General features: G+C 40.4%; 6 protein-coding genes and 1 long non-coding RNA gene across 20 annotated transcripts; 4 read left to right on the top strand and 3 right to left on the bottom strand.

The window, feature by feature from the left end:
• The first annotated feature begins 6,923 nt into the window (after positions 1-6,923).
• crip2 (cysteine-rich protein 2) lies at positions 6,924-33,070 on the top strand. Of its 2 annotated transcripts, none has more exons than XM_044166079.1 (8): positions 6,924-7,116; positions 20,301-20,395; positions 27,294-27,351; positions 28,228-28,359; positions 29,559-29,627; positions 29,734-29,828; positions 31,234-31,291; positions 31,553-33,070. In XM_044166079.1, the coding sequence occupies exons 1-8, from the start codon at positions 6,939-6,941 to the stop codon at positions 31,618-31,620; spliced, it is 753 nt and encodes a 250-aa protein (XP_044022014.1). In that variant the 5' UTR covers positions 6,924-6,938; the 3' UTR covers positions 31,621-33,070. The 2 variants fall into 2 exon arrangements, with proteins under 2 accessions (XP_044022014.1, XP_044022013.1); XM_044166078.1 differs by having other exon boundaries at positions 29,556-29,627.
• A 24,594-nt stretch (positions 33,071-57,664) lies between these two features.
• crip1 (cysteine-rich protein 1) lies at positions 57,665-64,362 on the top strand. The gene is made up of 5 exons (XM_044167200.1): positions 57,665-57,847; positions 62,383-62,477; positions 63,367-63,424; positions 63,890-63,937; positions 64,106-64,362. Exons 1-4 carry the CDS (start codon positions 57,808-57,810, stop codon positions 63,928-63,930), a joined length of 234 nt encoding a protein of 77 aa, XP_044023135.1. The 5' UTR covers positions 57,665-57,807; the 3' UTR covers positions 63,931-63,937; positions 64,106-64,362.
• Positions 64,363-75,991: 11,629 nt separating this feature from the next.
• Positions 75,992-103,878, bottom strand: mideasb (mitotic deacetylase associated SANT domain protein b). 9 transcript variants are annotated; one of them, XM_044167186.1, is made up of 14 exons: positions 103,725-103,878; positions 98,005-98,175; positions 96,352-97,912; positions 93,822-94,094; positions 92,850-93,192; positions 92,433-92,499; positions 90,434-90,576; positions 89,633-89,736; positions 85,538-85,613; positions 84,539-84,627; positions 84,040-84,183; positions 83,270-83,392; positions 81,149-81,348; positions 75,992-79,179 (listed from the first exon to the last, which is right to left on the bottom strand). In XM_044167186.1, exons 3-14 carry the CDS (start codon positions 97,903-97,905, stop codon positions 78,942-78,944), a joined length of 3,354 nt encoding a protein of 1,117 aa, XP_044023121.1. In that variant the 5' UTR covers positions 97,906-97,912; positions 98,005-98,175; positions 103,725-103,878; the 3' UTR covers positions 75,992-78,941. The 9 variants fall into 9 exon arrangements, with proteins under 9 accessions (XP_044023121.1, XP_044023119.1, XP_044023125.1 ...); XM_044167184.1 differs by lacking the exon at positions 103,725-103,878 and adding an exon at positions 100,365-100,556; XM_044167190.1 differs by lacking the exon at positions 103,725-103,878 and adding an exon at positions 100,365-100,556 and having other exon boundaries at positions 92,850-93,189.
• A 669-nt stretch (positions 103,879-104,547) lies between these two features.
• ptgr2 (prostaglandin reductase 2) lies at positions 104,548-109,053 on the top strand. Of its 3 annotated transcripts, XM_044167196.1 has the most exons (8): positions 104,548-104,816; positions 104,945-105,063; positions 105,367-105,558; positions 105,686-105,856; positions 106,269-106,478; positions 106,626-106,835; positions 106,962-107,001; positions 107,100-109,053. In XM_044167196.1, the coding sequence occupies exons 1-8, from the start codon at positions 104,780-104,782 to the stop codon at positions 107,162-107,164; spliced, it is 1,044 nt and encodes a 347-aa protein (XP_044023131.1). In that variant the 5' UTR covers positions 104,548-104,779; the 3' UTR covers positions 107,165-109,053. The 3 variants fall into 3 exon arrangements, with proteins under 3 accessions (XP_044023131.1, XP_044023132.1, XP_044023134.1); XM_044167197.1 differs by lacking the exon at positions 104,945-105,063; XM_044167199.1 differs by lacking the exons at positions 104,548-104,816; positions 104,945-105,063 and adding an exon at positions 104,858-104,944.
• Positions 108,308-118,393, bottom strand: tmem62 (transmembrane protein 62). 2 transcript variants are annotated; one of them, XM_044167194.1, is made up of 14 exons: positions 118,145-118,393; positions 117,780-117,984; positions 117,308-117,419; positions 117,025-117,162; positions 116,439-116,484; positions 115,843-115,984; positions 115,111-115,235; positions 114,643-114,765; positions 113,781-113,936; positions 112,966-113,125; positions 112,550-112,748; positions 112,193-112,288; positions 111,898-112,016; positions 108,308-110,835 (listed from the first exon to the last, which is right to left on the bottom strand). In XM_044167194.1, exons 1-14 carry the CDS (start codon positions 118,180-118,182, stop codon positions 110,527-110,529), a joined length of 1,968 nt encoding a protein of 655 aa, XP_044023129.1. In that variant the 5' UTR covers positions 118,183-118,393; the 3' UTR covers positions 108,308-110,526. The 2 variants fall into 2 exon arrangements, with proteins under 2 accessions (XP_044023129.1, XP_044023130.1); XM_044167195.1 differs by lacking the exon at positions 118,145-118,393 and adding an exon at positions 117,537-117,597 and having other exon boundaries at positions 117,780-117,900.
• A 6,331-nt stretch (positions 118,394-124,724) lies between these two features.
• LOC122861617 lies at positions 124,725-125,251 on the bottom strand. The gene is made up of 2 exons (XR_006374514.1): positions 125,088-125,251; positions 124,725-124,904 (listed from the first exon to the last, which is right to left on the bottom strand). It is a non-coding gene; the product is annotated as an uncharacterized LOC122861617 (long non-coding RNA).
• ttbk2a (tau tubulin kinase 2a) lies at positions 124,796-143,176 on the top strand. 2 transcript variants are annotated; one of them, XM_044166295.1, is made up of 15 exons: positions 124,796-124,928; positions 127,449-127,596; positions 129,027-129,100; positions 131,684-131,824; positions 132,262-132,366; positions 133,101-133,166; positions 133,324-133,416; positions 133,524-133,649; positions 133,820-133,977; positions 134,084-134,291; positions 134,406-134,629; positions 134,740-135,289; positions 136,161-136,499; positions 137,278-138,251; positions 138,739-143,176. In XM_044166295.1, exons 1-15 carry the CDS (start codon positions 124,860-124,862, stop codon positions 139,184-139,186), a joined length of 3,723 nt encoding a protein of 1,240 aa, XP_044022230.1. In that variant the 5' UTR covers positions 124,796-124,859; the 3' UTR covers positions 139,187-143,176. The 2 variants fall into 2 exon arrangements, with proteins under 2 accessions (XP_044022230.1, XP_044022231.1); XM_044166296.1 differs by lacking the exon at positions 136,161-136,499.
• Positions 143,177-143,780: the final 604 nt, after the last annotated feature.

Genomic DNA, 143,780 nt, shown 5'->3' with positions numbered 1-143,780 from the left:
GTTTCCCCGGTGTATTGTAGTATTCTGTTTCTCTTGGATGTCGTTTTTGGATTTTTGCTTACCCTCCTTTGGACTTATTTGCTTCTGTTGGACTGCCTCACTGATTTTGACCACTGCCTCCATGAGAATCAGTGTAAGCCTGTTTTTGTTCCATTAAATCATTGAACTATACCTGCTCTGCCTCTGTGTCTGCATTTGGGTCCAATCCCTTGATACCTGCTTGACAAAACAACAGTACGATCATGGACCCAGCAGATTATTCTGAGGAAACGCTCGAGGTTATTCGTGACCTGATTTTCCTCCACGACATGTGGAACAAGGCAAGCAATGTCTTCCACAAAAAGGCAATCATATCTCTGGCACATGGGAAATTGTTGGCGATGCCTGGGTTGAGGGAGGCCATTCCTGGGTGGATCATGGACTTCCTCGATACCAAGGGACCACAGCCTGAAACTCGGCCTGTTAGTCACCCTGACTACAGGTGGTCACTATTGGCGGGAACTCGCCTGGCTTTTGGAGGTCCCCCACAGCCATCAGCTTGATTTACGGCCTGCTCGCCACCAGCCTGCTAATTTTCAACCTGCACCTCAGCCTGTTCCTGTTTGTGGTTCTCCGCTGCCCAGCTGCTCATCCTCACCGCTGCCCAGTGCCTCTGAGGCATCATCAGTCCTGCCTTGTCCCCAGTCTGTGGTTCAGCCGACGCCTGCTCCTGATCTCCAGTCGGCAAGTGCAGTCGTCCTGTTTCTGAATTGCTGGAATCACCAGTTTGTGAGCTGCAGCTGACTCCCAAATCTCCTGAGTTGCAGCCGTCTCCTGTTCCTGAGCTGATGCAATCACCTGTTCCTGTGGAGTCGCAGCAGTCTCCTGATCCCCATGAGCTGACTTCCAGAGGGGTTTCTCCTTCGTTGCCGAAGTCCTGAGTTGCTCTGCCCTTCGGTGCTGCCTCCAGGCCCCCTGCCTGAGGGTTTCTGCTCCACACTTGTCCCGTCTTCTGCTTGGCCCTTGACTTCTGCTTACCCTCCTTGGACTTGTTTTCTTCTGTTGGACTGCCTCCCTGATTTTTGACCACTGCCTGCATGAGAATCCGTGTAAGCCTGTGTTTTTTTTTTTTTTTTTTTTGTGGGTTTAAAAAATTTATTTCATTAAATCATTGAACTATACCTGCTCTGCCTCTGTCTGCCCAATCCCTTGTTACTTGCTTGCATCTTAATGAAGGTCTACCAACCGAAACATTGTGACTAAATACAGTACAAGTGACCAACAGTGGGTGGGACTGCTGTTTTTTCCTTCATTAATCATTAATGTAAGAATTGCAAGTTTATTTTCATAGTTTGTCTGTCTTACATATATTATATAGTGTATTATTTACACATTTTCTATTGACTTGTTTTGTATCATGGCTCAACAAGAGGACAACATCCTTTAAAGGAGACAAGGGCCATCACATTTTTTGAGAGCCAGAGAAAGAGGGAAGATAACACCGGCCCTGTTGTCCACTCAGTCTTATCCAAAAGATAGCGTATCTATTAAAATCTCACTGAACACTCAGTTTCCTAGAGTCTGTCATCCAACATATAGCTTATCATCTGCTGAGACTGTTTAATCTTACCCCTGTCTTCTTGCTGAGCTAAACATAGGCTACTGTTTCTAAAATAATCACCACTCTAGAGCGTGTGCTGTGGGAACATTTCAATAATTAATTCAGGCTCTTTTCTCTCTTACTCAAAGACTTGCACATGCTCACCCAACAGATCACGTGTTGTCTATACAAACAGTGTGTTTTTACATTTTCAGAAATTCCACAGCTGTCTGAGGTCTTTTAAAATTATGTGCCTGTCCACTTTAAATAAAGGCCTCAGAACCCCTCAATCTGACCCAAGTCATCTGGTTGCTTCTCTCTTGCACTTGTGCGTGCTTGCTGGAAGAAGCAGCCTGCTGTGGTCTTGGGCTGGGCTCAGGCTGGCCGTTCTGTGGGCTCCTCAGAGCAAAACTGTATGTCACGTGGTTCGTGGATTATGCCTGCAATTTGCATCTGTGGAGCCTGAACGTGTTAGAGAGGGAGTGGGATGAACAGGAAGGGGGCTGGATTGTCACTGTCTGGGGCCAAAGGCAACTCTGGCACCTGTTTGGCCTTGGGGCACAGAGCTTATATACTGTGTTGGGGTGAGCGGTGTTTAGGACAGGTGTGCAGCTGCAATTCATAAACACCTTTCTGCTGCCGCCTGGGTCACTGCTCAAGGCCTGGTGGTCCTATTTGTGCAAAGGGTTGAGTACTCTACACTGCAAGGGATAGGGGATTGTTTCCGGTGGTGGAAGAAGTACTCATATCCTTTAAGTAAACGTAGCAATATCACACTGTGAAAATACTCCACTACAAGTAAAAGTCCTGCATTCAAAACCTTACCTTCAGCAAAATGTATCAAAAGTGTTGAAAAAATGGTCCCTGTCAGTGTTTTACTATTATATATAATGTTTTTGGATTAATATTATTGCTGCATTTATGTGTATGTAGCATTTTACTGCTGAAGATGTTTTAAGGCTGTGCTAATTTTAACTATAAACTGTTGAGTAGTTTAATCTACAGCACTGCATCATTTTCTATAAGATCATCTGTTTGTAGCGTTGCTGTCCTGTGAGAACCACGTATCTCTAGTCAACTTGAGCTCAGCTTTGTGACAAAGCATTTTCCAGCTAATCCAAGTTGTAATAGTTTATTTATCTTAAAAAGTAGGAGAATTTTCTCAACACAAAGGAAAAATCACCAAATTTGGAGATACATGGTTTTCACTGGACAGGAAGGGTATGAAAAATTGTAATCTTAAAAGTAACTAGTAACTAAAGCTTTCAGACAAATGTTGTGGAGTAAAAACTACAATATTTGCCTCTGAGATGTAGTGAAGTACAAGAATAAAGTTGCATAAAATGGAAATACTCAAAGTACAAGAATCTCGAAACTGTACTTAAGTACAGTACTAGAGTAAATGTACTTAGTTATATTCCACCATTGGGACCATGCATGCTACTGATGTATAGACTTATTAAAGGCTTACTATGAGTGATGAGCTCTAGATATAAACACACTATTCTAATATTTTTTGTTTTCTCTGTGCTCTTCTTGGAAAAACATGATGTTGTGTATTTGAGCCCACTAATCGAAATTTAACATTTGAATCAAAATATGATGACAGCTATGGAGTTGTTTGCTTATGTTGCAGTATACTGTCAGTCAAATCTAATCAAATCACCGCTATCTGAGGAAATAGCTTAGTTGAGTGTTAAAATTCCTAAAATAATACCTAAGGATGATTTTTTTTCAAACTTTAAACATTGGTTTTTGCTAATTTAGTCTTGAATATTTACTGACATGTAATTAACATTTGAAATCCACTTTTCAGGGGCTTAAAACGGCACTGTTTAAGATAGTACATTTTCAAAGAGCATCTTAGAAAAAAGATGACAATGTTTCCAGGTGGTTGTCATTACTATAATTAAGTAGATTATTCATATAGGTTAACTTTGAGTTAATTTTATCTGTAATTCTGCTTTCATGTGGATTTTTGGAAGTATTGCATTCAGCTACTTCTGAAATGGAAAGACAATTGTGCTATTTTAAGAAAATCAAATGGATATTCCATTTGTTAGCTTTAAACGAACTGTTTTTGCCTTGAAAAGCAATATTTAAAGGGGTACTCCTGTGATTTAGTATCAAAAGACAGATTTTAAAAAGAATGTAGCAGAGGTTGAGATATCCTGACAATCCTGATTTAGTCCCTACCTCCAAAAACACTAAATCCTACAATTCCCACAATACATCTCAATAGCAATAGACTTTAGAAAGCTCCTCCACAGCTACAGAAGACATTATACAATCGAGTGCGCCTTTGATAAGTACGCTTTTTGATAAAGAAAAGATTAGGATGTGTCACATTTTTATGTATTTTTTCCACCCTTGTTTGCCCCACTGTACATCTACAAAAGTACTAACATGCCTTTAAGCCCTTAGGACCACCTCACCCCCATCTCTCTCTGTCTATTCCTGTCTTTCCCCCGGGGGGCTGGATGCTTGATCTGCTCTGGAGAAACAAACTGGAGTGTGGGTCTGAACCAAGCACCAGATCAGAAACAAGTTAAAAGTATAGTGGCCTGGATATGTCCACTTCAGTCTCCCCGGGGTTACCCACTCCTCAGAAGCGTCAAATCACTCTGCCTCAGAAAACCTGTCATAGGCATCTGTTCCCTCACTTATCACTCATTTTTGCTCCATATATCCCCAGCCTTGAAAATGACTAAAATTAAGTTTTTAAACTTTATTTTTCAAGGGAAGTTTTGCTGATATTACATTCACTTCTTCAGCCCCACATAGATGTTTTTATAGTACAGATAGTGGAAATAATATACCCCTCCTTTCATCTTTATCACAGATCATCGGCCCTTCAGTTTCAGTCTACTACCTCCTCTTTGTCTCTGTTTTATTTTGTAGTATGTTTGACAACCTCTCCTCTCAGCAGGTTTGAGTCTGATTGTGCGCCGCAGCTGAACTGGCAACAAACCTGCAACCGCAGCAAACAACTGGAAATGAACGGTAATGAACTCATGTCCTCTGTGAAATACACACTGTGAGCGCTGAGGCAGGAAGACTCTCTACTCCAACTGTACACCGGGTAGGAAACGCTGTGAAACATCTCCTTGGGCACCGCTGCTGATCAGGATTGCCTCAAAGTTGTCCCGTGTACAGTTTTGCTGCCTTTAAGAGGCCGTTGAGTTTTTATTTTTTAAACAGTGAGCTCAGAGATAAGGAGGAACCGGTTACAGGCATGCTAATCACCCAGGGCGCAGATGTGGGAAATATCAGTCTGTTCCTGGACCAGGACCTGCACTGTGTCAATAGGCAGACAGACCAGACAGCACCAATGTGTGAAAGAGATGACCTCAGTCACGCTGAAGAGGCCCAGCCGAACACACTGCTGGAGGATCTGATAATGTATTGTCAATGAGTGCTTTACTTAGTCATCATAAGTGAATGCAACAACGACTTGTCATTCTGGATTCAGGAAGCATTCAGAAGCTGTTTTTCAGCCCTGCCTGTTTCCCTCAGTAGGCCTAATTTGTCACGAAGCCAGCAGCCCTATTTAAGGGAAAGCTGATCCACCCGAGCAACGTTTCAGCGTCTTCCTTTGCCTAATAAATTCCTACAAGTCACTCCTCTGAAAGAGAGCATTGTGATTCAACCAGACACTACTCCTACTACTCTGGTGTGGAAAAAGGAAGTGGGAGTGCATGTGTCCCAGTGGACTGCTCCACCACTTGCCCAAAAGCTTTCCCGCCTGGCTTAGGCTGGCTATGACAGACCACAGGCTGGCCCATGGAGAAAGAAATGCTGCCTTCCAGTGCTGCTCGTAAAACTTACAACTTCAAATACAGCTATGACGATTCTACAGACCAGAGTATGCTTAAAACTAACTAGGTCGTACAACATAGAGAGGCGAAGTCCCTCCACTTCTGGTGTCCCCCATGGGACCTTTTTTTGGAAAACATATTTACAGTAGTCAATGGCGAGACACAAATAATGTTGAATCGTGCCATGAATTACACATATGTCTGTCAATTTAAAAGATTTAAAAGATCATTTTGCATGTCAAGAAAGTCACAGTTCGTCGTAGGCTTATCTTAGTACCATTTTGTTTTGTGTGAAACCGCTCAGTGAACTACATCTCTCGCTCGCACAATATACGTCACCATCACCAACATGGCCGCCCCTTGTAACGTTAGCTTACCTGTGTGTTTTATCCAGCGACTCCTGGTCCTTTTATCAGCCGGGAAGCGAAAGAACGAGCAAGACCCGTTGCTCATGTGACTAAATCCGGTACTTTATACATCTATGTACGAAACACACAGGCATCATAGCTTCAGTGGCTCTGGGTAACTTGTGGTGAGCGAAAGTCATGACGCCACTTGTGCGACTTTCTTTCTAATTACGTGTATACTGAAACAGTTTTACGACAAACTGCGACTTTCTTGACATGCAATGCTATCTTTTGAATGGACAAACATCATATGTGTAATTCATAGCACAATTCAAACGGGATCAAAAAATATTTGTCTCTTGCAATTGATTAGCTTAAATATCTTTTCCGAAATAAGGTCCCATGGTGGTCCACCGGAAGGGGAGGGACTTCGCCTCTGTATGTTATCCATCCACATCTAAAGTGTTAATAGATGTTCCAAATTACCACACTTAAAGGCAGGATAAAAAGCCTGCTGTCAGAGAGAGGGGCTACATGCAATTAATCTTACAAAAAGTCATAATGGCACACCCTTTTTTGGACAGTCTCTCCTCAAAGGCATTCATGATGTTGAGCTTGGTTATACACATGAAAAAATGTATTTGTGAATTGTGTGAATAATGAAAAAAGAGAGCTTGAAAGAGAAGTTCACATCCTGTCTTACTCTTAAATCCACCCAGCTGGCCAATTGCTCTGTAAAAGTTTCCGAAAGTTACAAAATATGCAGCAAAAATGTTTTTTTTCATGGCACAAGCCTATATAGGCTACAAAAAGCTGTTCCAAAGATTTAGAAAATAGAAATTTAGTTATAACCTTTTTCTTTTTATCATATAATAACCGGAGCTAGCTAAATATTTATATACTTTGCTAAAAGGCTAATGTATCTCGAGTAGTTTCTAGTTATTTGAGGAATACTTTTACAACAGAAATGTGCTAGGGAGGCAGAGTGAAAAGAAAACGCTTAAACAGGCATTCAACTGACGTTACGTTACAGCAATTCACTTAAAATTTCTACCAAGTCTTTCTACCATTTTTGTTCGTCTGGACATCAGCCGTTAAAAGTTGTGACATTTCCCACAACACGTGAAAGAGACGCGAGGACGGGTATCGTGGCGGGGGCGGGGCTATGCAAATGAGCAGCCGTTGACTGAATAGATGCTCCCAGCTTCTGTGAGCGGAGCGGAGCGGAACACTTGCTGTGCTGTGGAGAAAAGGGCCAGAGGACGGAGAGAAAGTGGACGCCGCTCCGAACAAACAAAACAGATCACTTTCACTCGACCCCACAACAACATGGCTTCAAAGTGCCCCAAGTGTGACAAGACCGTGTATTTCGGTAAGTGATGCCCGCTTTATTTTATCCTACCTTTTACAAATGACATGATGGTGATCCCTCTCGTTTGCCAAAAGATTCTCCTCACAGGCGATAGATCTTTTTTGGACAACTTGTTACACAGTTTTTGTAATGCTATAGTTCCTTAATTTACAAATGCCATAAATAGTGTGTCTAAAGGGCTACAAAACAGTTAATGCCCATTCATTGGGAAAATATATAGCCTACGTTTACATTTACTAAAAATGCCTACTTTTCAAATGAAGTTCTGAATGTAAATATTCAGTTTGGGTACTTCTCTGTGTTTTGAGCTATATCGCAACATACAGTAGGATATTAAAAGTTTTTTTGTCGTGTATGTTTGACAGTAGCCTAATACTGGATCCATAAAGCTCAATATTGCCTTAGGCTTTTTGTTCAGTGGTGGGAAAAGTGTAAACCCTTCCTACATTTCCCAAAGGAATTTCACACATAAGGGAAGTTCACAGCATTCCTTAGGCATTTTGTTTTAGGGAAAGAGTTGCTGGCAATGTAAATGATTGACAGAGACAAACTTTGGGAAAACAAAAAGCTGGAGAGGCAACTGGGTCAATGTAAACAAAAGCCCTAAGAGCAAATATTTCAACAAATGTATACTTTTTATAACATATAAAATGATTTTAATGTATGTGAGAGAAAACCTGCCCCATCCGCACTATATTCACAAAAATGGATGAATGATTTATCTTATTTTGACACTGACGCGTGCCATTTTTAATTTGTTGTGTTTGGTAAACATCCAAGCATGGCAGTTGGCTTTTGGAGGGTTGCTGATGAAAGCCCTTGCCAAGAGTGCAGAAATGCCATATGCTGAGATTGCCCACTCACAGCAGAGGAGCACAGCAACATCATGCTGCGTCAGGGGGTCAAAAACCTGTAAACGTGCTCCTTTTGCATCCTTGGAAACAAAACACACATTTGGGCAAAAGGCTTTGAGTCACCCTTAGCCACAGTGAGGACAATGGCATCTTATATTTACTATAACAGATGTTTACAGTGAAAGAAATGCACACAGACAAGCGCAGAGCAGAGGATTAAAGGAGCTCAGGTCATGAAGATAAACAAAAATTTACTTTGCTGCTTCTGAAGGCTGCACATGATATGCACCCTGCTCAGTTTATTTTCAGGGAACATGCTGCTGTCCTATTGAACCACGAGTAATCCTGTGTTTATGTTTGGACGCATGCTGGGAACAAAAAATTCGTTCTTCGGTGCTGATCTTTTCTACACTTCACAGCACACATCAGAGCTGTCACGGGGGTCAAAATCAATTATGTGAGTGGATGGAAGTCCTCTTATGTAACAGGAGTAGCAGCAAACATCACAGCTGCTGCACATGCTCTGCTATTGGTCCCGAGAGTCACTGGCAAGGCATAATATGTGCGCAAATAAGATTTATTTTCCTCTAATACAGATTTTATGCATGTCTGAGTATTCATTTGTGTCGTAGCCTTAATTCGATGCAGCGACTGAGTCACAACTCCTCTGTGAGTTATGTTATTTTTTATGTAACATATTGAGATCCATCCTGGCTGAGTTATTTTTGGTTGGGGTGTGTCTTAATGGGTGGTGAGCGCCCAGGTCTGAGTCGACTGTAAGGATGATGAACGGCTACTAGGAACCAGCATGGGTGGAATCAGCTGCACACGTCAAACCAGGGAGGATGGGGAAAAAATGAGGGGGGGGGGGTTAATGACAAAATTAAAGTTTCAGTCATTGCAAGGGAGGATATCAAACCTATGACAAGGCATGGGAGAGGTCAGGGTGGGAGAAATGTTTGGCTTGTGCTGCTGCCCACAGCCTGAAGCATCAACATGATGTCAGTGATGGATTTCAGAAACTGTAGAATGAGCTCAGCAGCTCCACCTACGTACATCCTCCTCTCTGCTATTTGGCTCTCCAGAGATGCAAGAAATCCTGTGCTTTGAAATGTTCAGGTCTGCAGAAGAGTTAAAGACAGAAAACACACATGAAGGAGGGTGTAAAGTGGAAAAAAAAAATCCCCTGCTTCTGATCTACACCAGGACATGTGTTATCGATAGAGAAAAATGTCTATTTCCCGTTCCATTTTGCTCCCATTTTTTCTTCTTGGTTTGTGGTGTGCTATATAGAGCAGTGATTGGCCCACCCTGCAGTTACCCACCTGGTCCTCCAGCTGGTGTTGCCCAATATTGGATTTAGCAGACAAAGCTGTTTTTAACATTTGATTCTCCTCCTCTTTACTTCTGCAAAAAAAAATATATAAAAAACCTCATTTCACATGGTGGCGGTGAGCCACAGTCTGAGGAAATGTGTTTTATTATTTTCCGTTCGTTACTTTAATGGACAGCTGTTTTGTGGTGGTGATGGTTCAATTTCATCGCCACTAAATGCAAATGTTGCTGTCGTTCTCTTTGCTTATGAAGTTTCTACAACCCTAAGTGCAGATTTTTTTTTTCAGAAACCCAAATAAACGGCAACAAAAAAGGAAACCGTCGCTTGCTGCTGGTGTTAAAAGAATGTGAACATTTTACTTTTTAATTGTAGGGTTGGTTGACTTCAAATTCCCAGCGTCCACATTGTGGCCTCACATCTGTTAGTTCCTGTGCTACAGAGATGCTTAGAATACACCAGGGACTATTGGCTGACATGTGACCAGTCCCCAGTGGAAATACACTGTTAGCGTGTGATAGAGTCCATGCAGGACACAACACAGCATGGCTCACTAAGTCTCCCAGCTCCAGACCCAAATTCAACTCTTGTGCACGACAAATTGAAGCAATGCATCTTTGTGCAGCTAAGTGAATAAACAAGAACCTAATGGGAACTAATGGTGCTCTGCTCTTTCATTCACCAATTCCTATCACTCTAGCTCTCTTTCCTCTTCTTCAATCACTTGCTCTTGCCTCAGGCCCTGAATTCCTCTTCCCCTGAATTATTATTTTTTTAACTACAAGGACTGGGGGAAATGGGGTGAGATGGCTAGCCTTTATTTAAACGGAGACTCTCAAAGTGCCTCATGCATTATAATGAGAAACGACATCTCTATTCACACAAAGCTCTTTCTGTCTCCTTCCAGCGAGGCAGAATACCTCTGTCCTCTCAGCCTGACGATACATTTCCCACACACCTCCTTTTTTATCCCGCTTTTACCCCAAACATCCACACAATATCCTTATTTTCGTCCCCTGTTTTCTGTCAACGCTAGAGTACCCTGTTTCCCAGTGGGCTGTGTGAATGTGCCTTGTCAGTTATGTAACATCGTTTCTTGAGTTGTTGCCTCCTGCTGATTGCCATTGCATAACCTGCAAGCTACTGTGCCTCAGTCAATGAAGGTCCTTTTTCTCTGCCTTTTTGAGGCACAAATATGATCCCCTAATGGAGATGGCATTAAGCTTTGTGCTGAAAGTCAGGCTGCCCCCCCCCAACACAGGTGAAACCAAACCACCTTGCAGCAGAATGACCTGTTGCATAACAGCAGAGGCATAGAGGAACAAAGGTTGTCTGTAGTTCCCTCAAATGACTCACAGTTTAAAGTTATAATCCTTTTCATTATATCAGATCTCATATTTGATATTATTTATGCATTTTTTCAGCAATCGGTCAGTGTATTTGCATTCTGTTTTGCCTCTCTATATATTAGTCTTCTGTCCTCACTGTGCGTGTATAGATGCACAGCTATGCAGCGAGCTAGATGCACTTCCAGTAAAGGCTGAAGACTGGCATATTGGACAAAACACAGCACATTCAATGATAGATTACAAATCAGAAAAAGACTAGATAGAATTAGACCAAAGGTTTTGTAAAAATAATGAAAAAACAAGAAAACTGGATTCACAAAAGTATAGATGCATGTACACGGAAGGCACAAGAGCGAACAGTCCGTTCAAGGTAGAGCATAGACTCAAGACCAGCACATAATCCTAAAGTGCAGCTAGCTAGATTCTACGTACTAAATTGTAAACACTGCATTCATTTTCTACCCTGGTATCCCCATCCTCTGTGATATTTTCTGCCATGCTTGAGATTTTTCCCTGTAGGAAGCTAATTTCAGTACCCATCCCTGAATAAAATGATTTTATTATTTTATTTTTCTTTTGCGATGAGATTCACGCGTGTTTATATTGCGATGACGGTGAAAATTTATCGGCCAGCACCACTTGACCTCTGGCTCAGTACACATAGAGACAAGAGAAAAAAGGAGAAAGAAAAATGACAAAAAATTGGAGTTCATGCGAACGTCTGAGATCAGTCTGAGCTGTCTCATAAACACACACACGTTTGGTGCGTACATTGCTAGCTGGCTTACAGCTATCCCGTCGGTACATTGTGGCAAAAATTATAGTCTGAACACCACTTAATTTAACTTTTTTCTACACTTTGAAAGGGAAGTATTCCTCTTGACCATGTGCTCATGTAGACACGGTCGATTTTATTACGCCACTTTACAAGACTCAGATGATTTCACTCAAAGTAGTTTAAGCACTTCTACATTTTATGCCTCTGTCATATGATGTCTACCCCTCGAGGGCTGATTATCCAATTACCAAAGCCTAGATCTGAAGGTGCCACTCTTTTGATACAGTCCTACTTCCTCATTTGAAGACATGGTCCGCTACTCTGTAATCTAGTCACGCAGACTAGATCTTTTTGAAGTCCCTGTAGCCGGGACACAGTGTCCTGACCGGTTAGAGATGAGGTGCATTGTGAGGCAAGCAGTCCCAGGAGGTTCAGGGAGGGCGAGCAAGTCACCGAGGCAGGGACTCTGGAGCAGCGCTTTGCCTGCGGCTCCTCTGACCAGCGCAGACAGGATGTGAGTTAACTGCAGCCCATTTACGTTAGCAAGCAGGATTCATGAGGTCGGCCTCTTTTATTCACAGAGGGAGGGGGGAGAAAGGGAGAAAGCCCGGGGAGGAAACCTCGCCTTGGCTGAGGCGACAGACGACCTCCAGAGCTAAGTTTTGCCACAGGGTTGCATCAGCCACAGGGAGAGACAGATCCAAATTTGTGTTTCATAGTTTCTCTTTAGCATCGCTCCGCACACTGCACAGTCACTGTGAGCACCACAGAGCTGCACGCATGCATTGACCCTGAACAAATTTCGAATGTTTAACACACCACTGCCGGGGTCAGAACCAGCAGTGGGTGATCTTTTAAAACTCTTTTTCACAACTTCTTTTAAAAATATTTCAACACCTTATCAAGTACTTAATGGATTATTAATCATGTGTAATTGTGTTGAATGTTACAGTTTACACAATTAATGTACAATAGTGCTGACATGATGGTCAGTGTGAGGATTTACTCCTTTCTCTGTTTTATATCATTGTAAATACTGTATGTTTGGGCTTTGGACTCTTGGTCACAAAAGAAGACACCTGAATAACTCACCTTGGGCTCTGGGAAATTATAATGGACATTTTTCACAATTTTTCAGCATTTTATAGACGAAACAATTCCGTGATGAATCGAGAGAGCGGCAGATTAATCGATAATGAAAATAATCATTAAAACTAGTTAAGATGTTTAGAACAACATCCCTGTAAAAAGAACAAAAGTGCTCACCAAATCATCAAGATTAATAATTTTAATCACAATATCTAGCCAAATAATTGGGATTATTATTTTAGGTGTAATTATGTAAACCTGTTACTCAGATATTATAGAAATTTTATGACCGTGTGAATTGAGCATTTTGAAATTGAGCACAGATTGTTCCCACACTCAATAAAAGACACTGTTGTAGGTTGAGTATGTGATGAATGAGTTTGTTTAATGCACAACTTGAAAACTCCTTCAAAGCCGCTTCCCTTGGTGAGGTTGAATGTCCCTGTGTGCCCCGAATGAATGGCGATTGTCTTTAAGTTAAGTAAAAGGTCACAAGTCCTTGAGGGTGTTTGTACTCCAGAGAACAGAATAGTTAGAGGATGCAGTGAAGGAAACACAGGCTGCTTGTTTTTTCCTTTCTTACATCTCTCTTGAGATATGAGCTGGGTTTTTTTGTTTTTGTTTTTTTTTTACTAAATGTACCTCCCATATTTGGGTCCTGCTTTGCCTTTTGGGCCTCCAGTCAGTCAGTCAGGTGTATGGTGTTTATTAGGACATGCTGTGACAGAAAAACACCCACGTGGACTCAGCTGTCACTGATAGATGAAGTGAATGAGAAAGAGAATGGGGAGAGGGCTGTGTGTGTGTGTGTGTGTGTGTGTGTGTGTGTGTGTGTGTGTGTGTGTTTTGGTTTATGAGTGTGTTTTGGACGGGTTTATTGTAGGAAGAGCTGAACAGATGGGTCCACATTACCAGAGGGTGCAACAGAAACGAATCCAGCTAACCGTGATTTAGAGATATTTACAATAACATTGGTTACATCATGAACATTACGAAGAGACTTGTTCATAAGCTCTTGATTTGACATTTGACATCAGCCTCATCTGTGACAAACTGATTGAGAATATAGTAATAAACTGTACATTTTTATATAGCAATGAGGTCTTTGATGATTACTATTTACCCTTGAGCTTCATTAAAGTGTGTTACATCTTTGTACACTTCTCTTGAAGCCGTTAAACAACCAGAAACAGCCTTTACAGTTGTTGCTATTTTTATCTCCTGCAACACGCCAAGCAGCGGACGTGACGTCGTCCTCTTTGTCAAATGCATTAGATTTCTCCCCGTTGCACCCTGATCGAATTATTGAGTGATAAGAGAGCACCCATATGACATTTCAGAGCCCAACCCCCTGGCGGACATTTATGCTGGGAGTTCAGCTGTATAAATGATGTCCTGTACTTGTACTGTTTATCTGTTGCAACTTTTAGGCTTTAAGTAAGACAGACAGGACGAATTTCCTGCCAACCCAGGGTGAATCTCAGTGCATCGTTAGCTCTAGTGTTTGGGCACAGCTGCCCTGTCACTGTTGACACAGCAACCATAATTAAGTCATTTGGAGAAATGGGCCTTTAATGTTTTCCCTCTGAAGACCCCTTGTTAAAGTTCTGTTGCTTAATGTTCGGTCCAATTAAAGTGTGTTTGTTGCAGGCCTGCTCCCATGCTCTCTGTACACGGAGCATAATTGGTTTCACTCTTAATATGATCTGAAGTGTAGCTGAATCATGTAACAGGACAAACAAAATAAATCGAGTTAGCGAAGTTCTCTGATTTACCTCTTTCTTTGCAAGCAGAACAGATACTCTACTGGAATATCACGAGTCATTCGTTTTCAAAGATGCTGAATCTATTTGATGTTTTTACCCATTGCATTAGATGTCCTATGACTCCAGTTCCCCAGGAATAAAGTTAGGCCCAATTAAGGATTTCTCTTCATTAAAGACCATGACTGCCCCTATCTAATGCTTTTGTGTTGGCTCCTGATAAATCTTTGTGTCATGGGCAGCTGTCATGGATAATTTGTCATTAGAACAGTAGAAAAAGCTTAATTTTTCAAAATAAAACATGAACAAGTGAGGGTAAACTGCGCTTTCTCATTAGTTATGGTCTTCTACAGATGTTCAAAGTATGCGTATATATATGAAATGCATTATGGCTGTGAATATGTCTGACCTTATTAAATCAGAAAGCCATTTATAATTTATATGCTTTTTCCATTTAGTGAGGTGTAAATCACGTAAATCACTTACTCATGCCCTGAGCTTTGAATGGCAAAAAGTACTTAGATGAGATGTTGCCCCTTAATTTCATGCCAGTGTAAAGCCAGTGGTAGTGCTAATGCTGTCGTAATGCCGTTTTGTGTTGGGCGTCAAGGACATTTCTTTGCACTTGAGCCTGTTTGGTAATTTCCTGGCTCCAAATCAACTTAACTGTGCTGAGGTGGGTGGAGTGCCACAGCTGAGGTTGTGTTTATGTGCTCAGGTGGTGCAGTGCACAGTTCGGCACCCATTTCTACATGAAATTGTGCTCATGTTTCTGTTTCTTCACACCTTATCACAAACGCAAGCGCTAACAGCAGTTTTTGTGGCTTATTTGACTAATGTGCACACACAGACCTCTTCAGAATCACAGAAACACTTTAGAGTATGATATGTTTTGCCTCCTTTCCTTTGATTAATGTTTAGTAACATCAGTGAAACCAAGTACTTGTAAACATCAAGGCTAAATCAGTGAGAAGAGGAGTCAGCAGCAGGCTGTCTCAGTGATTTAAACCATATTGACAATGCAATCAGAGAAGCCAACCGTAGACGTAAGAGCTTAGACCAGGAATTTACAAATGAAGTTAAGCAGCTTACAGTGATGCAGGTATCATATGGTTATGGTGATGACCTCTGACCAGCACTCAGTTTCAGTTTTCGCATCCTCTTGCCTGGAGCTCAGTGTTCATGCAGTACCATCGTCTCTCAGTCAGTGCTTAATATGAATAATGAACATGTATTTTACTTTTTTAGAGACACAATGTGATTTCAATAATGACATCAATGTGAAAAATCTGAATTGTCCAACACAGGCTCAGATGTTTTAACATAAAATAAACTGCAGTAAAAAACATTATATTTGGAACACCTCCCAAGCAGCAACCACCACAAATTAAACCAATACATGTAGTACTTATAATAGCTTTTAACGCCTTTAACCATATTTTGACATATTGGTCTCCATTAACTGCCAAGATGAGGTACATCCAATTTTCAAGTTTTCATAGCTTTGACATATACTGACATTTCACCTGCTTTCATCTCTTACTCTTAAACTGACAGTTCACTTGCTTTCTTCAACTACATCCAGTGTTTACATACAAACGGACAATTCAACTTCCTACAGTGCTTGAAGTTGAAGCAAAATGTTCAAATCCTATTAACAATTACAATTAAACTGACTGATTAAACTTCCAACACACATTTAACTATTAACACTGTAAATTGTTCAACTGACACTTCAACTTCAACTGAAATTTCAATTGCTTTCGTCATTTACAGTTCAGCTGAGTTTACTGCTTTTAGTACTTACTCGTCAACTGACAATGGGACTCAGAAGGGATTGTCAGTTCTTCATCGCCTCCATATTTTGGTATGTTATATTCAATGAAAGTGGATTGCTAATACAGGGTTTCCCCCAGAAAATTGTAAACCACCCAGATTCTGACATATCTCGTCTCATGATCAATGTAGTTTTGTAGGTTACGTCACATTTACATTAAATATATGGCATTTGCTGTCCATGCCCCTGCTCTTTATCCTGAAGGTTAATGTTCTGTATTATAACGTTTTTCATAATGTTAGAGGAGGTGGACTTCGTGGCAGGCGAGGTGGCTCAGGGAAAACCCTGAATTATTGGAATTACTTAAATCGAGATATCTGTTTGTAGGTTTACAGCAAAAACAGACACAAATGTCAGGTGAGATGTACTACAACTCTTCAACAGTGATTTCCCAAAGCAGTTCCACTGTTAACATATACGTAATCACAGGGAATTCCTTTGTTGTATACTTCTGAGTGAGGCAAATTGCAAGCAGTTGTGAGAGAATTGGCAAAAAGGATTTGGCACATCCTCGTCGATGTTGACAATGTAAATGTGAATATCCGGAGAGACTTCCCTGTGAACAGGAGCTTGTTTGTTTACACAAGTGGGTGCATTTACCCTCGGGTTGTTGCCGTAATAAGACAGAGGAAGACTTGGTGGCATTTCAGTCGCCTCATTTGTGCCCACACGTTTACTATTTTGGGAGGCGAAGAACAGTCTATCAGTCCATTGGTGGTCATTTTTATTCTTCAGTTTGTTGGTTTTATTTATTTTGGGGTTTTTGTCATCTTTGCATGCTTGTAAAATGTCAACCTACATGTATATTTTCTGGCTTTATTTCAGTGGTCATGGCTATATGAAGGATAGTAAAAATAGAGGCTCGGTTGGAGCTGGGGGTATAAACATCTGGGCCAGAAGCAGATCCCCTCCACCTCCCAGACTCCATAACTCCCACAACACATAATACAGAAGGACAGGCTCACCCCTCTTATAATAACAACTGCCCTTTAAAACAGGGAGCTGTTAAACAATGGAATTTGTTACTACACACAGACAGTCATATACAGAGGAATGAGGACACGCTTGCAAGACTCTGATGTCTGTTTCCATTCATACGCTGACTTTTCAGATCTGTCTGGAGGTGTGTCTGCATTCATGAGTCAGTCGCTGACATAAACACATACACACTAAATGTGCAACATTGAAGACACACTGGCAAACTAAATGTTTTAACACTGTAGAAGTGTCAGGAGGTATATGGGTATCTGCAGATTTAGGAGGAAATAAATCACACTCAGAACAGACAGGTTAAACCCCTGCTGGTTCCATTTATACTCTCAATAAATATTTTCTGAAAGTTTAAAGGTTTGTGACAAATTAATAATTTTAAAGGAACTAGAAAAGGCACAATTTACTGAAGGAGTGTGCTCACTTACACTGAAACTTGCATGAACAAACTTGCATGAACAAACAGGTTAAAATGTTAATTATTCTCTTGGTGAAATATTTTATGAAAGTTGAAGCTCTGAAAGAGTTTGCATTTGTTGAAGTCTAGCAGCCGAAAGCAGTTGAAATCAGTTGAACTGTAATTTCTTACAGTTTAAGTTCAAGCACTGTAGGCAGTTGAATTGTCAGTTTGTACAGTATGTAAGAGCAGAAAGCAGGAGAACCGTCAACTTAAGAGTAAGAGATGAAAGCAGCTGAAATGATGAGTGAGCACTAAACGCTGTCAAACGGTGAAAGCAATTGAAGTTGAGGTTGAGGTTGAAGCGGCAGTTGAACTGTTTACAGTGTTAATAGCTGAAGTGTTGGTTGGAAGTGTTGAAATCAGTTGACTTGTAATTGCTTAAAGCATTTGAAGTTTAGTTTCAAGTTCAAGAACTGTAGGAAGTGTAAGAGATGAAAGCTATGAAAGCAGTTGAACTGTCAGTTGAAGTGCGAAAGATGAAAGTAGTTGAACTGCCATGCAATAGAAAGAGATGAAAGCAATTGAAATTTGGGTTTAAGTTGAAGCGCCAGAGAAAGTTGAACTATGTACACTGTTAACCTGTCAGTATGGTTCTTCAGAACAGCTTCAGAACTATAAACACATTTGATTTCTGTCAGACAACACTACATATGAACTAGTTCTGTTCAGGCATAACCTGACCCTTAATAGTTTAAGTGTCAGTTGAAGTTGAAGCACTGAAAGCAGTTGAATTGCAATTGCTTGTTTGAAAATGTTGCATGTTTCATGTTCAAGCACTGAAAGTTGTCTAATTGTCAGTTGAAATGTAAATGACAAAAGTAGTTGAAATAGTTGAAGCTGAAGCACCAGTGACAGTTGGGCTGTGCAGTGTGCACACTGTTTATAGTTGAAGTGTCAGTTGGTATGTAAGCAGTGACAGACAGACAAAAGCTACTGATCTCGGTCATACGTTTCCATTTAACTCTAGTGGTGGTGTCTGGAGGATTTGTGGCCATCCTCTGATTTAAGAGCATATTATTGATTTAAAGAGTGTTTTATTGCAGGCTTTTTACTCTGAATAACTATCTTTTAAGAGTGATTTAACATATCCGGCAGTTTGCTTTGTCCAAGTCAGCATTCCTTTGCTCTCAAGTGTTGATGGGAGGTCTCCCCCTCCCTCACCCCGCACCCAATCCCTAGCTATTCTCCAGAGCGTTGTTGTCTCAGTGTTGTAATTGACAGGGAGAAATGACAGTGAAACTGATTTGAGAGTAAACAGAAACCTCTGCAGGGAGTAGTCTGATCTCCTAAAGCAATCCTGAGAAGCATTTTCCACACATGATACCCATAACACAATTTTCACATCAAATTAAATTTAACTTATTATCGAAAGAAGTAAATTAATTTGGTCAAAGAGTCAGACGCATTACAAAAATTGACAAAACCCACAAAAGGAACAATACCAAAGAAAAGCTGTTGTTGTCTCATTCCTCTCTTAACTGCTACCTTCTCCCCAACTGAGGTCTCTTAAAATTAAAAGTCCTGGGCTGCGTCTGTTTGAATATGCTAGGTACTGCTCATGCAAGACAGGTTATCTGTAATACTAATATCTGTGCATTCTCAAGATGTGTGGTATTGAATCTAAAAGTGTGGATTGGTTTTGAAAAGTCTGTTATAGATCAGAAAAATGACTTCCCCACTTGAACGTTAAGCATTTTTATAATGAAATTAAACATTCTTTAATGCGAGAAGCTATCAAATTCATGTTATCCTTTTTGTGACGTCCATATTTAGTTATAGTTTGTCTTACAGTTTTGTTTTTTGTTATTTTTCCTTGAGTTTTTTTAACAAAATAGTTCTTTGCATTCCATGCTGTTCAGAAACTGACTCTCAAATCTCTGATGTATGAATTAATTTGCTTCCTGACATGATGCTGACACAGGAATTTGACAATACTTTTACAGGTTATGGTTCATATAGGAAAGCAGCTAGAGAGAGGAAGTATAGGAGGAAGTAATCGTCTGTATGTCTGCATACATGTGTGTTTTTGACTGAGGGTATGTAGGAAACAGACTCCTGTATCCGGCTATTTGTGCCCTGCCTTGATAAGAGAAGGTGTTTCCTCTGCTGCCTGCACGACTCCTTAGGGCCCATTGTGTGGAAGCAGCAGAGATTTATTATTGGAAAGGGTATAATTAGGGTTCTTTGCTTGTCTGGTGGGCCGGTCGGTCTGGGAGACTGGAGAAAAAGGGGACGGAAATGGGGTTGAAGGGCCGTCTGCAGCAGGATGGGTATACTGTAAACTGGGGGAGGGGTGTGTGTATGTTTGGAGGGCTAACACAAAGGATCTGGGTTAGATATGGGCACCCCCTGCTGCTCCAGCTGGACTGGGACTCACGCCACTCTCTGTCTATCCTGCAATGACATCATCATTGCATCCTGTGTGGTACACAGGCATTCCCAGTATCTCTCCCCGCCCTCTCAGAAAACAATCACTCAGTTGGCACGATGACAGGGTTTCCCCCTGGGCACAGCAGCCCAGAGATACAGTACAATCACTATTCTGGAGAGTGAAGCAATGAGGGACGTCATTCTACTCTGTGATGAGTAATTGAACGGCACATTATAACACATACAAAGCCCGACACAATAAAGGCTGTTGTCCACAGTAATGTATATAAATGCTGCTTTATGTGAATGTTTGTACTCACCCCCCACCCCTCTGTCTCTGTGTTTTGTCTTTCATGTGCAGCTGAAAAGGTGTCATCACTCGGGAAGGACTGGCACAAGTTGTGTCTCAAGTGTGACCGCTGCAACAAGCTCCTGAACGCTGGAGGCCACGCTGAGGTCAGTAAGACACCACTAGTAACAGTACAATACTGTCCCCTCACTGCTGAAATGAACTGCATCTGAAACAAATCTTTGAGTGAGAAATCTGTCATCTCTAATGCTGCAACAGTGGAGGAAAGTAACTAAGTACATTTACTCAAGTAATACACTTGTACTTTACTTAAAGGTTCCATATGTAAGAATGTGAAGCAATATGTGTATTAATCGCTTTGTATTGCCAATGTGTGAACGGATTGTATCGTAACTAAAAATGAGACCTTCCCTGACTTTCTCGGTTGCCTGTAACAGTGGACTGATTTCTATGTAAACGACTCATGGCGGTTTTTCCGGGAAAATCCAAAGGGTGTAACGTTTATGCGCGCTCCCGAGTGCCTTCTCTTCTACCGCGGCACCCACCGCAACACAGAGGCCAACACAAAGTCCAAAGTCAAAGCTAACATTACAGCCAAGCATGTGAAATATATTGTGATATTGTGGTTTTAGCTGGCTAATGTTAGCTAATGTTAGCTTGGTTGCTAACGCGGACGGATTTCTAGCTAGTTAACGTAGCAAAATACTGTCTTGAGTGGATAATGTCACCTAACTCATCCAGACTCCCGGGGCTGATCTGGCTGGTAGATTGGCTGGCTTGCCATTTGCAGGTTGCTTTGTCGGCTGGCGCTGAAGGGTGGCCGGTGCCTGATCCATGCACCGTGACTGGGTTCCAGTGGCTGGCTAACCTTAGCTTGCTTGCTCGCTAACGTTATCGCTAGCAAAATACTATCTGAGTGCATAATCAAAGTGGGCCGACGACGCATCTCTCTTGCTCGCTGTCTTAGGTCCAAGCTGGATTAGTTTAGCTCTTATTCCGGCTCTCTTCCTGGGGCGATCACACAGATTGTGGTGGCGTTTGGTCTGGCTAGGTGGTCAGAAGATGCTGTGGGCAGTGATCGTCTCAAGGTCCACTGCACTTAATCTAATCCCTGCCCTTTCTTTTCTGACGCTGATGAGTGTATTTCTGTCGTAGGCTAACAACCCTGGTCCAATTTAACCCCTGTGTATAACTAACGACTGCTTTCTACTAGCCAAGAGCGATGCAAGGTAGGGGGGCCAACTAGCTAACTGTAACCTAAGTTAAGTTAGGGTTGGCTGGCTGTGGCGTGGCGTGGCGTGGCGTGGCGTGGCGTGGCGTGGCGTGGGTCTGGCGTTGGTTGCTTTGTGGTGTTGTCTGATGGGGTGATTTACAAAGCAAGCTAGTCAGTATCATGGAGACAATAGTCCAAACAGAATATAGGAACATTAGAGATAGTAATGTTATTCTAAATATGATTTGTAATTTATTTTTCAGCTTTCAGTATTCATTTCAGCATTCAGTCTTGTGTATGTCACGTCACTGTTTTGACCGATGCCCAGGGTGATGCTCACTCAAGCCTACGGCATGCGAGCACAAGCAACAGGATGCTGACTGCAGTTCAGTTAATGGCCACCGGTGTTATTAATAACAAGGGTTTTCTGAAAGTTACACATAGAACCTTTAAGTAATTAAATTTTATGCTTACTCCTCTACATTTCAGAGGGAAATATTGTACTTTCTACTCCACTACTGTACATTTATTTCAAAGCTTTAGTTACTTTCCAAAGACTATTAAAATGCCTCTTACACCTGCATCAGTAAGAATATTGCAATAATATTCTAAATGGAGCCATTCTGCATTATTTTAAGTATATTTTTGTACTTTTACTTAAGAGATCTTGATTCTTCTTCCATCACTGGCAACTAACAGTTATTTTCATTAGCAATTAATTGTAATAATTATTTTTTTTGATTAATCGATTAGCTGTTTAGTCCAAAAAAAAAGTTTGTCAGAAAATGGTGAAAATGCCCATCACAGTTTCCCAAGGTGACGTCTTCAAATGGCTTGTTATGTTCGACCAACAGTCCAAAATCGAAAGATGTTCAATTTACAATGATTTACAGGTTCAGCTTCTTGCTTAAAGGTACTTCAACAGGGTTTAAACACAAGCTTTCTGGGTGATGGTCAGACTATCTAAGAACCATAAATGGTGAAATTTTAAAGGAAAAACCACAAGATATGGGTTTTAACGTTGTAACTGGGGCAGTGACATTGACTCTTTGTAGCCTGTATAGCTGTGTGCATGGAGAAGGTCACTAACATTGCCTGGGGTAGGAGCTCACTTCCCACTGAGGCCATTCATGCTAACATTATATGCACTCAGAGATGCTGTGAAGCACTGTGGCTAACTGTGTCCACCAAATGGCTTATGTTTGGACTTTATGGGCTTTTCTCTTTTAATGCAAGTTCTATTTTAGGTAATTATGTTGTTTTTCTTTATACAATATCAGCACAGTAGCGTTGATCACACAGGGTCAAAGGCCAACACACTCCATGTCTTTACAGTTCGTTGACTGTTGTTGTGAAATCTAACAAGGGGAAGTCAGTGCTGCCTGGTCATGTATTGACTTATTGACAGGTTGCCTCTACAGTGGATCCTCAATGAAAAATGCTAACCATGTGGCATGTTTATGCTTTTAGGAAAACGTTTAACATTGGCTTGTTTCAGGGATTAAAACTATGAAAAATTATAGTTTCGTACACAATAATAGTGTGTAAGTTTTTATTGAAAAGCTCTTGACATATGTGTAGTGTACGCCAAGGCACTAGGCTAAATATCTGGTTCTAGACACTTGGTGATGAAGGGACTACATGCAGGGCTAGTTTGTGAAATACTGGAGCTGACAAGCTAACACTAACACACTAGCCATCCAGGAAGATGGTAGTAGATGGTTAGTCAGTCACAACAGATGTTCCAAGCTTCTTTCTACTTTCTCTGTACTGTGTCATTTACTCCCCCATGTTTGTTCTCAGTATTGTGCATAATTTAATTCCATGAAGAGTTATTTATTGAAGAGGGGGATGTTTTTGTACCATCGACTCCTGCCTCATAACTGTCTATAAACCATTTCTCTTTTGTGGAACTCTCTTTTGTGTGGTTTTTACTCCAATAGAGGAGGTTAAATATAAGTGAACGGTGCAACTCTTCTAATAAGCAACAACACCTTCCTCCATTTTGGACTCTTTATCCCTCAAAAATTAGCACAATTGAGACCGTTTGCTATTGGTCAACGCTGCCAGTTAATGTGTCAAACTTTACCAAAGTTAAACTTTGTTAAACTTGACTGTCTTTGGACTGGATGAGGGTCTTTTTCAAGAGTTTTTCAGTGGGTAGAGATATTAAGTTCTTTTATTTCATTTAACTTCACAGAACTTGTGTATTTTATACAGGAAATTGCTGTATACATGCCTTTTTCCTGTCTTGTTGTGTGTCTGGTTGCATGTCAGTATGAGTTGTCCTTGTGGGAATTTTAACCCCCTCAGCATTACAGGATGAGTTGCTTTCAGATCCTTTTTCCTCTCTGTTACATAATCACACTGCAGTATCATGTCTCAACATAGATTTCCCCGACTGTGTGCTCTGCTCACTATCCGGCACCTTCACCCTGGGGATTTTCTTATCATCCCCTTTTTTCTTTTGCCTTTCATGACCCAGCCAACGATTAAATTCTCACCCTCTCACTTTCTCTGTTTGTGGGTGAAGATTACACACACCTCTCTGAGTCTCACGCTCCTTTCTCAACACAAAGAGGACGGGATCTCAGCGAGCTGCTCTGCTGTTTAATCTCTGCATGATTTCAGTAGCGTAGTCACACAATCTATCTGAGGCCTGCACTCTCTCGGCCCACCATCCTCTTCTCCTCCTCCATTCTCTCGCTCCATGGACTGCATCCAAATCCAACCCCGAGCTGAAGCGCCATGTCTTGAGCCGGAAAGCGTGTAAAGGGACTGGTTTTGTCGGGGAGGGTGTTTGATGTCATCTCGGGCCTGTTATGCAAAAGGGTCTGACCCTCAGAGCAATACTGACTGCTTCTTTAAAAGGAGTCGGGTGCAGGACGAAGTCCACTGTGGCCTGTCGTCTGTGGGCCAAAGGAGGGCAGCAGCTTCCTGCTGATGGTGGCAGAGAGCCAGGCTTGAAAAGACAAAGTGACAAGTCTTCACCCTAAAAGATCAGGGTTGTATTAACCTTTAGCACCTGATTAGTGTCAAAATTCGCATATCTTCTTTTTCGAGTCATAACTCAAATCAGAATATACAGACATTACACTGGAACTTAATCTCCTGTGAGAAACATTTATAAATCCAAATTGTCATGAAATTGTAAATGTTCAAATTTTAAGTATTATTCTGAACACTTTAAGGACTTGTCCTCCATGTTGGCTTAAAAGTAAAGGGTAAGTAGTAAGGAAATTTTAACAACTACAATTCCATGACAACTAGACAACCTTTATCTGCTCATGAAGCAAATGTGATATGGCTGAAAGCTCCAGAACAGCTAATAAATGGACCTTGAGGTGAGATTGTTTGCTGTCTCCAATGAGCTTTGAAAGTCAATCTATAAATCCACTGAGAAATCATATAAAAAGGTGCTTCTTATAGCTGAAAATCTTGCCCCATGATCGTCACATTTAGACTGTTTCTTAGTATCAACAGTAATCCAATTGCGACGCTGTATTTCAGTGGATAACAGTGAAAGCAGGAACTGCTAATAGCGAATACAGAATGACTACAGACTCGGTGCAAAAGTAAACGATTATAGGTGGAAAAAGGTGTAACAACCTACAGCCACAGTAACTCACTGTCTCCATGGCAACATCACAGTTTCTGTTTTTATCAGTCAAAGCTTAATGGGAATTTAATGCTAAAACTAAAATAAATATATTCTTCATAAATGGAAAATTGAAAATGGTAATCTTGAGTTATGGCCCACTTAATATCTATGTTTTGTCAATCTAACAAGGGACCACAAAAATTAGCTTTTTGTTTGTTTGTTTTACACTACTACTATTTCATCTACTGATAATGTTGTTTTTAAAACCTTCAGACATACAAGCTAAAAACCCAAACAATTTCAAATTGAGTAAAAATGTTGCTGTTTGTTTATGATGACAAGAGTGTAACATTGTCGGACTCATGATGGACAGTTTTTAAAGAAAGGGATCAAAATCAATAAACCAGAACCTTTTTTTTTTTTTTTTATTTATTTATTCCACACATTCTTCTCCGTTGTCAAAATCTGGTGCCTACATTACCCACAATGCAACTCGACCGACAACAGTTGTGTCTGAGATTCAGATGTGTTATGCTAGTAGCAGCTAATGTAGCCTCTAGCTGCTATAGCCTCAATCAGAGATGAGGAGCGGGCTGCAGATGTCTGATGAGCTCACTTCTTTCTAACTCCACACCCCCAGATTTTTAAGATTATCAAATTTGTAGTTTTCAGCTCCAATCGTCTCTGACTCAAGTGACATCAGGTGAGGCAATTTGTCAGATTTCACACAGCTCCCTCTGGAACTTTTTTTCACATATGCAGTAGTGCTCCCCAAGACCTGTAAATAGATTTTGATGTGTAAAATCAGTGGAGTTCCCTTTTAGGAAAAATATATTTCTCTTACACAAAAGTGTGTTTTTTTGTTTTTTTTTTCAACTTTCCCCCAATTTTGATGATATAATTCGAGAAGGAAAAACCACTCTTAGGTTGAACTGGCTAATGGCATAACCTGTGATGGGATCACAAGTAGCCTAAACATTGCTTCATTTTAAGTAAGTAAGTAAATTTGGGATCCACTGTCCTAGAACATGTACAGTACCACACACTTGCAAAATGACAGGATCTCTGAATAGCCTGAAAATAGCTACCAGCTAATACATGAATGCCATAAGCCTGTAAATAAAAGAAGTATAAAGCAGAACAAAAACAGCAAAGTTAATCCACCTTCATTCTGGTCTTGAAACTCAGCAAAGCAGCGAGTAGAGGCTGAAGCAACGGGACACAGAGCTTAAGAGGAGGATGAGGAAGGGAGCAGGTCAGGAAAGAAAAGATGTAGAAGACAGATTTCAGTGTCAGGATGTGGGAAGTTAACTTCGAGGAAGAGAGTGGGCTGTGCCGCGATGGATAATCCATTTTTAGGGTCCCTCTGTCTCTTGACGTTTCACAGCCAGAGCTGCAGCAATACTGTACAGCAGACTGTTACCAGACCACTCAGTTCACAATGAAGCCCTGTGTGTCCTGTCCTGAGAAAGTCATCAGTGCTTTGTCACAGCTTGGCATCGGCCTCCAGACCTTCACGGATCTCATAAATATCAAACAGGAAGTGTGAAAGGAGTGCGTGGCTGCTTTAACAGTAGCTGATCCTGTCGCCGTTAATGCATTATTAAAGGTGAGAGAACAATCCTTTTTTCTGCCACACCGTCTTCTGAGAAAAACGAGCTCATGTGGCCAAAGCAGAAGGGATTATGGATAGTATGTCCCCTTTTCCCTTACTACCCAGGGCCTGGCGTCTTGCCAGTGGCATTCGCTTGGTTCTTCTCTTCTATGGGCATTGAGCTCTGGACCAGTGGCCACCCTGGCCCTCAGCCCTGATCCCCTACCCAAGCTGATCATGTGCTCCTGCCATGACCCCCACTTTCCCAGCATGCATTAGCAACAGGCCATCTATGTCTTAGAGTAGCTTCTCTGCCCTTCAGGTGGCAGACGGTCATGGGTGTACAGACACGTAGGTTGAGTTCTGTTTCCTGGATACAGCTGACGTCATTATGTGTTGAGATGGGGGAAAAGGCTTGTCTCCATTTTTGGACACAATCTCTCCATCTCCTCTTCCACCCACGGAAAAAAAGAAAGATCAAAACCAAAATATATGATGTCAGAAAAATGTGTGAAGAATATGACTTCTCATCACATGTCATGGTTGCATTTTCCCATTTGCGTCATTTAAAATCCTTCCATCCCTATTGAGTCAGTTTAATCTGAATGTAATAGTGTTTTTCTGTCTCTCCCGCAGCACGATGGAAGGCCCTACTGCCACAAACCATGCTATGCTGCCCTCTTTGGGCCCAAAGGTAAAGTACCGGCCATTTTATTCAACATACACTACTTCACATTCACATTCACAACATGCAGTATGTCAGTACCTGTTAACTAAACTTTATCTATACTTTATTATTGCATCTTAACTGGATTTGTTATATACTCTTTTGTAATGTTTGACATTTGTCTTAGTTTGTTTATGTTGTTTGTATTTATTGTTGTAATGTGTTTATGCTGCCCTCTCGGCCAGGTCTCTCTTGAAAAAGAGATTTTAATCAGACTTTTACCTGGTTAAATAAAGGAAAAGGAAATAAGTTGAAATTTTTAGTATGTAGGCCTAAAAATGACTTATTCATTAATAAATAAGTAAATATACTGTATAAACAAAAAGCTGAAATTTATGCATAAATAGATCAATATTTTAATTATTAAATTAAATAAACAAATCAAAGTGCATACATAAAATAAAGAGTGTTAATTAATTAGGAAACAAAAAATAAATGTCTGTAATTTATTACTACATTTTTACAAAACTACATTTATTTACTTCTGTATTTATGTGTCTGTTTTAATTACCTGCTACTGATGTTAGCTAGCTGCGATATCTTTATTTTGCGATTAATTACCAATATTTATTCATTTAATTGTGTATTTAAAAAATATTTCTGTATTAATTTAAGCTTTTTTTATTATTTCATGTATTATTAAAATATCTATTTATTTATTTATGTATTTTTTTTATTTACAATCAAAAATTAAAAAATACATTTTAGTCTCCATAGAGTTGGAAGTTCATCAGCAGAGTCAATTATAATATTTTAGTGCCGATCTCAATGTTAAATTAACTTTTCCTCCTCTTTTTTGCAGTTACAGATGTTTTTTCACCTCCTCTCCTGTTACCTTTTCAGGTGTGAACATTGGTGGAGCCGGCTCTTATGTGTACGATACTCCAGCCAACAACAACCCGTCTCCCACTAGTGTGGATTCAGCTACCAAATCTGAGGAGAAGCGAGTGTTCGCACCCAAGGCAGCGTCGAAAGGTAAGTGAGAAATGTGAGCGTGTATTCATACTGTATGTACTGTAAATTGTGGATCTATCAGCAAGTGCTGACTGAAAAAAAAAAAAAAAAAAAAGCTACTTGATAGGGCCCTTTTTGTCCCTTAAGATTTTGATGTTTTCAAGAAGCTGTAGGTCTGCTGACTTAATGATAAGAACATCAATACACAAAGTCTTTTGGGACCTGAGGAGGATTTTCTCAGACGTGTTCGACAGGGTGTGTGTGTTCTGGGAAATCCCTGTCAGCAGGAACAAGATCATTTTATCTGGTGTTTTTCATCGATTTATCTCTGCTGTGCAGTTTTCAGTTAGTGGCCGTTACCCACCCAGTTGGCTGTTGAAGCCAGAAAACTCAGCAATGATTTTAGGATTTTGTTACCTTTTTGTATCTAAATCTTTTCAATGTGTGGGGGCTAAAATTTCCAACAGCTTACCAGATGACATGAGATCTTCGGAATCTTTTACAATTTTTATTTAATCAAATAGAAAGAGGAGAGAAGCGTGAATGTATTCAGTATTTTAGCACAATTTTTATAATGTGAAATACTGGATCACAACTTTCAGTCAGTAATGTAGCAGGGGAACAGCAGTCTTTGATGTTGTCATGATTTGGGGCCACAATAGAAATAAGTCATTTTAACTTTTAGTGTTTGTTTTATATGGTGTTTATAGTTTTATTTTGTCTGTTTTGAGTTTCTGCATGTTCATGTTCTACGTAGAAATGAGTCTTTCATTTGTTTGTTTGTTTGTTTGTTTTTTTGTGAATATGTGGGTGTGTGGGAATAAGTGTGTTTTGTGTAGGTTGTTTTATTACAGAATAAAACTGAACCAGTGTCTTTGCCTTTTGGCACCACCTGCAGTTCCCAGCAGAGCACTAAACATGTATGCTAAACATCCATCGGCTCCCATGATTGGCTTTTGTAAGAGGGAGTGAATAAAGTGTTTTAACTTGGCAACCAGAATATTTAAATTGGCAAAATTAGCCTCTTTACTCAACAATTCCCTCTTGAAACATATAAAAGCTGTTTAGTACTTGGCTCAATGATATTTTTATAACTGTACATTATTCATACTCTAGATTTCACACCTAACTGGAAAGATTAGTGGTCATTTATTGAACTGTTTCCCTTGGAGTACATTTTGCCTTTCCAGTATTGTAATGTGTCTGTAATGTGTCAGCAGCTGGCAGCATCACCACTTTTTCTGGAGAGGCCAACCTGTGTCCCCGATGCAGCAAGAGGGTGTATTTTGGTAAGTAGTCCCACACTTCCAGGAAACAAGGTGAAGCAAAAGGTGTGAACCTGCAAAGTGGTTGCCACGGTGTCTCACAGGTGTGTATGTGTGTGTCTCACAATAGCTGAGAAGGTGACATCACTGGGCAAGGACTGGCATCGACCCTGCCTGCGCTGTGAGAGGTGCAGCAAGACTCTGGCTCCGGGCAGCCACGCAGAGGTGAGAGAGAAAAAAGATGTTGGAAATGTTGAAAAGAAGAAACGACAAAACTGTGAAGGGAAAAAAAAAGATCAGTAGAAACAAATAGAAAGACAAATACAAAAGAAATGCTGTGACGGAAATACACTCTGTGTTCAGTCTAATGCGAGCCAATACGACTGTTCTGGCATAAGTTACATTTATGATGCCTATAATGTTCAGCTTTTTTTGACACTGTCATAGAGGTGTTAATTCAATTATATGTTTATGGTGATGGCGATGTACTGAACGGCATTATATTGAGAGATGTTTCTAATATTCTGCCCCCCTCATGTATGTAAGTGCGGAGGACAAAACATTTGAAACAACTCTCAATATACTGTAGTCCAGTTCAACAGCACCTTTAACTACGACCTCAGTGAGAAATATAACTGAATCTACACATTTCTGACAAACTGAACATTTCAAGCTTTGTAAAGATAGATTATGCGGCAGAGCTGTTGTATGGGACTGCATTATATTGTACTGGTGTATGTAATAAAGTGGCCATTGCGTGTATAATGCTCGATTTTAAAAAAATAAATATATAAATAAAAAATTTAAAACTAATGAGGAAGCGTTTCTTGGATTTGACAGCGATGTGACACAAAGCAGGTTCTCCTGATGCACGTGGTATGAATTCCAAGCAAAGTCGAAGCACATCTGTTTCGTCAAGTTACAAAAGTTAAAAGGCCTTTATGGCTACGTGATTAAAAACAGGACCAACGCGTATCGACTGTGGGTTCAAACAATTGCACATTCAGACAAGTGAATTAAGTACAAGCTTCAATCACACACATGAGAATTTTTTGGGCTCCTTCATCACACTTGTAATAAATACTGAATAAATAAACACTGTCACAGATAATAGTAAAGAAAACATATATACAAGTAAATTCTCTTGAAATCATATCAATCACCAACACCAGTAAATGAACCCGCTCCAAACAAGAGAGAGAAAGAAAGAAGAAAATAAAAGGAAAGAGAGAGAGAGAGAGAGAGAGAGAGAAAGAAGTAAATAAAAAATGCTTTAAAAATAGATAAATAAGAAAAGACAAAAAAAAGGAGATAAATGAAACAAGAAAACAAGGGGATAACAGAAGAAAAATGGGGTGGAGGTGGGGAAATCAACACCTAATTCATGTCCTGAAGAAGGTCAGAAATCTTTATCATCATTGAGACCAGGAAATACAAAAGTTTCCCTTTTGTAATAGTCTTTTCATCCTGTCACTACTCCTTACAGGGTTAGGGATGACTTCAGTGATCATCATGTAGCCACTATAATAAAGCCTTTTTAACTTTTGTATCATGACAAAGCCTGGACTTTTTTGCGACAGAAAAATAATCCTTTTATCGTGTTAATGTTTGTATTTTTTTTGCATTCCAGCATGACGGCCAGCCGTACTGCCACAAACCGTGCTATGCTGTTCTCTTCGGGCCCAAAGGTAACCGCTAGGGGGTGCTGTCAACCCACCGATTATCAGCCACACTTGAAACAGAACGTTGTTTGTCTGAGCACTTGCTCCACACGTTGCACACAAATAAGTGTTACTCAAGAGTCATTTCATCATAACATTGTCTGCAACACAGCAGATTCTTGAGCCTGTACAGGAAATGTTTTGCAACCTCTCCTGCTCATGCTGTACCTTCTCTTGCCCTCTCCATTAACCCCTGACAACCCACTGCTGTCCCTGTGGTTTTTCCAGGCGTGAACACTGGTGGTGTGGGCAGCTACATCTATGACAAGGAGCCCAGTGCAGTGACCGAGCCTTGAACCTTTGTCCCCTCAGCCTCATCCCTCTTCTCTACACAACACTGACCATCAACCACAGTATTATTTGTAGCCTTTTTCTCTTCCCCACCTGTGCGTTCATACCTGAGACAACCAGCCTTCTGCTCCAGATCCTTTTCTCCTTTATTCTGACCCGCTCCCGGCAGATTTAGCACCATGAGGAATGATTTCAAAGACGTGTTTTATGTTTTTGCTCCATGAGAGCCGTCAGCACAACCACATGCAGTATTCCCACATGATTTGTAAAGGTTATTACACACCATTCAAATAATTTCAAACATTTTTGCCGTGTTTACACAATTATATATGTATGCGAACACATTAAATGTCACCACAAAAAAATATGAAGGTGTTATATTTCAATTTTGTACCCTGGCAACAGTGTGACTGAGAATGAAATGACGTATGTCTAAAAGAATTGGATGAAAAGTGATTTACAGGTGTGGAAAGGTGCATTGTGGGTGGAGGTGCAGAGCGTTGACTGACAGCCAGAGGCTGCTGCACGCACAGGTGGTGCTCAGGAGCACGGTGCCAATAAATCTGTATTTAACAAATGCTATATTTACAGTTTGGCTGCCTGACAACATTCCTTATGTGAAAAAAGTGGGAGTCTGTTTAAAAAAAAGTCCCAACATATTGTAAAAAGGTGGGAAAGTTGATCTCTCAGGCAAATGATTTTCAACATCCATGAGGCTGTATTGAGTCAACATGAGTTTATTTTACTTTTGAGCAAACATTAATAACCAGTTTTATGTCAAAATCTGGATAATAAGATGATTTGCTAATAAATAATACAAATGTCTTGTCCCAGTTGTTATACTTAATACTATTTTAAAAGTGAGGCGGAATGTGGGTGAAGTCTTGGGAAGGGAGGGCTATGAGTTGCCACGAGAAACATGTATTTATTACTTGATTCAAGGCCTTTAAATTTCATTAGACATTGTACTACTACCCTTTATGGGATTGATTATGAAGGAGGTAAAACAAGGCAATGTAAGCTGTATAAATCTCTATGATCAAGATTTTTATTGTTATTTTCAAATAAATAACCCTGCTGTTATTTTCCGAGAGATGATGTGCTATTCGAAGTATTGTATTTTTTGCCATTAGCAGAAACAGTAGCTTAGCTTGTAGAAACAAAGACGAGACACTGCAGACAAGTCATTCTGTAAGAATGTGCATTCTAGTATTATTGTATGACTGTTAGCGTGTTTGTTTTATTACCTGTTGTACATCATAGGGCTTTACAGACACTGCGGGGCTCACTGTTTGTAGAACTGAAACGCAGCACTTCAGCCCTGCTGCATTCTCTTTTTAATCCCTCGAATAAATATTTCAGAAACTCTTCATCTGTGTTATTACAATTATTGTTTGACAGATTTTAAACTCTCTTTTCTGTTCATGAATTTCAATAAACAAACACTACATGTGGTGTGAGTTTGTGGTTTTGTTGTCTAACTATGAGTTATTTGTTTACATTTGACTGGATGGAAAGTAAAAATGAACAGCTACACTGAGGGTCATGTATCTTTTTACATGTACTTGTATTCGATTCAACCCAGTCTGACCTATGAATACTATAAACTACTTCAGATTACAGTCTTGTGATTGAGAGGCCACCAGCAAAAGCAGGTGAAGTTAATGTGTCACCCTCCCTTTTCACAATGATACAGGGAGCAGTTTCTCTGATCAACAGTACACAGCAATGAATGTGAAACGTCATTACAAAAGCAGAGCAGGCGTGCTTAGCAAGCTTTGCCAGAATGAATCACTTGCCTCTTTCATCTCAGGTCAATCTAGACTGTCAACTGTATTGCACCATGTTTTATGAGGCCCAAAAGCACTGTTATATAATCTGAACTACATGTAGGAACGTTTTAAAGTTATGAGGTGGTCCTTACTCTTTCAGTCGTAAACTGCTATTTCAAAGCTCAATGTAATCTATTTGTTATTGTATTGACAGATAATAGAGGGAGAAAAATACATGTGATGGTATATATTCAGAGGTTGGACGAAATAATAGGACTCAGATAACCTTACAATATAGTAACACCCCAACGTTAGCTAATGCTTGTCTTGGTCATGCCTTGTCCCATCATTTCTTGATAACTTCCTAGGATGTTTTGATGAAATAACTATGTTTTTGGTATAAATTATAGGGAAAAATAGACATATATGCCGGTACAATAAATAAACACTTATTGCAACTACATTATTCTGTAATGTGCTTCAGCTTCAGCTACAGCTTTGAAACAGAAGCACATAATTCAGTATTATAGTGTTATAAACCATTTCTTAAATGTTTATGTAGGCTTACATAAACATGTAGCATGTAGGCTTACATGCTAAATAGGGGGACTTAAAGTGCCCAGTTGTTTATTTCCAGAGGAATTTCCTTGAAAAAACAGCAAAGAACTGCTAATGGATCGATCCTTTTAAAACAAACACAAATCCCAAACAAACACACAAAAAAGTAAATATTAATCTATTATTGGAAACATTATTCTTGCCTGTAATTGACTCCCACAAAGAAATTTGACTGTTATGCATGTTCGGCTGATCTGCAAACTTACTGACTAAAAACTTTGATTTTAAACCAGCAAATAATTGGAATCAACCACTTTCTGTTTTTCCTGTAGCAAATGACATAGTCCTTATGAACCTTCATATGAATGTATCATATATTAGTTCCTCTTTAGGAAACTATAAGACACAATAGGACACAAAGTAAAGTGCTTCTTTTTGAGGCTGTCAGAAAGGTGGCAATTGAACTCTATGGACATTTCTGCGGCTGTTCACTTTTGGTACTGCATTATATTGTTAGTTGTTCCTGTTATTTTGTCCACCTCCTGTAAGCGCCTCATGCAGTGCAGAGAGGGTAAAAGTAGTAGCATACGACTTTGTTAAAATGGGATTAGCTTGCTTTGTTTGAGGTTGAAAGTGAGACTGACAGTATTCAGAGACCTAAAGGAAGAATAACTGTGTGTTTGAAATGACTGGAGGGTGTTAGCTTAGTTAGTACACTTACGCAACACTTGGCTCACTGTTTCTCACTTCACACACATATCCAAACATAATGACTGACAGCAGGGAGAATGGCTTCGCCCTACTGCACGGTTTTAGTCTTACATCACTTTTAAAAAATGTTTTCAGTGTAATACAGGTACGGTAGCATTGCTTGTGCATACCCAGGATTCACAGTTGCACACTCTGTCATCATTTTAGTCATAAAATCAAAATATGAACTACCATCTTTCCCACATTTGGTCACTTTTAATTTACCGTTGAACTGGACCACACCTAGGAAACTGTACAGTTGCCTGGATACCAAACAGATGTCAGCTTATATGATGTCACATGGCCGCCTACATGTGAACTCTTTATTGTTTTCACATCAGTCACAACAGACCCCCACACACACCTTGGAATGGCTTTGTGATGGAGACTGCCAAATGAAACCATCTGTTGCAGGCACAATTAGTTACCTGCAGGATGTGTTGGCCTCAGGAATGAAGAAGAGTCATCAGCTTCAGTTGGGTCCACTTCGTTTTCAGCTTCTATGCTGAATTTTGGATGTATTGTATTCTTTATACACAGCTTTGGACCAGTGCCATTAAGATACCTGCCTTATCCCTTCTCCTAGCTAGCCTTTAGCTTCTGTAACGCAGTTGGTTTTCTCATACTTTTGTCATTTATTTTTCTGAAAACCTGAAACACATTTCTTAAAGTTCCTTGGTGCTTACTTAATGTGTATCTACTGCCAAACTGGCTAGAAAGTTTGAGCACCTACTTATTTATCAAATGAAAAAACAATGATTATTCTGTTATGGTGTTAGGTGTGCATGCAACACCTAGTATGCCAATGGCTAAGAATGCTAACATAAAAATTTGTTTTAAACATGACAAGGTGTTCAAATTGCAGCCTTAACTTTAGGTTAAAATATCGACAGAAAACCCCAGTATGTTTCTAAAAGATAACACGGAGATGAGTTGGGATTTGGGCTTTCTTTCTAAATGGTGCTGGTGCGAAGCCATGTTGACTTTAAACTCAGTAACAGAGGTGAGACCTCACAAATGCTACCAAGAAAGAAAAAATTTATGTCATATGATTTTAGTGTTTTCAGACTTAGCCACACTAAGCGATGTGGTTGTGGTCGGTTGATCGTCGGTCCACCACTTTGGTCCAAACTAAAATATTTTGATAAAGTGCCATGACATTTTGTACAGACATTCATGTCAGGATAAATTATAATAACTTTGGTAATGGCCTGACTTCTGTTCTAGCGCCAAGATCAAAATTCCAGGTCTAATACTTTGGTTTAGTCCCAAATAACCAACTAATGACCTTCCTATCAGTCTCAGCTATTCTTAGTTTAGTGCTAATTAGCAAATGTTAGCATGCTAACTGCTAAACTAAGATGGTGGTCATGGTAAACATTACCTGCTAAATATTAGCATATTAACATCATCAGTGTGCGCATGTTAGCATGCTGATGTTAGCATTTTGCTCGAAGCAGCAGTGTGCCTCAGTACAACCTTACAGAGCTTAGTCTAGAAACAATTTGAGAAGGAAAAATCCCTCTTTGGTTGAACTGTGGCCAAATCATGTCCACTGTCAAGAGACATCACAACATTGCTTCAACATTGCTAAAGCTAAAAACATTTGAGAAACACCGCCCTAGGAAAGAAGCCCTCTATAAACTAACTCTAGTGGCACACAAGCTAGCTTGAAGATGAGGAGGGACTCTATAACACTCAGCAAATAAAGTGTTCTGCATTGGAGGTGTCAGATATGGAAATATCTGCTCTTAATGTAATGTCTTTCATAACTGCTTTTCCAATAGGGGAATATCAATTCCTTTCTTTTCCTTTGGACCATTTCCTCTTCATCGAGGGGAGCGAGACTTTGTCTCACATCATAAAACAATATTTCCACCATCTACAGTTATTCCCTAAATAGAACTTGCATACTGGGGCTGTGAACGTTCCATGGACTCAGCCCACCTACCAGATGTCCGAAAGCTTCAGCGAAGTGACCAAAGCAGCCGTATTGGAAGAGACGGAGTGCAGGGGTCACTTTAATGGAACCAGGACATGTCTCTGAGGATCTCTTTGTCACTTTCCCTGGCAGGCCAGTCTGGCAAACATAAAGCAGGAACGTCCCATGTCCAAAAGTGGTTTGTTTTAAAGTTTGGCTTTGTTGTGATATATAATGCTGAGATTAAGAGCAAACTGCTGAGGGACATTTATGGGTTCATTTGCCAGAGTGGAGGTGCTATCTTAAAGCCCCTGAAAACTTTGAAATCTTAAATGTATCTCTGTTTCACTTATGCAGCATTTAAAGTTTGAGTTTGAGGGGGGAAAACATCCTCAGGTGTCATTTATTCGGAGTTATGCAGCGCTCACGTCATATGGGATGGATGATAGAAATAGGAAAGATTCCCATGTTAACGACTTCATCAAGACAGTTGTATGATTACAGAGTTTGTCGTGCGAGGATTTAAATACTGTGCATTGACAATATAACTCCATATCCATTAAATTTGGGTTTATTTATACTGCTTAATATCACAAATCACAAATTTGCCTCAGAGGGCTTTAATTCAATTCCTTTCCATTCCGTACAGCATACAACACCCTCTGTCCTTAGAAGCTCGATTCTGATAAGGAAAAATGAGGTGCAACAGAGGTGGGATCCATCTCCCAGGACGGACAGACATATAGCATATACAGCAATAGATGTCCCATAATAAAATCACTGTATGGACAATCAGGATGTTATGAATGGATTGTAACATATATGAAGTATGAATCCGGGAGGACGTCAAGCAACTTCTGATCTGATATGGCATGAACGCAGTATTACACAGTAGCCTGGCAACATGAGCAAACAACACACCAACTGTCATAAAAAGTTTTATTCAATTTTTGCTGAATCCTGATTGGTGCACAGGCATATACGTGACATCACCTTTTTTCCTAATGAGTCCTGCCCACTTAAAACCAGTTAAAGGAGCTCAGACTCAACTGAAATAAAATAAACTATTCTAAATTTGTTAGAAAACATTGTGTTCATGTAAGATCCCACCTCTCATAGCAAGAAGCTGATTGAGAATATGGGTTTTTGGCTACAACATGCATAACACCCAATTCTTAGAAGCCATGTGTCAGTCTGACGCTGTAAAGCAGCTGTACAGAGCTCTCTGTACTCTGGATCTCACCCATGTTAGCTTAACTTCAGCCCCACTTGGGTGGATGACAGACTGCCAAGGAATCAGTTTTGTTTCCCATTTAAGTTAACCAGGCTGAATGAATTATTAAGGCGCCTCCTGGTTTATTGGATTACACATTTTTGGACCGCTGATCTGCAGTGATTATGGGGACTAGCTAATCAGTTGTCAGTTGCAGTTATAATTATGATTTTTCCAATAGCCATCGCTCCAGCAAGGAGTCTAATTCAGCAAAACATCTGATGGGAGGTGCCCACTTAATAACATAAATCACACATGCCGTCTCAAGCCTGGTTTTTGCATAAGGACTCAGTCTGGTTTAACAGTACAGTTACATCAGATCCTGTGTATTAGTATAAGGCGTCAGGGGTTTTATAAGCTTTGTCCTCCTCGTCGCAGTGATAATGCCATCTGTATCCACATCCTTCCACCGTCCCTGATGGTTTTCTGAACCTACACATGCTGTCTCACCACAAAAACTCCAGCACACTCCTTTTTTACGTGTCTTATGTCGCAATTATCTGCATCTAGAGTTGGTGATGTTATTGGAGCAGATGTGCGAGTTTAATCACAGAACAGCCTCTCCTTCCTTTCGCTCATAACATCCTCCCTGAGGCTGCAACAGCTCGGGCCTGCCTGAACACAGCCAGATGGACCCGCACTTAAAATGAAAAGATAATGTTGCCGCAATTTTTCGTTTTAGAGGTAGAAAAGCTGAACCCCAGAACCTCCTTGCTACCCAGACAGCCCAAACTAAAACTCTTTCTCTATCTACCCCACATGAACAGTCATTCAGCACAGGTGGGCCGTCTGCTGTTTCACATTAACAATAACAGCAGCGGAGAGACATGAAACGATGGCAAGCTGCCAATGTCCAGGCCTAAAGCCAAGACCTTCCTTCCCTCTTGCCTCCTACACTCTAAATCCTCTGGATCCCTCTCTCCCACTGGTCCCTCAGGGCCTGCCCAGCCCACGATGAAGGGATTTTTATCATGCTTTTGGTGAAAGGAGCTCTTTTTTTGCACAGATATCTGTAACTCAAAGAGAACAGCTACCTTTCCAGGTTACCTCACACCTACAGTATCTGTGTCAGAGCTGTGCGACAGGGGTAATTGGGGCCAGTGGCCGGTGACAGTAGGGATAAGCTTTGTTTTGGCTCACCCATGGTTGAGGCAGCCACAACATATCATAGATGAATTAACAAGGTATACAAAGACGGTCCCTTTGATTGCAAATCCAAGAGCAACAGCAGGGCTTTCTGCTGTCATTTATCTGGACTGTTGAAGAGAACCTGATCAGGAAAAACAGAACAGACAAAATTAGAAGTGAGATTATAGAAACATTGTTGCAGCAGAATCTGGAGATTAAGTTAGTTCTGATATTCAAAGGATGCTTTGAAGCTTGGCTGAATTTATATGTTTGCCTGGAATGTCTTTGCTAGATTTCATCATGTTACATGATGTCCTTTCTGCAGTATCTGAGGCAAATAGAAGCACTAAAGAAAGATGCACTGCCCAGTCTCACTTCTGAAAATGTACTTTTGCATGTTTACTGATGTCAGATCAGTTACATAATTTTCAACCACACCCTTCAGATGGCAAGGAAACAGCTGCTAAACTGATCACATGGAACAGCAGGCTCCTCATCATCACGTCTGTCCTTTCCCTCTTCTGTCACCCTTTCCTGTTTTTCTGCACTGCAGATTTCCACTGTGCATTTTTAATTCAGTATGCATACCTGCAGGATCTACAGGAGGGTTATTCAGTGTCAGGGCCAAAGGTGAATGATGGATAGAATAGAAGAGATTAATTTGGAAAATCTAGTTGCCTCGGTTGCCATGTTTTTTAAATGGAAAGTTGGCAGTCCATTCACCTTTTAGCATTTTGTCTAATTCTGTTAAGCCATCTGGAAAGCTGAGAGGGTGCTAAATCAGGGGCGAGACAGGACAGAAAGTTCTGGTGGGATTCAATCCCAGGGATGTAGGTGGGCTGCTGCACTCAGATCCGTCATCCTTATATGAATGTTCATTGAAAAGAAAGGGGTTGAGCAGGAAGGAAATACCTCAGCAGTAAAATGTTTTTGGTGCTTTGGCTCACATCGTTGTCTGTGGGGTCAGAGGTCTATTTACATCTTAGTAGACTGTTTTTGTGAATCACAGTTAAAGCCCTTCAATACCTTCCCAAACCAGATTCTCATCAACATAGAGACTTTTTCAAAGTTGGTCTTTGAAAAATCAGCCAAGTTTCATGTTTCCAGTCTGGGGATGGCAGAAGTGCTCAAATCTTTTAAGTAGAAGTTGTGTCTGCTGGAATAGGCAACTGTTTGCCAACAAGTTAGCCATATCAACAACATAAAGAGATAATATGTCAATGTTGTGTTTACATCTTGTTAAGGACTCTGATGCAGTTACTGTAGCCATCACAACACTGTTGAATCAAGTAGCCAACATCTCTGCATCAACTTGATATGAATAAGATGTGACTGCAATAAACTGTGTAATCCTTGATCCACAAAACACCTTATATGAGATAGAAGGCGATTTCTAAAAAACAAATACTGATGAAAACTGTCCATTGAGCGAGAAAGCAGTCCATTAAGTAACACTGAAGTATGCATGCATTGAATGTCTGTGAATGCAGCAGCAGTCATGCATAACTCCACCTAATTCTTATCCTTAATTGACCTCAGATATAAAAACAATGACCTAATATTGGGCCTGGAGCCACTGTGCACACAAACATGCTTAGAAAATGGTTAACAGTTGCACAAGAGGAACAAGAAGGCAAACGCTTAGCTGCTAATGTGTTGAATTTCCTTCTGGTTTACCTGGTAACTTTAAAACATACTGTACATTTTGATATTTTCAATTAATGTCTTACATAAAAACAGTAGGACTCCTGCATGTCAGACACAGAGGGTGTCTGTCTGCATCCAATGCCACACCTGCTGACGTCACAGCAGCTTCCCTCATTGTTGAGTATCCGGTAAATGTGCAAAGCCTCTCTGTGTACAATGGACCCAGTGTGCACGCTGCCAGACTGAGATGGAAAACAAGTGAGGAGGGGCACTGAGCTAAAGTGCTGCAAGTAGTCACTTGTGGAGGAAGATGAGAGATGACTGGAATGTCAATGGGAGGAGATGATAGGTAGGGAGACAACAATGAGAGAGAGGACCAGAAAAAAATGTGGCAAGGGTTGACACAGGATGTTCTAAAAGCTGAACTTAAATTTAAATAAATCAGCATATATATCAAAATAAGTAGAGATTGACAGTGTGTCTCCTAGCAACGCCAGCCTTCAAATGTCAGTCAATGACTATATGGGAAATGCCCACTCAGAGTCTTGAAGTTTAGACACAGTTTCCACAAATACATCCAAAAACGGTTTTGTCCTCTTTTGAATAATGAATAATAGTTGCAATATCATTTTAGATAATGTTTCCTTACACACACAAAAAATGTAAAGATCTCTAATTTCAGTTCAGTTCTTGATGTTTTGCCTGTATTTTAAAATACAGGTACATCTGTTACAGGTTTCACATCTGTGCTTTATGCCAGTCTAACTGCAAATACACAAGACACCAGATTAGACATAAACCAGAGCAAATCTTTAAAAAAAAAAGAAAAAAAAAAAGCGGGCACCGACAGGATCTCAATTCTGCACACTTAGCCTGCAAATACCCCAGCTGTTGCTCTGATATTATTTCACAGACTTCTTCAGTGGTCACAGAGCGTTCCCACATAGTGAAAGCCCACCACAGGGACCCTCCAGAGCCTATCACTTGGGAAAACATTTTCTCTGCGTTTGCCTTTTATTTGCCTGGTGAAGGAATCAAGGCCTGTTTGTGTTATGGGGAGGCGGTTGCCAAGGACACCCGGGTTTCTCAGACGAGCAGGATTTCAAGTTATTTCGAACTTCTCTCACTTTTTGTATGATTTGTAGAGCCTCTTTTACTGTTAAAACACATCTTCAAGCAGAAATTCAAAAAATGACTCTGTTATATTCTCAGTGGTGGAGGAAGTGTAGGAAGGAGAGATGAGATACAAATCCTACTCCAGTTACAAACATGTCTGAAGATTCATACTTCTTATAGGAATAACATGTTATTAGTGCTTGATTATTCACTGGTCTGTGGTTGGACAGGCTTGGTAGTGTTGCCAGAAATGTGGCTCAAAAATCCCCCTGCCACAAGAACCTTTATTTGATTTGGTCCAAGAAGAAATTGATCAAGGAAAACCACACTATTTTTATGGTTCTCTCCAACAGGAAAGAAAGTGGTTTCCCCTAAAAATTACACTTCGGAAAATGTCTTTTACAGGGTGTGTGATGAGCTTGGCTGATCAGTTCCTCTATAATTGTCATGTTATACTTATGTGTGTTTTATATGCTGTTTTACTGTGTGTTGTAGCTGGGAAGCAGCATGACATTTTCAAGGCTGCAAAGCTTTGGATTTCTCCACATGCTGAAGCGTGGGGCTGTAAGTTAGTCAAATAGTCAAATAAAACTCGGTATATAGAGTTTAGAGGGTGGTGTTTTTATTAAACCAAAAATACAAGAGCCAAAGCGTAAAGAATGGATTAAACAGTGTGTTTATCTGCTCTAAAATAAGCTGAAAACGTTACAAACACAATGTTTGAAAATAGTGTACATGTATGTGAGTTAGCTAAGCAGCCAAACAGGATTAATTCAACAACAGTCTGATGCATGGATCATCATGGATGCTGACTTTTTGCCTGGGACATGTAGCAATAACCTCAGTCTTAGCATGATATCATGTATGTAGCCATCAAATTCATACTTAAGACCCCTTTAACAGGCTTCTTGATGTAAAAGAAAGTTAGCTAGAAACAAAAGGAGACACCGTTTTCAACCAACTCATGGATCTAATAAGACGGTGTAGTCCTTCATTCGTCCAGGAGTGTTCTATCGATTCTGAAAACAGTGTCATGGATCTAATGTTAGATGTAGCTAGATTTGCTGTTAGCTTTAGCTGATAAAATCTACTAGCGACAGTTGTCTTTTCAGCAACAAAATTGACTGGCTAGAAATGAGAGGCCTGCTTTTGTCTAACTCAAGGACCCATTGTTTCAGAAATTACTAAGAATTTTGAGTGGAAACAACGTTTTATTTATAAGCTGTTTTACTGTGTGTTGTAACAGGGACAAAACCTGACATTTACAAGGCTGACAGTGGAAACTCTGGACAGGAAAGTAACACTATTTCCCTTCAACAATGAGACCTTAAGCAAGGCATTGTATCACCAATTCCTCCAGTGCAGCAGCTCAAATAGAAAACAGTGGTTAAAAAAGATAAAAACAGCTCCCAGATGTAAATGTGTATGTGTATGTAGTCAAACTTTCCTGGACAATTAAAGACAGAAAACACACCACGATGGATCCATTTGCATGTTATGCTTTGTCAGAATCCATTTACATCTACGCCCACTTCAAAACATATCTCAGTGTTCAGGGCAACATCCAGATCCCTTGCTGAGACAGAGCTCACACAGGGGCCTTGCTGAGCTGCCAGAAGAGGACCACATCACACACGGCGATTACAAAAATCTACAGCACCGATATGGAAATGGGGCTGTCTTTATCCAGATGGGGCTGAATGAAATACAGAGAGGGGAATGGTTTTCTGGAGGTGAGCCTTACTGGTCTGCGTACTGTCAGACCAATGACTAAAAGCTTGAGCTTTGACAACAGAGTAAACACACTGGGACTCACAGTTTTTATTATGGGATTTTAATGCAAAACTATGATCCTCATGTGTATGTTTCAAATTACTGCATCAAATCACACAGTTCATACTCTCCCTTGATTTTACTGGTCTTTGCCGCCATATTTAATGGGTTGAAGAGAACAACAGCAATCGAAAACAGAAGACCGCAAAAGGTGGCCGCCCGCCATACTTGTGGATATAAATCTGGAAGCAGCAATAGCAAACAAAACACACAGTCAGAGTCAAGCTTCAAGTTTTCATAAATTCTTTGAAACTGTGTGCATTTCATTAGGATTACAGTTACATAAAAACTGCCATGTTAGGATCATTGTTTATGGGTTTGAATAATATGGTGCACAAGGGACAAAGAAACAAACTGTCTAAATAAAATTCCCAGTGTTTCTGTTATCTTAAGGTTGTCTCTTTATATAATGCAACCTTTACCTTTCATTTGGGCTGTTGCACACCTCCAACTCTAGCCAGCTCTCTACAGTATAATATTTCTCAGTTGTTGAACCAACTTTATGAAGGTTTATGGAAACACAGACATGCACACTGGATGATTAATGGCTCTTTGACTGCAATTTGACATTCACTGGCATTCGCAGATTCTGCCCTAAGGAAAGGCCGATTGGTTTTTCGGCAGCGTTTAGGTATAAATATCATGAGATCTACTTTTTTTCCATTCACTCAGTGAACTCTCCAGTTGCACAGAGCATACTGTTCAGTGGTTATTTTCCAAATATCACTATTAAGTCATTTTAACCCACTAATATTCTAAAAAAGGCATGTGGGAAAGTGTGAGAGAATGAATAATAAGACTGTTAGATACATCAAACAAGAGAATTTAGAAAATCTTGTAGATCTAAGCAGTCCTTCAGGGTGAAATGTGATTGATTTAAATACCATTAATGGCTTTAATTATGGGTGTTACTGCATACAGAGCTGGTTCATTAGGTTGAGAATACATCCATACTGTTTCAATTTTGTTCACTGATGATCACAATCAAAACAAAAGGATTCATAACATCATGTGTTTAACTAAATGGTTATAAATACATCCATCCTGCTGAATAGTCTCCAGTCCCTGTGATATAAACTGTATTTAATAAAACATAACTTTTTTTATCGTCCTAGTAAACTGTCTCAGTTATTGAATGACTATGAAGTGAGTAAAATTTACAGTCCGTCACTGGTCACTCTTCCTTAACATGATTTATGAGGAGAAGGAGAGCTCAAGCATGTAATTTCTCCCACTTTGTGAATCATTAGTCTGTTGATTGATCTGAAGTGGGATTTATATGGCATTTACTGGATAAAAATGTAACTATTCAAAGGTTTTCGGTCGATGATTGCTTACAGTGTTCAGGATTTAAGTACAGTTTCAGCTGAGCTTGAAACCAACCATGAAGCTTTTAAAAGAATCAAAAGAAAACCGCTGTGTGATGAAAATTGCCTGTTAGGAGTGGTGGATGGGGCACGCCGCTCGGATTGGTGGGTTTCCGCAGGAGCAATTTCAAGACCTGCTCCGGAGACCTCTGTAAAGTGGAGTAAACAGTAACTTGAACCAAAAAGCACGACACAAAGACAGTCAGTGTAAAATAAAAGTTCACGTTTACTCAAGCCAAAAAGCAGGCGAGGTCAAAAACAGGTAAATTTGTCCAGATGGGGGTCAGGCAGAAAATCATCAACTCAGGGGAGTCAGGCAATGGGTCGGTAGGCAGAATCAGGCAGGCAGAAACAAAGGCTGGCAAGCTCGGCAGATGCAAACTAGACAATCTGGCAAGGCGTGAATGGAAATGGGCCGGTATAAATACCGCAGGACTAATGAGGGAAATGGGGAACAGGTGAGTTAGTGGGCGGGGAGGGTCAGGTGATGGAAACAGAGGGAAAAGAGTTAGTGCAGGGCAGGAGTGAGTGGCTGGATCTGCAATGACATGAGAGTGTGTGTGGCAGGCAGGGAAAAACAGAGGAGACAACAGAATGAGAGAACTATGAGCTGGTGGGCGTTTTGACGGTAAACCACTGATGAGGCAACTTTGATCTTCTCTTACAATTATTATTTCTGTAGAATAGAATTATTTCTGTCTTTGAAGAAGACTTTCTTGCCAAGAGTTAGATGAGAAGATCGATACCAAATGTCTGTTATTGTAACTCTGGAAATGGAGCCAAGAGGTAATTAGCTTAGCTTAGCATGAGGACTAGAAGTAGTGAAAAACAGCTATAGCCTGGCCGAAGGTAAAAAAAACCCTGCACACATTGTATGTAATTTATTTAATCTGTTCTGTTTTTTATGGAAAAACGTGATGTAACAATTTCTTGGTGAACAGCGACTTCCTGGATCTTGTTGTCACCGTGACTTCCCATAAAACCACCACTTGTTTTTCTTTTGTCTACTGATTAAACAGTAAAGACACAACATGTTAATTTATGAGCTTTAGACAGAGCCAGGCTAGCTGTGTCCCCCTGCTTCCAGTCTTTATGCTAAGCTAATCGCCTCATGGCTCCAGTGCCATAGTTATTGCACAGACATGAATGTGGTATCAATCTTCTCATCTAATTCTTGGCAAGAAAGCAAATCATTTAGAAAATAATTTTTCAAAAATGTCCAAACTTTTCTTTTAAAAGCAGCGATGCATTATAACAAAGATCTTTCACAGCTGGCAGAAGACAGTACCGACACACAGTTTTTACTCAAACTTACAACAAAAAGGGAGATACCAGAAAAATAGCAGCCATTCAAACAGAAGCCAGATGCCCCCTTAAAAATACTGCAAAGTTTTGGTCACCGTGGCAGACACATGCAAAAAAGAGTGTTCTCCACAGAGTCTGGTCCTGAAGCCCAACTTGGCACCGTAAACAGATCTTTGACATAGAAATTGTCGCCAAGTGTTGCACAAGACGGATTTATGAGCCATCTTTTGTGCAAGTCAAAGCCTGGTGAAGCAGTCCACCATGTGTCCACCTACTGTAAACTTTAAAAAGGCCAAGAAATAGAAAAGAAAGCAGGCTTGTCGCTGCTCAGTGGGAAATGCTTTTAGACTTGTGATTGTTCTGACTGCGTGCCAAGTCTACAATGAGGTGAGACGAGACCCACTGAGTTCCTAAAAACTGACAAATGAGTCTTGATCTAGCAACTGCAAATCTCATGTTTGCATTAATGTGTTGCCATTTATGTTCCAAAACATATAAAATCTCTCTGCAGACTTCAGTAGGCCCAATGGCACTGAAATAAAGCAGCGTGAGTTTGGCACCACAGCCAAAATTAGGCTCATTCAGAGTTTTGTAGGTACCAGAGGGAAAGTCATGAACAACCGAGCGACTGTCAACAGGTGCTAAATTATAGGGCCGTGGTCAAAAGATATTTGACACCTTTCAGTGAAAAGTGGTTTGATCTATGGTGAGGATGGAGGTTTATGGACGAAGGCAGTTCTGCTAGTTTCAGTGAATGGGAGACGCCTTCAAGGCTGCAGAGAAGAGAAACTTGATTTACTGACTATACACAGCAGAAGTTGTGGAGGCCAGGGAACAAAGAGGGGATTGTGTCTTTTGATCACTTATTGAGGTTGGGGAGGAAACCCATTCCAAGCCAAACAAAGTGTAAATATTTAACCAACAGTGTTGGTTAAATAGAAAACCAACAGTGTTGGTTAAATAGAAAACCACAGCACTGAAATGCAAAAAAGCTGCGTGGAAGGCTGTTTAAGCAACTGGTGTTCAAACAGTAGCAATCTTTTTTTTTTAAAGATCATCTTGTAACTCATTTTATTTATCTTAGACACTTTAACCAGGCAAGTCATTTAAGATGCATTAATTGATTTGCTCCTTGTGTGCAGTGTGAGAAGTTGCCTATTTACAGATTCAGCAGATAGGGAGCAACATTATCATTCATTTGAAGTTGTGTCCATCTGATGAATAATATTTGCCTCTGTTTTAGCTCTGTTTTCTGTCTCTACCAACTTGTGAGGGAAATATCTGGCTCTTTAGCTGCTAAATGCTCCACTATGTTCACCAGCTAGTTGCTAACTTTGTCTGTCTGCTGTTTGGTGCTGGGCGGGTAGAGTACAGTGGGTTTTTTTGGAGCTCTCTCACTGAAAACAACCCCCTGCTGTGGCTGAAAACAACGCTATGAGATAGGTGAGAGTGAAAACAAAAAACAGTAAAGTTGCAGGTCGAAAAACCCAAACAATGAGCTGAAAGACACTAATATGCTCAGTAGAGTTGAGGGGAACTCTGTCCAGTGATCATTTTCTGTGGGTTTGTCACTACGAGCACTGTCACATTACACATAGTATTTTACTGTTAAGATAAAAATATTGATTAGTGCAGTTTAAAGAACAAATTATTATGTACAGTGACAATCTCGCAGCAGCCAAATACCTATTGATTGAGAAATCCTGGACAGAGGAGAGAAAAGAAAAAGAAAATAACATAAGAACATAAAGGCATGATAAGAAGCCAGTTTGCAGAATTCAGCAGGAAAAACAAGAAAACTACTAAAACCACTACCACTAAAAGCCATTAAAGGTATTGTATTGGTACCACAGTCTGCTTAAACTAATCTCTGCTGTGCTCTCATTCAAAACAATATCCCACCTTCAGCCTCACTGCCATTTATATAAAGCAGTTGTCTGATTGTGGAAAATTAGAGTCATGCTCTTTAGAATAAAACACCCCTAAATTTGATCCAGCATGCCTCTCTGCAGGTTACTGATAACTTCCAGCAAAGCGGCTTTTGACAGGAAATTTATGGTAATACTGTAAAACTGTGGTTCTGAAACGAGCCAAGAAGCAGGTTTGGAGTATGTTGACAAGGAGCTTTTCACCAAGCTCTTTCTGTCAACAAGCAAAATATCAGACTGTGTGAGAGAGACCTGAATGTGGAGCTGCTGCTGCGGACCAGAAAACAGACTTGCATAGTTAAGAGTGAAATATAATGTTTCACTCTCAGTCAGAAAACAAATTATGTGAAGCAAGTTAAAGTGCAATGAATAGGCAAGTATGTGCAACAAATCTTAAGGCACAAAATGGGGCTCGTGGGGAAACTGTGAGGCTAAATACTGCAGTGGCAAAACCAGATGTTGATGATATACAGGCACTCCTGGGTAAAATATATTATCTAAAGCATCCCAGCCGCAGGCTTCTTGTTTTATTTGAACACATATCCAATTTTGAATTCACAGATTTATGGTAGATATATATTATTAATATTAATATTAATGAATATTATTAATGTTTCCTAGTGTAACTACTTGCATTTTTACTTGGATTTCCTTCAGTCTGGATTTAGTCTGGTTTTGGTGTTTATAATTTGTACCTTTGCTAAGATTTCCGCTTTCAAACAGTATATGCAGTTTATATTGATAACAGGCAGATTTACTAGTCAAAATTTTTTGAAATTTTTGAAACGTGCTTGTTTTCATACAACGATAGACAAAAGCAGGTTTCTTTGGCAACCTTCAATTTTGCCCTCTGAAATAACAGCTTTTGCTAGGCTACATGTACATTTGACTTTAAGTGGCTCGGCAAGAACTTTTCTTTCATGTCTTTAAAAGGAAATTATCACATACTATCCTTAGAAAAATGCTGCTTCTTCATTTCCTGTTATTGAGGAACTCACTGTTGCCATAGCAGCGGTCACAACTTCCCTGACAAACAATTACCAGTTGCCAAGGAAATAGCAGCTTACCACAGTGTTTATTTATTTGACCTTTCTTTTCCTTCTAAATAGTTGAGTTTGCGCCAGGTCCCAGCATTAAATGAGCCTTAATGACAATGGTTTACCGTAGCACAGTGGGTTTAAATGGCTGTTTTGAATTTGTACAATCTGACTTGTTTTTTAATGCAATCCTTTTTTATCAAAAAGGCAGGAATGTTTTCCTCTTAATGGTGTCCAATTTGGACTTTCCTCCCTTGACAGTTCCCATGAAGATCCAAATGCTTGACCTGTTCTTACCCTGACCAACAGTGTTTGTACATGCATGTGTGAAAGTGTGTGTATGTACACGAGAGTATTTGTTTTGATTGAGAGGCCAAAACTGAAAGACATCCAAGTCAAACACAGCTTGAACTTGTCTGCCATCTCTGACTTCTTGCACAGAGGCTGTGGAATATTTAGGTGATACTTTGCAACCTGGGAAGAAAAGGACACTCAAAGTACACAAAATATGGGCACAAACTCGTGACTCGAGGTTTGCTGGTTCAAATCTTGGACATGCTCTCCCTTTTCTTTATAACTGTGTTTAAGGCAAGGCAAGTAACCTTTCAACAACAAGGAAATTTGAAATGCTTTACATAAGAGATAAAAAGCATTAAAGTTATAATCCTTACGATTTTCATGCAATCAAACTCTGCTTTTTACAATATTTATGGTCAGCATTTCTTCAGCAATAGCCATTCAGTGTATTTACAGCTATCTTTCTTTACGCTAGTTTTCATTGTTAGTAACGGATCAAAAATGTGTCTACAAAACAAGGCAACAGCCTTTTTCTGCATTTTTTCGTCAGCGGCTCATTTTAAATTTTTGCAAGGGAGTAGTGGAACAAGAAGAAGCCACCACACTGAGCTGTTGGATGAACATGCTGCACACCCCCAACTTCTCAGCAAGGTAACCAACTTTACTGTGTCCTGCTGTAGTGTGGAAAACTACTCGTGCCGTGAGCCACAATGAAATCAGATTGTGATCTCCATACTGACTGAGTTATTTACTAAAATAACATGTTTGTTTGGCTTCGTTGTAAACAGATACACCAGTTGCTCTTCTGTTGTATTTCTGAGAAGCTAGCTGTTTGCTGTAGTATCAAACAGCACACAGAAGAATAAAAAGTATAGTGGAGCAAAGTTAATTGAATAAAAAGGCATAGGCAAACAGAAAAGGTTTTGAACCGTGATTTAAGAGAAGTGAGAGCTGGCCTCAAGTTTTCTGGGCGTTTGTTCCAAATGTGTGGTGCATACTGTAAAAACTGAATGTCGCTTTTCCATATTTAGTGACGCTGAGGGAAAAAAGCAGACCTGTCCCAGGTAATCTGAGAGGTCATAATGTACAGTGCAGGTGTATGTAAATGTAATTTGGCTCTATACCACTCCACCAAAATACCAATATTGGTATTTCAAAATCAACTCTTTGCCACACAGGAAGCCAGTGTAAATATTTGACAGTTGGAGTGATGTGATCCACAGCAGCGTACTGAATAAGCTGCAACTTTTTAGCCTGACCTGTAAAGACGCCATTACAGTAGTTCAAGCAGCACAACTTACTGCTCCAGCAAAGCTGATCAGCAGGAGATTGTGGCCACACATGACAGCATTTCTACAGTCAACAAACTCTTCCCTATGGTCATCATGACACCAGGATTCACTCACTATTACAACACTTGCAGCATTCATTGATCTCGTCCAGTCAGTATCCTGCAAGAGGGCAAAAGGGATGTTTGCAAATCCTACAGCCGCAGTAGCAGGTAAGCATGTTCAACCAAGCTAAGAATAACTCAGCAGAGGGTGAATGGCATGATGAAAGAGAAGGGATGCCGCCAAGATGATGTGATGCAAGACAAATGACTCCACAAACATGTCAGTGAGCTGAGTGAGGGTGATGTTTAGGGCCATTGAGGAAAATCTTTATGAAAGCGTACAGTGTTGTGGTTTGGACATTATCAATATCACACATGCAATTTAGAATTCATATGTCATATCCTCTTAAAATAGAGTTTCATGGGGAAAAAACTCCTCTGATTCCACTTCCTTCGACTAAAGGATCATTTCAGGCTATATGTCACCTTGGCAATATCTCATTTTAGGTCAAAATACAACACATACAGTCATCATCCTGGCATGGATCATCAAGCCTTTCTGGAAGAGAGTTTTCTTCCTCTGATTATAAAAGTATCATTACAGTCCTCACTGACAACAGTTGCCTACAGTGCAGGACCAATCAAGACTTTTACCTCTGAAGTGGGGATAAGTAATCAGTCCAAAGATGACTAATCATGCCAGCAATCACAACAAGGCGCAGATGCTCCAGTGTTTCCTTGTTCAACTCAAAATCACAGGAAACTTATGTGGAGCGTGAGGTAATGCATCAAAGGCGAGCAGAGATAAGAGTGCAGACAGTCACCTTGGAAAAAACTGGAGTGTGTCTGAGAGAGAAATAGTGTGAGAAACTGTGTGACTGTGGGAGAAATACTTTAAATCTTTCAGTAAAAGGAGTCCACTGTGGTATTGTTGCTTTTACCAATATATCAATACCAAAATACTCGGGTGGGTTTTAATTATATAAAAGTAAACAAGTATTAGCAAAAAATGCACTCAAGTATTCAAAGTAAAACAAACATTTGTGAAGAAAAGTAGAGTTTAGTTTCCCTGTCAGGTGAAACTGTTGTGTCTCCAGTTTTGGTGATTTTCATGCTTTCAGTCAGTTAAAGAAATATGGGAGGGGAGGACAAAATAAATAATAAGAAAGGATGGGAGAGAAGAAGGTGGGAAAATAAGAAGCAAAAGAAGACAGAGTGAACCAAAACAGTAAAGTTGTGGGCCAAAAAACAAAAACTATGAGCTGAGAGGAACTGCAGTCAGGTGATTATTAATGTATATCACTATGAGCAATGCCTGAGCCATTGTTAATATAAGAAGATTGATTATAGCCGCCCTGTGTACAGTTCGTGAGTAAATGTACTGGTTCAGCTGTACAAGCATCTGCTGCAGATATCATAGCATGAATTTACATTCTTCTCTGTGTTTTATGTGTCCTTACTAGCATATCTGAATGCACAGTATATGCATGTAGTGTACTAAAACGTGAAACTGAATACATCTACAGTAAATGTACGTGTGTCTTAGAAGTTTTGGTTTCTAAGCATGTTAAACTGAAGCCCTTCCCTGTATGACTCCGCCGCTCTGAGAGCATGTGCTTCACTGAATGGACACAGTGTCCTCCTCTAACAGGCTGTGTGGTGCTTCCAGGCTTCATGTTCTTCCCAGATTCGTCTTCCTCCTCTGGGTCTCTACAGGACTGTAGGAGTGATGGCCGACACCCTGCCATGGCTTGTTTTACTTAACTCCCTGATTTCCTAAGAACAGATTGTGTTTGCTTGTGTTGTGCTCTGCATGGACCCCGATCCATCACTGTGTATAATCACAGTGCTGCTCACATAAATTCAGCAAAACCCAGAAAATATTGGCACAATTAAAACAAACAGAGCAGGGGTTATTTTGCTTCTCTGCAAGTAATTTCTGATTTTCTCCCATCAATCTTCCAAATGGAGAGGCCTCTCCAATTTTCTCCTAATTTTCTGATTAATGCTCATGCAATTTAAATGACAAATGAAATGTGTTTTTCTTGATTCATGGATGATGAACTACTTTCCCAAGGAGCAGACTTTCTCCCAACAAATATGGATGTAGCAGGCTATGATGTCATGCTACAGAATTAAAGTACAGTAAAACATACTTTATCTGACAGTAGCTCACAGTAGCTGCTCTTACAGTAGCTCCTCTGTGTTTAGTGAAATTTAAGCCAAGGGGTCACGTTGAACAACTCTCTTGGTCAGGCATTTTTAGATCACATGAATTCACTGGTCAAAGGTCACCGCACATGAATGTGTTTGAATGATGTAAATGGAACACAAAAAAGTAATGTGACTATCCTCTTAGAGGAGATCATGACTTTTTTTTTCAGTCCCAATATTGGGTGCCAGATCCGGCCCTAGTTTTCACTCGTAAAGTTATTAAGCTTTTAGACTGACGGCTTTACAAGATTTCAGTGTGCAGCTCTTTAGGTAGATTCTAATGGCTGTGAAGCTGAAGTGCTGCAAAGCACTGCAACTAAAAATAGACAAAAACCTTAGCTAACACGTTTTGCATACACAAACTAGCTCCTTGGCCCAGAGGCCATAGCCAGATTTTAGAAATACTGATGTAATGAGTCCAGGTCATCCACCAAACCCCTCAGATACTCCATTCTTTTAATTATTAGTTGTTGTTTTTATTTAAACCTTCCTTGGGGGCAGCTGTAAACACAACACTGATGTATCATCACCTTTTAGGTTGAAATGACAAACTAAGAAAACAGCTGTTTTTTCACACATCCAGCAGACACTGAGCAATGCTGCGTAGTGCTGAGGAGACCTGCTGGAGACTGTGATAAATCTCTGTGGGTTCATCACTGCAAGTGATGCCTTTCACATTACACATTAGCCATGAGATCAGTTGTTAAACTAGAAATATTGATTTAACTATAGTTAACTGTTAAATTATACTTTCTGTAAAAAACTAAATGATGTTTCAAAGCCCCCTACACGCTGCCTGAAATAAATCCAGTCAAAAAAAAGACTGAATCCTTTATTTATTTATTTATTGGCCAAAAATTTGTCAAATTTAATAAAGATTTTGTAATGAGCCTACAAAATTACTTACCAAAATTACAATTTTTATTGTAGCTTGTAAAGTCCCCTAGGTCAATAAAACCCCCAAATTCACAGATATAATATATAACAATACAGTGGACATGACCAAGTGGTTTGGCCAAGCAGCTCTACCTGTGCACAATTTTGAATGAATGCTCCAACAGTAGCTGCCTGTGCAGCTCAACAAGAGTGCAGTTGCCTGTTACTGTGCAAGTCTCTACCGTAGACTGTGCACATTAATGCCTTCATGTGGTAGCAGTTTGCGTGTATTCACTGTACTTGATTAGTGATGTAGAACATGAAACCTCCATGTTAATCTTGTCTAATTTAAGGGACGAGGGCTGATCACTGCGATATGTAATTACAAGGCAGTAACAGAGACACATCAGGGGCTAACCTCACTGGCTGGTTGAGAGCCCAGCTGACCCAGAAGCAGAGTGCAGGCCGCTGAGGCATGACCCTCGGCTACCTGGGTGGCTCGGAGAGATTAGCTCCCTGATTAATCTGCAGAGGGCAGAGCATCTGCCTGGCATCCCTGATTTAATGGAAACCATCCCACAAAGACAATTACAAGGCAATCCTCTCATCCCAAGGACTAAGATAGTCGTCGAGATATTTTACTAAAACCCAAAAAGTGTTAGAGGAACAGTACTAATAGTTGTAAAGATATTGCAGTCAGGACCAAAGTGGTGGATCAACCAACCGACTGACATTGCCTAGAGTCACGCTGCTAGTGTGGCCAAAAACAAGTTAGAGTGGTTTTCGCTTTCTTTGTTTGGGCATGTTGATTACTGCTGTTCATGCTAAGTAACATTTCTTCTTCCAAATAAGACAGTTGATTTCTGCCTGGCACCAGATGTTTAGAAAGTTTTCATTACATGGAAATAGGTTCAACTGTGTGTGTTTACTGTGATTTAACATTCATCCAACCTCAGTCAAAGACTAATAGAGACTAGAAAAATGGAAATGTATCCGTATAAATGTCATCTTGATTAGCTCAATCGATCAACCTCAGCATTCCCCAACTGAGCGAGAAAAAAAACTACCAAAGGTCTGTGTTACTGTAAACAGTCAGTCTGACAAGATCAGCTTTTTGTTTGGTTGCCATGGTGATTTCATTAAAGAGCTCCTCAGAGGGTTCGCTATCTCTTAGTCATTCAACTGTGGCAGACAGAAACATGCTTCACTCTGAAGGTGTGTCTGCATCTGCAGCATGATTATACACCACATAAAAGTAAGCATACCAACATAACACACATATTATACACACACCTGCACACATAGAGATACTGATAATAAAGTGCCAACAACTTTTCAACCCTACTCATCAGGTCAAAGGTTGCCCTGGAATTGGGCGTGATCTGCTTGTGTTGTAATTATTACACCCAGAACTCTGTGAGCTCAAAGTCCAAACAGAGTCCAAGCCAGAGAGACGTCTTACATCATCATCATCATCATCATCATCATCATCATCATCATCATCATCATCACGGTGCAATCACAAGCCAACCTGTGTTACCAAAAAACAACAGGTTAGCAGCTGTGTGGCTACTCTACTGGATTTAGTAAGACACCGGCATGTTCCAAATGTGTTTACTTTAACTGAATGATATTTAACACTATTAACTATTCATTTTTTATACAACTGAACCATTGTTGGTTTGGTCAAGTTTGCATTTGTACTACCTACCACCACTTGGAGTGGCAGAATATGAACGTTTCAGCCATTTATCTATTACATTTAGCTAACTATTTCAACCATTTATGTATTATTTTTTAGCTATTTTAAGTTTTTATCCACTACTTAGCTAAATATTTAAACCCTTTATTGATTACTTTTAACTATTTCAACCACTTTTACCCTTTCACCCTAAAGATAGCTAATTATTTTATAATTAGTTTGAACTGTTAATTCATTAGCTATCTATTTCAGCCATTTATGCTCTACCTTTTCACCTTTAAAGGCAGAATGAGCGGGATTTGTTGATTTGCGGTTTGTAAACGCAACATTCAAAGTTGACCCCTCCCCCCGGCTCAACAACACCAGAAGCGCACGGCGAATGCTGATTACAGCCACTAGCACTGAGTCTCCGACGATCAACTTCGTTTGGGACTGAGGTAACCAGCGTGGTTTGTGTGTCAGACAGAAAAAGATTCTAAGCTACATTTGTGTTTTTCACTGAATCCACAATTTTCGTAGCTTCCTCTTGGATGCGTGCTTACGATCTGGCACCTGGCCGCCCTCACACCCTGCACGCTGTTATTGGCTGTGGGCTACACACCCACTGCCCAAAGGTTGACGCCCAGAAACGACCCGAACACAGCAAAATAACACAATATAGGCAAAGGGCAGGGTCTCTGCAGATACAGACACCGCCACACACTTCTAGTGGGTCATAAGTGATGATTGAGAGGGATTATTTTTGTATGAGTCTATACATTGTTTTTTGGGAAAATCCTACTCATTCTGCCTTTAAGCTAGCTAACTATTTCGACTGTTTATCCATTACTTTGGTCGGACTGTAGGAGTTAGTGGTGTTCAGGTTACAGCTTATTCAAAATATGGATAAATTAAAAGTGTTAAAATCTAAATGTAATTTCAATTTTTTTAAATTAGTTGAGCTACTCCACAATCTTTCCATGTACCCCCTGGTAACCGCAGAAGTTAAAGTACTGACTGGGGTACGAGAACCCCTGTTTGGGAATCACTGGTGTATCACTTCTTTTGTTACAAAGTACTATAAATATACGTACAGAAAGAAGACTTGCACAGCAGACCAAAGGTTTGTGTGCTTGTGTTCAGTCACTGCCAGCTTTGCTGATTCACCTTGTGTTGCATTGTTCATCAGGTGGGTTATCTTGCCATTCAGCAGTGAATAGATTGGTGGAGTCACATATCGAGCAGATTATGACTGAGGTCCTTTTACTCACGTCATACACACAGAAATAAAGTAAATAATTAGGGATCAGAGCTTGGCAGCTTAGCAACTTGAGTTTGGCAATGGTTTTATTGTGGAATGTAGTTTTGTGTTGTTTAAATCTATGGTTTTAGTGTATGGGTATTTTGTTCTTATGTTCTAGTCAGTGTTGGATGATTCAGATGGGACCACTGTAATTTCCATAATTTAAAAGATTAATAAAATGAACCTTGAATATTTATACTTTGTGCATTTTGATTTTTAGGCATATCTCATATAATTGATAACACAGCTCTCTCTGTTTTAACCTTCCTCCATCCTCACTCAAAGACTGAAAGAGACTTGAAAAATGGAAATTTACCTCTATTTTCATAATCTGTTGATTAGTTTAAGAGGACTTTAAAATCATATGAACCTCCTTGAAAAAAATGTGCTTTTACTGTAATGGTCACTTCATTCTGCTCCATTATACTGTACCCGAATTAAATATAATATTAAAATGAGCACTTTAATAAAACAAAGAAGCTCAAAATTTGTGTATAATCATCGCTGATTACTTACTTTTAATAGAGGTTAACTGGATTCCTTATAACAGAGTTAACTACTAGTTTAGTAGTTTAATTCTTTCATTTCAGCACCCAATGGGATTCTTTCTGCACGTGCACTCGCAGACACAACACAAGCCTCTCCCACTGTCAGAAAAAAAAAGAAAAGTTTCAGTTGAACTATTTCCTCGGTGCTATAAATACAGGATGGAGCGCACATCTGCACTTCACAGCGAGTCGTGGTCAGTCAGAGCTAACAGGTGGGCCAGTCAGTACAGCTGCAGTCACACTTCATCCACAGGATACCTACCGTGTTTTCTCTCCGATAGATTAACACATACAGCTGCAACAAAATGCCAAAGTGCCCAAAGTGCCAGAAGGAAGTTTACTTCGGTAAGATTTGTTATCTTTATTTAAATTTTCCTCCAATTAGTTTTCCTTTTACATGCAAGAATATCACTTTCGTGCATGCGAACATTTCCTGGTTAATGAAAAGTAGCGGCTTTTCTGCACAAATGAGGAAACAGGAAGCTGAGTTTAACCAACAAACTGACAAGCACATGACTGCAAGCATGCATTTTTATATTATATATTATACGAATAAAATATAAAATTAACTGTTAAGAAGAAAAAGAAATAATGAATTGTGTGTTTTAGTATTTTTGGTAAGTATTCAGATCATTTACTTATGTAAAACTCGCAGTACCACTATGTAAAAATACAGAAGTAAGTCACAATTTTGTGGTTGGTCAAAGTGGAGCTAATTTTAACAGTTTTATGTACTTTTGGGTAGTTTAATAAATAATTAATCATATTACACACATATATACATATTTTGCATGTAAAATCATAATTTGCAAAGTAATCAGTAACTATTGTTGTGAAATAAATGTAGTGGAGTAAAATGTACAATATTCCGCTCTGAAATTTAATGTAATTTAAGTAGAAAGTAGCAGAAATTTGAAATACTTAAGTAAAGTACCTCAAAATTGTGCTCAAGTACAGTACTTGAGTAAATGTACTTGGTTACTTTCCACCACTGAGAATAATGATCCAAAAATATAATAGCATGACACTGACAGGGGCCATTCTGCACAATGAATACTTTTAAAACTGAAAGTACATTTTGTTACCAAAAGTCTGTATTTTTACTTGTAATGGAGTATTTTTTGCATTGCGGTACTGCTACTTTTACTTAGGTAAATGATCTGAATATGTCTTCCACCCCTGATGCATTAACAAATAAGCAGTACTCTAATGTTGTAGTTGGTTGAGGTGGAGCTACTTTTAACTGCTTTATGTACTTTTGGTTACTAGTATAATCTATAATGCATCATATTTTAGAAACTGCAGTTTTGGATGTAAAATGTTAATCTGAAGAGTAACTGTAGCTGTGAAATAAATGCAGCAGAGTAAAAAGCACAATATGTCCTATCTGAAATACAAATAGAAAGCAGCAGGAAATGGAAATGCTCAAGTAAAGAATAGTACTTGAGTAAATGTACTTAGTTACTTTACATCACTAGAGTTTTATCACTATTTTATTTGCTCACGTCAGTCTACCCTTTTAGCTGTTTATTTTTGTCTGCTTACAGTATATGTATTCATTTTTGCACATTAATGCTCAGTAGCCTTAAAAGGTCACTGCACTATGTAAGTTTTCTTGTTATCAAGTTACTTTGGAGTTTAAGATCTGTGCTCCCTGTAGAAATTGAATTGTCTTTCTTGATGACTGAGGAGCTACAGGAATAATAACTCGATGGAGCGGAGGAAGCAGGTTCCTTCTGTCCTGAAATACGGCTCCATCCCTCTAGAGCGATCTTGTAGGTCTGTCTCATGAGGATACCATCAAAGCAGTGAGCAATTACTGCATCGGGGGAGGAAAGGGACAGCTCCATTTTAGTTGTGTCTTAATCCATTTACCACATTGTCTGCAGCTCAGTAGTGCAACAGAGTAAATCTTCTTCGGAGAGACGCACAGAGGCCGAGGGCAATACAGAATACCAAAGCCAAGTCTTTGGTCTGTCAGTCAGATGAATTGACCATGAGACTGGGGAGCCATGCTTCCCATTCTTCCTTTTCATGGATAATCTTTCAACTTCTGGCCAAAACAAGCAAACTAATTTGTTTCAGCCACAACAACAACCGACCAATCTTTTTCTTTTCCATGCAGGAAGAGAGAAAATGCTCTTTTTCTAAAATATAGATGAGGGCCTGAAACAAAGCTTTGTATTCTTTATGTGGAAGCGTAGTCTCATTATTGTCCAAATCTGTCTGTATCAATTTCCCCCCAAAAACCTCCTCTATAAACTCGCTCCATGTCTCACGCCTTCACTCCGCAGTCTGTGATTGTCTCCATCACACCTCATTGCTCCACTCCCCCATCCTCTCCCTGTCTGTTTTGCTGCTCATCTGTCTTAATGTTTCAGATGGAAACAATCAGGCTACCGCTGCCTCACTGAATGATGAGGGGGAACTTGGTCCAATTCCAGATATACAAAGAGCAGAAGAAGAAAAAAAGTTAATACACTGCTGTTGCTTGAAACTACACGGCCACTGACATTAAATAAGCATTAGAAGCAAATAAACTAACATGTAGTGATGGACAAACCACAAACAGGCTTCTCCATGTGATCCCACAGGCAGCATTTATCTCTACAATTATCGAGTCTAAATAATGATTAATTACCATCAACCTTAAAACAATAGTTTGACATTTTGGAAAATACGTTTTACTTACTAATTAACATGTTATATGTTGTTTGTTTAATCCATACACAAATTAGATACAACATGTCATTTATTAATGAGCTTTAGTGCCAGTAGTTATCATCTTTGGACAGAGCCAGGCTATCTGTTTCCCCATGTTTCCAGTCTTCGTTTCTAACCTAAGTTAATCATCTCCTGGCTGAAGCTTCATATTTAGCATAGGCCTACAGACGTGAGAGTGGTATCCATCCTCTCATCTAACTCTCTACAAGAAAGCGAATAAGTAGCGTATTTCCCAAAATGTCAAACTATTCCTTTAATTAGTGAGATTAAGAGGTGTTGGTAGGCAGATTTTGTTACCTTTGGACAGAGCCAGGCTAGCTGTTTCCCTCTAAGCTAAGCAAAACTAACTACTGACAGATGTGAAAGTGATATCAATCTTCTCATTATACTTTCAGTAAGAAAGAAAATAAGCCAATTTCCCAAAATGTCGATGTATTCCTTTAAATATAAGGCTACAGCCAGCAGCTGGTTAGCACACAGACTGAAAACAGGGTGACCCAGCTAGCCTGGTTAGTCCTAGCTCGTCTGTCCGAAGGTAACAAAATCCATCTACTAGGGTTAGGGCAAAAAAAAAGAGAGATAAAACTTGTTCATTAATAAGCTGTAGAGGTGCTGGAAGGCAAATTTTGTTACATTTGGACAGGGCCAGCTAGCTGTTTCCCCCTGTTTCCAGTCTTTATGCTAAGCTAAGCTAACTGGCTGCTGTCTGTAGCTTCATATTTAGCGTACAGTCATGAGAGTGGTGTCAATCTTCTTGTCTAACTTTTGGCCAGAAAGAGAATAAGTGTATTGCCATTAATGTCTAACTATTTTCTTTAAAACTTTCAAGATTGTAACTGTATTTAAGGTCATTCACTCAACTCTAAATGCTTCAGACTGCATTCTTAGCCTCTTTTTTTAGCTTGACAAAGTGTTATACAACCTCTCCATGAATCTTTTTTGGGATGGAATGAAGCGATTAGTTGAACAGCCTTCCTCATAGTGTGTTTTTCCATTCAGATTTGAGTCTGTGTATTTTGGACTGCCTCCATAATGCTCCAGTCAGTGCCAGTTGATGCAGAGAGTAGATTGGATTATTCTTCTGTCTGTTACACGCCATATATTGTCATATCAGTTAAAATAAATAGCCTGTGCACAAAAGTATGCTTTATCAGATTCATATACAATCAAGAGTAAAACAACATACATGGGCGTCATCGCAACTGATCAGGATCGACTCTGAGCTCTACTTTAATTGTGAGACTCCCCTTCATTACTGCTTGGACAGGCAAGAGCCTACTGTTTGTTCAGTCCACTGGTTTGTTATTTGAAGCTAAGCACAGTAATTATTTTGGGTCAGGCTTTCGTTCCAAGCCCCACTACATTTTTATGAAATGTTTTCATGCCACTGGCCTGAGAGGCTGACCTCGCCCTGGAGAACTTTCCCTGTTTCCGCTGCCTGTTGCATAATCTCATGCCACATCAGGTTATTTTTAGGGAGGAAATATGTCATATCCTAATATTGTAGGAAGGTTTGGAGGCCAGTAGCTTCACCTGAAACCAGCATTTGTTCATACAGCTGCTGTCCTTCCTGACTTTCTTTTATGTTTTTAGAAAATCTGCAGATGTTAATCAAGTTTTGTGCTCCTCAGTTACGACGTGTTTGGTAGAAACAGCCTCACAACATGATAACACTTCTCCATTTTCAGCATTTCCTCTGCTTGCCCTCTCCGACCTTATGCATTCACTAAGCGAGAGCAAGTTTTCATCTTTGCATGTAGATTCTTGGCTCAAAATTCATCTAAATACATGTCCATCTCCTCCTTTAAAATTCTGAAACTCAAGACTGTCGGGTTGGGCTTCTCCCAAACCTATAACGTCATTGGTCTTTATCAGAGTTTACGAGGCAGAAGGAGGACAGATTCCTCAGGGACACTTTTACCCTCAAGCACCACACCCAATGTTCTCAAAGTTATCTGCAAAGACATGATCTTGTTGCTCTAGAACTGATATTGGGCCAAAATTCACTATTAGCTCATACTTTTGCTGAGATTCATTAACTGACCCGCAGACCTGATCCATGTGTGACCCTGTGACACTTCAGACTACAGTAGCTCTCTTTGTGGTGGAAGTTCAAGGCTGTGGTTATTAATTTTGTCTTTTGGTGTGTTTGGCAGCTGAGAGGGTGACATCACTGGGGAAGGACTGGCACAGGCCCTGTCTGAAGTGTGACAAGTGCAACAAGACGCTGTCAGCAGGCTCACATGCAGAGGTGAGACACCTGAAATACGTACAGTACATACAAGAATATCCTGTAATCTTTACTAATGCACACAGGGTTAGGGGTTTGATAGCACTTCATCGAATCTGAATCTCCAATCTGTTAATTAAACAGCAAAAGTTAATATTTAAGAAATAAACCTCAAAGACTGACATTCACTCAACTCAAGGTTTTACTAATCGTTTATATATTTATTACTTAGCTAATGACTACCTTAATGATTTGTGCTTTACTTGTGAGACTGAATAATAGATTTATTTTAATTTGAATACAACAAAATATGTCTTCAGCCATGGGTAGAGTGTGGCTTAAATAAATCCTATTCCATGCACTCAAATAGACGGTTGTAATGGGAAATCTTGAATAAATATGGGCTAATACATTATAAAAATACACCAACATGTACTGTATGGGCACTTGCTTTACAAGAGATTTGTTAGACTTGCACTCAAAATGGAGCCAGCTATTGGATATTGGATCCACCTACTATGACATCGCTCTGCTAGCTACTTCGACCCACAAGCTAACTGTCAAGGGCAGTTTTTTATGATGGGAGGGGTAAGCTTGTCGCCCCAAATCATAGTGATTAGACAAATGTATGTATACACTCCAGAGTTCAAGATGATTCATTAAAATATAAAATTTTACAGGAAGAGAAAAGAGAAAGATTTTGATATGAAGCACTTTTTTATCAATTAACACAGAGATACCAGCATTAGAACTTATTTCACTGTGTCTTTAAATGTACAGTTAATACAATCATATACATGTTTTTTTGTAGTTTTAACATATTTTGAGCATACTTTTCACAAACAAAGTTGCATAGAGATGTTTAGATTTTTTCAATACACTAGTGCTAATACATCTCTGCCTCTTACAGCATGAAGGCAAGCCATACTGTCACAACCCCTGCTACAGTGCAATGTTTGGACCTAAAGGTAAGCATGTTCTCCGTTAAATAATCCTTTTTACACAATGAATGAGCTGACTCTGACGTTCTTACACCTCTGTCACAATATCAAAACCTTTAGCTAAAAAGAACATTGCAAGATGTCTTAAGTGCCCCTGGCAGCCATTATAGCGAAGGCTCAGTCACCTTTGCTCGTAAAACTCTCAGCCAGGAACAACACCCATTGTGAGGAGGATGTTTTGTATTTGATTGTGTCTATGTGTAAACATCCTATCAAAGCACACACTGTCACCTGATAGGGTCACACACTCAATAAACCAGTCATTACATAACTGGTACCATTTTGTTAAACTGTTATCTTGAGTGAAAGAAGTAGTTGAAATTCTCTGAAATTTCCAAAGTAAAAGTCTTCCATGTCGTTCCATGTCACTGTCTTCATTTCCATTAATGTTACTGTTCACTGATGTAACACTTCCTGTCTCTTTCCTCTCAGGATTTGGACGTGGTGGATCCGAGAGCCACACATATAAATAATAGACAGGTAGCGAGCACACGTTCATCACTCATTCACCACATCATTTGCTTACATTTGTTCATCTCATACATTTTCATGCTATTTGTTAAGACAAACATAGACCTCGATTCTAAGCAAATCCATCCTTGTACTTTGCACTTTGTCTTATTTGTGTTTTCTCTGCTTTATCATCAGGTTCAGGCAGTAAAAAATGTTGCTTGGAAACTAGATCAAAGAAGCCAGCACGCTCAGAAGTCCAAATAAAAACCAGCCAACAAACTGTGTTCTAATTCAAAAGAAACATTTTGTATGCGTGTGTTTTTATTTTATATTTTTGATCTCTGTTTTCTGAAGATGATTGTGTATTCCCATGACATAGTAATGAAGTGGTTGTCCTCTAGTCTCTTCCTGTTATGAAGGTGGACATTCTGATTAAACTCTTTTTAAATTGTGTCATTCTTCATTTTTATTTTCCCTGCAGAGTCTCTGCATGAAACACCCTTGAGTTAGGGCAATTTCTTTGCCGATGACGACATTCAAGTCACTTGCATTTAGTGCCAATGTGTCTGGTCACTCTGTGTAATTGAATCTGCGTTTCCTAAGCCATTTAAACCGATGACAAATGGACATTTCTAAAACATATATGAATGCTTCACTTCTACTGATGTGAATGTGACTGCACCAAGTTTTTAGACCCTTAAACCCTTGAGCTTTACGTTGTCTGGTTACATGATTCTTCACACTTTAGATTAAATGTTTTTAAAGATGGTGATCAATGAGGTGTTGTCATGTAACTATGGACAACACACTTTTAAGGTCTTCTCATCCATTATGGCCCTAAATTTGGGGGTGCCTTGGTGGCCTTTCTTGTTACCATTTCAGCTATCAATAAAGTCATAAAATGCTCAAACATATATTTATTAAAAGTACAGAGATAGGAAACACAAGACGTGAGGGGGTGATGACACAAACATGAACATTGTGTTTATGGTATGCGTCTTAAAACCACTCGACCACCAGGATGTCGCTGAGATTTTTGATTTTCTTTTTAATTGTATTTATTTATGAATCTACAAAAACACACCAATCCACAGGATAACATGTTAAAGTGAGAACAGTTTTTTTCTAACATGGTGCCAAGATGTTAAAAGACAAACCTAAAACACACGACATGAGATCGAACAATAGTGATCAATCAACGATCAGTGTAAACTAAACCAAAAACATAAATAGTCACATCAATACACCTAAATATAACAAATACAGATTAATAGCTCAAGTAAAAATTTAATTAATAACCACCTTACTCACCTTACTCTTAAATAAGCGTTAACTGGACCTCTGAAAGTCACTCATGTTTTTGTACTTCATACTAAATGACACCGTATGAAAAAATTAGCTTCTTGCTACATTATTAACATGAAGCACTACACATTAACACATAAAGGCCCTGGTGTTATAGCCATGTTGAGTATGGAGGTAAAAAGTTTATTATTGACCTTGGAAACAGTGCTCAGACAGCTACAATTTACATGATAACTGGGCAAACTCCATCTGCTGAGGAAGATTGTGTGATGTGATTAAAAGCTCCAGAACAGCTACTAAATGGACCTTGTGGTGAGATTGTTTTGCCAACTATTACCAAGGTCAAGAATAAACTTTAAATCTTAGTTGCAGTAATGTGTAATTTGGTGGATGCTGCAGAAAACATCTTACAGTGTCCCGAGTAAACATATTTTAGCGCTGCAGAGGAGTCAAAGCGTAGCAGCCCGGAGCAGCTGAGTCACGTAACAGCCGCCACCTCCACCATGCCTCTGCCATCACAGCCCTGACAGTTGCTATGGCAACAGACACAAACAAGACCCAACAGACATCCAGACTGGCTGTCATCATTTTTCTCTGCAACAAAGACGCTCGCTGTCACAGGAAAATCTCGACCAAGGCCACAGACACTGAGGCAACTGATGAAAACATGCGGAGGATGTTTGGCATTGAAGCATTCTTCAGCATTTACTTTAAGTTGGCTGTGAAATAAAATACAGCCTACACATTTTCAGTCATTGCTATCATCTGTTTTTGACATTTACACATTATTTTATGGCTGTTTAAGAACTTGGGTTTTGAATTACCCTGCATTTTTTAACCTAAACACAGAAACAAACATCCATTCAATTCAGTGAAAATACAGGGACAAACAATACAATACTACAATACTTTTGCAATTTTAAAATAAAACAAATATGAGTACAAATAAACAAAAACGTGCATGGTTAAAACAACCATGGTAAGAGACAAATATTTTTTGATCGCATCTGAATTGTGCCATGAAATACACATACAATGTTTGTCAATTTAAAATTTCATTTTGCATGTCAAGAAAGTATAAGACTGTGAAAATATATAATTCTTTCTAATTCTTTTGCTCTCCACAAGCTTCCCAGAGCCGCTGAAGCTACGATTCCTGTGTGTTTCGTACATGGATGTATATAGTACCAGATTTAGTCACATGAGCAACGGATCTTGCTTGTTCTTTCGCTTCCACAAGGGGCGGCCATGTTGGTGTTGGTGACGTATACTGTGCGAGTGAGAGATGTAGTTCACTGAGCGGTTTCACACAAAACTAAATGGTACAAAGACAAACCTATGATAAACTGCGACTTTCTTGACATGCAAAATTATCTTTTAAATTGCCAAACATCATATACGTAATTCATAGCACAATTCAAATGGGATCAAAACATTATTTGTCTCTCTCCATTGACTACCATACATATTTTTTCCGAAAAAAGGTCCCATGGGGGACACCGGAGGGGGAGGGACTTCGCCTCTATTAACTGTATAGAGGTATACAATAGTATTTCTAGCCGACAAACGTGGATTTTGCTATCTGAAACAACAACTGTTGCAAGCAGTAGCTATATAGCTAATTATGCTAACATTGACTCCGAATTGGCTAAAAACGAATTCAGTCTCCGGCTGACTTTTTTATATTTCCAGCTGACTCATTTAAAAAAAAAAAAACAGGTCTTAAATATGCATTTGATGGATACAGAAATGATTGTGCTAAAAAAAACGGAGGCTAAAACTGCATGTTCGAGGTAAAACATTAGCATCCTCAGCAGTTGATGATCCATGTTGAAGAGATGAAGAAATAGTATTAGTAGAGCTAGTTTGTCTTTTCTCTAACACAACCCTTTCTAGCTGTGAAGCTACCATCCGTGTTCCTATTTTCAAACAGTATATTGTCATTTGTAACGTTACAAGAGAAAAGGCTTCTAGGATGAGGACTAATTGATGTGTCTGGTGAACTTTCCCAAATATAATAAAGAGCAGGACAGAGGTGCTGCTACCCTAAACTCTATGTAGTTAATAATGTAGTTAGTTAATGATGTGCTCCTTGGCCATGGAAGTAATGCTCAGTTACCAAGCTAGTAAAAAGCACATAAGTATCACTCTTATTACAGCACCATGCACACCACTTCTACATGTGGAGAAATCCAAAGCTTAGTTATGATTACTAAGCTATGATTTGGACAATGCTGTTCAGCAGAGGGATTTAGCAAAAGGTCAATTACATTTTCAAGACATTTCCCCCATCTTAATCGTAATGTCTGTTGTAGTGGACATGAAAAACATAGTTCACATTTTTCTACATGGGAGAAGGATAAAATTTTCAGGAAGATTTTCTTGTGATGGGTAAAAAAATCAGGTCTGAGCGGATTAATGCTCCATTAACTAAGCAATTACCTACCCATTTCTAATCTACCTTTGCTTGGTAAACTTTCAGAGAAAATTGTTTTTAATCAATTACTTGTTCATCTAAACAGCGGCATTTTAGAAAGAATCTGGTCTCGAGCAAACCACAGCACTAGACAACACTACTGAAAGTTGTAAACGACCTGAGGATTATTGTGGATGCAAACAATGTGGCTGTCCTTCTTCTCTTAGACCTCAGTGTAGCATTCAACACAATCAACCACAACATTGTGGGTGGGTTTCTCTGACAGTGTTTTAGCTTAGTTTCAGTCATATTTAACTGATAGACAGTTTTTGTCAGCCTGGGTGCTCATGTATCAGACACTCATAGTATTGATTATGGCATTCCTCAAGGATGCATTCTTGGCCCAATTTTGTTTTCATTATATATGCTCCCACTTGGAAACTTTATTAACCATCACCATGTCAACTGCCATTTTAATGCTGATGATACACAATTGTACATCTCTGTCTCGCCAAATGACTCCGATGCACTGCCTGTCTCTGTGACATTAATGTATGGATGGGTAAAAACTTTTTAAAGCTAAATGAGGAAAAAACTGAGATTCTACTAATAGGACCAAAAGCAGCTCGAGAAAAACTGCACTCAATGCTTGGTGGTCTTAGCAAACAGGTTAAATCTAACATCACAAACCTGGGAGTGATTTTAGATTCTGAAATAAATGTTGTTTCTCATTTTAACAAGGTCATAAAAACATCCTTTTTTCATCTCAGAAATATTGCCAAAGTCAGACCTTTTTAACTCTAAGAAAGATGCTGAAATACTCACTCACGCTTTTATTATTAGCCATTTAGACTACTGTAATTTACTTTTTACTGGATTATCCAAAAAGTCTATAAGAAAACTACAGCTAGTTCAAAATGCTGCAGCTGCGAGTCTTAACTTAAACAAAGAAAATGAATCACCCCAGTACTTAAGACACTGCACTGGCTACCTGTATCTTATAGAATTGATTTTAAAGTTATTTTACTTGTTTATAAAGCTTTAAATGAGCTGGCTCCTCCTTCCATCAAAGACTTTCTCTCATTTTATGCTCCAGCCAGATCGCTATGGTCCTCCACCACTTTGCTTTTAAATGTTCCTTATGTGTCTCATAGTGCCTTCTGTTCTTATGCCCCTAAATTGTGTAACTCACTGCCTCTGGATATTATTTTTAAAAGGAAATTAAAGACTTATTGTTATAATCTGTCTTTTAATTTGGAGTAAAGTTGGTTTTTACATAATTTTTATCCTTGGTGTTTATTTTATTTTACTTTTAGTCTATTGAGTTTTATGTATTGACTTAACACTTTATTGTTTTGTTGTTAAAATCCTTGGGGTTTTTTGTTTGTGTACTGTTTGTTTGTTGTAATTTTACAATGTAAAGCACTTTGGGCTACATGTTTGTATGAAAGGTGCTATAAATAAAAGTTGAGTTGAGTTGATGTCTGAACATTCTCTGTTCAAAGGGAGCGAAGTGTGGTGTTTTGACACGGTCTGGTGGAGTGTGTTAAGATTCCTCCTCTGATAATAATAGCTCTGAATTTGAGAATGCAAATATCTCTCTCTCTCTCTCACACAGCGTTCTGCACAGGAAATACCAACATCTTAGTTGTCATGGTGACGCATCCGGATGTTTGTGTGAAACCTGCAGCAATAGTCAAAATCACAGTTTGAGGGTGACGAAGAACATACACCAAATATATTCCTTGCTCCTAATAGCCTCACAGCACATACTTGATTCATGATGTTGAGGCCTAATGTATTAATCTGAGGGTAATTTCCTGACATCATCATAATGAAAGCATCGTGAAGGCCGTACACACATTTATAAAGCACTTATGTTGACTTACACTGCACTTGAAGTGAAGTGTTACCAGTTCTTTTTCTGTCGAGCAGGAGGAGAGGGAAGATGGAGAAATTTGCCAACAAAGATCTGCTGTGTCAGCATGAGGCCCTCAGTCTTGAAGCTGTAAAATTAAACTCATAAACCTATTAAGGGCTGGAAAATAAGTGTGGAAGTGTCTCACGGCTATCATAATTCATGCACACATGCACAACTGGGTGGCCATGATTCCTCAAGTCAGCTTAAGAAATAGATCAATTGAAGTGTGGGCAATAAGGGTGTGGTCAGGTTGTAAATGGGCTTAAGTTTAGTTCAGTTAGTTTATGTTGTTAGTTATGTTATGGGCAGAGTGGCATCAGGTAAAAATCAGTCAACAACAAAAAAAAAAGAAAATATCATCAGATCAGACAAACAAAAATAAATAAAACTAATTACAAGGAGTATTACAGATTTAAACTTCCCATAAATATCAATTGAACCTTCTTTTTAAAGCTCCTCTTGGTAGGATTTGACTTTGGTCAGACTTTGGTGACTCCTTGTGGTGGTATTAAAAAAGATACTGTGGTAGACAGCAGTGCACACTGATACACCCCAGGGACACTGAGCTAAATCAGCTAGAAGCAATACATAGGCAAACAGGAGCTGTGTGTAAAATCAATAAATACTTAACAACATACAGGCTTTAAATGAGGATGGTTACTTTGTTTTGTTTTTTCTTCTAACGTGCAAAGGTAACCAAAAGGCAAATTTCTGGCATCACAGAACCAAAAGGTGCCACAGAATCTAAGGACCAAATATCCATGTTGGTTTTCAACCTGCACATTTGTATTCAAATCTGGAAATACAGATTCAAATCTGCATGTCAGAGTTAGTGCACTTTAAAAAAAAAAAGAGGATGAAAAACAAAGGAGCAACAAGTTATTTACTTTAGCTTGTTTTTATTGGTGGTTATAAATGAATTTATGTGTATTCTACTCCTAAACTCTTGTAAAAAAGTCTTGTAAAAGAGGATCTATAGGCCCTTTAAGAGATTACCACAGCGTGTCTGGTCTTCCTGCTTTTATGACACAATATTTCTAACATACAATAAGTGAGAGAACACGAATGGAGAATTGGAAGAATACTTCATATCGTCAAGCATAACAGTGAAGACTTTAAACTGTATCAGATGTGTGAAACCATGGAAGTCATAAAATCAGGCCTGTCAGTTTTAATACGGACCAATGAACACACACATGTCACTGCCAGCATGCTATTATTATTCGGAACATCTGTCTTTTCTACAAGACTGAACTTTTTAAAGTTGACCGCTTAAAATAATAAAGTTTATTTGTGAAAATAACCTTTACATTCTGTGCACACGTGGTCCACTCAGAGTTTCCACTCCAAAACCTGTTAATGAGATTTCAGAGCATAAAAGAAACATGTGAACAGGATATCAACCCTATACTTTCCACTCACTTAAAAGACTATCCTAAAAATAATTATTACTAACTGTTAATACAAATGTCAGAGGAGTTTTTCCCATTAGTGTGAAGGATTTTTTGCTTTAATTTTCTAGAAGGTTGTTGAAGTGTTAAATCAAAATACATGATTACTTCCATGCTTGAATGGGATACTGTAATGATCCCTCTTTAAATCATAGGTTCCTAATCTGGGGGTTGGGATCCCTTAATGGGGTCGCAATGGGATAGGAGAGAACCAAAAACATGTTTTCTACATGAAATTATGTTAATTTTTTAAGATTTTTCTCTAATAATTACTATAATAGATAGTTTTAGCCTTTTAGGCCCTAAAAACTATTTACAATAAACAATTTGCAATGGGAAATTCACTTTGGTTAAACATCTTATCGACTCATAGACCTATTAAACTTGGGAGTAGTTTTGTTTTAAGGGGACACAAGCCAAAAAGGCAGCAAACAACTTCTTTAAAGGGAATTATCCAACATTTTGGGAAATACGCTTATTTGTTTTCTTGCCAAGAGCTAGATGAGAAGATTGATACCACTCTCGTATCTGTCCAGTAGACAGTTAGCTTAACTTAGCATAAAGACTGGAAACAGGGACCTCTAAAGCTCCTAAGCACCTCTAAAGCTCACTAATTAACACATTATAACTAATTTGGTATAAGATGTTAATTAGTGAGCTTTAGATGTGCTGGTAGGCGGATTTTGTTATGTTCAGACAGAGCAGAACAGTTTCCCCCTGTTACCTGTCTTTATGCTAAGCTAAGCTAACTGTCTAGTGGTGGTAGCTTCGTATTTACCGCACAGTCCTGAGAGTGGTCAGTGATCAATCTTCTCATCTAACTCTTCCCAAAATGTTGAACTATTCCTTTAAAGATCCAGTTTGTAAAAGTGGTATTAGAACACAGGTTATCTATCAAACCCTGTAACAATATTTTATTTTTATTTTACAAAAAGGTCAGCTAATATTAATATATATAACAAAACTCTTTTACTCTGCTGTAATACATCCCACCACCCTCCTATCCTATCATCACAGGCCCCAAATAAAATTCAGAGTGTGAAATTCAGAAACATGCCCTGCACAACCTCTTGTCTTGAGAAATGGTAACTCAGGGAGCGCCTTCAGTCCTGTGAAGCATCCCCCAGCGTCCTGTTGGAGTCTGGCTGAACGTATCAATCCAGAGGATCCAGCAGAGTTTTATTCGTGCGCAGATGATCAGTCAGGCGTCGGAGGGATGAGAGTCGTGGCGGTTACTGAGCAGAATCTGGTCCTCATTTCTGTAATTGAATATGCATGGCTGTCTCAGATACTCCCTGTGTTCACAACCCCTCCCCCTATCCCTTTTCCTCTCCCGCTCCTTGATTCCTTCCTTCTATCCTTCCTTCGATCCCTTTCTACCTAATTGCTCCTTTTACCTTCCATCATCACTCCACCTCCTTTGTTTTTGTATTCCCGCCTTCCCTCTTTACACTACTCCCTACCTCCTTCTAGCCTCCCTCCCATCTCATTTACCAGGGCTGGGCTGCAGTTGATTAGTGCTGCTGGATGTATCTGTTTCCACTGCACCGGTCTCAGCAGATGTGTATAAATAGGCCCTCTGGCGTTGTAATTGCTAATAAGGATCCAGTGTGTGTGCAGAAAAGACAAGCTGCTGCCATAAGCATTTGTATGGAGGCCAGCTCCCCGTAAACGCACACAGAGAGGGGATTCATCAGCGACTCCAAGCCCAGGAGGAAGCCTCTGCGCTGCGGTAGATAATGAGGCGGCCAGGCCTCTGAGCCAAAGCCTCGATCTCTGAAAAACATCTTGGTGCATCAGTCATGTTTTTTCCCCTGTTTAAGCCAAAGGGTAAGAGTCTGGCAAACACTCATCTGCTCCAATTAGGCTTCCAACTGCCTCAATAACAAGATTCTCCCCATTAGAGAGCATTTAAACCTTGGACACCAACATTAGTTTAGGCTGTTGTGAACACTTTGCACCCTCCTCTTCCTGTATTTATAACAAACCTATAATTACACTGTTGGAACCAGTGTTGAAGTGATTGGTGGATCGACAGAAATCTAATAAACAATTATAACATTAAATAAATTGATAAATCCATTAGTTCATTCTGTTTTAAATCATGAGGTGAAATCAGTGGTTGATTAGATAAGTTAACAATATCAGATTAGAGTTGTGTCTAAATCAAATAGCATTGTATTTGTATAAAACCAATCGTTGATCTCTAAATAACTAATGTGTCACAATGACAATGCTAACATGCTGATGCTAAGTAGGCTAGGTACAATATTCACCTCAGTTTAGCCTGTTAGCATGCTAACATTTGCTAACAGCTGAGGCTGATGGAAATGTATTTAGCAGATATTTAGTCTTAAACCCAAGTATTGGACAAATTAAAACTATGACCTGATGATGGCGCTATAAAAAGTGAAGTGATCACCCAAGTTATTACATTTCATCCTGTGGGGCTAAAAATGTTAAATTGTTACCAGTTTTCATCTTCTCAAATGTGAAGATTTGCTGTTTTTCTCTGTTTCATATCATTTTAAATTAAATACTTTTTCAGTTTTTTACTGTTATTTTGGACAAAACAAAACAAAAATAAGACGTCACCTTGGGATCTGGGGAATTGTCATAGGTTTTGTTCACTATTTTCTGACATTTTATACTTCTTTGTAGCAGATACCTTCAGGATTTGGCTGGATCTTGGCCTCAGGCTGAGAGTCCTCATATCACACCTTCTGTTGGGCAGCTCACGCACCTCATATCGAGATTGAGCATAATGACGGGATGATAAGTGTTTTTGCATGAGTAAAAGAGACTGAGGGCATGAAAAAATCCCCACATTCATTTCCAACTCCTACATACACTCTTGTTCTCACACACACAGGGAGAACACCTGGCCATATTCGCAGGGTTTTCTATCGACACGTTGTCTGAGCCCTCAAGGGATTTGTTGACAATTTGATTGTATGAGGGCTTTGATAAATAACCTGTGGTCTCTCTGTATCCGTGTGATGGATGCTCTGCAATACTGCTGCAAATATAAGTTACCATTAAAGTTGGAGGAATTTCTCAGAAGTGTTTTTTTGAAATGTAAAAGATGAGCGCAATTTTTCAAACTGAAATGAAACTGAGAGATGGATTCGAATGAGCTTTCCAGCAAGACCTCACTCTGATCTCTAATTTTCTGCAGCTGGAAGATAGTCTGATAAAGTTGTGTTTTTGCACTCAGGATTCCTCTCCTCCCTTCCTTGACTCCCTCCCATTTGTCTTCCTCCTCCTCCACCTCCACGGTTTGGAACAGGCAAAAAGAGTACGTGAGGACAAGTCTGAGCCGCATGCTGTTCTTGTTTGCCTTTCCCAGATTGCCCTGCTGCTCGCCCTGGTGCTAGTGGGAGTTGGCAGTTCCCCTCATCATTTTATCTCTACCGTCAGATCCTCCTGCACTACAGTTATATCTTAACCATCCTACATGGTCACAGTCAGTTATTTTACATTTTCCACACCGAAACTGCTGAGTTTTTTTTGTTCATCAAGGAGGTAAAAACACACCAGGAGGAGTACAAAATATGGCGACAGGTTTAATTAAAAAGAAAACAGAGGCAATAAACAGAATAATCTCACAGTAAGAGTGCAGAACATAGTGCATGCAGCATGGGAGGGGACTTTAACACTTCTACTGTAGTAACCATAATATATATTATTTTTTCTTGACATTAATAAAATGGACACTGCATGTCTATTTGGACCAAGCCAGATATCTATGATTGATTTATGCTTTAAAGGGACACCAAGTTGTGAACAGAGGCAAAAGTTGTAGTATTAAGTTTAGATATCTCCCTTTCTGTGGGCAGGGAAGTGTGTGCATTTTGGGCTGGGCAATGTGGTTGAATTGATAACATTTATAAACAACACAGTATGGAAAATACATATGCAAAATGCCATTAAATACTCAACTTGATGTTCAGTGCAATGACCTGTACAAATGTCAAAGGACATGCTCAACTCAAGCATGTAAAATAAGAACTTCAATAAAAACTACAATTTGCTTTGAATAATTCATTTGGGAAACAGAATTCTGTTCAGTGATAACATGATAAATGATAATGCTGAATGACTGAAAGAGAAAGAGCAGATTGATTAGGGCTCTACAAGGCAGATGGGATGCTTTTCTCTCTTGCAGCACCATACTGCGATTTAAGCCGATATGATGGGTGTATTTTAAGTTAAAATCTTGCCTAGAACAGCCTTAACGATTTGCACGAGGGCCACAACATAGATACAACAAAGACAAACAAGGTAAGCACAGCAAAGGGAAATTAGCAGGCTGGCTAACACTGGCACATTAACAATTAAATGTTGATTATTGTGCATTGTTCTTCTAAATAAAGAAATTGAAATATAACAAGAGTTAAATGGCCATGAGTGGAACCTATTCAGTAGACATGCATGAATCATATCACTGACAGCTATAGGGACACACTAAACCACTGAAGCTGCACAGTAACCCCAAATTAGCCGTGTGAGCTTAAAAGTAAAGTATGGATCAAAAGTACAGTAACAAAGTGACTCACTGTGTGACTGAATTTCCCCCCGCAAATTAATAAAGTAATTCTTCTATTGTAAATCCCTCAGAGAATCTTGTAACTTTGTACTAACGGTAGATAACTAAATTTGACTTGACACTTTTAACCCATCAGACCACTATATGAAAACCAGGAGGAGTTGGAGTCTCCACCAAACAAACGATCTGAATATGATGTGGTAGTAGCCAAGGCAGCACAGCTTGGCTCTCAGCTGGTGTTACAACAGCGCCCTCCTCAGCTCTTTGAAGGTACTTGAGTGCATGAACTGCTGCAACAATGCTGCCCCCTTGTGCAGCTTCCTCTCTGAAATGGTAACATCAACACCACCACCATGGCTTCGATGTTTGGAAAGGGCTTCTTGGTGTGGCGGTAGATAATGGAGAGAAATAAAAATGACACACATTTAAAAGCTTCATGAATATTTTAAAACTTTAATATACAGTGCTTCATAAATCATTACTAAAAACACAGGTGGTAAAAATCAAATCGAAAACAAATAAGTTAGACTGTAGTAAAAAGCACTTGAGATTCCTTTCCGATTTCATCATTAGTGTGAACCCCATATGAAAATAGCATAGAAAGTATGCAAACATAGAATTTCATTCATATATATTTTCTAATCTTTAGCTAAATAAACCTTTTGTCCCCTTTAAAATTCCCTTAACCAACTGGATGAAATGAGGAAAGTTTACATCTGTGTGTTTGTGTCGTGGCCTCGGTTTCATCTTGAATTCTTCTTTAAAACAACACCCCCCCCAAAGGAAATATAAATTAACATACCAAACATGTGAACAGTCTGCAAAACTTTTTTTTTTCCCATTAACTGGCGTACAGTTTAACATTTGACCTCAAAACACTCTCTCACGCACACTTTTAACAGTATGTCCACACACACACACACACACACACAAAGTCTGTGCATAGACCCAGGTTCAACTTGTGGAGTAACTGGTAATTGGAGCTATTTCTTCCAGTTGCTCCAAACGCCCCACTGTGGTTTGTCCTTTAAAAAGGAAAATAACCCTTTAACCCATTTGTTGCTATGGCAACAAAAGCTGGCTCCAGGTCGAAGGGCTTAACATAGAGATATGTAGAGACAGACGGATCACAACATGCCATTTCCATAGTCCAATTCAGTGCCTGCTATCAGCAACAAGGTAAACAGAAAATAAGTCAACCATAGATACACGTTAGGGTTAGATAGATGAACATATTGAGCTGATATTGGCCAGGCAGTTTGTCCACATCAGATGTTATGAATTCTTTCCTAACCACCACTATACAGTCAAATCTGCATTCAAAATGTACAATATTTGCACATTTTTTCATAAAATTATTCAACAGTTATCCCAATGCATTTGTAAGCTGTGTCACGCTGCCATTCAGTAACTGCTGACCCACATAGACAAGGTATCAGCACAGCGTGTTAGTGTCACAACAATCTAAACACAGTTTGAGACACTTATCCATGCATGGAAATAGAGAGAATCCATTCTTCTAATTTTTCTGGCATAAGAGGCTTCAAATTAAGTCACCAAATATCAGCAAACAGTGACTTTAGTGTGAAAATATAAGTCTCATAACAGGATTCAGAATCCCCTGTAAAAACCTGCTAAATTTGAGTAAAGTTTGGTTTGCAGTAAAGAATACTTCTGCCTCTTGTAATACCTTCTTGTTGATGACAGTAAATAATTTTGTGACATGTTTACAGTCTATGTAAAAAACGTAAACTCTGGCTGAAATGTCTGAATAGAGGGCATATGTTATACACTCTAAAAAGAAAAGAAAATGTATGACTGATGTCAGCATTCACAATCTCCTGTTAAAAACCGCAAAATCTGGGTTAAATTTGGTTAGCAGTAAAGAATGCTTCTGCTTCTGTGTGTGTGCATCAGCAAATTATTCATTATCAAGAGAACGTGGACAATGTAAAAAGTGAAAACTAGACAAAAATTTTTGGATAGTAAGCATGTAATAAACATTTATATCAGTTTCCAAAACTTTAATCTGTCCTGTTTGTCGTCTTTACCACTTTGTTATGTGTATCTATAGAGACCTGTGGTTTCAACAGTCCGAGTCAGTACCTCCTATCAGTTACAGGGCTGACAGTGAGGCATCCAGAGCAGCCAGTTGTAAGCATGACACAGAGAGGGCGAGGGAGGGAGGGCTTGGGCGCCCAGGTAATGGGGTCAACTTGTTCTATTGCACATACGTTTCTGCCTTTTCTTCATTTCTGGCTTCCAAAAAAATCTCACAGTTATAAACAGGCAGCAAAGTAGCATTATTTTAGTTTTTTGTTTAAATAAAAAAAGAAAAAGAAAAAAAAAAAAGAAATATCTATGGACAAGTACAGAAAAGCGCTCTATAAGTTGCAGCCAAAACCAGGATATAATAATAATAAAATAAAATAATAATAATAATAATATTAATAATCATCAACAAGAATATTCACAAAAACAACAACCATATATAGCTACACAGGCAGAAAAAGTAACGTTTACCTGTATACATATTTATAAAAAAAGGAAAAAAAACAACAGTGTAAAATTGATTGTCATTTCAAGATAAAAAGCATCAAAACATCCAAGGCATCAACAGTGAGGAACAAACTGGGAACTATAAAAAGTGACGAGGGCTGGAGGGGGATTCACAGAACTAAAGCCCAAATGAACAACGCTCACAGAGCACATCATGCGTCTGAGAAAGCTTTTGGCAGCCTTGAGTGCAGAAGAGCGGCGAAACAAAGGCAACAGTTTGCACATGCCATCCATCCGTCTGTCTGTCTTAGTGCAGAGAAACTAACAGCACGACCCTCCGTTCGTTCGCCTTGCCTCACTCCCCCAGCTGTCAGATTTCAGTGTTCATATCACCAAAACTTCATCCAGATGGGATGCAGCTTAAGCAAGCGCGAGCTGCGGCTCATCGAGAGAGAGAGAAAAGGGGGTCCAACAAGTTCCACGCCTGTCAAAGGACACAGGGCGAGACTCGAAGTGCTGAGGAAGGCCGCGGCCTGGCATGGAGAGCAGGACAGCGCCGAGAGGTGGCATGGCTTTGATTTGACCAAGCCCTGTGACCAAGAGAGGTAACTCTTGAAAAGCTTTTCAAGCAGAGTAAAGGGGTCTTGGTGAGTTTTGGAAAGCACATACACACCCGTTGTTACACACACACACACACACCCATTGTTACACACACACACACACACTCAGTCCACACATTCACAAACACATACATGGGAGTAAATCTGTCCCTGAATGTGCCAAGCAACGGAAGTCTTCTTGTTCCACAAAATATACACAAAGTTTCCTCCTCCCATCTTTCGAGAGTGAAGCCACGCTGCATGGAGCAGTCAGTGTGTGCGGCCTTCCTCTTACTGCCAGTCCTCGTCGTCCTCATCCTCCCTGTCCGACGAGTCGTCATTGGTGCTGTCCCCGCCCACCTGTCGCGTCCCGTTCTGCTGCCGTGCAGCGAGGAGGGCGGCGGCCTCGGCGGCTGCTTTTGCCGCCGCTCGTTCCTCTGCCTCCTTCTGCCGCAGCGCTGCGGCCTTCTTCTCCTGCTCGGCGTGGCTCTTCATGTGGGCGCTGCGGCTCTTCACCTTGTAGAAAATCCTACAAGAAAGAGGGAAGAGCTTATTGCCAAATCCCCTTTTCAGACATGGAGCACGTAACATTTCTGGCTTCATCAAGCTGCTAAAGTTGGGGCCTTTTGTCATTCAAACATACAGTATGTGTGTGTTACATTAATGTCGGTCTTGTGCAGACATGACAGGACAGAGAAAGTGGTGCACTGGAAAGTAACATCAAGGATAGAAAGTGTCTCACAGCCTGCCTCAATGATGGATAAAATGATAAAATGATCTCAAAGCCGTTATAAATTAATAATTAATTAATGACCACTGTGGGCGCGAGGGAAGCTTGCCCTGCTGCTCACTAGTGAATCCTCTTATAAACTCATCATTTTAATAATTTCTAAGATGGAGAATTCTGCTGCCTATATTAAAATGTCCAACAAAGCACAAGATTGACCAAAAAAACAAGGTGTCAAGTTGTGACTCTCACATTATTCTTATTTTCTCACAGGCTGTATCTGAAGCATTTTATTGGATATTAATTTATTCCGTGCAGTTGGCACGGATGCAAATTTAAAATATGAGGAGGGAGGCAGCTGGTCTGATTATTATTATTATTTGTATGAGATTTTTCTTTTGCTCTGCACCACAAGAGGAAAAAAAAAATTGGCTTGTCCACAGCCAGTTTATTAAACTGATTTTATTTTCTTTGTGTAAAGGAGATGACAGTTTAGTGATACATGTATTACAGCGCTCTTAAGAAGGAGGACGTGGATTTAAATCTCTTTTTGTATATTTAACCATGTGCTGCTGTGGACTTAATCTGGCAGCATTCAATTCAGACTTGCGCCGTGTTGGAAATGTTGCTTGGTCGCTTAATGAGACACGATGTGTAAAACTTTCATTACATTTACGTAAAGAGGTGCATGTCTGACAGGGAAAAGAGCAGTGTAGGGAAAAAAGAAAAAAGCAAAAGGCACTAAAGCAGCAAAATCCAAAACAAAACTTCAATATGAGCAGAACCCATGAGTCTCATCAGCCAGACTGTGAAATGGGAACAGTGAATGCAAAAAAGGCTTTACTGGGTGACTAATTTAGTGTTCCAAAAAATGGGTAAAAAGCACAAAAATAAATGGCCGAAACATACTAACTGGGAGCCCCCTCATCATATTTATTTATGATATGCTGCAATAATACTCAGGGCTTAATTGGGTGCTAACACGGGCAAAATGTGCTCACTGTTCAACACTACATGTACATTTTCTGTTTCTAAAGTCAGTACTTTTAAAATAATAGTTATTACTCTCTTGGTGTGACTTCATAAAGACTGTGGTCAAAGTTCAGTGTGATGCTGGAAATAAGGGCTGGGTAATGACAGAACAATGAATGAATCATAGCATGTGACACAGCAGTGGGTCTGTAGCTGCACGACATGTGCAGTCGTGTGCACTGGGACTGAAACTTTTCCCAAATTATGCAACTTTCCAAATCTTTCAATGACTGCAAATGGCTAATAAGCCTAGTTGGATTTCATGTAACATTATCAGCCTCTGTAGTGGTGCATAATCTATAATGAGCACACTTTGAGCAGGGTAAGTATTTAAAACGGTGAGTGAAGCTCTTGTCAAGTCATTGGGTAGAGTTGCATTGACGAGAGGCGCGATGTGCTGTATCTACTCTGTGTTTCAGTTGCTAGGACACAGTTGGCAATAACAGGCCCGGTGCTGCCAGAGGACGGGGCTGTTATTTAATCAAAGCATGACAGGATGGTTTGGTTCTTTCTAACACCATGAGACACTTGCCTCTGTTTACCGATACATATTCCAAGTGGGCAATAGCAGTAGCAATATTTCCTGCACAAATTCTGCATTTTATATCTGGCTAGTTCAGTCTAAGGGCACTTATGTAACTCAACTGACTGCTGCTGTCAGCTTTGCAAAAGTAAACAGAGCCATGCCAACGTCTCCAACACAACAGCAGTGACTCTTGTGATATTTCTGATCACTGACCTGCCACATTTCTTGCAGGGGAACTCTCCCTCCTGACCAGCTGCGCCTTTGTTCCCCGTTGAAGGGCTGGTCTTGCGTGCATTGCCGTCGTAGCGCGTTTTGGAGCTCGGAGGGGGTGGATGAGGAGGGTGGATGACCCGGGACAGCGGCTGGTCCCTCCCCACGTCCTCCTGACTTTTCATGATCAGGACGGTCCCAGGCTGCGCACACAGTAAAAATGAGAGGTGTAGTTAACATGAAAGCTTCCAAAATGTTTAACACAGTCACTGAGAGCAATTATGAAATAAATAATGAGCCTGAAAGAGCACCTTTTATGTAGGATAGTATTACATGCAAACATGTGCCACTTAACTAACATACATACATACATACATACATACATACAGTTTAAGAAAACAAAAACACGCACAGCCTGGCACTTTTGTGAACAACTTATTATGTGTGCCACGGTGGAAATGCAATGCGAATAACGAGGATAAGGGTTTCTTGTGGAGTCATTGTTTTGCTGACAGGCATAATGTGGTTACACAATCCAGAGAGGCGGACATCAGCCAAGTTATCTCATCTATAATATCCAGCAGGGGGCAGCAAATCCAACAGCCTTCCACCAGGACAAGTCGGAGAGTTCAAAACGACAAAAGTATAAAATCTGATCAGGCCAACTCCTGTAATCAGGAACATGCAGTTATTTAATCCAAAATAATGTCCTTTTTTTCTTTATTAAATGGTAAATGGACTGTACTTGTATAGCGCCTTTCTAGTCTTCCGACTACTCAAAGCGCTTTTGTAATCCTTTATTATGTTCCCTTGAGTTTTTAAAAGAGGTCATATCCTTTATAATAGTTGTATATTTTTAAATGTGCAAACCCACAAATAATAAAGAATAATAGAAAATAACTTGTATGATCAAAGTACTTTCATGGCTTTGATAAATTAGACTTTTGCTTAAATAAAAGACAACATACAGTAGACATTAGAATATTAATACCACAGTAGTGATTAACTTAACACATTTTAGTACTGACCTGCGTCTGTGGTTTATCTTGATTTTGCACGGTTGTATTTTTTATTAACAATGTATTTCATTAATAACGTTAATATATGAAGGCTTTTTAAAAAATAAAAGTAGGGGTTGTATTTTATATTCAAGAACTAGCCATTTTTGTCAGATATTCTTTTTAAACGGCATATACTGGCTGCTACAGAGAGTGTTGCATTATGGGTTGTTTGTGGCCATAATGGTGCTCGGCTAGCATTTTCGTGAAGTGCGTTTTTAGTGAGTCGGTTCTATAAGTGTTAAGGAAGCCCAGTTAAAACTATGAGAGTTTGTGATGGCTAGTCTGATGTGTTTTGCTGCCACAGAGGAAATACATTCTTGACGAGGGAAAACGAATTAAAAGCAACTGCCGACATCTTTACTGCAGAAACAGACCAGGAACCAAATAATTCGTCAAGCTGCCAAGAATTACCGCCGTCACAGAATTTCAGGATGAGAAGCTCAAAAAGACACTGCTAAAAATGCTAACAGCACTTCCAGGAGTCTGACAGAAGAGTGTGTGAGTATGTGACTCAAAGTAGATGAAGCATTACCTGCACCTGAAGATATACTTGGACAAGCTACACAAATGTGCACATGTATTTCATGTTTCACTTTTTACAATTACGAGAGAAAAGTCTTCAAGGGTGAGGACTATATTATCGTTAAACTATCAGTATCTACAGGACTAGTCTGAAAGTGTATCAACTAAAAAAAAAAACTTTCAGAGACACGTCCTTTGCTGTAAATAAAAGTAGGAAAATGAGGGCTCAAAGCAAACTGATCACAAACTTAAAATGGATAAAAAAAATAGTTATGATACTGTTCTCACTCCAAAAATGGATATTTCTTCCCATGACAGTGGTTACACACTGGGAGTTGGTTAATGATGGAAAGTACAGAACAGTGATGTTATGGGTTACAGAATGAAATAATATTTTTTTAACCTATTTCATATCTTGTGGGCAAAAACACTAGGACAGTTTCTGCATGTGGGATGACATTAAAAAAAGCTTCTCCCTTATCTACTTATTCAGTCAGAGGTTCCTTTCCCATGCAGAGCTGATAATCAATTTCGCACTCACATTCTCAGTGGACTGCAGCGTGTGTGTCACCCTGGTGGGGCCGACATCCTGTTTCCTGTCAGCTGACCCTTCCCACTTCCTGTTGTCCTCCTCCTGTTGTGGCTCCAATCTGCGAGAGCCCTGCTGGCCCAAGGAAGAAGAGTGTACGTGTGAGACACAAGCCTCTAGCAGAGACATTTATTTGTAGTTCAAACTGCATCTCTTGAACATTGGTTTTAAAGGTATTTCTTTGCGCAGTTAACATCAACCAAAATTGTACCTGGAATGTTCCCGTGGATAAAATAAATCTCTGCGTCTACTTTTAATGCTGAGGACATAGTTGGAGTGATCTGCAGCCGTTCAAGTGGTCAATGAGGATATTCTGAGCTGCGTTACTTCTGAACATTCTGCAGTTCCACATCTAAATAAAACTCTGCTGTTTCATGTTTAATCATATCACCCTGCAGTCAAACAGTCAAGTTCATTCTGTTGATTTCTAACCAGATCAGTCTATTAGTCCCCGCTGACTGGAGACGACGCTCTTGGAAGCACTTCTGCAGAAGCTTGTAACGCATTTTAGCTTTCAGTAAAATAATTTTAAATCAATATTTTGTGTCTTACGGTTGTTTTTGGGACACGGCCGTTTGTAGCAGGTTTGTTCTGCTTAATGTCAGGATCTTGATTCTCCCTGTGGAGGCTTAATTCCCTAAAATGACCAGCTTTAAGTCTATACATCAGAAACAAAACACATCTGTTTCTGCAGTACAGAATAAACATGGAATGTAACTGACCTTGTGGTCCATCTCCTCCTCAGTGGTCCTGCCCTCAAGAGGCTCTGCCTCGCCGTAGGTCAGCGTCCCATTGCGGCCGATCTTGACATGTTTCTTGTACGTGTAGTAAAACTCCACACACTGCGCCACTGACTTAGTGATCACCTGTAAACAACACACACATTCCCTTTTAATGGAGTTTTAATTTCTTTCTCTCTCTCGCTCTTTTTTTTTAATGTCACTGCATTATATTGAGCACATAAGGTCATATTTCAGGACAACTTATCAAAGGATAAATAATTAAACAAGAAGGAAACATTGTTCCTGAGTGACTGTGTTTCCCTTTCCCCGCCCACCCACAGTCAGGGAAAATATTGTGCTCACAGTTTTTTTGGGGCGGAGGGTTTTTGTAAACTGTTGGTGGAGGAAATCAAATCAGCACTCCCACAGCTACTATGTGGCCCATACTAGGATTAAGAGTTTTTATTTTCCCTTTCTTGTGTTTGAAACCACAACATACCTGTTTCTGCACCATGAAGAAGTCCTTCTTGTATGCAGCGATGCCTTTGTTGAACTGCCGTCTCTCAGCTGCAGTCCAGCTGTCTGATCCTGGGGGGGGGGGGGGATAGACATTTAAAGAGATGCAGCATGTTATGCCCAGTTTAACACTCAAAAAGTATCTACTTCCAGACTATATTCTGAATGTGTGGAGACCCAGACAAGTTCAATCCCACCCCCCACCCTTAAAAACCACACACACACACTCAAATCACTCGATAAACAATGGCTCTCCTATCTTCTGCTTGGGATTAACCACATGCTGTAAACCCCCTCCCTACTCCCCTCATCCCGTTGACCCTGACAATCCTCCACAGTCACTCACTACCCCCTCCACCACAACCCTGACACTCTCACTACTGCAGCTGCCATTGCTTTGAGGCAAGGCAGGGGCCTTAGTAAGTCACTGTTTGTATGAAGAAGTAGGGGAGGAGAATGCACAAATGGAGAAATTGTAGCACAAACATATATTCAGAATTCATCTCGGCTGAAATCTGGATTTTCGACTGAATACCAGCTGTGTGGGGTTTATCAGATAAGGCAATAATGGACACCAGAAAATTATGACAATTATTTCAGAATCAACTTAGTCAACTTTCTGTGACAGAACCTTATTGGTGCAGTAAATCTAGGGCTGCAATTAACAATTATGTTCATCATCGATTGACCTGCCTTCTATTTTCTCCATTAATAGACTGTTTGGTCCAGAAAATGTCAGAAAATAGGGAAAAAAAACGTTACCTATTGACCATTTCCTAAAATCTAAAAGTTTATATCTTCAAATAGCTTGTTTTGTCTGCTCAACAGTCTAAAACCTCCCAAAAAAACCACAAAATCCTCCCAACTGAGAAGCTGAAACAACTGATCGATTATCAAAATATTCGACTTTCTGTCAATCATCTAATCAAATAGGTTAAAATTCTATTGAAACACGAATAAATGCTCTTTCTATATGACTTACCTGAGTAGTGGTAGTTCGCCAGATGATGAGACTTGGGGAAAACTGGATTCCTCAGCATCAGGAGGGACAGAGCAGCCTGAGAAACAAACAACATTGTAACATTGCTTGAAAGTGAACAAACATGGCAACATTAGCCCTTATACAGCAGGTCCTCTCCTGCCAAGCAAGCTGACTCTTGCTCTATTAGGCGCTCCAATTGTGCTTTATAAACCTGTAAAAATACACCAAATCAAACAATGTTGCTTACAGGTAACCAGGCAGCGAGATGACCATCGTTCTCTTTTTTCCTGCATGTATCAGGTACCCGAGTGCATTAAACCACACGGGCTCTCGGCTGCTCTTTGAGCAGCATGTTACAAAACTTGTACAAACTTGCTTTTATCAACTAAGGAACATTGTCAGAATTCATCTTATGTTAACTTTTAACAGAAACTATTTTACATGCTTTTACCTCATCACGCCTGGATTACTGTAACAGCCTTTTGACATGCCTAAATAGAAAAACTGTAGACCGGAGACAGACAGTACAGAACTAAGCTGCCAGGCTTTTAACCAGAGTAAACAGGTTTGACCACACCCCCCCCCAGTTTTAGCCTATTTACACCGCTTCTGCTACGTTTTAGAATTGATTTTAAAAAAGGTGCTTTCAATTACTTACAAGTCACTTAATGGTCTGACTCCTCAGTATACTTCAGATCTTTTATCTCCGTACAACCCTGCTCGCACCTTGAGATCCTCTGGCAGGAGCCTTTTGTGTGTTCCAGGCTCTCAGCTGAAGACTAAGGGGGACAGAGCTTTTGAAATAAGAGCCCTACTCTGGTCAGGCTGAGTCAGTGGCATCTTTTAAATCTAAGCTTAAAAACACACTGTATTGCACTGCCTTCCCTGATTTCATCTGATTCTAGTTTTTATTTTTTATTATGGTTGGTTTCTATTATTGCTGTGTTTTATTTCTTTTTATGTTATGTTTTATGTGTTCTTTGCTTGTTATGTGAAGCACTTTGCAACTTTGGTTTTGCTATATAAATACAAAATATATATATATTATTATTATTATTATACTCTCTATGCCATTGTCAAAATAAGAATTATCTTTGTGCTCTTTGAGAAGAAACTGTCAGACTTGTGCATGAATGTTGAAAGACGGCAGTTTGAGCCGGACTGCTGCAGAGAGTGGGCGCTTTGACAACCCCCTACACCCCCCTCGTAGTTTCCTTGACAACGCTGGACCACTGCTGGTCGCTTGAGCCTGAAAGCTCCACCACTACTACTACCACCACAAAGCACTCAACTCCAGCTTGTACATCTTCAATAATGGAAGTGTTGATTTAGGATCGCTGTTTAAATCACTGTGAAGACATTGTAAAGATTTGAGAGTCTTTTCGCTCTTTGGGTTTTGGACTGTTGGTTGGACAAAACAATATATTTGAAGACATCTCCTTGGGCTCTATGAGGTCTCCCCCCACCCATATCTGTTTAATTTTCTTTAATAATAATAATAATAATAATAATAATAATAAATATGACTGTATCCTCTACTGTTGATATTTCAATGAGGGTGACGTGACCAGGAAAGAGCCACTTGAGATGCTGCCTCAAAACGTTTAACAGTGACTATTTGGCCTCATTACCACAACCAGCACTGAGCACATTGCCCCTTTTTGTTTGTTAAATTTTAAATCAGTGGCACGGCAGATGTGTTGTCATATGGTGCGTTATATTTGAGCGTGGCAAAGTGCTTGAAATAGCTGTTTTATAGAGTGGTCAAAAATGAGCTCCAGTTGTGCTTGAAGGGTTTACATCCTATCTGGTTTATATCTGTACTGCAAGCTCAACTAGCCCTGATGATGAGCTCTGATGTCATTAGTGTCTGACAGTGATGCAGTAGGTATGAAATACAGGATGTATCATTGCTGCAGTATAGGTGGAGCCCCATCTGACCAATCAGATTTCTTGGTGACACTTGCAAGCTTGTAAACATTTATGACTTTTTCTGACCTTCCTCGGGCATATTTACGACTTAAGATGTTTGTCTGGTTGCTCAAGTTGCTTTCAAGTACAGCTAACAAATATTGTGTAAACCTGACCATGTGCATTAAAACCTGATATAATTACAACAAGGGATAATATACTGTGTAATGCTGTACATTTCACCAGGCATCCTGAAGGTAGAAAGCAAAAGTCAGGGCTTCACTCAACATGATGAGGGGAAAGATTTCTGTCTTTGCAAATATCTCCGGACAAAACAAGGTGGAACATGGCTCAACCGCTCAACTAGGGCTGCAACTAACGATTATTTTCATTATCGATTAATCTTTTGGTCTACAAAATGTCAGAAAATAGCAAGAAATACCCATCACAGTTTCCTAAAGCCTGAGGCGACATCTTCCAAGGTCTTGTTTTGTCTGACAATCAGCCCAGACCCCAAAGATATTCAGTTTCTAATCACATAAGAAAGAAAAGCAACAAATCCTCACCACTGAGAAGCTGGAACTAGAGAATTTTTGCCATTTGTGCTTGAAAAATTATTATTAAATCGATTTTCAAATTAGTCGCTGTTTAATTTCCTGTCTTTTGATTAATCGATTAATTGTTTCAGCTCTACAGTTAACCCTGTGCATCACACCTCACTGACAGCATGTGCAGCTCTTCTGTTCGACACAGGAGCATCACTCAGCCTCTGGCTAAATAACCAAACGGCTTTACTATCTATCTATCATCTCACACCACCACAGAGTTTCAGTGCATAGCATACTGAAAGTCTACAGATCAGTCATTTCCGTTCAGTAATCATTGACAGCTCGGATGAAGGCATTCAATCACTACATTTACATGCACACAAGAAACCAGGTTAGTGGAAGATATCAGGTTAATGCAGGAAGTCGGAGGACGTGTATCTGCACTGCTGCAGCAAAACTGATTACTTTAAACGTCGCATTCACATGCAGCTGGTCAGTAATCAGATTTTTAATCTCCTACCTGCTATGTTTTTTGAACTAAGCCTGGCATACTTTCAGTGTATTAGTGAGATGTGAAGGTACAGCTTGACATGTTTTTGTCCTGGTTGGACTTTGGATTTAATTATTTTGGATACAAGGACGCACCGCTTTGAATAATGATCTTTTTTTCTCCGTCCCACCTCACTAATGTCACAACAATGCTACCTGCAGTCTTTGTCATGCACTTGCACGTAAAACACCCTGTCAGAACAGGGTTAAGGGAAGAACCCAGTTACTTAACTGCATATAAACAATCTGATTTGTGAATTGCTGTAATCTGCTTCTGTGCAAGACTTGTTATTAATGCTACCATGGAAATAATGAATGCAATTATGTGTGAACTGTGCATGAGGCTTTACATTTTCTTTAATTCAAGAAAGGAATGCTAATGCTAATTATTCAATTTCAAAATGATTTCCACTTTAGAAAAATAAAAGTAAACCCACTATTCTCTGTTTGCTCTTTCAGTCACTCTTTAAAGCCCCTGAAAAACTGGCTTGGATTTAAATTATTTTTCTATGACATTAAATATTAATGACTACAGAAAACATCTTTACGTATTATATATTAATAATTTACCACTTAAAAACTGAGTTAACCTGCTTTATCAGTAGTGTGCAGGTATGATTTGATTAACAGCGACCATCATCAGATTCTGATTAAAATGTTATTGATGATTATGATTCCTGATTGGTGCACAGAAGTATGTGATGTTACCTTTTTTTCCTACTGAACCCGGCCCACTTCAAAACAGTGAGCAGAGTATAGAGAAAAACACAAATACAGATTTCTATCACGCAAAATAACAATGAAATTGTGTTATGCAAGATCCCATCACTCAGAGAAAATACGTTGTCACGGCATTTAAGAAATATATTTTTTTTATTTTAAATCTCAAAAAATCCTTTAAAATATTCTGTGTGACACTAGATATTTTAATAGGAACACAGGTTTTGCACTTTCTGTGTGTCAAGGAAATCTTTATGGGAAGAAAGCCTGACTGGAGTCTACACAGTGCAGAGCACAGCTCATTTTTCCTATTCATCATGGAAATCCCTGCCTTGTCGGTCAATATGGATTGTTGTGTTGTCCTCACCATTATGTCCCCTTGGCACTCATACAGACAATGGTGGGCTAACTCCTGGTTTGTGCCTCCTCCACAGAAAACACTGGAGCAGGCAAGGTGCATGAGGTCTTCCACTGAAAGAAACAAGAAACATTGATTATGAGCAACAGATGAAAAACTACACTTTTTTAAATTATTATTTTGCATACAGTGGTGACAATATTCTCTTAAGCTTGTTAGGGAGAGAATGAACTGTAAAATGAAATTAATGAATATTAAACAGTACTGTGTGTGTAGTTTTATTATGTTGTTTATTTTTTAATTATGCAGGATCAGCAGCCAAAACAAACTTCCGCACAGTGACATTTAAGTATATTTTACCATATTAAATAGCGTCCAATACTCCAATATGCGTCCCATACTTCTCTCTAAAAATGTAAGTATCTAAATGTAATACAGGAGAAATTAAGAAATAACTTGCTGCTTGAGACATCCTAAATTGCAAAAGCTTGATGGTGAATTATTGAACACACTATTCAAAGCAATAACAACAGAAAGTTACTTCTGTATTTCAAAAACAAGGAAATGACAGGGCATTGACACACTTCAGCCTGAGTCTCAAGTTATAAGAAAAAAAGAAGGAGAGTCGGTCTTTTCCTGGTGATTTATATACAAAAACATAATTAAAAATTTATTCTAGGAACAGAATGTCAACAAATCCTCCACAAAAAAATCCTGCTCCTGCATCAACAATCTGCCTGTCAGTATTTATGCTTTCAGTTTCAGGTGATGGTAACAAATGTGAAATACTGTATTTGGTACTTTTCTTACCTTTCTCCTGGAAGCCAGGTTTTTCCTCCAGTTCACTCAGTGGAGCCCAGACCAGCTCCGCTCGGTGATGATCCAGCTCGACAGCTGACCGCTGTCTCAGCTCTGGCACCTCCGCCTGGTACCGCGACCCAATATTTATCCGTCTGGGAACAGGACATCAGTGTGAGCGACAAGGCTTTGAATTTGATCTATTCAGAAGTGCTTTTGCTGTTAAGTGGTATCTATTCACTCTTAAATATTTCAGTCAAGACATCATGTATCACTATTGGATTTCTTTTAAGAGTAAAGCTCTTGTTTTATTTCTGAGATCATATTTTGATTTCTTGGCTTTTCTTTCGGCCATGATCTTTAAATAGTCACCGGAACATTGTTGAGGCACTCAGGCTCAGAGCACTGCAATTCTTGCACTGTTTTGAATTCAAGCTTGTTATACAGCTCTCTTGTGCTCTCAGCATAATGAATAAAATGCAAATTCCTTTCAAAAATGTGTATTTTAAAACAGAGTGCACTTCTTAAATTCACAGAACCGAAAGTAAAAAGGATCCTCATCCTGGTGTGGGACAAAGTTCATGTTCAAGTAGGAAGAAAGGCAACTGTCAACTGAAACCAAATACCTCAGTGCTATAGTCATTAAAAAAAAAAAAAAAAAAAAATCATGCTGTGTTACATTAACAGACAATCCTGTTCAAGCATGCACCCTCCCTTCCCCTGCATTTCCAGCAGGCCTGCAGTATTTCCAGCTGAGTGTGTGTATTCTGCCAGCCTCCCCCAGGGAAGGTGTGCTGCTAAAAGTTCAACTGCGATGGCTCTGATGTGTTTGGGAGTACACCAGGCCCAGCTGAAAGAAAGATTATGGGAAGACTCACTTGCTCATCCCTGACTAACTGCTGAACAGCTTGCACAATGCACTCTCATAAACTGCAGTTCACTGTCGATACAACTACAAGAAAGAATCCTTGACTAACAGTTTAAGTGTTAAACTTTCCTGCATTCCTGCACTGGATTCAGATTGCCTACCTACCTAAGTATGATGGATTCATAGGAGACAATGCAGCATGTAATCCAGCGTAACTTTATGTCATTGATATCAGCCTCACTGTTTACTGTTTTTACACAGAGCTGTGTTAAGCTACTGCTAATGCAAACAGAAAATCTTACTGCTGCTGCTTTACATAGAAAAAGTGTTAAAACTTGTGAAACAGAGGGTGGCATTTATTGTGAAGCCACAGGAAAACGCAGTATATTTAACGTCAAGGTTAGCAGTAACCATGATCGGTTATCAAATATAAGCCTTTTGGATATTTTGGACAGTGGATTTTTAATTCTCAGCAAGGTAACAGGTATCACATTGCAGTTGCGGTTATTACTGGCTGACTTCTTTACTAAAACAATGTGAGTCTGTTTGGTTGCACTGTAAACAGATACACCAGTTGCTCTTCTGTTGTATTTCTGACAAACAGTACTGTAATGTTAGCCAACATTTGCATATCACACTGAAGTCAGGTTACTTGAACAACGAAAACCACATTCTCTGTGTATGTATGTTAAAAAGAGCACAGACACAGGCCTCTAATGTACGTAGTGCCATTAGTTTTCAAAAAGGCTTTAAGGCTTTCATTTGACAGTTAATATGGAGTTGTTACGATGAAAAGTGAGAGAGACATTAGACTGCATAGTTAGATCAGAAGGCGAATGCTGGCACTTATGCTAGCAGTGGATGACAGGGCAAAAGATTCCAGTGGTAACAGTGGCAGAGAGGAGGGCCGCTTTAAAGGATGGGTTTAGAATTTCAAGAAGTCTGTGTTCCTTTTCACGACATTTCATGAGTCAGCCCAGTGTTATAGTTTGAGTAATTGATTGCAGAACTACTACTCCAGCTATGATAATGCACTCTTCTGAGTATCCATATAATTCATCTGAAAATGACACACAAACCTCTAACCCGCCATTTCCATGATGGAATAAGATGATTTGGGGATGTTGGGAGGGAAATACTCACGGCTCTATGCTGACTGGAGTGGCCTCGCTGATGGCAGACAGAACTGGTGGTGTGATGTCACAGCTGTCTAAAAAAGAAGCAGCAACACAAAATCCACTCAGTGATATTATCAAAAAGGCTTCTGTCATGATCAAAGGGTTGTATATTGATTTGCTGTTGAAGAGCTAAGAAAAAATCTCTATCTTGTAGGTTAAAAACAAGAATATTTAATGAACGTAGGATCATTCAGTGTGGCTTAATTCTAACATTAATTACTTACCAATCATACATATAGTCTGATATTAATTATGGGAAATCACTGCCAGATGCTTATTACAAGTCTCCAGAGCTTCATGTTTGATGTCCCACAGTTTAGATGTGCTGTGGATAAATCAAGCAGGACTTCTGAACGTATTTGTTTTTTATTTTTAAACTTACTGGAGCGCAACAGGCTGCGTGTTGCTGACTTGGGTGTTGCAGGAGGTGGCAGACCCTGGGCGCTGGCTGCAGCAGAGGACAGGAAAGTGGAGAAGTAGAGGCCAGAGCCCTCACGAACAGGGCTGAGGATTGGCGGAGGTGTGTAGGGGGGCATGGTAAGGGGGTTGTCGGCGAGGCGAACGGGGGAACGTAGGTGGCTCTGGTAGGGTGTGATGCTGGAGTAGACAGGAGGGGCGATGAATAAACCAGGTTTAGGCGGCGGGATGAAAAGAGGTTCGGGCCGAGGACGCCGTTTGGACTTTTTGCCGTCATCGTCTTTCTCTCCTTCAGTTCCTCCATTCTGCTGAGGAAAAATAATTTTAAGAGGTAAATTTATCACAGGAGTCTCTCTGTGCACTGTGATACCTCATTTTTAATTTTAGGTAAGAACACACACACACAAAAAAAACTCAACGACAGTTACACATGCTCATACAGTTGGCATTTTGTGTATTTATCCAGAAAAATCCTAGAGAGAAAGAAGGCACCCCAACCCTCAACTGTATGGTACATAATGTACAGTATGGTAGTGCTAAACCCTGATAATCTGCTGATGATCTGGGACAGGGCAACCAGTTCACCAAATCCCCCGGGAATGAAACCGGGAAAGGGAGAAAAGTGTGGAAGACTGAAATGGGGGCAGGGGAGACATGGAGCATGGTGGGGGGAAGGGAGTGTGTTGGCGGGGTGATGCGGCACAAATTCAGGGATTTAATAGCTGGAGTTTAGACAAACTGAAAACAGACTGAGGAAGCCACTTTAACACCACCCTACTACCTACATATTCTTTGTAAATTAAGTTTAACAAATAATGTATGTAAAGGTATAAAAAATGTACCAATTCAAAAATGCCATCAAAGTACACCAACTGCAAAAACAAAAAAGACAAAAAAGAAAACAAAAGCAGCAAAGAATGAATAAATATGTACCCACCTGCTCTGAGCTCTCCGACAAGGAGTTCCTGAGTGAGCGTCTCCGTGTGACGATGACCGAGGGCTTGTGGTCAGCGCGGCCAAGGTCCTGGGGGTTTGAAGGCCTGGAGGGCCAGTTGGAGGCCAGGGCTCCTTCATCTCTGTCAGGAGAGGAGGGTTCCTGCCTTCGCACTGGAACAGACACGGGGATGACAAGCGGAAGGAGGCTGTCGTCCCGCTGCCGTTTGGTGTCCAAACCCTCTGAGTCAGTTGGACTCCACGGCCTGTGGGGCTCCTAATAAAGACAGTGGATGAGGTGTTACAATGCTACTTATAAATTGATTTCCCCTTAATACAAGACATCAAGAGCAACACACTGCTTGCACAGTGCAAATGTACAAAATTGTAGACAGTAAACTAGAGCTGAAATCATTCAAGTTTCAATTAATGCACAGAAAATGTATCAGCAATTTTGATGAGCAAGTAAAGTGTAAGTACATTTTTAAACTGAAAATATCTGCTGTTTTCTATGATTGAAAACTGAATAACTTTGGGTTTGTTGGGGTTGTTGGTCAGACAAAATAAGCTATTTGAAAATGTTAACTTGGCCTAGGAAATTGTAATGGGCCAAATGATTCATCCAGAAAATAATAGTCAGATTAAACAGCTCTACCCTAAACATCAACATTACGTTCTTGTGGACGTGAAACACCTCAAGGAGGTGAGTGGGCTACTGTGAAAGTTAAAAGACTGATTTGAAGCAAAAATCAAAGAGACAGCTTCATCCTGTTGTTGCTTGCTATAGAGGCCCTTGTTGCAACGTGTGAAATTGAAGCTCACAAGCTCATCATCAGACTTTCAGGTGACACCTTTTCAAATACATGAACTAGTAAAATCAACTTGCGTAGCTGATACAGTACACAACAGGTTCAAAGAATCACACCCCCTAACAACTTAAGTAAATAATTGTAGTTTAGCTTTCCAGTTTAACACCCCACAGCACAATACATCTTAAACTAAAATTTACTTGTGTGGCTGTTAATTCAACTGGGCAGGCTGCCAAATAATAATCAATACAGTAAATGGGGAAATCTAAAACCTTTTTACTTACCTCACACAAAATCACAATACAATAAGAGAAAATTATGTCAATACTCCAGTGGAGTGTTAACAGATAGGTCGAGGCAGCATTAAACAAGCCTGAGGTGTATTCCTAAGTGACAGAAGAAAAAACAAAAGATAGAATTTTTTTGGCCATGTCTTGGATGTTTCAGTGAAAGCCTTCCCAAACAACTCTTTGTGCACCTTGATACAGTACTGTTAGGTGCAGCACTTAAGTGACAGACCTTGCATACACGTCAAAGGAACCGTCCCCAAAAGCATTCTTCACATTTTTTCTTTTAGGAACCATAATGAGTGGGCCTTTGTGCTTTAGAGCAACGATCAATTCTGCAGCAACTTCAATGCCAACTATATCACCACATCATAGGCCAGTTGAAGACAGATGCATTATGTCACTGCATCTTAATGAGCAGAGAGGCATGCAGCAGTGTGGCTACGCTGGATCTGTGCTCATTATTGCTGGTGGAAAACTCCAGCTCCTACACCAGAGCGGTGGAGAGAGATTCTGCTGAGCACTGCAGGCAGGGCAACCCTGCACCCCTCCCAGTTTAGAGGGGGAGGGGGACGGCAGGCGGGGCCAGGCTGGAGTTTCTCTCCTTTGATGGGATGGGGGGAGGTGTGTAGGCATGTAACCAAACACACTGCCTGTATGATCAGCTACCTGTGAACTACAGACGTACTGACTCAGTGCTATTTGGCAACAGAACTTGATGCACAATCAAGACATTCAACACATAAACACAGATAAGTGTATGACTTCACACGTTACAGTCAGGTTAATTTATCAGGTTTGTTCCCTGACATCTATTGAAAGCTGGAAAGTCACATATGAAGCTGTTGGTGAATTATATGTTTACCTTGTGACAATATTCACAATGCAAAGTCTTGTTTTAGCTACAGACAAGGCAGAGCTGAACAGCTCAGTTCTGTGGTGTATACTTCATTGGGCATTGATTACATTCAGCATCTCTTCCAGCGACACCTTAATCGCAAACAACACAAGTTTTGGCACAGTTTTTCTGGCAGTTGCTTTAGGCCGTTTGTTCCAGTTCCCGCTCTTGTTCGGGGAGCTAAAGTCCCACTGCAATTATACCCTGTTATAACACTAGAAAAATAGATTTTTAGCTCTCGCCGAGATATTCGCAATTAAGGCTTCCAGCTTGCAGCGACGAGTTTAGATATAAACTGCAAAGCAATCATCAGGATTCAGGAACACTCAGTCCTTTTCTGTTAAAGCTTATTTCTGTGGTTCTTTTGCCGGAGAGAAAACAGCTGAGAAACAGATGAGTGAGCAAAGGAACAAGGAAAACAGAAACAGAGGGACACAGAGAAGGAAAGGCATGGGAGAGAAAACAGTAAAAAGAAAGCAAGACGAAGAAAGAAGAATGGTCAAACATTTTGACAGTCTCAAAATTGAACTGAGCACTTACCTTTACAACATGTGATGGTAGAGACTCCATTTCCGAGGCCTTCTGAGCAAGGGTCTCCAAGTTGACCTCCTGGGACACCCTGCGTTTCCTGCGCGTGCTCTGGATGACACCGGTCGGGGCTGCCTGGATGTCACAGGCCCCGTTCTGGGAGCCCAGCGGCCCCGGGGCAGCCTGATCCGAAGAGACGGAGAGAAATGGGTTGTCGGACGGCGCTCCGCCTTCCTTGGAGAGTCGTCGTGATCTGCGAAGCTGCGTTTGGGATTGGAGTTGTGTCTGGGGTTGGGACTGGGACAGGGGCTCAGACTGGAGAGGGGGCTGCAGCGGATCTGAAGGCTGCTGGGGTTCTGGGGTGATGTCCTGGATAATTGGTTCCTGGATCTTTGGGGGAGCTATAGCAGAGGACTCCTGGGAGTGTACCACCACAGGCTGTGGATGAGGGTGTGCATTTTGTGCACCGGGGTAATAGTCAAGCACATGAGGGTTTTGTTGTTGCAACTGCTGATGTTGCATTTGCTGCTGAATTTGGAGCTGTTGCTGCTGCTGCTGTTGCTGTTGTTGTATCTTTTGTTGCTGCTGCTCATGCTGTATTTGTTGTTGCTGCTGTAGCTGTTGCTGTACATGTTGTTGATGCTGAATGATTTGTTGTTGCTGCATTTGTTGATGGTGCTGCTGCTGAATTTGCTGCTGGATTATGTGATGTTGTTGCTGGCGTTGTATTTGCTCTTGCTTCTGCAGCTGCTGCAACTGGTGTGGGGGTTTTGCTTGAGTTGAGTAGATAGGTGGGTTAGGTAGGGTTGTCCTGTTGCCTTGAAAGGTCTGGTAGTAGGCTGGCAGGTGCTGCTTGGGCTGACCAAAGGCCAACTGGAAGGGCTGCAAGACTGAGCTTCCTCCCGGATGGGATGTGCTATGCTGCTGGGTGTTCAGCGCCCCAGGTTTCAAGGTCTCCTGAAAGGCCTGGGACTGCTGCTGCTGCTGCTCCCAATCCATTCCCCGAGCCTGAACTGCATCCCTGTACGCTTCAACTGCAGGGTTAGGCCCCAGAGGCTGCTTGTCTGCAGCTCTGTTAGGGGGCTGTTGATGTGGCTGTAAGCCAGAAGTCTCGTGCATCGACTTCACAAATGCATTCTGGGTCCTTGAGTCTGTTACATTAACTCCTCCGATGTAATTAGCAATGTTTTGTCCCCAGTTAGCCATGGTATTCCAGGAGGCAGCTCTCTGCTGCTGGGACAGAGATGGCTGCTGCTGACTGGGCTCCTGGTGGGCCCACTTCATAGGCACAGTCTGCTGATAATGACCCCTGCTCTGGTCACCCTTATCTGGGCTGAAGATGACAGAGTTGAGGTACATGTGAGTGCCCTGTGGATTGGAGGTCACAGTTCTTGCAGCCTCGCTCGGTCCGGGGTCTGAGGCAGTGCCACCTGGGACATAATAGGAGCCCTCGGGGTGCTGAGAAGTTTCCTTCATTGCTACGCTTTGTTCGTTGAAAAACGTGATGCGTTTGCCTGTTCTTTTGGCGCTGGGTTTCTGCTGGGCTGGTACACTCATGACGGGCATGAATAATCTGAGCAAGGGGAAAATTTTCAACCAAACCAACTATTAATGCTCCACTGGGTCACTTAAATATATCAATCGAAAAATTAAAAGGGTACCTACAGTAAAATAAAGCTGTAAAACTACATTGACATTAGTGTGAGCGGTAGCAAGGTCAACCAAGATAATCTTCTCTTCCCCTCTGAAGTTCTTTGTGACCCACTCAGAGGTCGCCGGCCTGGGGTGAGCAGATCTGAAGAAGGCTGTGTGTTTTTCTTATTCATGGGCAACACCCTGTATAAAGAAAATGAGAGAGAGGTCAAGCATTGAGCCATCAGACTAAACAGGTCCCCATAGGGGGGTCTCATTATCATCCCTGCCTTAGCCATGTAAAAACCTGCTGTTTGCTTTTTCAACAATAGACCTCCATTGAAAGGTATTGGGTGTGGGAATAGTGGAGGGGAGGGGTAGGTCTAAACTGTGTCATTATTCGCTAAGCTCATGTGACACAGGGATAAGGTCCTGCATGCAGGCGAACACGTATACCCAACCTGCATATAATATTGGAACCTCAGAAATGCAGCTGATAGAGATAGCTTAATCAATAGCTCCTGGAAATGTCATTACAAGATATTACTTCATCATGTTTAATGATGGGCAATAACATCAGCACTGCAGGACATACACGCACTGAAAAAATGTTCATCACTGAAGCTCACTTACAACACAAGCCTCTCATGGCTCGACCAACCTGTAACAGACAGGAAGCTCGCTTTCCCGCCACACTACCAGAACAGACAGCAGGTTGAACGTGATAGAAACCAGTCTTTTTTTTACAACTGTGAGACTCAGAGGTGAAAAAAAAAGGGAACCCATGCCCTTTGAACCGTGGCTGCAGACTCAAAAAAGGAAGGGCATCTGAAAGTGAGCAAGCATGAGTCACGATGACACGATCTATGCGAGGGAAAAAGAGAGCAGGGAAAAAGTCAAAATGGCCTTGCAGGGCTTTGATAGCTTGTAGAGGATCTTGACAATTGCCATGGAAACCCGTGATGATTATCAAAAATATTATCCGATGGCAAGGTTTTGGAGCAGATTTTGCCACAGTGCAATCTGCCAAATTTCAAGATGCACACAGATCCCGACTGTTTATGTTTGAATTCCAATCCTTGCTTCATCTGTATAAAATAAAAGCTCTTGTCACTCTTGTGTAGCACTCAACCATCTAAACAGAAAACCGAAATATTTTTTATCGTTGCGATAATCACCATAATCAAAGCACTTGCCTGCTCAGGACTCATGTTACAAAACAACAATATGTCAATCTGATTACATAAATTAATAGTAGAATATCTACAACATGGACTTGGCAAAGGCCATCTCTCACAACCTAGGAAGTGACTTGCAATCGTCACCCTTTACTCTGGTGGCCTAGTAAAACACAAGCTTCTTAAAATAGACAGCTGCAGCTGTTCAGATCCTGCACTGGCTCAGGGGCACCACTGACTGAGGAAACTGAATGACCAAGCACTGGGGCTAACAAACAGTGTGTGTGCACCAGCAAGGCCATGTGATGTTACACATACCTATAGCCATGTTGCCAAATCCTATAAGACACTCTATATGAAAAGGTGCACATAAATAAATCACCATTTCTTTGCAGAATGAGCCTGATTTGGAGCAGAAACATAGCTGCTGATAACAGAGCGGCCACGCTGTGTGAGCAGTCTCTGTGCATTAAACAAACGCACACACACACACCATCTGAGGTGAGGATCATCGTGACGCATCACAAGTGCAACCTTACACAAGCTCGGGGTTTAGCCCAATAAACAAAGTAACACGTTAAATTGGCTTAAAATAAATGTCAAGCACCATAAGCCGCCCTAATCCATCGCTGTTTCCTAATTTAAAATCAGCCCGTGTGGCATGGCTCGCACACCAGGCAGCGGGCATGCGAGGCCTGCAGCGTGCAAGAGACGACAAATAAATAAAATATAAAGAAGGAAAACATGCTGAGTGCTGAGTCCTTCCACGACAGGACTCTTCCTGCGTCCCCATCCACATCACTTTCTGTGGCCAGCCAGCTCAGCGCTATTTACGAGAAACCCTTTGTTGCTGGAAACGGATTATCCAGTCACTAATGCCATGTCCCGTTGCAACAAACCGAGCCAACAATGCAGCCCGTATGACCAAAGTGTGGTGGCATACCGAATAAGCAAATAACCACGGATCGATTCAACTTGTCAACACGGTTAATACGTTACGTGTCTCTCTCTGTGCAGTCAATCCGCTTTGGTTGAGACATTAAAAAACATCCTACAGACGAGCGATTGATCAACAGCAGTGCGCGCCCAGCTCGTCTCAGCGAGGTAAACAAAACTTTGTCAGCAAGCTGCGGCCACAATAACATGCACTGTGGAGCACAACAACGCCACAGTCATCGACACCGCGGCTCCAGCCCTGTCTGCCCCGATACTTACTGTGTTTGTCATGAAAGCTGCTACTAGCGGCAGCTCAGTCCGCAGGATCGCACACTCGCAGCTCTGCGCGGCCAGCAGCGGCAGCAGGCCCGCACAATACAGACCCGCGATGATGACTGCATACATCCCCAAGGTTGACTCATGCTATGCTGCTGACCTCACTCACTGGTACTTTTTCCCCCTCACCACCACCCCCAGATACTTTTTCCCTTCACCACGACCCCCCCTCCCGCTATAAAGTCAAGAGAAAAAGAGGATCGATGTCGGTGCGTAAACAGAGTCCTTCCCGGTCGGACACTGAGCGCTAATGTACAGAAACGCGGGCGCAATGCCGCCGCTGTCTGTTGCACATTATTGCACTAGGATTGCACAAAAAAAAAACTCACACTGGCAATGCGGCCTTTTGCTGTACATCGAGTCTCTCCGTGGCTCTGCTTGTCTTGTGACCCCCACCCCCCCAAGCCTCCAGCTCGCTGGCCACACCCACTTCCATGCCCATAAAAGGCCTTCCTCCGACGTGCGAGGCGCTGTAATTTACGGAGCAAGATCCCTCTCAGTCCATGCGGGAAATTCCAACACACATGGGAGGATGAAGATGACTGGCACACCCGCCTGCACTCCGTTTTATATTCACTTTTCTTTCCGATTCACACACTTTATTTATTTATTTTTTTTTAAACTGACGAAATTTCTCTTGAAATGCATGCGCGGTGTGTGCACATGACACAGCAAGCAGGGTCTTATTCATGGAAGCTACAGAAAGGCAGGCCAGAGTGTGGGCTTCCTCCTACAATGTAAAACATTCATAAATAAATAAATAACTTTAACAAGTTCAACTCTGTAAGTCCAGATTTCAAAGAGCTCCATGACCTCTCTAAATTAAAAATACTCCTAGGAGAAGGAGACTATGTATCAACATGCCACAACCTGAGGGACAGTAGACACACACACAAATACATGCATAGGATATACTGTGTGTATATATATATATATATATATATATATATATATATATATATATATATATATATATATATATATATACACACACACACACACACACACACACCAATCTTAATATTGTGTTAATGTTCATATTACTGTTATTGTGTGCTATCCAAATATTTGGACACATTTTGATGCTTTGGCAACATTGTTTTTGAAACTTTCATGACAACAAAGCCCTTTGAATTGAGTTGTGTGGGAGAAAAATGTAAAAAAATGCAATTTCTGTTTATATTAGAGCAGCTGGTCATATTTTCAGTATTAAATCAGCTTTTCCAAATAATAGTAGAAAAGTCTAAAGCAGTGAAATGCAACTACATATCCATCACACATTAACAGATCCTGAATTTATGTAAAATGTTAATTTTTATAGTCTTAACAGCAGCCAAAACTCATACAAGTATTCAACTTATTTTGAGACAGAGAAACGGGAAAAAAACAACAAACAACAGTCTCGATTAATCTGCTGATTATTTTCTCAATTTATCATTTGGTCTGTGAAATGTCAGAAATGCCACAGCGGCGTCTTCAAATGTCTCCTTCGACGAATATTCTTAAATTTCAAAGACGTTCAACTTAAAATGATACAAAACAAGAGATAAGCAGCAAATCCTCACATTGAACCAGAGGATGTCTGGCATTTTTGCTTGAAAAATGATTTAAGAAAGTTTAAGAATAAGAAGATTTAAGAAAGAAAAAGTTAGAAAGACATAAAGTCTCATTTAGGATAGTTACAAACAGTATTAGGTTAGCGTTTCACTGGCCTAATTGGCATTATTTTGACATCTCATAGCAGGAAAAGCACAGCTATAGTTAATAATATTAATATGGCTGTATTTCATGAAGGTGTGCCAGATCCAGGGAGCTGGTATTGTGAAAGCCAACTTACTGGGACACCCCCTTAAGCAATCATTAATGTTATTAGTTACCCCTGTACCTTTCCTGTTATGTCGAGTGAAATAGTCTGCCATGAAAATGCCTATTTCAAGATAAAGAGAATAGTTTAGCTAGCCTTTGTTGTGAGCTGCCATGTAGGACAGCGATTTGCTATACTGTCAGTTGTTCAGTATAAGTTTCATGTGAGTTTCAGGATGAAATCATGACTCAGTGAATCCTAAACCAGGCCCAAATGTTGCAAGGCGATCTGTGGCCTACGCAGTGATGTAATGTCAAAACAAATAAAACAATAGCTTAGGTAAAAAGTGACCCTGATCACCATGAGGCAAACATCTGTATAAAGCAGTCCTGAAAGAATTTGCAGATTAATTAATTACTCAACCAACCAACCAACCGGAAGTGAATCAATATTGGTAATTGGTAACGATTAGTCAATTTATCGATTACTTGTTCAACAGAAAATGAATCTGCAACTAATGAACATGCAGGTGTTCTTCACAGAAGACATTTTGACATGTCACAAAAGGTGAAGCACAGGTGTAAATGATAAAAAATGAATGATGGCTGAATTCCATTTAGCTGTTGTGCATGCTGGCTCACTGTCACTGCTTACTGGGACACTTACCTAGCCATGGTTACTGTTATTGCGGACACTTGTGCTTTTCCTACTTTGACAAGTTGAAATGTCCAGGGGTCAAACTGCCAACCTACTAGCAAATGATGCTGGAGACTGGACATGACCAGGCATGTGTAGTCTCTCTCTCTGGCCCTTAAAATAAAGTGCAAAGCCTGATAACATCCACAGATTGATGGGGTTTTGATTGTTGGTCCTACTAAACAAGCAATTTGAAGGAAATGGTGAGGGACACGTTTTCTTTATTTTCTGGCATTTTACAATCCAAACTCTTAATCGAGAAATGACTTGTCAGATTAATTGATGAATGCAATGGTTGCAGCCCAAGACACCAATATCCTGTATTTTCTCCACTTATATTGAAATGCATTTTTAAAAATGCAAAACAAGTTTTTTTTTTGACATGCCAGTTTTGAAGGAATTAAATGTCAATTACTATTGACTAGCAGTAAAATAATACCTGACCAATACTGATACTGATTTTTAGGACTGACATTGTCAAAGTTAGCATATCACTGCATATTCTGCTGACCATGTTAATGCCACAGTAAGAGTAAGACCGGACATATATAATACAAACTTTAGCTACAGGTGATATACTATGAATGCCACACCGGGTGTCTTTCCTCTGGGAACTTGGGGGATTTTAACATTTCTGTGTGTGTGTGTGTGTGTGTTGGGAGGGGGGGTCAGGTGAAGCTAGCTATATTCACGACGGCTCCTTGCGGCTAACGTTAAACACATTAATGCGGCTAATAAGAGCCTACTAAACCATCAGTTGCCACATAAACAAAACACCTAGCACGATAGCATGCAGTACTTACATTAAACTCTGTCCCTCCATGGCACATGAGTCTTCATTTCCCCGTTTTGACGGTGCTCTGCTGCAGCTAAAGTTGACGGTAAACTAGCCTAACGGCAGCGACTTACTAATGAAACCCCATAAACTTTTTATATTTTCAGATTCCTCCACAAGTCGTCACTTCCCAGTTCCACTTTGAAACACTTTTAGCTAGCAATCGATACTGCAATCTATCTATGGGACCTAGCCGCGTTTACAATCTTTGATGTGAAACGGATCGATTGCATTGGCAACGTCGATTGTAATGGCAGATGTAGTTAAATTCACTGCTGAATATGTTAAATAACTGCAGTGGTGTTGAACTGGAATAATAAAATAGATAGTTGAGGGCGCGTACCGTTTCTGATTTGACGTAGCTGCCTTAACGGCACCCAAAAAGACCACCTATCACTGGCAAGATAGTCAACATATACTACACCGGAACATTGGGGAAATAATGTCGCACTTTCGTATAACTACCTCACATTAATAATTAAAAAAAAATGTCAGATAATTAGCTAACGTTAGCTAATAAAGTAATTCGACGGGTGTCGTACTAGGCATGCGCAAAATGAAACGGCTGCCTGTTAAACATAAAAAATAAATAATTTTAAGACATATCGACAGTGGGCGTCTCACTAGCTAACTATTTCATTAAGTGTGATTAAAAATATATACGGAATCAAATATGACGTGCTAATTGACTCCCAGCTAAAAATAGATCGGTCCAACTGCCTAACGGGATTTAAGCGAAGACGGAAGTTGGTAACAGGGAAGCCTCTCGCTTTGCGCTGAATGAGACCTAGTGGTCTGTTGACTTTCTGCTTCTGCTAGTCTTTTGACCTCAGACAGAACAGAAGGAACCTGTCCTGCAATGTAAACACTGTGTTTAGGATAGGTTTTGTAATTAGCTGGACATTTTAACACTGTGACCTTAACGCACACAAAAGCCTGATATTTGTTGCCAGGTCTGTGTTGACCAGTTCAGGTACAACTCAGCGTAGATATCGAGGCTAACGTTAACGTAACTTTTCAAGGATGCAGGTGCAGAGAGTTGTTCTCAACTCACGACCAGGTAGGAAACTAAGTGTGCTTCTCTTTTTTTTTTCATTGCAGAAGATGACCTATTTTCTCGTGTCCTGTGTTGCTACATTACTGCACCCGTGTGGCTAACGTGTACTCAAACTACTTATTTACACGCAGGTAAAAGCGGGGCGCCAGTTCCTGAAAATTTCTATCTAGAGGACATAACTTTAACACCTGACTTGAAAGATGGGGAGGTCCTTGTTCGGACGCTTCACCTCTCAGTCGACCCTTACATGGTATTGATACAGTGAGAATGGACATATATTTTAAGTTATAGTATCTGCTTATGCATATTAAGATTCCAGACTGTCTGGTATAAATAAATGTTACAAAAGGTTCCAGTTCATAATATGCATTAAAGTTTTAGTTAAGTGAAGAGACAAGGACTCAAGCTACTTCTTATCACTGCAATTAGGCAACCAAAGTTATATCATACAGTCATCTAGTCCACTTCTGTTATCCATAGAAAGGTTACGGCAGTCAATGTCAAAGTCTCAAGCATAAAACTGCAGGCACTTATCTTTGTCTTTGCTTGGCAGCGATGCAGAATGAATGAAGACACCGGTGCTGATTACTTGACTCCATGGCAGCTGTCTGAGTGCGTGGATGGTGGAGGTGTCGGCGTGGTTGAGTCCAGCCGCTGCAGCACTTGCACTGAGGGAGATGTGGTCACTTCTTTCAACTGGCCTTGGCAGACCTATGCTGTTATGAAAGGAAGCGTCTTACAGAAGGTGTGGTATGTTGCTGTTTAAAATGCATGCATGGACTAAAAGTGCCCTGCATGTGACAATGAAGCCTGCTGCAAATAGTTAATCAGTTAATATCAGCAGTTGTGATGTTACCTTCTGTCTATTGCAGGTTGATCCACAGTTGGTTGATGGGCGCTTGTCCTACTTTTTGGGTGCAATTGGCGTAACGGGCCTCACTGCACTGTTGGGTGTAAGGGAGAAGGGTAATGTGACCAAAGGGGCCAATCAGACCATGGTGGTGAGTGGCGCGGCTGGGGCCTGTGGCTCCATAGCTGGACAGGTAAAATACAGCAAATTTCAGATTGGCTTCCAAAAAGGCTTTGATGGGTATACAGCTGTAGATATCTGAGACATTCAAAATGCACATAAACAGCATTCATCATTAAAATTGTAGGGTTTCTACACGTTTACTCTTTCATATACTGAGTTTTCATTTGTCTTGTAATTTATGAAAATGCAAGTAGATAATTGGAGTGAGTTGAAATATTTCTGATTTTTAATGGGTTTAAATTTAAGAAAGATAAGGCAAGATGTTTGGTGGGAACTATAATTGTTATTTTTTCAGAGACCACTCTCAGGGTAGCAGATCTAATCTAGCGTACCACAGACGCTAACATAAACACAGATTAGATTACAAAGAAAAGGAAGTGAAATAATGATTGTATCATTTCACCCTGCTTTTATTTTTCCAGATTGGCAGGCTGGATGGTTGTGTGAGAGTCGTTGGGATTTGTGGTTCTAATGACAAGTGCAGAGCTTTAGTGGAAGACTTGGGCTTTTCTGCAGCCATCAACTACCGCCAAGAGGACGTCCCTTCAAGGCTCAAGGAGTGCTGCCCTGATGGGATAGATGTTTACTTTGACAATGTGGGAGGTACCATCAGTGATACTGTAATTGCACAGGTACTGCTTGAGTTGTTTCTATGTGTGCAGAGCATATTGTAGTGGATGTTTTACTTTCATTTGTTGTTTATTTGGCTGATCTTCAACAGTGAGTGTTTAGTGTCTTATATATCACACATTGACCTTGAACCCTCTCCTTCTCTCCAGATGAACAACGGCGGCCATGTGATCCTGTGTGGGCAGATCTCACAGTACAACAAGGATGTGCCGTATCCTCCACCCCTGAGCCAGGAGATACAGGAAACCCTGCGAAGTAAGAACATCAGCCGGGAGCGATTTATGGTGCTCAACTACATGAACAAAGCAGATGCCGCTCTCTGTGAGCTCAGCCAGTGGGTTAAATCAGGCCAAATCAAGGTGAGGAGGAAATGGTGATGATGTGTGTTTGACTGTGTGGTCTTCCTTGTTCGTTTGCAAAATGCATGCCTCTTCCCCATCTGTCTCTTTGCATCATTTAGTTGTAATTTTGCTTCCACTCTGCAGGTGCTCGAAACTGTGGTGAATGGCATTGAAAATATGGGAGGTATGTGGGTTTTAATTCTAGCATATATATTTTTTTTTATTGTATGACATTTTTTGTCAACTTGGCAGGAGTTGAATCATTCTTTCCTATTCTTGCAGATGCATTTTGCTCTATGATGAAAGGGGGAAACATTGGCAAGCAAATTATAAAGATATCAGATTGAAGAAAATCACTGTAGCTGCCAGCAGACTGCTCTCACCAGATGCCTTGGGGAAATTAACCTACAGTTGTCTTTCTATCACTGCCATTAACACAAACTTAATGAAGTAAAATTTTGCAGATTAGCTGATGCCAGTTGATTACAATTATGAACCATAAATGAAATGTCACACAATGTTCTTTGAAATTGTGTTCAGTGCAAGTAATTTTAATCATCCATATATTGTACTGCATATTTCTTTAGCATCACTGTCTAGATGCTACTAATAGCAGCAAAAGGCTGGCAAGCTAGCAATAACACAAGTTAGCTAACTAACACCACACAAGACACCATGCTTCTATCTTTATAAAATTACTGTCATCTTCAAGTACATGTCTCTTGTCTTCATGGGCCACAATGGAAATAAGCCTTTGGACTTTATTGTGTCATCCTTGCCATAATGTAAATGTGATTTAATTTATCTCACAGTGTTAAACTAAATTAAAGATTTTTGCTTGCTAGCTAAAGTGCTTTAGCTACAAAGACTACAAGAATGACACTAGTCTTTAAGGAAATTAGCCATTTGGACTTAATTGTGTTATCCTTGACGTTGTGTATATGTGATTTCTCATAATGTTAAACTAAAGATTTTTAAGTTGCATGAGCTAGCTAATTCACAGCAGTATGCCACATATAGATAAAAAATATTGCATGCACTGGCTGGTTTAGTTCTAAGAAGAGCTATAGCTAGCTGGGACTGAGGCTGGTGCTTAGTGCGTTTATTTTCCACCAGTGTTTTCAGTTAAGATACATACCACACCAAGCTCATTATATAAGCGTGAGGAATGTGTGGCAAAGTGGGGAGTAGACAAATTATTAAATGCGTACCAAGACCAAACAAATAGGAAAAGTAAGGACTTGAAAATTAAAATGAGCTAGAAACAAGAGTGTAGCTGATTGGAGGTAAAGGAAAAATATAAAGCTTTATATTTCTTTTTACACTCCTTTAATTATTTAAATGGAAGCTTTATTTATTGACATAATTATATTTTTGATTCATCTGATCTTTTTTTTTTTTTTACTGTCTTGTCACAGTCAGGCTCCATATTCTTGTTCACTCCCGTATCAAATTATGTGACAATGACATGAAGACAATCACAAAGTATATGATTTACTGTAATGAAGATTTTTATTCCACAGCACTATAAACCATTAATAAAATAAAATTGTGATTGGCTCTAATTTCAGTTGTCACGAGAAAAATATGTGGCAGGTGTAAAATCATCTTCTATTCATTCATATACACTTCAGTGTTCGAAGATAGGAGGGGATGCAGAATAAGTCATGTGAACACCAGTACATGACTTACAGTATATTCCTTGGTGATGGTGGTGGAGTCGATGTCTGTCTCAGTCAAATTAGTGTACAGTACAGAACAATCGAAACTAGGTGTTGGTGCTTTTCTGCAAAAAAAACAAAACAACGAAAAACGGTACCATGCATAATTTGGAGGTGGAAGTGAAATGCAGCAGTCATCTCTAATTACCCTCTTAATCCATTCAATACTGCCTCCTTGTGGACACATTACATACTGAGCATCATTAGAAAAAAACTCTAATAACAAAAACTCCAACAATTTTAAATGTCTTTTATGCTGGAATTATACACTTGGTAATGCTCCTGCACAAAACATTTATATGCAGACAGTATAAAAGAAAGTTATTAGAACCATTACCAGCAAGAGTGCACGTAATTTAATTTTCTGTGTAGCAGCTGTTCTAATATTAAACTGGGTGTCTTATCACAGCGCTGAGCAATTATTCTGCACTCACGCAGGGTATGGTTTGAAAAAAAAGAAGAAAGGATCTAACTCTGTTGGAACATTGCTGCTATTAAAAGACTTGATAAATGTGGTCTTCACCCTATTTATGTCTCTTTTTTTTCGTATTTCTTGTGGATTCCAGCACCTGCTACTAACAAGACTAGAAAGGATTGAATACGAGTGCAACAGACACAGTTAACTGCTCTCACACCTTAACAAAAAAATGAATTCACATTCTGAGCAATACAGACAAACAAGTTTTCACACACGAAGCTGCCACATTAACTTCCAAAATTAACCACTACTGACCATGAGGGAGCTGAAGAACACCCATTTCCAGTGCAGATATATAACATGAAAGGGAGGAATCACTCAATACAATCAGAATGAATAAATAAAAAGAGCATAGTCCTGGTTCATCTCATTTCACCACATCTATAAACACATTCATTTAGCTTTTTTAGCCACCACACATCTCGATTGTTTGACATGGTTGTAGTTCACTGAGCTACTATGGAGTATAAAAATATTGTCCTGAAATACTACTGGGACCAGCCTGTTGTTCAAGTGCTCACATTCCTGAGAAACAAACAGCTGCTTCCTGTATTCACGTTTGAAGGAGCACGAAGAGTCAGGCCGGCTTGTTTTTGTGTTTTGGTGAAAACTGGCATTTAAGTTTTTGATATGACTATTCAATGCAAATATTGAGAAGTTTTTAGTGGCAGTTGTGTGCAACGGGATTAATTTTATTTAAAAACACTTTCAATCATTAACTACTTGTAGACAGCTCAACTACAGTATGCAACTGATTTGTAATGTCCTTCCTTTGATTTCCTGTAATTATGTGTAGAATAAACTTGTAAATATGATCGTCTAGGTTGAATTACCTGTGTCATCTTCATTAAGGTTACTGTAACTACCACGCTCTGTCAGCCGTGGGAAGTTTGGAAAAGCTCAGTATACAAAATGATGCGTACACCTGTCTTATCCGTATGATTTTTGTGTCGTAAGGTAAAGAAGAGCATCAGTTTGGCACGTCCAGCCTTCATTAGTGAATGAAAATGGTTTTCAGAGGGAAGAATAAAAGGTGAAATCTTTCTTATTCATCCTTTGGCAGTGGTGAAGTGGCATTCGGCCAAGGCAACACTTCCAAAAAGTGCTCAAGTAAATGAGTCAGCTTAAACCACAGAAGAATACAGCTCTTATACAGTATACTGTCAACTGCAGCACACATTGGACCAGTCCTCAAATAGGCTATTTAACCCTTAATGTATCCAAGGTGTTTTTGTTTTGTTTTTTACACTGTACACATTGCTATGAATATGGCCAGAAATGTGCTCACTGGTGCTTTACAATAACATGCATATTAAGTAAACAATACTATCTAGAAACAGGATAGTGAGTGATGTACTGTGAAGTGGCTTTGGAAGGAGGAGAGAAAGAAAGGAGGAGGGTGACGGCTGCTGTGTGGGGGAAAATTGAGGCTTTCAGGGTGGATAGAGACAGCAAAATATATCTGTGAGTCAGGTGCAAGGGAAATCGTGGTGGTACAGTGCAATTACTGTCAAGAGGGAGAGACGCTCTTGCTGAGAGGGGCGGGGCCTGTCCAGGCACGGTAGACCAATAGCAGACTGAGCCCTAACGCCCATGTGCGAACAGGAGAAAGAAAAAAGGCCACAAGGCCGTAGGTTTCCAGGAGAAAGTAGCAGGAGTGGGCCTGCCAGATGAGCAGCAGCAGCATGAACAGGTGAACCACCAGAGTCCGCCAGAGGCAGCCCGGCCGCAGGAAGTGGGATCGGAAGGTGTTGCCACGGCAACGATGGTGGAGGCTCCAGCACAGATAAGAGGTGAGGGGCATGTTGAAGAACAGCAGCTGGCAGAGAGGAAATTAGTCAAGTTAAATATGATTAGACCTTAAAATAAGATGAAGCCTTGATAATCGCTGTGGGTTGTTCCACAAGAAAATACTAATACAGCAAGGGGACAACAGAATATGAGTGTATAGGCAAAAGGGTTACAGAAGGCGTTAAAGTACAAATTTATGAATGGAAGTATAAGGCAGTGGTCTGCAACCTGTTTGGCTTGTGATCCCTTAAAATGAAGACATATTTACCTGTGACAGGTTACAGTATACATGGCTTGTGAGACACTCAAACAAATGGTGATTTTTCCTTGTCAGATTGTTTAATTTGAAGGATTTTTACAAGTTGAAGAATTAAAAGTATTCAGTATTTTGCGAGGGAACATAAGCAAAAAAACTGACAAATATACAGAATTTTTTGTAACAAATGTTTTCTTTCCTTTCCTTAATTATCTTGAGATCCCCTTACTTTATTTTATTAGAACCCTACATTGGGAAACACTGATTTAAGGTATAGATGTCATGCAGATGCAAAAATGCATTTGTGGGTCAGTGGAACATATTAAGCTGAAAAATGTAATGAAAAATATGAAACCTGCAATAAGTTAGCAGAAACAAGCTGTGAACACAACACTGACATATTACTTATTATAAGTATTTCTGATTCTGATTTTTAGGGCTTTCATGATGAACAGCTTCCTGCTGTGGCCGAAAAACGCTGAGAATGGTGAGAGTGAACCAAAACAGTAAAGTTGTGGGCCGGAAAACCAAAACAATGAGCTGAAAGTCGCTATACAGGTCCCTAGAGCTGAGGGTAACTGAGTCGGGTAATAATTATCCGTGGGTTCATCACAACGAGCAACTCCTTTCACATACAAGTAGTCATGTGACCTTTTGCTAATAAAAACCCCCCATTGATTTTAGCTGCTTTAAGCAAGTGAAAAGTATAAAAACACATATGTTAAGTTACAGCCTATATATGCAAATATACACACACAAAGCATATCTGCAGAAGAAGATCTTGCTCATGTGCAGACATTACTGAAATGTGTTAAATAAAATTAATTTTCTTACCTGAACGACTCCAACAACATAAGTGAGACTGCCCTCCAGGAAGTGTCCATCGATGAACACCCCGAATGCGAAGCAGGCACCACTATGGCCATCTATCAGCTCTCCTATGAACCACGGACCTGAAGGAGGAGAGGCAGAATGTGACAACCACAAAGAACTATATTACGTAGTAGATTTGAGTCTTTAATTCACAGATATTGTGTAGATTTGCAATTAAAATGCTATTTTGAAAGTAGAGGCATGTTCAGCCTGCAGCACAAGACAAAGAGGGAATAAGACAAAGCAGTTGACCCACCTAAAGCTGTACACAGGTTAAACAGCAGCAGAGAGTAGTAGAAGGTGTCCATTGTACTGACAAGATGGAGCGACATACACGCTTGAGAGGTCAATCCTGTAGGTGATAGACAAAACAAAAATGTATGTATAAATGTATAAAAAAAGAACAATTATTTTAAATTATTTGTTATGCCTATATGGCGATGCAAATCTTTATTAACATGATAAACTGACATGTAGTCTGCATAGGCTTATTGTGAACCTTGCTTCTGTCCACAGTCAGACTTTCACATCAGTTAATTGCACTTCAGTTGCCTGTAATCAAAATTAAATTATGATGATTTATTTATTTGAAGGGCAGTCAGTGACAGCTCACCTCTCCCAGAAGGAACACGCAGGAACCTGAAGGCCAGCAGCACACAGATATTCAGCAGCATCATAAATATGAAGGCTACTCGGGCCAGGATGTAGTGGTCTGTGAGGAGGATGAAGGACTGCACGAAGCCAAAGCTGGGAGTCAGGTCGTCCTCCAGAGTAAAGTGCTGCTCCCGCACTGACGACCGGCCTGCCGAGTCCTGACTCACACACAAACAAACAGAAAGATAAGGAAGGAGCAAATTTTTAAGAAAGAGCACATTAAAATCTGCATAATAGTAGAATTGCCAATAATTCATAGTAAGCAGTGTATCTAAGCCATAGTGCCCAGACAGCAGATTGAGATCAACTGAAAAATAATAACAACTCAAGAAGACGTTTCACTTTAAGTGGAAGATAAATGAATGCTGTACAGACCTCCACTTTAACTCTGATGGTGTGCAGTCCAGTGAGGTAGAGAGACGGATCCCACAGCAGAACATAGAGAGGACCTCCAGCAGAGTGGCCTTTCCCCAGAGGTTCCCCATCTACGCTCACGTGCACTGCTGTGATTGGAGCCTCTGAGAAGGCCAAGATCCTATTGAGAACCAGGAAAATTAATGTTTTAGTACTGAACATTAGATAAAGGCGGTGTTATTGTGCTTACTTTTTGCCCAGTGAAAAACACTTATGATGAACCTCTGCCAAGGCTGCAAACATTTGTTACTTACTACAAACTTTTAAATGTTAAAACATTTTTAATCTGCATCCAGACTTGCATCATGACACATGAAATGAAAGACAATTACAGGGTATTTATGCTTGTTATCTTTATTTAAATAAGTGGACTAATTCATGAGAAACATCCACAATGTTAAGACATGCCTTGTCTTCTAATGTTAAAAAGTCCTTTAAGAGATTCCTGGATCCAGATCTGACTAACTTACTTGTTCCGTGGGCTGTGACCTAACTTTCGACCAAATGCCATTAAAAACTGTTACTAGATTTCGCAATATACTGCTGGTAGCAATCAAACACACAACAAAACCAAAAACATTACCTCCTAGGCAGAGGTAACTACAGTTTATTTAACACTGATGTAATACACGATTACATATCAGGGGCAGGTGCTCTGTAAAAATGTGTGTGCAGGACATCAGAGAAAACCACGTGCTGTGGAGGCACGTATAGTAGAGCCAGTTAAGGGTTCATGGTTCAACAAACAGAAGAGTCAACACACACAGAACACACACCTGATGTGTGTCGATCGCTGTATTCGACCCAGTGGCTCCACTCCAGGATGCAGGTACTGGGCGTCCTTGGGGTTGGTGATGAGCACTGCAGGCCACTGCTCAAACTTCAGGTCAGAGAAACTCAGCAGGTCATGGTCAAAGGCCAGAACCCTGTACCTGGACACAGATGTGAGACAGGGTTTCTGGAGGGCTCACCAACTTAAATTTAAGACTTTTCTAGACCTTTTTAATATCACATAGAATGCAATTTAATACCTGTTTCACAATCATACCGGCCACAGTATGAAAATACAAAGGAAAACCAGGGACAATACGGCCTAGAATTCTTTATTTTTATGACACATTTTTTTAGTACTCTCCAACAGTATACAATAATAATTCCTAATGATATAAATAATTAGATGAACGCAACCTGGATCCAGAGAAACGGCATCATTAAAAAGGATTAATTAATTTACGTTAATTTAAGTTTTTGCTAAAATTGACACTTGCCCGTTATGAGTCGATGAGCTTCCTAGCTACTGTAGCTAAGAGTATTAACAGTGCTTGCAGCAGCTCTGATGGTTCTGACTGAAACTCCACAAATAAGGAATGAACAGCCTTCTATAATCCACTGTCGAAACAATCCCAGTTTAGTTTATAGCTGTAGAGGCAAGAGAAAATATTTTAAAAAGGTCTTAAATTAAATTTATAATAAAGACCTTTTAATATATTCCAAGGCCCTTTTTTGACTTTTCAAGACCAACAGATACTCTGTAAGATGACTGAACAGCTGTGTATATTTATATGGGAGATAAAAACCAAGTAATAACAAGAAGAGTAAAAAAACTGAAATGTTTTGTGATCCTGTTTTTTTCCATACCTGCGGTTGTCCATCCAGTCGCCCAGCTCCAGCTCCAGGGCTCCTTGGGGATGTCGGCTGTGGAGGACGGGCATCAGGCCGCCCAGTGTGTGCAGGTGGCCGCACAGATACGCAACTGCAGATCTAAACACGAGAAGTCCAGATGTGAAAATTGTAATAACATTGTCATATTTTGAATATTCCTGAAAATGCAAAATAAAAAGAGATCTCCCATCATGTCACATGTAACCATCATGACCATCACTTGGATTTTAATATATTTAACAGGATGAAATTAAAACCTGCTGCCAGTCAAATGCTGCTAACCTTTGGCTTTAGCATTCTAAGATTGTGTGAAGTCTAGCTTGCGGGTCAAAAGAGCAGGCTATTGAATGTTTGCCCAATGACTTGATGTATGTATGTACACACCTAGTTAAAAAAAAAAAAAAAAAAAACTGGTTTCGCTTCTAACATCGAGTATTTTCTTGCCTCATTATGTCCCGAACTCCTGGAGAAGGGGAGACGATAGTGGAGGTGGTGTAGTGGCCAAACCAGATCGACTGGTTGCTTTTCAGACTCTCAGCTCTGAACGTGTCCAGCAAGTCCATTTGAGTCTGTCATATATTGAGAAAAAAAACATTATAATAACTACATGTTCCATAGCATTCATTATCTACAGTGTATATGTGCTTTATTAATTCATTTGGTTTGTTTGTCATGTTTTCATTCCAGGAAATTCACATTTACAGCACTTACCATTTAAAGTATGAGGATACTGGACATTTGTGCTGTAACTGACAGTTATATGTGTTAGTACAACCTTCTCTTTGCTATTTCTTAAATAAATACCATTTTTCTTTTCTGTTTACTATTCAATGGCCACATTTCCTCATAGAGGAATACAGCCTTAAATCATTTAAGGCTCCTCTAATCTTTAACAAATCCAAAATAAATAAAATAACCAATTTTCTGGAGTTCGTCACAAATTCAGCAAATGTTTTTTATTTTATTTGAAAAGGACAATGTACATTAATCAACATTCAAGCAAATGTAAATGCACCCGAATTAGCTGAAAGGCTAGTTTTCATCGGTAGTCCCTGTACCTGATGTTGTTAGGCATCCTAGAATAACAAAACTAATATTATACAATAGTTAAAAACATACTACATTGTGTTAAAAGGCATATCTGTTCCGTCAAGAGAAGGTGCTAGACAGCTGTACCTGGTTGAGAATACCAAAGAAATTGTACGGCCTCTTGGGTCCTGGAGTCAGAGTGGCATCCGCACAGACAAAGGAGTAGTTGCCGAAGGGAGTTTTGTGAACGTAGTGAAACGAACCAACTTTCTGATTAGCTGAGTATTTCCTAGAGAAAATTGAAAAAAGTCAACGTGAGCAGCAATATACTGTGGTCTGGGATGGAGCCAGCAGCTCCAATAATTTGATGCATTTTAAAAGAAATAAATTAGGCTTGCATAGGAGACAGACTTTGTCTGTCAGCCAGATGACCACATTTAGAATATTAGGGAGATAAAAGATCAGTCAGCATTAACAGAAACAGCATTGTCACATTAAACATAATTTCTGTCAAAGTCAGTCTGTTCATGTAGATTCTGCTTCTATTTTGGTCCGCAGGAAGCTCAGACAGCTTGGATTATTGTCAGTAAATAGGTCTGCAACTACTCATGTTTCAGAGGCATTGAAGTTACTATGTGATCGATCGACTTCACACTCCGCTTCCTGCATAAAGACATACAGGAGTACACTCTGACTGGATTTAAATCAGGCATTTACAGTAGTATTTACCATTTCATACTCACCCGTAATAATTGTTGATGCTGTCCAATGACATAATGTTGAAGGCATCTGTCAGAAGAAATGAAATAATGGTGAGAGTTATCAGAATATAAAGTATAAAAGAGGTAATTGACAAGACAACCTTAAGCTTTACTGCTAAAGGGCCAGAATGTCTAATGATGAAATTCCCCATGGAGCGACACATGTTTAATCCAGGAATCAGATTTCCTCATGTTACAGCAAGATATCGAACAAAATCGGTTGCTAGAACCCACTAACAGAAAAACTGACACACATCAACAAATGTGATCAATAACAGCAGAATAGCTGTCAGAGAAACTCAAGATCCTACACCTAGCTTTCTTTTTTTTTGACAGTTACAAAGAAAGGATATCTTGTTTCACATTTAATATCTTGCGATCCAATAACGGCTGGGAAAGCAGCATTGAAGAGGAGGGGTAGATGACTTCCTGTGTGATGCTAAAATGCACCACACTTAATGGATTCTTGAGAAAATCTTAAATTGTACACTCCCTACTCTAGGATGTTTCAATTGGACCAGTAAGTTTAAAGAGACCATTAAGATAACAAAGTGCTGCAGTTAATCACCATGATTTCCACGGATGTCTATCCACCTAGTACGCTCCATCACACGTGACCTCTTCAGGATGTTGTGGTAGGCCTGCCACTCCACCTCATGCTGGAGGGATCCCACTTTACTCTCTGTTTTAGCATCTGTCAGATCCCCTGTGGAGTGGAAGAAGATACAGCTGAGAAACAACATCTGGGAAGCAGCATTTTCTTTTTTTTTTTTTGGACTGCATTAACATGAGGGCCACACCCAGTCAGCCTCATTACAATACAAATACTTTCCAAGTGTGGATTACTGTACCTGTTGCAAGCACTAGAGCTGGCTTGATCACTTCAATTGTGTCAGTGCAGAACTTTTCAAAATCTGGAATCCGTCTTGGGTCATGAAATCGGCTAATGTGAATGTCGGACACCTTAAACAGAATCGGGGATAAAAATAAACGATTAAAAATGGTCTTAGATGTGGCTTTTTAACACGGCGGTATGAGAGCTGTTATACACAAAAGGTGCAAAGTCTGACTACAACTTACTGTTTTGCTGAACCACCTTTTTACCTGACAATGACACACTTCTGTGGTCAGTGACCCCTTTCTGTCAATCATTCAAAGAGAGTTCAGTGGGTGAACTACCATTGCTAGCTTCCTATAACAACACTGCAAAGCCAAAAGTAGATATTCTATTCATTTTAAATGTACGGCTATAAAATTAAAAATGTAATTGTGATAAATGGCTTGCAAGACCTAACACAGCTAGCCAGCAAGACGGAAGCCCACCTGTATAAACCAGAATATATTGTTCAACTCGCCGCCGGGAAAAGGTGGAGAACTCCACTTAGATTCATCTCCATCACCGAGGGTCGGGTGCTGAACGCTCCGTTTAGGGTGCCAAGCCGTGTCGTAGCTGTCCAGCACCCAGGAGGTGATGCACGCCAGGGCCAGTCCGAGGATAACCAGTACACCGAACAGCTTCAGCATCCTCCTGTAGTGGCGAGAGAGGGGGCTAGCTGCCGCCGTCTGTCCCGGACAGAAAAAAGCTAGCTACTGGTGGAAATAGCTAAGGGCACGAATCACACTAACATTAACTATGCTACAGATATACTGAACCATGTAGCTACATGGCTATGATCTCAGTCTCAGACCGTTTCTGTCGCTGCCATTGCGGCCACAGGAGATGCATTGAGGTGCGGGGTTCATTCACGGCTCCGTTCAGCTGCCTTCAGAGGCGGAGGAGGTAGCTCAGTAGGTTAGCTAGCAGCTAGCTTATCTACCAGCTAGCTACCAACACCGGTTGGATCGGGAAACGTCACCATCAGATGAAAGGAGAGTGTGTGAAGAAAGAGCTCCCACTCCGACATTGTTTTCCGGGTAACGCAATCCAACGCAATCCTCCTGCTATCGCGAGGAGTTTCGGGAATTACATGGGGCGTGTTGGGTTTCTTAGTAATTTCTGCTTGAGAAGGATTAGATTTTTTTAAATTCATTTTTATATTATTACAAAATATATTTATAATAATATATTATGTTATTTTGTTAATGTATTGATATTGCAATCAAATTAAATAAAGGATAGATAGATTTATTTTTATAACACCTATCAACAAGTGAATTCAAAGTAAAAGACATTAAGACAAGAAACACAAGGCAATATGAAAAGATATATATACACAAGATTTAAAACCAGTAAAATAAAATGAAGGATAAAATTAACATTGAATTACACAGATTAAACAGATGTTTAAATATGTGGTGCATGGAAATAATATATCAGAATATATAATATTATGTAGTGGATATACTCTGCACATTGATAGTGCCGCAGTAATACACTATACAAAGGTAATATTGTGTAATACAGGTGCTGGATTGAGTTTGCATAGATTAAAATAGAATCAACTGTACATGAAATACAGTATATATGTGATGTTATGTGATGACAAACATTTAACTACATAAACATGTTTGTAGAGATACAAGTTGACTAAAAAGATATGGCTTGATAATGTATGTATGTATAATAATGTATGCTGATTAATATTAATATTCCCAATTTTATTGCTTTACATGTTGTGTGCTTCTGTATTGCATGTTTTAATACCTGACATTGTACCATAACGATGTCCAGGGATATTTATATTAACATTAATATTTTTTTAATTATTGATCTACATGCTTATATACTATTTCAATTCTATATTCTTTTTTAGGGTAACTATATAACATCTGTCTAGGGACTACAGATGAAAAATTTCCTATTGCAGCAATGTGGGCCACATTTTCTTAGCTTTGTGGTTTTGAGCATATTTCAGCCAACTAACATAATAACCATTTTAGCTCGAGGATATGGAGTAAACCAATGCCTTGTTTGATGTTTAATTATTTATAAATGCCAATGTATTGGTGCTAATGGAAAGTGGTGAGATTGGGTATGTGTTACTACTTTGTATTATAACTAAACTTTACAAAACTGCATCCAAAATCGCAACTATTTGAACACCCATAGGTTAGGTAAAATCGGCTATATTTTGGCAATAATATTTTTTGAGGCAACCTTGTTTCAGGACTGTTAAATGGGGGGGGGGTGCTTTTTGTGGTCAGTGCAAAAAAACACACAGGACACGAAGTCTTTAAAATGGACCGAGAAAATGTCCACCTTGTTGAAAGGAGGATTGTTGTTTTTATCGCTGTGTATGCCATCAGTTACATTCACCATCTTTGGTTTAATGCCGCCTCCCAGTGGTCTTGTTTTTTCTGTGGCCGCGTTCCAAACAAGTTAGATTGTATCCTCAAACACTACAGAGAGTACTTGGTTTTTAGCTTCATTTGATATCTAAAACATTTGTATTTTTCATTACACGGCGTGCATATCTGATGATAATATTCGACTAAAATCTACAGCTGTAAAAACAAACACTGAACACTGATCATGTGATTGTGTGCAGCGCGCGCGCGCGTCGACCGCGAACGTGCTTTTAAAGGACCCCCGGTGCGCGCGCCCGAGCTGTTGCGAGGGGCGATCGACTCGGGCCCGCGCGCGCAGGAAGGCTGATGATCATCACAGAGTCGTCACGTCACGGATCCGCAGCGACGGATAGAGATGCTGAGGTGACAGGCAGAAGGAGAAAAGGGACGACCACACTCAGACATATTTCGCCTCCGCTCGTTCATTTCTAACCACCTACAACGACAGCCTCCACCTCTCACTATGGGATTCCGCTCGATGTCGTCCCCGCCGCCTCCAAACGTAGAGGATTTTTTGTAACCACACCCGGCTCTTCTTTGGATCAAGTATTGGCAGCAAAAGACCCGAGGTAAGGATCCGGAGGCCTTTCGCCCCTTCTTTGTCGCCTGCAGCTGCATGCACTGAGTTTGTTATCCTGCATGTTGTCAGAGCTTACAGTATAACCTCCTACACGCCAGGCTGGATGAGGTTGCGTGGCCTGTGGACTGCCAGTGTGCGTGGACGCGCCTGAGTAAATCTGCTGTGGCAACCAACTCGCTATGCAACAGCTCTCCACAGCAAAGCCAGTCAGCCCGCTGCAGGGAGGATATGTGGTTTAATTTTGCAGACCAGCGTGATAGCTGGCTTGGAAAATGTAATGTGACATTGCTGCAGCTTGCTACCTGTCACATCCCATTGAAAACAACAAACCAGAGGCATTTGTGTTTGTCTTTTTGCATTGGTCAGACTCTGTTTTGCACAAATGGCGCTAAAAATGAAGAATTTGAGGCACTGTTCATTTAAAGTAATAACCCAAACCAAATACTGCTCTTTATAGGTGAATGCATCCTTGATAGTAAAGGCTTCAGTGGAGTCATGATGCCCTATAAACACACACTCCTGTGCCTCATCCTTCACAGTTTCTTCACACTGGATCAGTTGCATCCATGCTGTGACTTGTGAGTGTGGAGGGCCTCCCCATGCTGGCTCCTCTCCGAGCCTTGTCCTGCACACAGAGTTGTCACACCAGACTCTAAGTTCATCCAGCAGCAGCCCGACAAGTCTCCCTGTCTTGCTACTGAGCCAGACCACACTCAGATTAGACAGAAAATTAAGCCAACGTTTGATTTTCAGTCAAGTTTATTCTCACTTGACCCATGTGTTATTGCATATGCATGCATAGATGGCATTTAGGATCAGAGTGTACTTGCTTTTTTGTCAATATTTACTAACAAAACAACTCCAGAATTTAGCTTTACGTGGAGGAGCAGGAGGAATCCTCTGGGGTGGGATCGCTCATTCACATTTCATGATGCTTTATGTAGCCGTAAACTTGCAGCTTCCAGCAGACCAAAAGGGCAGAGGCAACGACAAGCTGCAGTCAGCAAATGAAAATGGCACTGCACCATAGTAAAAGGAGTAAAAGGGGGGTCAGGAAGTGTGATTCATGATGAGACAGGAGCTAGCTGTCATAGATTGGTTAAATGTTTGGTCCAAGGTCTGCTCCTCCTGGGCTGTTTTTTATTTATTTTTTCTTCATTGATGGTTGGTTCGAATGAGGGAGGAGGAGGAGGAGGAGGAGGAAGAGCAGAGGCTGCTTCTCTGTGAGGTGTGAGATTAGTCACAGCGTGAGGCAGCCTTGGCTTGTGCATAGGTGTGTGCACTTATGCAATATGTGTACGAGCTTGTGTTTGAGTGCATGTGTGTTGTGGCTTGAGCTTGTTATATGCAGTCTATGGGCTGATAGTATCTCTCAGTAGCTTTGCTGCTGTTCTGACTCACTTGGGCTGTTTTTGAGGGATAAAAAAGGTACAAGATGGCTTTGATTTATACAGACTCATGGCCTAAAAGTATAGGTTAGGTTAGTTAACAGAGTCCTCCCAAAACATCCATCCTTTCTTCTATATCTTCCAGTTTCTGTCAGATGCTTGTGTTTTTCTCACATTCACTCTCTTAAGCTGTAGAAGTTGAATGTGGCAAACAGCAGCCGTCTCTCCCTTGATGAATTTTGAACAAATTACTTACTTGCTCACAAAGGATGTCTCATGCACGATAGCACAGATGTGACAGAAAAAGTATTTCTTTCCCATCAGAGAAGGGGAACACTAGAACATGGGGTGACCTTGAAGTTGTGACACAGGACTCACAGCAGAGGTTATCTAATCAGTGTTTACAGTGCCTTTCTCTTATCCCTCTGGGTTAAAAGGGTTTTGTACACCATGTTTCTTCTGTGGATTTGATGGCGTGTAAGGTCTCACTTGCTTTCTCTGTGTCTACAAAGATTTGCAGACCCTCAGATGCTACACATGAGGAAAAAAATACAGGCCAAATACCTGCAAAACTAATGACTAATTAGCAAATGATAGCATACTAACACGCTAAATGGTGTCCATGGTAAACATTATACCTGCTAGACGTCAGCATGTTAGCATTGTTATTTTGAGCATGTTAGCATGCTGATGTTAGCATTTAGCTCAAAGCACCGCTGTGCCTAAGTAGCCTAACAGAGCCGCTAACATGGCTGTAGACTGTTAGTATAGTTCATTTTTAAGCACACAATCTTCCTTCTATTCTAAAAGAAATTATAATTCTTGTGATATTATTCTGTGTAACTCTCTAAATGCCACACTGCTTAATAGAAACCCTATTTATTCTCAGGGTTTCATCTGAAATTTCACTATGATAACCTTAATTCACAATATAGGGCATTTTCTTATTAAAGCTACAAGCATTTCACAAGGAAGGGAATATTTTATTATTTGTGAAAATATAAATATAGATTGTATGTTACAGGGATATATAGATACATTCAAATTATATAAAAATTTGATCTTAATATTGGACTGTCAGTGTTCATAGTAATTCACATAAATCCAGACATTATTATAGGCAATGGTAATAAATAGTAACTAAATACTAAAAGAACACAGTTCAAAGGCTGTTAGAGTAATAGTATGTCTTAAGAAGAGATTTATAATCCTGAAACATCTCATCCAGCAGTGTCATTTGTGTGTTAGAGCAGAGTCTTAACCCTGGGTCACATTTCATGCTTGTCATTTCACAGTTATCTAGTCTAACTACGCTTTGCCCTCTTCCATCTTGCAACTTCATCCTGGTGCATGATGGGATTGATTGCCTCCTTGATGTCGGGATGTCATGCCCTGTAACCAAATAGTGTTTTGAAGGCTAGTTGTATAACCGTAGATGCCTGCGCGCCGTGTGCAGAATGATGAATCGAAGCTGGGTTTGCTTTGAGTGTTTGAAGCCAGACTAAAAGAAGTTACCAGCGTGTGCTCTCCTGAGACATGCTTATCTATCATGGATGTTGTATAATACAGGAGTATACACACAGCTTATCCAGGGGAAACTCCCATTTGGTTGTTGTTGTTGTACAGACAGCCTGCTTTTAATGTGAAGGAATCTTGTGCTACATGGCATTACATTTATTGATACCACTTTCTAGTAAGTCACCCTTTATTAAGGGTTTGTAAATTGTAACTAATAGCTTTATTTATGAATAATTTACTAATGCTTTATAAATCAGCCATAAATAAGAAGAACTTCTGTGTTGCCAGGTCGTAAAATATTCATCCAGCAGGACAGTTGTCTTTCTAGCTCTTTAATTCATTCACCTTCTGGAAAAACCTGCAGAGACTCTGAACCAAAATTATTTTATTAACAACTTATTAACATGCACAACTGCAGACATGATGGCTTCTTGGAAAGCGTGTAACCCACAAGTATTTATGAATGTAATAATCTATTGCTACCAAATAAAAAGGGATTTTTCACAATCTGGCAACCCAAACATTGTTTTTGTTAATGGCTTATAATTCGTCTATAAAGCATTAGTAAATGATTTACTAACCATTAATAAAGCAATTAGTTTGTAAGCCAACTTACAAACTTTTTGTAAGGGGTGACTTATCAGAAAGTGGTACCAATTTATTTTTTAGGCATCAGACACATTTAAGGACATGGTCCAGGACAGTATTTGTCAAGTGGTGGGACAGGAACTAGTGGTGGATCATTAGCATAACTGACTAAGAACCATTTACATCTGTGAAGTTTTACAATGTAACCTCACTTGAAAGACACTTATTGTGATGAACTGAAGTTATTGTGATACATATTTCTGTAGCCTTGAATTAAGAATGAAAGTAAAACTCTCTTACAAAATGCTATCTGAAGCAAATTACTTTATAGACTTTATACAGTTCGACTTTATTCAGTTTAATATAATGAACATCAGTGTATTTATAAAAATCTTATACTACAGTATGTGATAAGATATTGTTTTATCTCACACAGCCAGAGCTGATCACCCTAATGCAAAATTTGGCAGATTAAATGTTCATTATATCTGACGAGACTTAAAGTATCTCATAAGACCTGCTCCTTGGCTGTCATACACAGAAGATAAATGGCTGGGAAAATGATACTAAGATGAAGCCTTTTTGTAATTTACGCAGGACGTATGCCTGCGAGTTGGTGGGGTGAGATTGTCTAGAAAGACAGCTGCTGGCAGCAGGTGTGGCAGCTGCAGCAATGGTCGAGTATCAGAAAGCTGCAACCATTAAGCCAGGGGTTTAACTCTGTCTCTCAACTGGGGAGACTTTCAAACTTTCACATGTAGTTCAAACCAGGCCAAAAAAACAGGCCTTTTGCACATTCGAAACCTCCGTGTTCAACAACCAAGAACATAATTCAAGATGCTGAAGTTATCAGTTTGTGCAGATTATCCTAAATAACCAGAATTCAACTGATTTCCTTGGGATTTATTCCTCAGCTTCTGACAGTTTTGTGTCTCTTGGGCTTCTGTAGGGTTCTCCATCAAGGCCCAAATGTCCGGCCCAGTCTGAGGCTGCTGGTCGAGAGGGAAGCAGTGAGGACAGCGTCCCTGGTCCACAGACGGGATGAGCGGGGGAGCGGAGCAAGCTGACATCCTAAGCGTGCTCTCCCTGGTCAAGGAACGATGGAAAGTGGTAAGTGGCGTGTTATTCAGCGACAATAGGCAGCGTGTTTGTCCACCCCCGTCACTGCCTGTCCCTAGCTCATCCTCTGTCTCACAAACAACAACTCTTTGTTCATCAAACAATGCTACCCCCTGCCTATGAGTCCTGCTTTCTTCTAAAGTATCTCACCTGTGGCTTGGACAGTTTGGGGTCGTGTACCTCTGTTCAGTGTAGGTCTGCTGCAGTATGGGAAATCCAAAAATAGCTCGTATAGCTATTTATGGCAGTGCAGTGTGCTATAGGCAGCAGCAGTGTTCCCCGAAGGCCCATGTCTCTCACACTGCTGTACCAGCCTGGGTGCCATGTGAGGCTGTTATTCCTAACTGGCAGCCTGGCACCACTTACTGTCTTCTAAGGAGCAGAGTTACATAAGAATGCTGCAGCTAATCCCACGACTTTAGCTCCTAGTGCGACACAAGACTCTGTGTGTGCGTGTGTGTGTGTGCATGGAGGACAGTGAAGGACACGTGGGAACTTAAGAGAAATTAAAGCTCTACTAGTACTGAGAGGTGAGAGTGAAACGGTAGAACTGTTGGGGCAGTTTGAAAGAGTGAAATAAAGAAGAGAGCATTGTGAAATGAATCACATACTTCTGGGTGTCATATTTATTGAGAAACATGTACAACCATTTTAGCCTGCGATCAGTACCAAGTACAGGAACTAACAGGTGGGCTAATTACCTAGTCGCATTTATTCCTGTCAGTTAGAACTGAAGTGATTAGTCGATTACAATTACGAAAACTTTATTGTCCACAATGTGAAAATTTGCCTTCGGTTTCTCCTTAAGACATGCCATAAAAACATAAGCTACTTATGACAATACATAAATAAAAGAGGACGTATTAATCAATTAGTTGATAAATAATCTGCAACTATTTTGATCATTTTTTAATTTGATAATGAATCTTTTAAGTCATCTTTCAAGCTAAAATGTCAAACACTACCTAGTTTCAGCTTCTCAAATGTGAGGTTTTTCATCTTTTCTTGTTGTGGCGCCATGTTTTTGGTGGTTTTGGACTGTTAGTGGGACAAAACAAGCAATGTGAAAAGGTCACCTTAGGCTTTAGGAAATTATGATGAGCATTTTTCACTTTTTTTCTGACTAATCTGTAATGAAAATAATGATGTGTTGCAACCCTACTGTCAGGTAACCAAAAAAGGAAGTTTCATAAGTACTGACGTCATAAACCGAAGTCACAAAATAAGCCATAGTGAAAAATATTTAACACTGCTCCCTACCAGGATATTCTAAACCTAAGAAAATACATATTTCTTTAAATACAGCTGACTGCCATTACTCATTCTGTCACATCAGTCCGTATGAATCTCTTTCATTGTGTCTTAAAAAAACTATCTGGAGATTCCCATTTTAACTATCTGGTTTGCTAACAAATGATTGCTCAGAAAAAAAACAAAACTCTGAACCAACTTAAAACTTCTTGATATTAATTTAAAACATTTCTGCAAGTGGAAGGGCTTATGTTTTAAATTGGTCCAGAGCTGATTATTATCTTTGCAGCAAGCCCTTTCTTTATTTTTGATGCTTTTGCATTGCCTGCATTTGAGCAGCACCCAACTGAACTGTACTGAGGACTTCTGATTTTCTTATTGATTGCATGGACTATTGTTGATTGTTGAATCTTTGTGATGAATTAGGACACACTATAGTTTCAGTTGAATAATCTCCTGTGCATTGTTTTGGATCACTTTCACAACAGGGCGTTCTTTTTGACTTTGTGGACAATTCAATTCAATTTTATTTATGTAGCACAAATCATAACAGAAGTTACCTCAGGCCACTTTTCCTATAGAGCAGGTCTAGACCGTACTCTTTATAATATTATTTACAGAGACCCAACAATTCCCACCATGAGCAAGCACTTGGTGACAATAGCAAGGAAAAACTCCCTTTTAACAGACAGAAACCTAGAGAAGAACCAGACTCTGGGTGGGCGGCCATCTGCCGCTGCCGGTGAGGTTGAGAGAGAAAGAGAGAGTAGGAGAAAAGAGAACATACAGTAGCAGAATGCAAGGTTCACATAGAGATGTAAAGTAATAGTAATGGCAGTGGTAATAATATTAATATTAATAAAAAGTAATAGTCCTAATAATAATGATAGCAATAATAATAATAATAAGACAAATAATAATAATTGTAGTAGCGGGTGTCAAGCAGGTGGCTTGCAATCATAGATCCAGACTCTACAGCTCTGGAGGCAGAAATACCTGCTGATAAGAGTCTAATCTGTCAATACATATATTAAATGTTCATATTCAGTTTCAAGCCTTAACATGACAAGCATTATCCCCTGCTGAAGTGTATTTGAGCAAGACCCCACAAATTTTATGAAGGATGTTCTGTTTCTGACCTTGACCCCTGACCTTCCTGAGGAGAGAGCAAAAAAAAAATCCCTTTGTTAATCTTCCCACATACTATAAATATACATCTGATATACATACCGTCCATGTTGTTTCATCATCTTCCTCTAGGTGAAGAAGATTGGGGGTGGCGGGTTTGGGGAGATCTACGAGGCGGTGGACCTGTTGACGCGGGTCAGTGTGGCGCTGAAGGTGGAGTCGGCCCAGCAGCCCAAACAGGTGCTCAAGATGGAGGTTGCCGTGCTCAAGAAGCTCCAGGGTGAGTCGAAATGGATTCAGTGGATTTGGTTACATTTCTGGAATTGACTGGTTCTCCTTGGCACGGTGACCTATTGATTTGCCCCAGAAGAAGATACTGTGTATATCATTAGCATTCTTGGCTGAAAAATAAATGCTTAAGAGAAGTAAAACATTTTCTCAATAATTCCTCCTGGATTGATAGAACAAATATATATATATATATATAAAAAAAATAACAAAAAACATGGGAGGAAGCAATCCAGGAAATGTCATGCTAGGAGAAAATGCAGGGATAGCCTTTGTGCATCGATAGCAGCATATAATAATCGCTCCCTCTGAGGCCAGATATAGATCATCTGACTCATCTGAAAACAGGGTTCAGGGTTCAGCTCAGTTTGCTTCAGTCTCTGCAGTGCAAACCACACTGTCATTCAGCAGGAACAGCAGTTCACATTTTGTGATTTAATTGTGGTTTAAGTGTTGGGAGTTTTAATGTAAAAGTTTCAGATGACAGAAGTGACAGAGTACTAGTACGAGAGGAAGTATATATATTATATATATTGTTTGTGTACCGAGACACTCCCAACGTCTGACAGCAGAGACACAGAATCAACACAAGACAGCTCCTTCAGGGGGTTTTATAGTTTTACTCCTTTCTCTCTCTTTTTAACCATGTGTTTTCCCCTGCCTCTTCCTTCCTGCCTTTTAACCACTATGGCTTTTTCCTCCCCTCTGAGAGGAAAATCAATGGGCTGGGATCATGTTTGCTGTCTAATGACTGTGGCCTGGGGCATCATGGGTCTGTTGCTTCCTGAGGGAACCAGCATGTAATCTGAGATGGCCTGAAGTCCAGCTCCCCAAACATTGCTGACCAGCCCAGCTGTAAAGAGTAAACATCGACCCACGGCCTTATAAGAAGACTAATGGGTCATATCGACCTAATAATTAGCTTGTTTTGTTTTTGATTTGGATCCTTTAATTGGATTATTTTGATTTATTGTATAAGAATTTGGTGAAAGAAAGCAATTGTGTTTTTAGAATGGAGGTTTTGTTAGTAACTGTTTGCATTCACTGCGTGCTGGAGGGTTTGGGGTGTGGCCGCAGTCAAGCTGCTAGTGCAGCAATGTCCTTTGAGATCAAAGCACACACACACTTGCTCACACACACATGCATAAACACACAAGGCATTCATGCACATGTGTGGACCTTGTGTCTGGTGCTATAGCCTATAAATCAGCAGGGTAGTCTTGCAGGGAAGCTGGTGACAGGAAGGCAGTGAGCTGTAGTGACTGGAGAGGGAAGGGCAGGGAAATAAGAACATACACATCATCATGATTCACACATGATCTTACGATCAAATGATGCATCTGACGTCAGGTGACTGTGAAGTGACCTCAGCTTCTCCTCTGAAAGTCACCTGAAACTCTCTTGTCCTCCATTATTTCTTAGGTAAAGACCACGTGTGTCGCTTTGTGGGATGTGGCCGCAACGATCGCTTTAACTACGTGGTGATGGAGCTTCAGGTTGGTCTAAATGTAGAGGACTTAATGACTCATAAGCACTTGTTTTTTAGCAGATTTTCCTCCCAGTGTGGCACATCAAGCTTGTGCTAAAGCAATTAGTCAATTAGTGAATTGACACGTAAATTATCGTCAACAATTTTGATAATCCATTCATTGTTTAAATCATTTATTAAGCAAAAATGCCGAACATTCCCAAACATTTGTTGTTTTTATAATGAGGATTTCCTGCTTTTTTCTGTTTTATATAATTGGAAATGGAATATTTTGGGGTTTTAGACTGTTGGTTGTACAAAACAAGCAATTTAAAAATGCTGCTTAGGTCTCTGGAAAATTGTGACTGGCATTTTATAAACTAAGTGATTAATCAGTAAATGAATCAACAGATTAAAGCGAGACTATGTAACTTTCAAAAAAAGTTAATAACACATTCTTCCTCTTATAGATGAAAAGTTTAATTCAAAAGCAATAAAACGCACCCTTACTTGTTTCTATACATTCAGGGATTTTGCTGCTACAGCCTTACTTGTTCTGGTATGACCGTTAACTTATGGTGGCTAATGTTAGCAAACTTTAGATAGATATTGCTGTGTGACGGACATTACTGAGTCAGTTTGCTGACTTCATCACTTGTGCTACTGTTGTTTAAGTATTTTCAATTATGCTATAATTGTCACTTGTGGCCCGATGTTCAGCCAAAGTTGCACAAATACAGTCCTACGTCAAACCATCTTAAGTCATTGCTCTGAACTTGGTTTGACTTTGGATTGTTGACAGAGGGAGAGCATCTCTGTTTCTTATGTTATTCTTGTCTAGAAGTTGGCAACAAGAAACCAAGCCATGAATGATTGTAACTTTAAATAAATAATTTTGAAAATTTTAAAAATACTGCTACATAATAGCATGAATAATTTAGATACTAACATACAGCGCATACATTTCAGTAACCCAGATGTACATGCTCACAATGATAATGGTAACAAGTTCATGTTAGCTAAACATTGTTAGCATGTTCACCATCTTAGTTTAGCTTGTTAGCTTGCTAACATTTGTTATAAAAAGTACAGCTGAAGATCAGCGGGAATGTCATTAGTGTTGCAAGTATTTGAGCAAAAACACAACTATTGAACAAATAAAAATTTTGGCCTGATTATTATGGAGTTACTTTTGTCTCTTTATTATGCAATCAAAAAATAAAATGTTGAGCTGGAATCTCGTGGGTGGGACGAAAGACACATATCTATTGGCCAATCTCGATCGGAGTGACAGCTTGGCAATATCCATTGTTAGTAAACGCGAGAGGGAGTTTTGAAGTCCGTGGAGAAGACAATGCCGTCTTAGTAATAGCAAGAATGCTGTGTTTGAACTGGTGCATTGCTTTTTGACTGCAGTCAAGTGAGCTGTCGTTTGTGAAAACCTGGCCAAGCCAGCCACCGTTGGGATGTTGATGCGCGTCTATTATGCAGTTAAGGTACCGGTGCTTGGAGTGGCCAAAAAAGATGAAAGAAAGATTCATAGCTTACCAATCATTTCTCACATTTGATACACCAAATAAAACGACATTATATTGCCCATCATATTATGATATAAGTCTTGTTGAAAATGTGACGTCACCAAAGAAGTCCTAATATGATAAAACCGTTTCCACATTAGGTTTGCTAAGAGGTGCTATGGATTTCTGCTCAAATGTTTCTCACTATGACAATATTAAATCCATGAGGTAACTGCATGAATAGACGCGCATCAAAATCCAAACCATGGCTGACTGTGGATAGTTTTGCTCTCAAACCTGTTTTTTGATTGCATAATAAAGACACGAAAGTAACTCCATAGATTATGGCACTAAATGAAAAGTTAAGGGATCATCAAAATTATTACAATTCATCCTGAAGGGGACATGCCAAATTTAATGGAAATCCATCCAATAGTTGTTGAGCTATTTCACTCAAAACCACAAATGTCAACCTCATGGTGGCGCTAGAGGAAAAGTCAGAGGATCACCAAAGTCATTAGGATTCATTGTCTGGGAACCATGACTGTCTGCACTACATTTTGTGCCAGTCTATCCAGTAGATGTTGAGATATTTCACAGGATAAGTGAAAACTTTGACCTGATGGTGGCGCTGGATCCAAAGTCAGGGGATCACCAAAGTGATTATCCTGCTGCGATCTACAGAGGCATCAAATTAGTTTCAGTTACTACGAATATATTCTCTGAATGCGCTTTGAGTGTTTTGAACGTGTGGTCTGGTTGTGATTTATACAACCATACCCACAGGAATGGTACATTTCTGTGTACTGCACTAACTCCCGACCGCACCATGTGTTTAATTATAGATGATTGGTGCAGCTGAATTTATATTTTTTCTCACTGTTGGCTTGTTTTCTGTCCACTTTCTGTCAAACATTCCAGTCAGTAAAACTTTTAATAGTGATTTTATTTTTCTTAAAAAAATAAATGTTTCCAGTTACTCTGCGTTGCTTCCAAAAGAGAACTAGATAAATAAGTTGAGTGTCTTTGGTCTTTTATAACGTTAAAGTTATTTTCCCTCTTTGCTAACTGATATCATACATGTACTCTCTCAGGGTCGCAACCTGGCTGACCTGAGGAGGAGTATGACCCGGGGAACCTTCAGCATCAGCACCACCCTGCGTCTGGGGCGCCAGATACTGGAGGCCATAGAGAGCATCCACTCCGTCGGCTTCCTGCATCGTGACATTAAACCGGTGAGTCATGCGTAGCTGGGTGCAGCAGAGGATATTTTCTGCTTGGTTCGTATTTCATTACCAAGCATTTATGCTCCTTCTATATATTCCCGACACAGGGGAATATTATTATTTATATTGTCTGGGTAGTGTTTGTGACTCTTGCACTTTTTAATATTGGCTGCTAGTATTGTTGCTGATTCAGTATTTTGTTTTTTTTGACTGTTGCACTTACAGTAAATTGGCTCACTATGAGTGTTGGCTAAATGCCCAAAATGTAGGAAAATGTAAATATTTCTGTCTTCTGAGCTGCTGTATTAAATGATATTCCACCATAGGAACACATTTATTCTCCTGAGGCTACATGAATATAAATAATTACATTTTAATGTGATTGCATTTACACATAATTGATTGTATTATGCTTTCAACCATTGCCTCCTGTTTTTCTGCTTCAGTCCAATTTCGCAATGGGCCGCTTCCCGAGTACCTGCCGAACCTGCTATATGCTGGACTTTGGTTTAGCTCGCCAGTTCACCAACTCTTGCCAGGAGGTCCGACCTGTAAGTGCCCTCCTCTGTTACTGCGAATATACTGAGCTTAAAGCTGCACTTATCAATATTTTTATATTAACAACAGATCAAATTACTATATGTAATGTAATATGTGTCAACCACAGAGACGTTTTTTTATTGTTTTGGTTTTATAGCCCACAACTTCACTGTTTTGTTTCAGTCTCACTGCTCTCATCACCCATGTTTCCAACAGCAGCAGGTAGCTGTTTTCAGTAAAAACAAAAAAAAAAAAGCTGGACACTACCTGCTCAGCACCAACTGGCTGATCAATTTAGCGACTAGCTGGTGAACATAGTGGAGCATTTAGCAGCTAAAGAGCCAGATATACAAAGATAAAAGAGAGTGAATATTGGACTTATATTCGTTGAGTGACCAGAAACGTGACTCCAAATGAAAGCTAATGTTTGCTCTGTGTCTGCTTGATGTGTAAATAAGCAAATGATTGCTAACACGTATGCCATAACAACTGTATAATGTGATATGTCAAAATTGTGTTGCTTGTTGAGCTGCCTGCAAGTGGCCAAAAACTAATTAGTGCAGGTTTAATGTGATCGAATAATGTTAGAAATGGCAATCAAGGGATAGTGTTAGAGTTTAGATTTAAAAAAAATGGTGAAAATAGAAGTAGCTTCTTTTCATTGTTTGTGTTATTTTTGGTTGAAAATCTAATTAGATTACATTTATATTAGCATTTAATGGCTGTTTCTGTCTTTGTTTGTCAGCCCCGTCCAGTGGCAGGGTTCAGAGGAACAGTCCGCTATGCATCTGTCAATGCACACAAGAATAAGGTCAGTATCTATCTACCCTGTGCTAGGGCTCTTGTGTAATCTGTGATGGTGTCCCCCCTTTTCATGTGCTATACACAACTTTCTCTTTTCTGTCATGATTTGTCGATGATCAAATATTATTGATTAATGTTAACTCAACCCTGGTGTAATTCTGCAGGAGATGGGTCGTCATGATGACCTGTGGTCTCTCTTCTACATGCTGGTGGAGTTTCTGGTCGGACAGTTGCCGTGGAGGAAGATCAAGGACAAAGTAAGGACAACCAATAATTATTGTCCTCCCTGTCCCCCCTGTCCAGCCCTGTCCAGGTAGCTGAAAGTAATGAGATGTGACAGGTGTGTGTGTTTGTTCAATCCCAGGAACATGTGGGGAAGCTGAAGGACACTTATGACCATCGTCTGATGCTCAAACACCTGCCGGCAGAGTTTGGTGTGTTCTTGGAACACATCTCCAGCCTTGACTACTTCACTAAGCCTGACTACCAGGTGACACATGGGGTCTAATTTTGATTTAATAAAGAGTGATGTTTTTTCTGACAACACAGAAGAGCTGTTTTGAGCAAAAGCACCACAAGTGTTTGAAACCCATTTTCTGTGTACTTCTGTGGAATCTCACTGAATAAAAAGTCACAAAAGGTTTTTTTGTGTTGTTACAGCTGCTGATGTCAGTGTTTGACAACAGCATGAAAACCTACAATGTCGTGGAGAATGACCCTTATGACTGGGAGCGGACCGGCACAGATGGCACTTTGACAATCAGTGCCACTGCCACAACACCGCAACATCACACCCGCCTCACTCCAGCACACATGGGGTACGTTTGATTGAAATAAATACACTTTTATTAGAGTAGTTACACTTAGCTTATGTCTTTTATAGCCTTAAACATGAAGTAATGTTTGTACCTTTTGTTGCCCCAGTATGGCTAATGCCTCCCTGATCCCTGGCGACCTGCTGAGGGAGAACACAGACGAGGTTCTGCAGGACGAGCAGCTCAGTGATGTGGAGAACAACCCCGCTCCAGAGCGCCTGCCAGGCTCTCCCCTCCACCCACACCGCAACCAGGAGGCTGATGTCTGGGAGGAGCTGGATCGCAACCGTAACCGCATCAGGACGGCAGTCAGGAAGGTAGACTATAGTATAGTTTTATCACCTCAAGTGCTCTCAGAGAATTGATACCTCAGTTGAAATCCACCTGTTTTATTAGTTAATCACTAATCAGTCACTGACTGGTTTCCATAGGCGGCAACAGAGGAGGAACACAGCAACAACCAGGGTAACCAAGGACACCAGAGCCCCTATGCTGGGCCAAGCCTGGGATCCCCAGTCAAACTACACCCTGAGGGCGTGGCTTCAGACCGTGATGGACCTCTGCTGAGAAAGCTCCGCAACATTCACAGTTTTGAGCTGGAGAGGAGGCTTGGCCTAGAGTCCAAGCCTAGTCCAGAGCGCTTCCTGGAGGCCTGGTATGTCTATCAAGTAACCGATCCATCTATGTTAACATCAGTTTTTTCCTACATTTTCCTTAGGATAGAGTATAGAGTTGATTGTTTCATCTGTCTTGTGTCTGTTTCAGCTCACCGAAACAGCAGATTGGCACCCAGCACCAGGAGAAGGAGGCTGACGGGCCTGCAATCATCCCAGTAACTCAGGGTCAAGCTGTACCTGCTGGGGAGCGTACTGATAGGGTCTGGCACTATGATGAGGAGTTCCGTTCTGGTGGTGGTTCTCCTAAGCCAGCATCCTCTGGATCTCTGGAGCAGGGAGAGGGGGCAGCCAGTAGCGGGGGCTTTGTGGCCCTCAATCTGAGCTCTGGGAGGCAAGACATTGACTCAAGGGAGTGGGTAATGGTGGAGCGGCCCTGTGGCTCTCCAGGAGCCAAGGCTACCACCAGCCCCTCAGAGGAGGATGAGGAGCCGGAAGTGCTCCAGCAAGGGGAACAGTCTCCTGGATGGGAAAAGGGCAGCCCTAGCCCTAACTCTGGCCAAGCTAAACAAAGCATGGCTTCCTCCAAGGGAAGTGCAAAAGTGGACAAGTTGGAGCTTAGCGTGGGCCCTGTAGGGGCTCTGCCCCCCATCACTCCAACCAGCCCAGCTGAAGCTCTGGCTGAGGGAGTTCTCACTCAGGTAAGCCATTTCATTTGAAGGCCATCTCACAACATGGCATACATGATACTGACTGTAGTCAGCATTTTACAAAGTTAAAAAGCTGCACAGAGTCAGAGTTCTAGCTATAGAACCTCAGTGCTAATATCATACAACAGTCAGAGTTCCACCAGCTGCATCTTGCTGTAGTGTGAAGCCAGATGTTACTGCTTCGCTTCTTTGCTTGTGTTTATTTGTTAGAAAAAGATATTTGTGTCACAACTGCAGAGCTTTTTATCAGATCACAGCATGGGGAAAAAGAGAGCTTATGGCTTTGAAATGCACTTTGATTTGCATTAGATATCATGCATAATTTTATGTTATTTTCAGACATTTGCAATGTGTTTGGTTGGTTTCATTTACTTCACATTAAATTAAATTATTTATTTCCAAAATATGCTTTGGTTTACTTAGTTTAAAGTACTTTTTTGCTCCTTTGCTATTTATTACCTTCAACCAGCTCACCGAGTTGAATTGCAAAATCCTGCTCAACATAAACTGCTTTTACTCAAATTGTAGAACAGCTTTTTTCACAAAAAGAGGAATAACTGTCCCCTCACTCTCTCCTACAACCAGAATAACTGCCTGCAAGTTGAAAATGTACACTGCCTTCCAAAAATCTACCTACCTCGCCTCTTTCTTCCTTCCCTAGCCTAAGATCGCCCCCTTATCTTTATAATCCTCGCGTCGCTTTACCTGTTCAAAACAACTCGACGTCATGCTCCCCACCAGTTCAACCAGCTTGTCCTACCTCATAGTACTTCCCCCATACTTCATCCATCTTCTCACTCCCTCACCGATCTCACAACCCCTCCTCTTTCCACCTCCCACTTCTCTCCTTCCCGTCTCTTAGCTCCCCACCTCTCCTCCGTCCCTGCCTGAGGAGGTTGCGGTCCGGACATCCAGCCCCATTCCTCTGCGCTCTCCCAGCCCTCACACCCTTCTGACCACCTTGTCGGACCCACTGCACCAGCGCCAGCCACTGGGTATGAGGCGCAGCCAGTCCGTCGACCAACAGCAGCAGGAGCGCCCCTCCTCTTCCTCCTCCTGCCACGCCTCCCTACCACTACCACCAAACCCTGCCCCCGGCACCCGCTCGCCCAGTCGCAGGAAACTGCCGGCCATCCCGGCGGGTGCTGCCAACACCAAGTTTCCCTCTGTCATACGCATCACCCGTGCCCAGCTTCAGCAGGTGATGAGCCCATCACGGTCCCGTAAAAAGCAGACCTCCATTCAGCTTCCTCTACATCAGTAGAAATACACCGGCTGTCAACTTTTTTGTTCTTTTTTTTTTTTGTTTAAGTTGCTTATTTTGGCTTCTTTGTTCAGTTGGCTTGCTTTTTGTGTTGTTGTCAGGCAGCTCTCTCCAGAAACCATGAGGGGCATTGTGCAGGCCAGACAGAGCATGGGTCAGATGTGTCCTTGTGTCTGGACATGTGTTCTTGTGATCTGAATAGGGGTGTGTGTTTGTCTGATTGTGGCATGTGTGTTTGGAATGTCGAGTCATGACTACAGGTTGCATGGTCTCTTTTGTTTCAGATCGTCTTTGTCCTCTCTATCTTTCTCTTTCTCTCTCTCTCCCTGTATTTGTTCCTCACCCTCTCTTCGCTGAAGCCCCCTGCGAAGTTGCGTGAACGTTTCCTGTCCTACTTGCTGGTTTAGTACTCACAGCTTGACTGACACTGCCATAGCACTTGTGTGTTTCGGTCTGATAATGGTAGCTATGGTATTGCATGCTGTTGCCAAACTAATCATCATTTATTACCCCATATTATACAATTCTTCTCTTTTCACACATCTGTATCAGGCTCTTGCTACAGAACTACAGCACAACTCGACATGTTGTAGTCTATCAGCAACAGGCCTTTGACAATTGGAATATTATTCCCATTTTTAGTGTGATTTATTTTTTAAATAACACCTGTGTCTTTCTCTTCTCTCCCATGTCCCCACCTCCCCCTCCCCTCCAGTTGACAGCTCAGCGTCCCTCTGGGCTGTCCTCCCAGTCAGGATCAGACAGTGCCCCACAGTGCCTCCTGCTGGAGAGGTGTGGTGAAGCTGAAGCTGAGGCTCAGCAAGTCCAGAAGCGCACAGCAGACATCAGCTCCCCTGAGGACCATGTACCCACCCATCCAGGGACACCCACAGACCCCCTGGCTGAGATGCTGGTCAATGGAAACAACCACACCAAAGCTCAAAGCCCTGTGCCAAGCCGCGTGTCTTCCCCACGCTCCACCCGTTCTCCACACTCACCCCCTCTGTGCTCGCCTTCCTCCCCACGCTCTCCACGCTCCCCTCACAGCCCTGTGTTTGCCAATGGCCACCTCTCCCCTCCTGTTAACGGCCAAAGGGATTTAAATAATGGAGCATTCCCCAAGCTGAAAGACCCTGAGAATGAATATGGCCATGCTCCCTGTGCCACAGAGCCTCAGCTAAGGCGAGAGGAGACCAGAGAAGTGAACCAGGCCCCATATCAGACCAGTTGCCCAGCCTCCTCCTCCCCGGCTGCCCCCCGTAAGGACCCCAGCCGGAGGCAAAGTCGCATCCCAGTCCTGGAGCCCTCCAGCCTGCTGGAACTCCCTCCTCCAGGGTCTGCGAAGGAGAAACTCCTGCAGAAGAAAGCTAGCCACCAGGGCCCGGTCCCCTCTCCCACTGCCTCGCCATCCCTCTCTGATAGGCGTGGCCCCCTGGTGGCCTCCCTTGCTAGGGACCCACTGTCCTCCACCTCTGACCGCTCTCAGGAGGAGGACTCTCTTATGGGCTCCCGTTCTGACCGCCAGGGAGACGATGCTCCTTCCCTCTCCTCCTCCTCCAGCCCTCTGTCCCGCAAGAGCAGGATCCCTCGTCCCGTTCATTCAGCTTCTTCCGCTGAGCAGCTGGCTGCCCAATTCCTGCCACGTCCACCCCCTGGAAAACCACCTTGCCGCCCCACGGTGGAGGGCAGGTAACTTATTGATCTGCATATTTTGCTTTCATCCAAACCATTATTGTTCTCAAACCATGTTTGATAAACAGCATGAAAGAAAGAGCATGAATAAAACACAAAAAAATAAAATACTTTGCTGATTTACTTTGCTGATTGATTCTTGTGATAAAACGAGTTGTTGGACATTTTGGGAAATTCACATATTTTTATTACTTTCTGCTGATAATGTGATGAGAAGATTGATACCACTCTCTAATGCCTGTATGCTAAATATGAAGCAAGAGCCAGCAGGTGATTAGCTTAGCTTAGCACACCTGTTTGCCCTTGCTTCCAGTCTTTATGCTAAGCTAAGCTAACCATCTGCTGACTGGCTTAGCTTTGGAGAGTGATACTGATCCTCTCATCTAAGTCTTGGCAAGAAACTTTATTCATCACCCCGTTTCCTGGTTTGCTTTGAAATATATGACTTGGCTGTTATTCATAACTGCTTTTTGTATCTACTTAGGCTTAGGCGTTACCGCATTCGAGCTGGCAGCAACAGTGACTCAGACCTCCTGACATGCCTTGCTCAGCTGATGCATGGTTCCCGAGGCTCTCCCCTTCACCACCGTTCCTCAGCCCAGCACGGGGGCTCCAGGATGGGCATCTGCAGCCTGACAAGCTCTCCGCACCACCACCGCAGCTCTAGCGCATCCCCACGCAGCTCCTCCTCCCTGCAGCGCTCCGTCAGCTCCTCGCCCTCCCGCCACGAGCACCGCGGCGGCGGGGGAGGGGGTTGCCTGGGCCGTAGCCGTTCGCCTCCCAGCTTCTCTGGCTCGCCACCTCCCCGCCGCTTCTACCCTCACCACCAGGAGACTTGCTGCAGCCGCCAGGCCCGCACGGGCCCATTCCACCTGTCCAGGGGAAAAAGCTGTAGCCGAGAGGGCAAGTGCTCCAGCAAGTTGAGCAGATAGTTGCCCACCAGGTTGCGCTGCCATAGCAGAGGATGGGAAGACTCCAATTATGATAGGGTTGACCGCAGTCAGGATAAAAGCTTCCTGTATAATTAGAAAAAAATCCCTGTTTCCCTGTTTTTGCTGTCAGTCTGAACCTTACACTTGTCTCGTCGTTTCCCACTGTCTCTTCACTCCTTCTTTTTGCACACAGGGTTTGTCATTAATTTATATGCCCAGCTTTAAAGGGGTGCTCCAGCGATTTAGTATTGCACTTCCATAAAGTTGTTGGACTTGTGAGAGACAGATTTAAAAAAAGAATGGTCAAAATCTGTGCGGCAGAAGCCGAGATATCCTGACGTTTAGTCTGTTAAGCTCCAAAAATGCTGGTTCCTACATTTCCCATTATGCAACAAAATAGCATCTTTCATCACGCCCCCGCCGTCTCATAAGTGCCCACTTCTTTCAAACCCCACACCTCCAGTTTCCAATGAAGGCTCAAGGCGAGTAAACTGGACTTTATGTGTAAAATCAGTGGAGTGCCGCTTTATGATAACTTATCAAACAAGCGATGTTGACATGTCAAGGTCCTCAGTTTATATTATCATGTTGTAGACAGTGATTTCCTAATGCAGGCAGAACTATAATACATAATCAATAGTTAGTTGGGCCAGTGGGCACAAAAATAAATCAGTTTCCTGTTTATTCGTCTTCATCCATCCTGCACCATAATATAATGTAACTTATTTATCCCCAGTATTAATGCACTTGGATTATACTGATGGAATATCAGTATAGCTGATCACAGCTTAATTAAATATTGGCCTGGGGTTGACTCAGTTATCTCCTCTGTATTTGGAGATGGCAGGCAGGGTATAATATTTACTTTATGCTATATGTGAATGCATAAAGCCAGAATTTGTGTACAGTTGTATTTATTGAGATATTTATTTTGATGCTTAGCGATGCTTTTCGACTCCTACCCTCTTCTGTGTGATAGTGGATGTATGGTTTTATGTCACTCACATTAGTTTTAAATGTTTAATCGAAGGGATTACTCCAAAGTGACCCTTTTATACAATCAATCATGTAAAGTGCGTGAGGACACACACCTTTTTGTGCCTACTGTGTTGCTAGGAGGGAATTATAATGTACCCTGAATGAAGGGATTACAAGTTAGAATTGTGAAGCTCCTTTTAGATCTGAAGGCATTGATGGAACATGTGTTTTCAGTTATGGTAGTTGTAGTAGTAGTAAACAACACAAGGTACATTACTGATGAGTAATGTTCAGACACAGATGTTTGTCTCAGCGTGTGCCTTGGCACTTTGGGCAGCTTGAGGATTCACTTTGGTTTATTTGTAATTAGAAAAAAAGGAGCCAAAAACAAACTTGTGCCAGCGGTTATAAGATGACCCTTTTCACCAGTATTCTTTTATGTAGAAAAGGTAGCAACACAAATGTTTGTAAATTAAATACAATTTGAGCAACAGTTTACTTGATGACAGAGTAGCTATTATTTGTAATGACAAAAAGGAAATATTTCAAGTGATACCCGACTAGGTGAAACTTTAAAAAAAATGTGAATTTCAGACCTCAAACAGCATTTTGTCAAATGTTATTGAAAATGGAGGTCATATGTACATATATTTCTCACACCAAAATGATGTTCCATGCTTCCATGTGCAAGAATGTTTTTTGTTCCTCCTGCGCCGGAGAATGTCTTTTATAAAATGACACACAGTTTGTTTGTGCACAAGGCAAAGGAATCAGAGTATTTATTTGTGTTTAATTTAGTTAGGATTCCTCACTGAAACTCTCCTCCACAACCTCCTCCCACTCCTCTGCTTGTAAGATACTGTAAAATAACTCCAACTTCCTCCCAGTGCTACTCTTTGCATGCTCAACAGCGGAAAAAAAATCAGAATCAACTACTGAGTAAAAAGCTGCATACCACTTCCCATCACGCCTCTATCTTGTAAAGATTTAAACCCAGCAGTGACTTCATTGCCTGTTGGATAAGCAATTTTAATTTCTGTGAATCTGCGTATTTTCTCTGACCCATCTTTCACTATTCCTCTCCCCACCGCGCTTCCTGCACTGACTTGGGATGATTGTGTTGCTGGAACATGATGCAACTAGCTGACATGATGCACAAAAGAATTAACATAAAAATAAAAAAGGAGACTAGACTTTGCTGTGTTTTAAGCACTTGTATCGTAGGAAACAACACGAGTTGAAAGATGAATGGCAGTCATAGCCTCTATAGGATATGGCTGCACACATGGAGAAAGAAAAAAATCACATTGCCAAATATTTTGATACATTTTGCAGATGTGGTTTGACTTGATAATGATAATGTTTAGAGACTGAATGGGCGCATTGCTTTGTAGATATGAATGTTTCGTTTGACTCGTGCAGATCTTGCAGATACCTACGCTAGCCTCACAGAGCAGCTATGATGACTCATCCTGAAGGCAGACAGCGTTCAGTCAGTCAGTCGCCTTAATGTCTCTTCTCTGCCCCTCTGTGCGTAGCGAGGGATGACTGAGCCTTGTCTGTGTTGGAGATCATTCCACTCTTAGGCCAAGCCAAGCCTTCCTGTCACTAATCTCCTGTCTGTAAATGGCATGTGCTACCATGCCTGTCAGCGTGGTCACTATATCACCACTGAAATCAGTGCTGTCAGACTCTTGTGCTTACAAAGCTGTGCTTCTATTGGAGAGCTCTCTGTTATTCTGTGAGAATGCGTGGGCCTTTTATTGATTGACTGGTGGAAAATTTCAGGGTGCAGTATTCAAGGTGTGTTGGCTAGTGTGATAACTGTATGCTCTCCAACAGGGGCGTGCAATTTCTACACGTCGCCAGCAATCAATCTTTGAATTCTCCCTCTTTCAGCAGGCTCACAGATTTCAAGATATTTCAAGCTTTCAAAAGTTCAAAACGCTTTTGTGCAGACTTTTAATATATACCTGTAAAATAATAAAGTAATTATTTAAATAAATAATTATTGTAAAACCATAACTTATATGCTAACAGGCTTCAGTGGAAGGGAGGAACAGACACTAAACAGTGCTGCTGGTTTTAAAAGATAATCGGATTTCGTCTGATGTTTTTTTTTATTATTATTATTGCACATAAGTGGTGTGTAGTTGTAGTACTAGTGATACCTTCCAGATGAGATTTTCTTTGTCACTTTTTTAAAGTGGCCTACTCATAGAAAGGTGTCATATTTATAGTAGCTTGCTGGTATTTATGGTTACAGATACCCATAGGTGAACAAAACAAACCCAGCTGTTTTATTTTATAATGAAAGGCGAGATGGAAACTAATGAAAGCTTTGGTGTGCACTGGTACACTTCTCATGTCATAACGGATTACTTGTTAGTAACTTATAAATACTTGACAGAAATTATTTATTGTGACATTTGCTAATTTGCCCATCCATCATTTTGACTTCAGTTGTTGGGATTTTTTAATGGTTGATATTTTTGTGTTGTAATGTATGTCATGGTTTTGAAATGTAACTGTACAGTCTCAAGGAAAGAATGTAACAAGTGGGAGTTTTGCATTGTATATAACTGTAATTATTTATGTTTATTCTATCATTTGTATCATATCAATGCCTTGTACAGTGTTTTTTTCTTTTTTGTTTTAAAATTATTTTGTATTTTATTTTTATAAACTGGTTATAAATAAAATACTCATTCCGCATGCAGACACAATCTTGTGAAAGGTTTCTGTTTTTAATCCTGAAATGTTCGGGCACTGGAGGAGGACAAAGTTATAATAGGCAATTGTGTGGGTTTCTATTAATTCACTGGACTGTCAGTCTGTTGTTTGTTTATTTAACATCTTTATTAAGAAAACCAGTTTGTAACAATCAGACATCACATTGAACAAAAGGTAGGGGAAATAAATGTCAGAATAAGATTCAAAATGAATACAAAAGTTACAACCAAAATACCGCAAAACATACATACAATACAATAAAATAAAATGCTACAGAGACTTTTTGTCATTTGACAGTTCCATGTGTTTCAGACACTCTTGACCTTTTTTATTTGTTTTTACTTTTAAGGATTTGTAATCAGATATCACATGAAAAAATATTTTTAAAGATTTTTAAATATTTGATTTATGTATGTGAAATTTGCTTCAAACTTTTGAAGTGGGAAGATTACAATCAAAGTAAGCAACAGTGTCTTTGTAATTTAACCCTATGCTCTAACCTATATCATCTAAATATTCCTATATCAGGGCTCTCAAACCGCCAGCCTAGGGGCCTGATCTGGTGACAATTTTATAAGGTCCCCATTTTTTTTAATTATAAATACATATTACATAGTTAGGCCTGCAAATCAATGTCTTTATTATCCCCACTTTAATCTTTCCCAGGTTTTTTATTTTAGAGATCATTAAGCAAGCACAATGAAGCATCAAATTTAATTTTTAATTTAACATTTAACAAGCTGCACCTAACTGTGCAACTCTTCAATACAAACACTTATGCTCTGATTTAGTGCAGTGAACCTGACACCAAAGTTTCAAAGTTGAACTGAAGCAGCAGGCAGACGGACCAGACTGCTACCTATGGCATCTGCAATGACAAAGC

The sequence above is a fragment of the Siniperca chuatsi genome, linkage group LG15 (genome assembly GCF_020085105.1).
Source record: "Siniperca chuatsi isolate FFG_IHB_CAS linkage group LG15, ASM2008510v1, whole genome shotgun sequence".
In the NCBI taxonomy this organism is placed as follows: domain Eukaryota; kingdom Metazoa; phylum Chordata; class Actinopteri; order Centrarchiformes; family Sinipercidae; genus Siniperca; species Siniperca chuatsi.
The sequence above is the reverse complement of the archived record's forward strand: the minus strand, read 5'-3'. Positions and strand labels throughout refer to the sequence as shown.

Coding starts and splice junctions, on each gene's coding strand:
- ptgr2 (XM_044167196.1), top strand. CDS start 104,780: ATGCAGGTGCAGAGAGTTGTTCTCAACTCACGACCAG. Junction 104,817..104,944: donor TGTTCTCAACTCACGACCAG/GTAGGAAACTAA, acceptor ATTTACACGCAG/GTAAAAGCGGGGCGCCAGTT. Junction 105,857..106,268: donor GTGGCTCCATAGCTGGACAG/GTAAAATACAGC, acceptor TTATTTTTCCAG/ATTGGCAGGCTGGATGGTTG.
- tmem62 (XM_044167194.1), bottom strand. CDS start 118,182: ATGCATCTCCTGTGGCCGCAATGGCAGCGACAGAAACG. Junction 115,236..115,842: donor TCTTTGGTATTCTCAACCAG/GTACAGCTGTCT, acceptor AATATATGACAG/ACTCAAATGGACTTGCTGGA. Junction 112,749..112,965: donor CCATCAGAGTTAAAGTGGAG/GTCTGTACAGCA, acceptor TGTGTGAGTCAG/GACTCGGCAGGCCGGTCGTC.
- crip1 (XM_044167200.1), top strand. CDS start 57,808: ATGCCAAAGTGCCCAAAGTGCCAGAAGGAAGTTTACTTCG. Junction 57,848..62,382: donor CCAGAAGGAAGTTTACTTCG/GTAAGATTTGTT, acceptor TGTGTTTGGCAG/CTGAGAGGGTGACATCACTG. Junction 63,425..63,889: donor TGCAATGTTTGGACCTAAAG/GTAAGCATGTTC, acceptor CTTTCCTCTCAG/GATTTGGACGTGGTGGATCC.
- crip2 (XM_044166078.1), top strand. CDS start 6,939: ATGCTCCCAGCTTCTGTGAGCGGAGCGGAGCGGAACACTTGCTGTGCT. Junction 7,117..20,300: donor TGACAAGACCGTGTATTTCG/GTAAGTGATGCC, acceptor TTTCATGTGCAG/CTGAAAAGGTGTCATCACTC. Junction 20,396..27,293: donor ACGCTGGAGGCCACGCTGAG/GTCAGTAAGACA, acceptor TCTCTCCCGCAG/CACGATGGAAGGCCCTACTG.
- mideasb (XM_044167186.1), bottom strand. CDS start 97,905: ATGCCCGTCATGAGTGTACCAGCCCAGCAGAAACCCAGCGCCAAAAGA. Junction 92,500..92,849: donor ACGCAGCCTGTTGCGCTCCA/GTAAGTTTAAAA, acceptor CTTCTTTTTTAG/ACAGCTGTGACATCACACCA. Junction 85,614..89,632: donor AGTGCCAAGGGGACATAATG/GTGAGGACAACA, acceptor TTTGTTTCTCAG/GCTGCTCTGTCCCTCCTGAT.
- ttbk2a (XM_044166295.1), top strand. CDS start 124,860: ATGAGCGGGGGAGCGGAGCAAGCTGACATCCTAAGCGTGCTCTCCCTG. Junction 127,597..129,026: donor CGTGCTCAAGAAGCTCCAGG/GTGAGTCGAAAT, acceptor ATTATTTCTTAG/GTAAAGACCACGTGTGTCGC. Junction 133,978..134,083: donor CTCACTCCAGCACACATGGG/GTACGTTTGATT, acceptor TTGTTGCCCCAG/TATGGCTAATGCCTCCCTGA.